At 39.4% G+C, this 140,152-nt stretch overlaps 7 protein-coding genes across 12 annotated transcripts in view; 4 read left to right on the forward strand and 3 right to left on the reverse strand.

Annotated features, from left to right (window-relative positions):
- The first annotated feature begins 4,724 nt into the window (after window positions 1-4,724).
- Window positions 4,725-77,086, forward strand: LOC127629064 (uncharacterized). Its single transcript, XM_052106102.1, has 2 exons — window positions 4,725-6,006; window positions 76,880-77,086. The coding sequence occupies exon 1, from the start codon at window positions 4,851-4,853 to the stop codon at window positions 5,997-5,999; it is 1,149 nt and encodes a 382-aa protein (XP_051962062.1). The 5' UTR covers window positions 4,725-4,850; the 3' UTR covers window positions 6,000-6,006; window positions 76,880-77,086.
- On the reverse strand, window positions 55,138-56,215 carry LOC127629079 (lymphocyte antigen 6B-like). The gene is made up of 4 exons (XM_052106121.1): window positions 56,162-56,215; window positions 55,953-56,072; window positions 55,666-55,794; window positions 55,138-55,448 (listed from the first exon to the last, which is right to left on the reverse strand). The coding sequence occupies exons 1-4, from the start codon at window positions 56,208-56,210 to the stop codon at window positions 55,381-55,383; spliced, it is 366 nt and encodes a 121-aa protein (XP_051962081.1). The 5' UTR covers window positions 56,211-56,215; the 3' UTR covers window positions 55,138-55,380.
- A 10,677-nt stretch (window positions 77,087-87,763) lies between the features above and the next one.
- pdcl (phosducin-like) lies at window positions 87,764-93,660 on the forward strand. Its single transcript, XM_052105384.1, is given in 5 exon segments — window positions 87,764-87,785; window positions 87,788-87,937; window positions 88,350-88,531; window positions 88,840-89,118; window positions 92,901-93,660. Coding segments are annotated over 5 exon segments (918 nt in total). The 3' UTR covers window positions 93,186-93,660.
- Window positions 93,661-96,176: 2,516 nt separating this feature from the next.
- Window positions 96,177-120,202, forward strand: LOC127628608 (protein transport protein Sec16A-like). Of its 6 annotated transcripts, XM_052105383.1 has the most exons (33): window positions 96,189-96,307; window positions 98,435-98,470; window positions 98,628-100,587; window positions 101,170-101,607; window positions 101,742-101,887; window positions 102,041-102,135; window positions 102,244-102,367; window positions 102,474-102,663; window positions 102,874-103,012; window positions 103,354-103,496; window positions 103,936-103,997; window positions 104,092-104,230; window positions 104,926-105,165; window positions 105,427-105,524; window positions 106,175-106,256; window positions 106,333-106,450; window positions 106,869-106,980; window positions 107,108-107,213; window positions 107,338-107,478; window positions 107,570-107,683; window positions 109,410-109,584; window positions 109,692-110,056; window positions 110,518-110,565; window positions 110,667-110,828; window positions 113,447-113,536; window positions 113,639-113,695; window positions 114,204-114,360; window positions 114,509-114,649; window positions 114,726-114,811; window positions 115,863-115,916; window positions 116,280-116,339; window positions 117,230-117,307; window positions 119,243-120,202. In XM_052105383.1, the coding sequence occupies exons 3-33, from the start codon at window positions 98,680-98,682 to the stop codon at window positions 119,306-119,308; spliced, it is 5,934 nt and encodes a 1,977-aa protein (XP_051961343.1). In that variant the 5' UTR covers window positions 96,189-96,307; window positions 98,435-98,470; window positions 98,628-98,679; the 3' UTR covers window positions 119,309-120,202. The 6 variants fall into 6 exon arrangements, with proteins under 6 accessions (XP_051961339.1, XP_051961343.1, XP_051961338.1 ...); XM_052105378.1 differs by having other exon boundaries at window positions 98,628-101,607; XM_052105381.1 differs by having other exon boundaries at window positions 98,628-101,607; window positions 114,732-114,811.
- A 413-nt stretch (window positions 120,203-120,615) lies between these two features.
- On the reverse strand, window positions 120,616-123,500 carry LOC127628974 (uncharacterized). Its single transcript, XM_052105974.1, has 7 exons — window positions 123,199-123,500; window positions 122,914-123,025; window positions 122,176-122,288; window positions 121,987-122,086; window positions 121,697-121,824; window positions 121,502-121,596; window positions 120,616-121,203 (listed from the first exon to the last, which is right to left on the reverse strand). The coding sequence occupies exons 1-7, from the start codon at window positions 123,287-123,289 to the stop codon at window positions 121,162-121,164; spliced, it is 681 nt and encodes a 226-aa protein (XP_051961934.1). The 5' UTR covers window positions 123,290-123,500; the 3' UTR covers window positions 120,616-121,161.
- A 276-nt stretch (window positions 123,501-123,776) lies between these two features.
- On the forward strand, window positions 123,777-127,976 carry LOC127628982 (60S ribosomal protein L28-like). The gene is made up of 5 exons (XM_052105983.1): window positions 123,777-123,827; window positions 124,336-124,429; window positions 127,108-127,231; window positions 127,493-127,611; window positions 127,832-127,976. Exons 2-5 carry the CDS (start codon window positions 124,346-124,348, stop codon window positions 127,919-127,921), a joined length of 417 nt encoding a protein of 138 aa, XP_051961943.1. The 5' UTR covers window positions 123,777-123,827; window positions 124,336-124,345; the 3' UTR covers window positions 127,922-127,976.
- A 4,877-nt stretch (window positions 127,977-132,853) lies between these two features.
- col27a1a (collagen, type XXVII, alpha 1a) overlaps window positions 132,854-140,152 on the reverse strand; it is a 90,399-nt gene continuing 83,100 nt past the window's right edge. The window contains exons 52-61 of the mRNA XM_052105284.1: window positions 139,023-139,076; window positions 138,882-138,917; window positions 138,767-138,784; window positions 138,625-138,660; window positions 138,377-138,403; window positions 136,882-136,944; window positions 136,592-136,760; window positions 135,502-135,611; window positions 135,070-135,270; window positions 132,854-134,447 (exon numbers count right to left, since the gene is read on the reverse strand). Coding sequence (XP_051961244.1) covers window positions 134,301-134,447; window positions 135,070-135,270; window positions 135,502-135,611; window positions 136,592-136,760; window positions 136,882-136,944; window positions 138,377-138,403; window positions 138,625-138,660; window positions 138,767-138,784; window positions 138,882-138,917; window positions 139,023-139,076 — 861 coding nt within the window. The 3' untranslated portion in view covers window positions 132,854-134,300. The remainder of the gene's footprint in view (window positions 134,448-135,069; window positions 135,271-135,501; window positions 135,612-136,591; window positions 136,761-136,881; window positions 136,945-138,376; window positions 138,404-138,624; window positions 138,661-138,766; window positions 138,785-138,881; window positions 138,918-139,022; window positions 139,077-140,152) is intronic.

The following is a 140,152-nucleotide window of genomic DNA, read 5'->3' on the forward strand; positions in this document are numbered from 1 at the left end:
TTCTATGGGACAGGCTAGAGGCCGTTGCTAGGCAACAGAATCTGGGGATGGCAGATATACAGTCTTTGGTTGAGGGTTTGGTTCCTACCAGCAAATTAAGGGCGGTTCAGATTGCTCCTTTCCACCCCAGAGTCCCCACAGATTTGCCTGAGTTTTGTGAAGCTTACTCAGATTACAAGTTACGCGTGAAAGATATTTTGGGTCGGGGGTCTTTTCCCTGGACCAGTGTGACACAGATTAAACAGAGGGCTGGCGAAAACCCCTTAGAATACATTGAGCGCTTTCGCATAGCCTATGAAACGTACTGTGCTGCAAACAACAACGCAGAAGATCTTGATTCTGCCATAGTGATAGAATCCGCTACAGGCGGATTCAATAAACAATACCGAGACATGTTGTTGAACAGTGCCATTGACATCAGATATTGGAAGGATTTGCTTCGTTGGTGCTCTGTAAGCTGGAGCCGTTTGCAAACGTGTGATGATGATGTTAATGTGGGTAAAGTATCTGCTGTGTCAGTTGAAGTGGAAATGAGTCCCCGCAATAACATAATCTGCTATAATTGTGACGAGAGAGGTCATACCTCTAGAGATTGTACCAAGCCTGTTGCCAGATGCAGAAATTGTAACAGAGAGGGCCACATTGCTAGACATTGTCGTAGTGGTAAACAAAAAATCACAGAAATGAGAAAAAAGAAGGTCCTAAAAATGATGTTTCTGTCAACAGTGATGCTCGAAGCTTAACTCTCTGACTACAGCTGAGCTCAAAAAGCTGAGGCAGCTGATAGGGGACGAATAGGGGTCAGCGGCCTCCGGTTCATGTAATTATGCAGACACCAGCCCATTCATAAATGCGTTGTTAGGAGGCCGGCGATGCCTTATTTTGATTGACACGGCGCGACTGTATCAATTACAGATCTCGATCTTGAGATCACTTCTGAAACTTTGTATATAGAAGGTCTAAATGGCACAAATGTATATCATAAATCTGTTCCTATCCCTCTAACCATTTCTAACTCTGAAAAAGTCTATTGGACTGAATTTTGGGTAGGGAAAAATACTGTAGGGACTCTAATTGGTGTTGACATTCTGAAAGAACTCGAAGCTGATGTTTTGCTTTCTCAAGATAAGCTAGTGCTTGGCTGCAATGAAACAATTAAGCTTATCTCAGAGTGGCCCCCACCATGAGCAGAGATGTGCAGTGGCTGAACCTGCTAGTCTAACTGAAACTCGCCCTGAGTGGAAGTTTATAATTTCCAAATTTCCTGATGTATGGGCAAAAGATAAATATGATTGTGGTTTAGCACAGATTCAGCCACTGAGCATCCCAGGTCCTTTGCATGAAGCCAGAAGACAATATCCTTTGAAAAATGAGGCTCGAGAGGGGCTGACACTGTTGTAGATGAACTATGCAAACGGGGATTGTGATTCCCTGCTCCTCTCCCACTAACTCTCCCATGTGGCCTGTCAAAAGCCGGATGGGAGCTGGCGTTGACCATTGATTACACTTCTCTGAATTCAGTGTCTGAGAAAATGCACCCTCTGGTGGCCAACCCCATAACTATCCTACACGAGATAGGATCTGAACATTATCTTTTTACTGCTTTAGACATTTCTAACGGTTTTTGGACTTGTCCCTAGCCAAGGAGGACCAAGGCAGATTTGCTTTCACCAGCAGGGGTCGCCAATGGACATGGAGTCGTTTGCCACAAGGTTTCTGCAACTCACCCACACTGTTTCATCAGGTACTAGCATCCTTCATCGATCCGGTAAGAAAACAAATTGAATATGACGGATCTGTTGTCCTACAATATGTGGATGACATTTTAATTGCTAGTCCAACCAAGTTCAAACATTTGACTGCTGTACAGACTGTTTTGAATGCCCTCCAAAGCGGGGATTCAAAGTGAACTTGAAGAAAGAAAAATGTGGATAAATATTGACATTGAAACTGCTATCAACCCTGCCTCCTTACTTCCAGAAGAAGGAACTGCACACAACTGTGCCCGACTGATCGAGACGGACAGCCAGAGCCCTCTTCAATCTGAACCACTTTCTGATGCCATGAAGTTGTTCGTGGATGGTTCCAGCTTTCATGAACAGGGAAAACGCTTCACTGGCTGGGCTGTTGTAAATGAACATGGTGAAACTGTTGACTGTGGTTCTCTTTCAGGAGGAGGGGCTCAAGTGGCCGAGCTGGTCGCATTGACACGAGCATTGCAGTATGGCCAGGGGAAACGAGTCAATGTTTACACTGACAGCCGTTATGCATATGGTGCTGTTCATGACTTCGGCCCTGTGTGGATTTCTAACCACTGCCGGTCTGCCGATCTCTCATCAACAGCAGGTAAAAGAACTTATGAATGCCTGTGATCTTCCTGCAACAGGAGCAGTTATCAAAGTCACTGGACATGCAACGGACAATTCTCCTGAGGCTACAGGAAACCGAGCTGCTGACACAGCTGCCAGAGAGGCTGCAACACGGACTGAGACTTGTGTGAGTGTTATGGCTCTTGCTCCTCAGGAGAGTGAGACCCCCAGAGACCTTTTTAAACTCTATGATGAGGATGACCCTGAAGAGATAGAACAATGGACAAAATTAGGAGCTCAGAAAAATGCAGAAGGACTGTGGAAATTTAATGAGCGTTTTGTTTGTCCTGTTTCTGCTAGAACTGAACTAATGTCTTTGTATCATGGTTTGGCACATGCAGGTCCTGAAAAACTACATGCAATGATTTCCAAAACCTGGTGGTGGCCCCGACTGAGGGCTTCTTGCAATGATTTTTGTAAGAGATGTCTAGTATGCCTTAAGGTTAATTCTTCTTCTAAGCTGAAAATTCCCTTAGGACATGCCCCTCGACCTCAAGGGCCGTGGACACACCTCCAAATTGATTTCATAGGTCCACTGCCCCTAGTGGAGGTTTTACATACATTCTAATGATTGTTGATCTGTTTTCCAGATGGGTTGAGGCATTTCCACTGAGAAACTGCACCGCAGATGCAACCGCCAAGATTATGTTGAATGAAGTTTTCCCAAGATGGGGTTTGCCCTTACAAATTGATTCAGATCAGGGTACACATTTTACTGGGAAGGTGATGAAAAATGTCATGAAATTGATGGGGGTGAGGCAACACTTTCACATTCCATTTAGGCCCCAATCTAGCGGATCTATTGAACGCACTAATCGTACGCTTAAAACTTCATTGAGAAAGAGATTGTTGGAGTGGGGAAAGGGTGGCATCGCGGCTGTCCCAGCGATTTTGTTAAGCATGAGAGCCAGCCCTAACAAGACTACACAGCTCAGCCCTTTTGAGGTAATGACAGGTCGCTACATGCGGCTGCCCTGGGATGCCCCTTGCAACATGAGGGACCATCCGGGCCTTTGAAAGACGCTTTACAAAATTATCTGAAAGCTTTGGATGACAGTCTGCGAGACACACGGGTTAGTGTTAGCACACGACAAGCAGATCGAGATAATGTTGAGCAAAAAGACATGCTTGCTTTGCCTGAAATAGGTGACAATGTAATGTTACAGCGGAGATAGTTTCCCCTTAGGTCCGAAATTTGATGGGCCTTATCAGGTGGTATTGACCACTAACACCTCTGTTCTACTGGACAGGGGGTTTTGGGTACCGTATGGAGACATTGGTCACAGGTGAAACCACTTGAAAAGTGTAACAACTTACTACCTCGGGATCATTAAATGTCTGTCGTGTATGTTAAAATCCTAGAATTCTAGAACAAATGTTTTATCATTACAGATGGCTGAATCCGACGACATACTGAAGCTGCTAATTCTTCAAGAAGAAGTGCGTAGTGAGAGACGACTGAAAGTGAAACGAGCTTTCATCCGATTGGTACTTCCGCTCTCGTTGGTATTTTTAATTCTGATCGCTTTATCATTTTTTTATGTGGATTCAAATTTCAATTTGGACAGGGAGATTCCATGCGTTTTCAACTCATTGGGATTGTGAGGAGATCGATAACCGTCCATCATGGGTACAATACCCATGTCTAAATTCAACTGAGGGTCTAAATTTAATTCCGACCATGTACCAAAAGGTAAATGATCGTTGTTATCGTCTGGACGGAAATGAGACAGTGACCTATTGGCTTGGTCACTCCCCAAATTATCCCGATACTACCCTCATTATGCAAAAAGGTCGGTGGATGAGGAGTGGAGGCGTTGACCTGTTTGAAGGAGATTTCAGTTCAATGAGCTGGATCCCTGACCACATAGCTCGTGAAAACATGAGTGCATGCTCTATACGAATGGATATGGTTAATCGATATTTGTTAAAATCTAGAAAAGGTGAGAGTAGAGCAGAACGAAGGAGGCGTCAGGTAGCAGATGTGAATGACTCCCACCTGATTTTAGGTGGAAAAGCATTGAAACTTCCGTTATACCCAAGTGCTCCTGATCCTCGCCACATCATGTCATACTATCTTCCCAAAGCTAAGAATGAACTTGGTTACAACAAAGTCATTAAAGATGTAGCCCAAAGCTATATATACAGCAATATTGTGATTAGAGAAGAACCGGGGTCTGATGAGTATCAAACAGCAATAAATGATAAGGATTTGATGAGATGGGAGTGTTAGTCCCAACTAAATGCCACATGATCCGATTGGACACTAATAGGGCTTACGGTGCAGTCTGTGATAGGTTAGGACGGATAGATAAAACTGACAGGGACAAGTTCGATCTGAATGGCAGTAAAAATGGTTTGCCTGTTATTAATGCTTTGTCCCTCTCTTGGCCCAGGTACACTAGATTCGATGACCCTTGGAAGGAGACTGCACATGTTGAGCGTTGTTTAGGTAAAGAAATTCAACAGTGGTTTGTTAAGATGTTTCCTCCTGGAGATGTTGATAAATGTAGAGAAATTTCTGAGAAGCTCACCGGTGTGAAGATGATGGAGATACCCTGGGAGGTGTGTAATGCTTCTTTTGTTAAGTCAGGTTACACTTGGGCTAGTTTTTCTGATGTGTTGCACCAGTATGAGTTTGCTAGGAACCTTGCTAACAGAACTGTTTTCAACATGGATCACTTGCATGATTACCTTGAAGATAAATGTTATAATCCTACATCGATGGCTTATAATGTGACAGCATGGATGCACTTGCAAGTGTTTAAACTGAATATTGAAATGATGTACACTCGAGCAAAGACTAGTCTGGTACCTTTAAAGTATGAGGAGCTGTTGTGGGACAATTATAAATCATTTCAGGTGAGGATGTGGCCTCAGTTGTCCGATGTAGCTATTGGAGATGAGTGGTTTGACAGGGCAAAACAATTTAGACAATTTCTGAGTCCAATTCCTTCAGTACAGGAAATCAGAGATCTAGAGTCTAAGGCTCCATCAGAGGACTGTGCTAAACACAGGTTGACACACCCCATGGGTCCTGCATGGCGTCCAGTTGATAAGAGTAAGAAAGCTAACGAAGCAGAGCTGTCTCTTTGTGTTGCAGAGTTGAAGCAGAAGACTGAATATTTTCCTCGGTTGAAGGCGCAAACAGCTCGGCAGAAATGTATCACTGCATTTCTGGAACAGATAAAAACTAATGATCCATTTGCAGGTTATGAGTATTTGAATTCTGTATGGCTTAAATCTAAGGGCACTCCATGGTATACTGATTCGGAACCTCCGTCTGCTATAGCAGTAGCATTGGTTTTGGCTTTTTCGGTAGGAGCAATATTTACTGACATGACGGAAAGAGTGGAGGAATATGTGGAGGAAGCTTGGGAGGAGTTTGTGGCTGCGTCAGAGGATTTGGTCATGGGAGCTGTTAAATATGTGTTATATGCTTTTGGAGCTCTTTTGGGAGTGGGTGTCCTCTGTCTGTGTGTGTGGATGTGTGTTCGTTTCTGTTTTTCTTATGTATGCAGGTCTGCTTGCAGTAACTTGAACCCTTCCGAGGAGGAGAACCGACTGAGAAAACTGACGACATGCTTGAAAGAGAAACTTAAGAAGGATAACATCCATGCCCTGTTGTGAGTGGAAGGTGGGAGAGCCTTCGCGTGGGGACTGGGAATTTTAGTATCCAGCATGTCCACGAATGAGGCGAAGAGACAAGTGTGACCCATCAGGGAAGCATGCGTTACCACTCCACCTTCCGTAGTGACCTCACTTGGTAGACCAGGCGTGGCGGTATTGGACCCCACATTGGTCTAAAACGGGGACTGAAGGGTGAGGGTCAAAATCCCTTGTCTCTTCAGATATATCAATACATATATATATATATATATATATATATATATATATATATATATATATATATATATATATATATATATATATATATCCTTTTATATCAATATCTATCTGTATTCTGTTGCTTAACTTCTTTAATAAAGTGATGAATTAACTATATGCATGATCACATAATCAATTCTATTTTCTTATGCATAACTGAAATATACTTTGAATCATATGTGTGTTGAATGCTAACTAGTCTCTTTTAGGAACATTCCAGAGTCTTTCTCTCTGTCCTGCACGTAGGCTGAAGGTCTTTTGGGGATAAGCTTATCTGTGATGCTCTCCAGTCTCTCAGGGGAGGGGGCATGGAGAATGCGTTAAACATAGGTTCCAGATGTATTCTGTGTTTGATTGTTACCTTTCCATGACTAATTATATGGTTTAAAGTCCTATGTAATAATACCTGAATAGTAGAAGTGTGATTTTTCTCTTATTATTTCTTTAGGGAAGAAATGTATGTTATTTCTACCCCTCTCCTCTGCCCGAGGAGTGAATATTTTATCTCTCTGTTTTGGTTTAAATGGCCTGATAACGTTGTGCTCTGGCTCTCTTGTGCCCAGAGAAGAACTGTCGTTCGTCAGTGTTTTGTGTGTGCGTTTGACTTTCTACCCAGGTTTTGAACCCAGGGATGCACACCAGGCCGACTCGAAGACGCCCGCGACCATCTGCGAGGTCACTTCAGATGTAAATCTCGGGCTCGGACGACAAGTGCGCTGATTAATGTTGATAGGCCGCATAGCTGTCTATATGTTGTGACTTTATGGTCTTTTAGCCAATCAGGAGTAAAATAATGGAATGTACGTCCTTGCAAATGGTATAATTGATGTAAGATTTTGTGTAAGGTACGAGTTGGCTTTCGATCTCCTCGTGAGACTTTGCCGCTGGCTCTACCAATTTCACTGCAGACTATACTTCAGTAAATTTTTGATTCTTTAATTGAACTTCTCGACTCCTGGTCTTCTTTCTCCATATCTGGTCCGGGTCACAACTGTTATACCCCTAACACAGACGTCGCTCGGCAACGCCCACATCACCACACATTGCATTTTCCTGATCTACTCTTACATTTTTAGCATACTGCACTGCTAGTATTTAGTCTTTATGCTCAATCACTTGTTTTTATATTATTTGTCATTTGTAAGTGGATTTGTCATTGTAAATTATGTCCGGACTTAACAATGGATTGGGCCACTGTTATACTCGCACATTTGGAAGCTCCACTGGGACATGTCATCAATTTTCCATCACAAAAACCCGCTATCTGATCAGAGATGCACTCGTAACATTTGAGAGAGTGTCCTTAAGTAAGGAAGAAAGAAAGACTTTAATTGGCATCTCTATACCAAACAATTCATTAATACTGTACATGCTGAGGAGTTTCTGTACCTCCAGAGAGAAAAATTAAAAGAAGTGCAACAGAGATTTCAGGGCTGTTTTATGACTGCTAAAAAGGGGAAGGTTTAATGTAGATTCTTAAAAAGTAGTAGCAGGAGTTGTACCACAGAAATTACAAAGAGATTACAACTTTACTTTATAATGTTTTAACACTATTTTCTCAGACTTTATGCTCCTTGGTTTCCTCCTCGCAACTTTCCACTTTTTACTGTTGTATTTTTTAAAATGTTGACAATGTAAGTGCAGTCAGGGTTGTCAGGCACCTATTTTGTTTGAGGGGCACCAATGTCAGCCACCGCAACCCTAATCCAACCAGACCCCCTCCCCTTCCTATAAATCAATGGAAACAGTATCACTTTTTTGTCAATAATTGGTTACATTTTATGAGTAGGCTTGCGTGTCTAACATCTTTTTTTGCAAGAATTTTCCATCCACAACGTGGGTGGATGTGGTAAAGAAACCACACCATCGAAACATGGTGGCTGAACAGTTCTTAATGTGACAAAACCATTTGAACCTTTGTTATACATAATGTAAACTCAGTTTAAATACTACAAATTATGCATACAAAATGCACATACAGTATTTACCATTATAAATGATGAATTATTTTAACTTTAAATACTGATGAATTTCACAAATACAGTAGGCTCACAGTATCAGTGCAAGGGTATAGTGACATTCAGCTGGAATTATCCGGAACAAATTTGTCAAATCAAATATATATATATATATGTTTCTTTTTTTTTGTATGATCTAGTCCAGTTTCTGTTTAATCCAGATCACTCATTGCATCATTGTTTTGCAATACTTATTGATTTATTTATTTACTTTTATTTTTTATTGCAGAACAATACAACCAGAGAAAACATCCACAAAACAAGAGGGCTTTTAAAGACAAAAAATAAATAAAAAATTACGAATAGCAATTGAAAATTTAGTAATATTAAAAAACAAATGTTTTTTATTAATACATTTAAGACACTCTATAAACACAGAGGCGTTTCCAGCATTGAAGGACATCCGGGGTTTAGCCCAGACCATTTTATTTTCACACTAGCAACCACTTCTCTGTAGTCCAAAGCTGGTGAGAGGGTATTCTTTGAGTTTTGCTCTGGCTGGGCCTGTTTCTACAGTTCCTAAACCTTCCACTCTAGTACTATCCTCAACATCCTCTCTCCTCCCTGAATCATCTGTGATGCAAAAGAACAGATACAGCACATAACTTATTGCAAATCAGCTTGAAACAACTAATTCATCAAGTGCTACATATGTCAAATTGTGGACCAATACCATTGAAGAAAATGTATTGGGAAGAGCAGATCAGTGGGATTGCCCTTAGATCTTATCATGATTCTTGAATTTTCATGTACATTACCATAAAGTCATCACAAAAGAGTTATATTATAGTGAGTAAAGTGAGGTAAAAAAATATTTAATATAAATAATGTATATTTTTTGTCAAAATGATGTATAAGATCCTAAGTTAAGCAATACTTGAATGACTTTAGTCTAAGTTCATTGACACACCATGGCATCGAACTGTATATAATTCTCCATGTTCATCTGTCAAAATCCTTTCATTAGGAGCATTGGGATAAACAATGTTTCACTTTTAACTTTATTTAAAGTAAAGTGACTTATTAATTGTTACCAGTTTCCATGCCTGATTCTGGCACAGCTGCTGCTCCTCAGTCTGGCGCTAATCTTTGCTACACTCTACAAAACCATTTAATCAAATCAAAGTGTATATTTACTACAAACTAATATAACAAAACAAGTCACATATACATTTTATGTTAATGCTCATTGGTTAACCTTAGAGAAAACAACACCTGATAAATAATGAAAATACGCTCCACACAGGACTCGAACCGACATCTCCGGCATTGGAGGCGGGTGCGCTAACACAGAAGCTATAGGCTACAACCTTTAATGACAGTCGCTAGTCCACCTCTTGACGTTAGGAGAGTGAGGTTTAGCCTACTGTGGGCCAGATGATGATCTTCAGACTTTAAGGACAAAAACAAATGTGAATTCTTACCCACTGACTTCTTTCAGAAAAATCCCCAAAGCCTCATTTGCTTCATTTTTGCTGTCTTTCCTGCTAACTGCTGTTAACTCAAGGCTAGATTATGCCTATGTCTATTTTTACAGGCTGTATGCAGTATGTGCAAAGCCAAAGCACAATGAAATAAGGCAACTTATGATTTCGGGGGTTTACATAGGCTATTGTCCGGTTTCATATTTGTCAGTCAACTATTCAAAATACATTCGGGGCTATACTCAAAACATTCGGGGCTGAAGCCCCGGCAAAATCGGCTGCCGCCGCCTCTGCATAAACAAACAGAATATAAATATAATAAGTTATAAAAAACTTAAAACATGGTTTAGATGTACTAATTTTGCTTTTATGTATATTACATTTACCAAATAAAATCATATGGTTTACAATAAAAATTCACAGAAACAATTTTGGACTCAAAATAAATAAACAAATTTTTGCGAACACATCTATTAAGAGCGTGGCCAGGGGTGTATTCCAGAAAGCTGGGTTAATTTACCATCAGATTAACCCTGAACTATGGGTTGATTAACCCAAAACCTGCTTACTCGGGGTATGTTCCAAAACACCTGTGTCAAGTTAGTTTAATCAACCTACTGCTAATAACCTCGAGTTAATGCGCGCGCACAGCGAACATATAAAGGCATTTTCAATGGAACGCCGAATTCAGGAGTCACCATGGAAACTAAGGGTGAAAAGTTACGTGCCGCGCACTTCTCCGAAGCGGAGTTAGAAGTTTTAATGTTGGCTTATGAGGAGTTCAAGCCCATTATAATGAAAAAAAGCAATACAGCTGCATATGCGAGGGAAAGACAATTGGCTTGGCAAAAAATAACCGACGTTTTTTTATTACATTTTAAATATGCTTGCCTTTGTTAATTTGCAAAGTTGAACAATTGTCTTTTTGAGCATGTGGCATGACTCGACAAGCATTTACTTTTCTCTACATCAGTTTCTTAAGAATACAGTGCAATGTATATTGACAAGAAATATTTAGGCCTCTTGTTTTATAAGGTGTAATCCTTCTGGAGCCAAAAGAACTCTTTCCCAAGTCAAAATGAAACACAAAAACATTCTCCAAAAAGGTAACATTTTATTTTAACTGTTGTAAGTTCAATGTCTTAAGTTACTTTTACAGTATTCTTCCTATATAGCTAATAGAAAGAAGGCTGAGGCCCGTCTAACTGGCGGGGGTCCACCTCCTCTCACCCCATCTGAGGAGTTGGCTCTTTCACTTAATAAAGGTCGCCCTGTGGTCGATGGTATTCCAGAGGGCACTTCGTCAGACTTTGCTACCTCCCACAACAACTCAAGTGACTTGGTACAATGTAGGTATACCATATTAGTACTTATGATTATTTAGTCATACGTTTGGACAAAACGATCATTAACTCTTGTCATTAGGAAGAAGGCTAAATGCTTCCCAAATGCAGTCATTGTTTCACTTGTGCATTATGCATACATATTCTATTTTACAGCATATGCTGTATACAGTAATCTGTTTTTTTTATTCTTGCATGTTCCTAATGCCTTTATTCAGTGTCTGTCATACTTTAGTAATTTACACATTGAGTATCTTTTTTTTCTTGCAGTTGCTGATGGACTCATTGTATTATTGGATCCTCCTGAAACCACACAGTCTGTCACAATTGTTAGTGGTGCATTTTAAGAACCAGTTGCTTTTAGATCTTTCACTTTGTCTGCCAGACAAAGTAATCTTGCATATTTCCACTCTAGAATGATGATGAAGAGACCACATCTGCTGTGACTGAATTAGAAAGTGCTGGGAGACCTACAGCGGTATGATGCATATACTGGACAATGCATAGCTTTTTAGATGGAGTGAAAAATGTGTCATTTGTCCTGTGACAGAATCTAGCTGGGGATGTACATGCAGATGAGGGTCCATCTACCTCTACACATAATCTTAGCAGTGTAAGAACTTGTCCCTGGTTGTCCTTATTTACATAATGTTACTATGTGGCAGATTTTCTTCTTTAACCATCTTATTTACTTTGCCTTCCTAGTTGTCTGCAAAGGAGCTGTATAAGGTCCATCTATTAAGGCAAATTAAAAAAACTGACATGGACATGGACCTTATCCAGCTTCAGCTAGAGCAGAAAAGGCTGGCCATTAAAAAGGCCAAACTTGAAATAGAACTACTGGAGCATCGCCCTAAGGTGAGAAGAATCATATATGAACATGAATCTGTTATTTATTTTTTATTTTTTGTGTGTGTGTATAAAGCAATAAATACAAATCTGTCATGTCTGTAAGGCGGGTGCCAGTGAGTCTGGGCTACTCCTCGAGAAAACAAAAGGCTCTCATGAGAATGAACATCTGAACTCTCTCTTGCATATTTAACAGCAACATCCGAGATGCAACAAACTGTGCAGCTAATACCTCCCTTCTAAAGTCTCTTCATCTCACTCCTCCTCCTCACTTCAAGCTCACTAAAAACCTATGCAATGTGAAGTGTGTGCAAAAAAGTAACTATAACATGTTTGGTATCATTTAAAGTGGCTGAGTGCGCCTGGTAAACTGGTCTCATCCTCCCAGCCATAATGAAAAGCAAAAAGAAGTTATAAAATATGAGAACTGTGGTGTGCCCCTTAAAGGTGTGCCCTCCCCCAGATCCTCCATACAAACTACCTCTGTAAATAAATCTACAGGAACCCCCTCAATAGGGGACCAAAATCTTATTATAATGAAAGACACCACCATTTGGTAAGCATATTGAATTATTTGGGTATTTAAGGAGAGGCGACTCATTGCTCAGGGTTCTCTGTAGTCAGACGATCTCACACAGTTTACTGTGTGTAATTTATATCAGGTGATTGCAATTCGAATTTCTTAGGTTTTGATAAAATGTCTAACTTTGACTTATCACTGTCTAATTGGAATTGATGAATTGATTATGTTACCTGGTCAATAAATTGTCAACATTTGATTTTATTCTGACTGACTCTGACATTGTGTTTCCCAAACAGATTAAACGATTCGTATGTTACCGCAAGTCTGCGTCAGATTAGTGACGACTAATAATTGGCATCAATTCAAGTGTACTTGGTTTGCAAAGACAAAAAGGGAATTTCCATTTAGAACAGCAAATGCTGCTTGACCAATCTAAATTCGGGTGTGTCTTACCTCTGTTTTGATTTGATGTTTCTCCAGATAAGTGTACGTGGGAAACCACGCATGGCCAATCCAAAGCTATTATAAGAGAAGTTATGTTGGTCAACTTACATCTGTAATAGTGGCCGTGACCTCTACTGAAGAAAACGTTAAGTTACAAGTAGTATGTATTATGCACGTTGTGTCAAAAAATTATTGATGATGTCACCTTTGACCTTTGCTTCCGGTCCCGCCCCCTCCCCACCCAACCTCCGGTAGATGTTCATGATGTGATATGAAATGTTTGGTCAGCGGTTGTGTACAGGAAGTAGTATGAAGTGTCTGTTCTGATACCCCATCTGTGTATTTAAAAAGAGTAGACAAAATATTAATCTTTAATGATGTACAATGTTTAATGGAAATCTGAGATAATAAAATAATGTATGGTATGAGAATTGTTTAATCAATCACTATTTTTTCAAAAACAATGATAAAGTAATGGGTGTGGGTCATTTTATTTTTTATTATAATTGTAAGACATAAAAAGTGTTTATTAGGTTTAAAATGTGTTTAAATGATGTGTCTTTAATGGGTTGCAATGCTTGATGACAAACTTAAGGCTTTATTTTTACCAGAGGCTAAAATGTGTTTCTAAACAGTGACTGAAGCAAACTCAAAGACAGTCGTTCACTTTAAAATGATGAAAATTATTCTTTGGCAAACAGGGTAATTTTTACTAAACACAATATTTCATTTTAGTTGTACCGCTAACAAAATGTCTTAAATTTTAAACGAAATAGTATGCACTATAAAATATACCTTTAACACATCTGTTCTGTTCAGTCCTTTCACGATCTCATCCAAAACGACAATGGCATATGATCAGTTGACAAGCCCCCCCCCTCCGCGGGGGTGGACCGAAGTGTGTGTGTGTGTGTGTGTGTGTGTGTGTGTGTGTGAGCGTGTATTTATCACTTTGTGGGGACCAAATGTCCCCATAAGGATAGTAAAACCCGAAATTTTTGACCTTGTGGGGACATTTTGTCGGTCCCCATGAGGAAAACAGCTTATAAATCATACTAAATTATGTTTATTGAAAATGTAAAAATGCAGAAAGTTTTCTGTGAGGGTTAGGTTTAGGGGTAGGGTTAGGTTTAGGGGATAGAATATAAAGTTTGTACAGTATAAAAACCATTATGTCTATGGAAAGTCCCCATAAAACATGGAAACACAACATGTGTGTGTGTGTGTGTGTGTGTGTGTGTTAATAATAATAATTTAAAACAGTAACATGTGTTAAATTGATAAAGCGTTTTGGGTTTGTGTCACGACGCGTAATGTGATGACCCTGTGGGGATCGTGTTTTTTAAAGTAATTATTTAAACAAGACGGCGTCTGATCACTGTTAGATACGGGGGACAGGGTATTTAGCGCTCCATCTGGTGGTGAACTCGTGAGATCTTTTCACGCCACGAATTAAACAGAAGCTGTCACCTGTTCATAGCTTAAAACCATTACAGGCATTTTATATATATATATATATATATATATATATATATATATATATATATATATATATATATATATATATATATATATTTTCCTGGCTTTAAAAATGTCACCTCTTAGGAAATGTTTTTAAACTGTTAAGGCAATTATTCAAGCGTAGATCAAACATACCAATGTTGTTTTATTCAGTTCTAAAATAGTTTTTAACTAAACACACATTCAAGAAATCGTTAACTCAATGTTTTGTACTGCATATCGGGTTTAATAAATATCCGTTCGTCTACTAAAATAAATATAAACAATCAATAATAGACTAATTAAAAACAAATAGTGAGTTAAATTACAAGACAGAAAGACTTGCATTCGTTAAATATATGGAAAATTAAAATGAGATCAATTGTTGTCTAGTTTAAGGGAAGTGTATTTTTCTGTTGAGAATTATATAAAAGAGCCATGAATAAAATGTGTTTTAAACTTATAAGGAACCCCAGATTTAAAGAGACATATCCAGCTGCAGACCCGCAGCGCCACCAGCGCCAGAAGCTGAAGTGAGGGGCGGAGTTATTGACAATGAGACAAGCATGGCGGAGAGCATGGTGAGTTGTGTAACGTTTTTGACATCATGTTGTGAAAAATTATCGCATATATTAAGTTCAGCGTTTATCTGCTAAATATTTAATTTGTGCATAACTTTATCATCTTAATGAAGCTTGAATATGTTGTCATACTTTACTGTATTAAAAAAAAAATCTACGGATGGTTCGATACATTTTTGCGTGTTGTAAATGAGCCTTGCGGTGACGTTTTCAAGACATCTTGTGAAGGTGTTAAAGTGTTTGTTCCACGTTCCTCTGTTATATGCATTGTTTGTGAGTTAATGTTACCTTATAGTTGAGGGGTTTTTTACGTTGAGATTATTGTGTGGTGCTTTCATCTCTTGTAGAGACATTTCGAATGAATGAAGACCACAAGGAAAAGGCCCATAACAATCTCCTGGAACTTTCTGAAGCTTCCAGAGAGTCCTTTCTATTTCATTTTGTGTTCAGGGATGACATGGAGTTATTTTAGCAAGAATGTAAGGACAAAATGGGCCTGAGAGTGAATTCCTCATTTGATACATTTTAAGTTTAATTTATACAGGATTGTCATGATAAAATGGGCCTAGGGGTGAATTGGTCATTTGTTGTATATATTTTTATTGTTTCTTTTAAAATTATGCTGAATTTTCTCTCTTTTTTAGTTTTTTGACATGTTTTATTTTCCATAAAGAAAAATGCATGCTGCACATGTTCTTGTGAAATAAAGTATATTTTATATAAAATGCCCATAAGTTTCAAGCATTTTTTTTCACCATCATGATCAGGAAGTAATTCTCATAATACAATGAAACGGATAACTATATACAATTATATTACACAAGATCAATGTTTTAAAATGCTTATTGTACTGTACCTTAAAGAATCATTATAACATACGTATAAAGTATGATGTTTCATTTGTAATAAAAGCAAAGTACTCTTCAAAACGTTAGGTGGCGCTACTCGGTTTCGAACGTAAGCTCCGCCCCTCACTTCAGGTTCTGAAACTGGTGGTGTTGCGGGTCTGCAGCTGGATTTTTTTTTTTTTTTTTTTTTTATTGAAGAAACATGAAAATATACAAATATATTCAGGATAACAAAAGAGGTAACACATAACCTAAATTATACAGAATAATTAATTATAATTAATTATGCAAATTAAGTGCCATAAAAATAATTATAAAAGATAAAAATAACGAACATAAATAAAAATAAAAACAATAATTATATAAAAAAATAAATAAATAAATAAATAATAATAATACAAATAAAATAAACAATATATAATATAAAGCAGCTTAATCCTGAATATCAGAGCCATTACAAATTAATTGTTCATATATGTTCAGGAATCTATCACATTTTTTATTATTAGTAAAATTAAAAGATTTAAGCAATGAGTCTACTTCAGCCAAAAAATGTGAGAAAATAGGAAGTGATCCCATACATTTCTGTTTATGGATGAAAAATTTGCCAAATAAAATAAAAAAATTAAAAATGTATTCTTTAGATGTGTGGGAATCAGTATAATAACAAATAATATCTTTCAAATTAAAGGAGTGTGCATGAATAGGGTTTTATTTAAATGAGAAAATATGTTAGACCAAAATTTCTGAACCAATTTGCAAGAAAAGAATAAGTGTATTAATGTTTCATCTTCGTCACCACAAAACGAACAGGTACTAGAAATATCAATATATTTGGACACTGTTGCATTAACAGGATATATCTTGTGTAATATTTTAAAGTGGACTTCTTTGGTCTTGTTAGGAATAAAATATTTATATGGTAATAACCACGCTTTTCTCCATTCAATATTGCCAATAAGGGCAGCCCAATGGGACCTGCCTCTAGGGCAAATTAGATCTCTTTTTGAAAAATCCTGCGAATATATTTATTATTACATTTCTTATCATAAATACTAATGCCATCCAATAACAAAACCGAATCCATCATATTATTTTGATTGTATAATAAGTGGGTCTTAACCAGTTGCACTAGACCTATAGGAATAGCTTTAAGCACAGTATTGTATTCTTTAAAAGGAATAGGAAAGTCATGGATGGTCATGAAGCGTTCATAAGACAAAATGTTACCAGAATTATCAAATAAAGAAAATATATGAATTAGACCTCTATTAAACCAATTAGAAAAAAAAGAGATTTGTTTCTAACAGTTATATTCATATTATTCCACAAAAGAGTTTTATGTGGGGAGAAATTGTGGATGTAACACAATTTCCATGCAAGAAGAGCTTGCTGATGAAACTTAGATAGTTTAACCGGGAGTTTATTATACATGTAATTACATTTTAAGATAAAAAGGAGGCCTCCAATTTTATTAAAGATGAAATTAGGAATGAAAAACCAAATAGAATTTGAGTTTAGTAGACATCTTCTAATCCAGTTGATTTTAAACACATTAATAACGTTGTGAAAATGTAGCACTTCTAGTCCCCGTCACTTCTGCAATTGGAAATCACTTCTTTTTAAGTTTATGAGACCTGTTTTTCCATATAAAATCAATAAAAATTTTATTAACACCTTTAGCGGTGCAGTCATTCACAAATAAAGAAAGTGATGGATACACAAAGCGAGAGAGACCTTCCGCTTTGGATAAGAGAACCCTCCCATAGAGAGTTAGGTCTCTTTGTAGCCAAAGATTAAAAATATTTTGCGTTTTCTTAATTCTACTAGAAAAATTAAGTTGTTGTCTGTCTACTAGATTTTTTGTTAAGTGAATACCTAAATACTTAATTGTGTCTTTAACTGGAATACCCTCAAGTGATGTGTCATCGCTTTTATGCAAGGACATTATCTCACACTTCAACATATTTAACTTTAATCCAGAGGCACATGAAAAATTTCTAACTATCTGAATGGCATTGGAGAGTTGAGATTTATCACGTAAAAAAGAGTGGTGTCATCAGCCAGCTGCGAGATTTTAATTTCTCTGTCAAAAATGAAGATACCTTTCAAGTTCTGATTGTGCATAATACTCAGTGATAATAGCTCAGTAACCAAAATAAATAAAAAGGGGAAATTGGGCATCCCTGTCTGACACCACGGTTTATAACAAATCTTTGGGAGGTGTTCAGATTAACTATGACTGAACTACTAATTTCGTTATAAAACATTTTAATTACATTAACAAAGGAATCCCCAAAACCAAACAATTTGAGAGATTGCAGAAGAAATTCATGCTCAATGGTATCAAAGGCCTTATAAAAGTCTAAGAAAAGAATAATGGCTTTAGAGTGTACAAATTCAGAGTAATCCAACAAATCTAAAACAAGTCTTATATTATTGCTGATATGTCTACCTTTGACAAATCCTGACTGTGTCTCCACAATAATTTGGTCAAGTTTAAATTTCAACCTATTAGCATACACCAGGGCCAATATCTTGTAATCAATAGTTAAGAGTGTTATTGGTCGCCAATTATCAATTAAGAGAGGGTCTTTTTCAGGTTTTGGAATAAGGGAGATTATACCCTGCTTCATTGAAGTAGTCATTTCGTTCTGAGCAATGCATTCTTTATACATGCAAAGTAATGGGGATTTTATTAAGTCCCAGAAATGGATATAAAATTCAATGGAAAAACCATCAACTCCAGGGGATTTCCTCTCTTCATAGAGAAAAGAGCAGATTTAACTTCCCCAATTGTCAAAGTTGACTCACAAAGATCTTTAAAATCATTATCAATAGTTGGAATATAGTTTTTAATAGTTTCAACAAAAGTCTCACAATTATCTGAATTAAATTCAGAAGTATAAAGTTTGTCATAAAAGTTTGTGATAAACTTAGAAATTAAGTTTGGATCAGTGCACCTGAGACCATTAATATTTAGAGCTGTTACTGAATTTCTCCTGCAATTCCTCTTCTCTAATGCAAAAAAGTAACTAGAGTTAGTCTCTCCTTCTTCTAACCATTTGGCTTTGGACCTAATAAAGGTCCCTCTAGCTAAATCCAAATAAACTTGATTGATTTGTAAATTTAAATCTCTTAAAATTAACTCTTCCTCCTGAGTTAATGTTTTTTGCAATAAAGTGTTTATTTTAATCAGGAGTTCAAATATTTTTTTAGTTTTAGAGGATTTTAGCTCTTTACTTCTTCTGATGGCAATCTGCCTAGCTTTATATTTTAAAAATTCCCATTTTGTTTTATAACTGTCACTGGAATTCTCAGTAAACATACTAGAAAACAAGTTCTTGATGTCATCATTAAAGGTTTTATCCTTAAGGAGAGAATTATTAAATTTCCAATAACAGCGCAAACTTGAAGTTTTTCCAGTGTTAGTACACAATTTTAGACTTATTAACTTATGGTCTGAGAGGGAGCGAAAGAATGAGAAATATCTTTTACAAATTGAAGAGCTGACGAAGAGATCAGGAAGAGGTCAATTCTCGATTGGGAAGACTTATTTCTATTTGACCAAGTAAATTCTTGCACATCAGGGTGAAAGAAACGCCATGTATCTGTAAGAGAAAATTTCGAGCATAATGATAAAATGTTAATATTTAACTGCTGGCTATCGTTATTTCTGGGAGGAAGTCGGTCCAAGGAGTCATCCACACATTCATTTAAATCCCGCCTAAAATCACAAAAGAGTCTGGGTACTTGATAATTACTTCATTCAATTCTAAAGTTATCTGAGAGAAGAGAACCCTGTTAGCAGATCGGGAATTGAATCCATAAACATTACAAATAATAAAGATTGAATTATCCTGTTTAATCGCTAAAATAATCCATCTGCCTTCCTCAGAAGATTTAACTTCTAGTATGTGTCCTTTAAACTTGTGCAGCAAAATTGAAACTCCAGCCGAATGACTAGAACCATGACTACAGTAAATTGCATTTCCCCATTGATTTTTCCAAAATTTTACATCCATATCACTTGAATGCGTTTCCTGAAGAAAAATGATATCTGACTCACTGCTTTTGCAAAATAAAAAACAGCTTTCCTCTTTACAGCGTCACGTAAACCCCTCACATTTAAGGATACAACAGAAAAATAATTAAACTTAAAATCCATCGTACAAAGAAAAAGTTTAGTAGGCTACCTCTTGTCTGAAAAACAATCCACACAAATCTATTTTGAAATAGGAACAAAATATAACCATAATTAACTCACGAACATTAAATTAGAGTTTCACTCAACCTCCTTGCTTATCGGCGCAAAGCATTAGATAACATTAATCAAAAACAAAACAACACTGTCAATAGATAATAAATTGAACGAAATAACTGAACATGGTCAATCAATATCGACTTACACAGCAGAGTTTGCGGTTCAACCGGAGAAATAACAAAACATGACTTTCCAAAATGCATTGGCATGAAAGAAACCAGTCTTAGTTCCCCTTCAACGAGGAAAAAGATCAAATCCGCACTGCAGAACCAAACCGGTCTATTTTACATCAGATAGGTTGAATCTTTTCCCGTCGATTAAGGCAAATGCACCGCGAAAGGAGGCTTTCTTTCCTTCATCCCTGGCTTTTTTAACAAGCGGCCAAAGTTTTTCTCTGGCGGCCCTGTCTTCTGGTGAAAGGGCTTCCGTGATTCGCAACTTATTGTCGAAAAGAAATTTGCAGCCTCTAGCAGAATGCCAAACGGTGTCACGAATACGACGCAGAGCAAACAGTATAATTATTGATCTGTGGGAACCATCATTTCTCCTCTGACCAAGACGATGTGCAATGTCGACGGCCTCCTCAAGGTTATCGCTGATCCCAGGAACTACATTACTAAGGACATCGATTGCTATTTGCCGGACATCCTCACCAATTTTTTCTCTCACGCCATGTAACTTTAAAATCCATCTCCAGCTGTAACGCTTACATTCACCCACCTCTTCCTTCATGGTTTTATTCATCTTTTGAAGCTCGCGAATCTCCGTTGCCGCAACTTTCAGAGATTCTTTGTGCGTTGCTACTTCAGCAACAAGTTGAGTCACAACTGACGACATTGCCTCAATCCGCTTAGCTGTAGATTCAGTCCTTGTGTCAATTGCAGAAATTTTCTGTAACATCTCTTCATATTTGCCAGAAAGCTCACGAATGGCCGCCAGAATTTCTGCTGAAGAGTCGCTACTTTCCATCACTGTAAAAAATTTAACGTAAAATCAACAGTAACTTACTGGCAACAAATATCCAGCAAGCTTCAGTATTTTATTCCACGGTAAAATTACTGTAAATCTGACTACAGTAGTTCACAGCATACTGTATAATAACTTACAGTATATTTATACTGTAAAATTAATTACAGTTCTTGTTTTTGCACTGTATTTTAAAACACTGTAAAGTTACTATGCAGTATAATTGATTACGGTAGTTTTTATATTCACATATTATAGTTTTTATATTCACATATATACATATTATGACTAAATACAATCTGTTACACGCTTAAAAAGAATGAAATATAAAGACTTGTATGCACAAATATTTCACAGTTATATTACTAATTATAAGATGTCACATCAATTATGACAACACTCAGAAGTCCATTTAAAAACTTTTATTAAAATTTAATTCATTAAACTGTAAAAACATTCTCCAGTCCAGACTTCGAAGGGCCAATGCAGATCCCAGATTTTTGCTGCCTATAGAGAACAAAACAAAAATTTAGTTGCACTACAGCTTGGCAGACATCAATGTGATAAACAGCTTTCATTTAATTTACAGTATATGGAACCACAATACATTGAACCAGGAGATAAGCCAAAACTTAATACCTTTAAATGAGAATGAAACTATGTGAGTGTGAGTACATTTTTGGGTGTACTATCCCTTTAAACTAAATTCTAAGATCCTGATCTCCTCGATCCATGTTAAAAGCTAAAACCGCTCTAATTTGATGTATTTGAATGTGTTCTTCAATAGCTGAAAATTACTTACCTCTGTATTAACCATAAGAGCGATACTCATCAGCGGCTGCAATGTCGAACAACTACATACACGCTGAAAGAGATGAAAAACATATTCAACACTGCATAAACCTACGGAGATCTTCGTTTCACAATGAATCCTCTTTCTTAATGACCCTGATCTTTTTAACACATAATTGCATTAAAGATGACTGAATACATGTACAGTAGGTGTAAATGCGTGTATGCTATCAGGCCAATCGGTATCTGTGCTAGTATGCTAAATAATAAGTTACAGATATTAATGGTCATTTTAAAGTGGTTCAAAAGGATTTATCATAACATGATTTTGTAGGAATTGTAATTAGACACTAAAGAGAGTAGGCCTACCAATTAAAACTAATTTGAGATCGCTTGGGGTCCTGACAGAGACCCGATTTCGAGGGAGAACCTGATTTGTCACAAATAAGAAATGAGAAGCACCCAAGGTGACAAAAACGGAGATTATAATGACCATTGTCGTGAATATCAAACGAATATCAAATATACAACTAAATTAACCTCAGTCCGTTGGCAGTGGCTGTTTCCAGACATTAATAAACTAATATACGGTAGTGTAGGCCTTGAAGTGAATGAAAACGAGTGAGCAAAATCGAACCCTGTGAACGTCTGGTCTGAAGGATGCCGAGACGCGGGAATTCATTCGGCGCGACTTTCACCGACTGTGTAATTCACTTTAAGTGTACATCGGTTGTACTCACGTTATAAATGTATAATATGATTGAAAACACTGTGGTTGTCCCTTCAAGTCGTGGATAACATAGGTCGATTTCGAACATAGCCTTGTAGGGGTAACGTAACGTTAACGGGCGCATATGAGGCCTTGATTGTGACAGGCCACACGCACGCACACGGTGTAAGTTAACGTTACACACAAATGTTCAGAAAAAATAACATTTCGATTTACTTTGTTCTAAACTTGAAATTATTAACTAACATTAACAGCAAACCTTGTGATAACTAGTATTTGGCTAACTGGCAAGAATGTTTGCGTTACAAAGCAAACGTTATCTTTATATCAAAATCACCACCGATTATTTAATGGTAAAACGAATATCTTCACATTTGGGGTGAAACGTTTAGAAATACACATCTTTAAAATATTGAATACAAATAGAATTTTACATCTCACCTGGCTGACGGTTTAGATGATTGGTTGCCAGGTATACCCATTGCGATTTCAGCTCTTTGTGTAATTAAGTGTGCAATTAGAAAGCAAAATACTAATAATAAAAAAAATCATGGGAATTGATTTTATCTATTTTGCATAACCTATGTTATTGATCATTGGATGGGAATCACATCTCCCACCCAAAAAGTGTAGGCTAAACCTATTAGATTAGTTGGGTCTGTGACAAAATCTGGCAACCATAAAGACACGCAATTAAAAAACACCCACATAAATGTTTAACTTTTTTTTAACTATATACTAAATGCCTTCATATATGGGTTCCCTTATGAAACAATGTATTGTAAAATTCCTAAGCTGAAATTACCTCAATAAACCAAAAAAACGTCCTCTGTCGGGGCTTGTCTGAAATAATACTGTCATCAATTTAACAGTAATATAAGGATTACTGTTATTATTGTCCAACTCTGTTTTTTTTTTTTCAAAGAATAGCATAAATTGACAGCAACTTTCCTGTAAATAGTTTCTACAGTAGACAAAGCTGGAAATACAGCAATAATACTGTAAAAGCTATGAAATTGACAGCAACATACTGTAAACTGTTTCTACAGTAAACTTTCACTGAAAATACAGCAATATTACTGTGAAAACAACAGAAATCATTTACAGTGATGCTTACCCGTTTTGTTTTTTTTGTTGGAGGTTTTAAGGGAGTATCAGGCATAGGAGTAGCAAGATCACTTAAATCTGAACGCAAGTCGAACCAGTTGTGTTCGTCAGCATTATCCGATGAAATCACATCCACAGAGGAAACGGTGCAATCGCTCCCATCAGCAAATTGAATAGTCTCCGTAGTTGACATGGCCCCGTGTTCTGTCACGCTCGAAGTTTGTCTATTTTTCTTTCTTCCCATAGATGAATTGGCGCAAGGAGGTTGAAATGAAGAAGGCAATCACTTACTCGTTCATAAATAGTAACTGTCAAATTATAATGGCTATAATCGTTCTATTTCAAAATTTCCTGACGAGACGTTCAACAACGTGTCCACCTAACACCGCGCCATCTTGGCCCCACCGGGTCTGCAGCTGGATACTATTGGATTTAAACAGAAGATGGCGTCAGATAGCTGTGGTGTGATTGTGAACTCATGACACGACATGTAATTTGATGGTCAGGGTGAGTGAGGGGATCCCAGCGTGGGAGGTGCGTGAGGAAGCTGAGTTAGGGTCGCCGTTATTTTAGCGTCACCGGAATCTCCGAAAAGAACACATCACGACTAATGTTATAATGTTACCTGCTGTAATAGTGCTATTGTGCATGACAGAGGGTGTTGCGTCCTATGGGTGTGCGGTGAATTGGGTAAAACTGTGAATGAAGTGAGTTGATCTTGAGTTCGCTGTTGTGTTTTTATAATGTGTGCTGTGCATCGCAGTATTTGTATTGCAGCCTGGACTTATTAATCTGATGTTTAATAAAGTAAACTCTCTTTGTGAAATAGTTTGAGTGGTTGTGTGATTTATCTTCTGGCATTGACAAGTAACAACTGTTACACTCAATAGTAGCCTATCCAGCAGCAGACCTGCAGCACCACCAGTTTCAGAACCCCAGCGCCAGAACCTGAAGTGAGGGGCGGAGCTTACGTTCGAAACCGAGTAGCGCCACCTAACGTTTTGGAGAGTACTTTGCTTTTATTACAAACGAACCATCATACTTTATACGTATGTTATAATGATTCTTTAAGGTACAGTACAATAAGCATTTTAAAACATTGATCTTGTGTAATATAATTGTATATAGTTATCCGTTTCATTGTATTATGAGAGTTACTTCCTGATCATGATGGTGAAAAAAAATGCTTGAAACTTATGGGCATTTTATATAAAATATACTTTATTTCACAAGAACATGTGCAGCATGCATTTTTCTTTATGTAAAATAAAACATGTCAAAAAACTAAAAAAGAGAGAAAATTCAGCATAACTTCAAAAGAAACAATAAAAATATATACAACAAATGACCAATTCACCCCTAGGCCCATTTTATAATGACAATCCTGTATAAATTAAACTTAAAATGTATCAAATGAGGAATTCACTCTCAGGCCCATTTTGTCCTTACATTCTTGCTAAAATAACTCCATGTCATCCCTGAACACAAAATGAAATAGAAAGGGCTCTCTGGAAGCTTCAGAAAGTTCCAGGAGATTGTTGCGGGCCTTTTCCTTGTGGTCTTCATTCATTCGAAATGTCTCTACAAGAGATGAAAGCGCCACACAATAATCTCAACGTAAAAAAACCCCCTCAACTATAAGGTAACATTAACTCACAAACAATGCATATAACAGAGGAACGTGGAACAAACACTTTAACACCTTCACAAGATGTCTTCAAAACGTCACCGCAAGGCTCATTTACAACACGCAAAAATGTATCGAACCATCCGTAGATTTTTTTTTTTAATACAGTAAAGTATGACAACATATTAAAGCTTTATTAAGATGATAAAATTATGCACAAATTAAATATTTAGCAGATAAACGCTGAACTTAATATATGCGATAATTTTTCACAACATGATGTCAAAAACGTTACACAACTCACCATGCTCTCCGCCATGCTTGTCTCATTGTCAATAACTCCGCCCCTCACTTCAGCTTCTGGCGCTGGTGGTGCTGCGGGTCTGCAGCTGGATATGTCTCGTTACACTTGCAAAAGATTTGACAAATGCAATGTTCGTTTAGCAACATGTCTTAAACATGAGACAAAAGCGGGGTAAGCAATGGAGACATGAGACTATTGAAATGGATCTGAAGCGTTATAGAGAGAGAATGACAAACGAAGTGCAAGTTCTCGATATGTGACTGATGAAAATGATAGAATTAAACTTAAAAAGTACAATGCTCAGAACTATAACATCATATAAACATAAAAGAACAGAGCGACAGAAGTATGCCAATATCAAACAGCTACAAAGGATATAACTATTTCTTCTTTTCGTTGTAAAAATCAGGCTGAACGGTGTGTTGTTTACACTTTCAAACCATAAGTTCTTTACTTCTGTAAGGGGTTAAACCGTTTCATTAGGTAATACGATGTTTATACACGTGTATTATTCGGTAGTCAATCTAAAAATATTTTATTTTAAGCCATAGTAAAAAAAAAAACTCATTACATTACATGTGGTCACAACCCATTTAAAACAGAATATCTGGTGTATTTTGTGTGCAAGCGTCACAGTTGAGACATGCAGCGGGTGTTTAACACGTGACATTATACTCGTTTAAAATGGCATTTATTTTCAAAAACAGTATTTTAGCAAACAGTATGTTACTAAAACGCAAAGTTTTTTATTATAGAATTCTGACTACATTTTAACTATGAGATAAAATGCAGCAAAACACACATCCATTTCAATATGAACAAATAGTTTAACAAAAATAAAAGTTTTGTGTTTTGAATTATATTACTAAACACGATAAAGCATTTCACATAGTTTAAATGTATCTTTAACATGTGTTGTCTTGCATTTTTACTTCTGACAAAGAGAAGTGTTTTTAAACATTAGATTGTCTAACATATCTCTAGCATTACCCCTTTAAAGATGCTGAACAAAAAACATAACATTTATTTAAAACTTGTATTTAAACAAAGAGCATTTTAAATGAAATACCATACATTAATTGTAAAATGTAACAAAGATTCTTACATTTTTCCACCCAAAGTCTTTCAATCGATACTGAGCTCTTACAGGAAGTCAGAGGTCTGGGGTGGGAGGTTTTTCAGAATACGCACACACACCCCTGATCAGACCTGATGGTGTCTTGTGTGATTCTGTTCAGCAAAACAATATGGTGCCATGAGTTTCCTGGTGTTTTATGGTTTGCTTTCATTGAACAGCATGGTGACAACCAAAAGTGTGAAAGAAGGGGGATAATAGGGTTTATTTTGTTATAAAAGTTTTTTCTTTTTACCCATCAAGTGCTCCATGTAACGTTGTGAAACATGGTAGAGATGTGGTTAAAGAAGTATTGCTCTTTGTAATACAGGCAACAATTAAATATAATTACTTAAAAGAATAGAAAGTTTTTAGAAATCACTTGCTAAGTCAATAGTTCAAATTCAGAGGTTTTTATAGTATGCTGTACACAGTTATCATAAAACCCATGTCAATTCAAGTGTGAACATTTCAAAGAAATGGGGTGCTAGCATACTGGACAACAATCAAATTGACTTGTGGTATACACACACAAGATATTTTAACACTAATTCACACCCTGAAACTACATTCATGGTACTGTTGCGTCAGTGGGGTGTCAAACACAAATGCAAAGGCTGAGTTTACTTTGACACTCATATTTTTGGTATTAATTTACTCATTCCTGGATCAAACCCCACACTCAGAAACGTGTACATGTAAACAAAAATGTGTACTGTTGTGATGCCAACTGATCATCGCTTTACTGATTTTATTTCAAGAAAACCACAAAGTCTACCAATAACTGATGAAGTAACATGTTTACAGGAATGCATTTACTCACAAAAGTTCTTCTATTGCCACAATTGGATTTTTGGTTGTTGTAGAGTTATCCTCATTTGTAAATAGTTATTTGTTTAAATGTTCCGATATTTTCTAGTTTACAAAGATGTCAGTTTTAACACACACACACACACACACACACACACACACACACACACACACACACACACACACACACACACACACACACACACACTTTAAAGTTAAGTATCATTATAATATCAAATTCACAACGATCAGTCCTTCTATACATTACACCAATGTACATAAGTACATTAACTTTGTAGTACGTTGACTGAACCACAATAAATGTTTCTCCAAACCTGGAATTCAAATAATTTGCCAGAGTGCCGTTTAAACATCTCATGTTTGACGTAATCAACTAAAGTTGTTTTCCCTGAAGACCCGTAAGAAGAGTCGTTTTTACAGGCTATTTGTTAAAAGCGTCCTGTTGTGTGTAATGGTTGTATCAGATTATCACACCATACAAACACTTACTAACTACACACATGCACAAACACTGTACTCTGTACACAGATTTTAAACTTTTAGCAAAGATTTTAGCAACAAGTTTTACCTAATATTATTGAAACAAATCAGGCATATGCAGTTGAAGGAAGAGATATAACAGACACAGTTTGTAGCATAAGGGACGTGATGAGCTACATGATGGCTGAGGGTAAAAGGGGGTAAGTCTGGATCTAGAAAAAGCCTTTGACAGAGTGGGGCATGAGTTTTTATTTGAGATTTTAGGAAAATTTGGGTTTGGGAAGAATTTTATAAAGTGGATACAAAAGTGGATTTCCAAATGCTGGACACATTTCACTTAGAAAATTCAGTATTCTCTCATACAATGTCAAATATCCAAGATTCTGTGTGTGATAAATATGTTTGTGAACATTTGAGAAAGTGTCCTGTAGCAAGAAAAAGAAAGACTTTCATTAACATCTCTATATGTAAAAGGAGAGAGGAGGGATGGATGAAGGTGTGTGTGGTACAGCTGCAAGCGTCATTACGAATCAAAGCGTCCAGTTAAACTGGAACAGCAGCTGAAAGTTTTGCATCCGGTTTAACTTATAATTATTAGCGTACACTGAAGCATTACTTACCTAACCTAATTTAGCCTGTCGGCTGGCAACGATTCACGTCTATGTCAGCTGTCGTACAGTCAACTGATTGTGTTGGCAGTTGTTGAGGTGTCTAGATGGTGTTGACACACGTTAACGGGCGTCGGTGTGGAACGGATTGCCAACTGTGGGCGAGAGCGTGTTTCAGTTTTAGTGCGATGACAAGATCCCGAGGTAATCGAACTGGGAATGGATCAGAGACTAAAAAAAGTGAAGAAGTTGAAGAGGAGGATGAGATGGAGATAGGATGTACACAGGTAGAGGGCAAAACAGGAAAGAAAGTAACTAAAAAGTGGAAAAAATGTAAGGAGGATAGATCGGAAAGTAGTTTGATAACAGGTGAGGAAGAAGGGGATGAGAGAGATAAAAATAAGAATGAGTATAGGGTAATATTGAAGTTTAAGGGAGATGGAGTATCAGGAGTAAATCCAATGGCTTTGACATTTGAATTAAGGAAACAAGTGGGTGAGATTACATTTGCAAAGTATTACAAGATGGTGCTTTGTTGATAGCATGCAGGAACGAAGAGCAAAGAAATAGAGCAGTAAAACTTAAAATGGTGGGCAAACAGATGGTAATGAATTATAAGATTGTAGGACAGAAGTCATGGGTATATGGAGTGATAAATGGAGTTCCATTAGGAGTTACTATGGAGGATTTAAAAAAGAATGTAGAGGGAGGAAATGTCATGGATGCAGTTCGTTTACAAATGAACAGAGAAGGGAGAAGACTAGACAGTTTGTCTGTCCATCTTATATTGGAAGGGAAAGAAATACCAGATCGAATCAAGATGGGTTTTATAAGCTACCCAATTAGGAAGTATGTAGCTCCTCCTCTGAGCTGTTACAATTGCCAGAGGTATGGTCATACTGGGGCAGTATGTAAATCAAAAATAAGATGTGCAAGATGTGGAGGGGAGCATGAGTTTGGGAAGTGTGAGGAAGGAGTAGGATTGAAATGTTGCAATTGCAGAGGTAGTCATAATGTGGCATACGGGGGGTTGTGAGGTGAGGAAAAAGGCAATGGAAGTACAACAGGAAAAACTAAAAAATACCCTAACGTATGCTGAAGCAGTGAAAGTAGTAAATACTAGGAATAAGCAGATTGGAAAAGAAAGAATGGAGTATGGTAAAGGACCTGAAGGAACAGGTAGAGTAATTGGAGAGGGTAGATTAGTAGAAGACACAATGATGGTAAACAAGTAAAACTTTGTGCTCTTTATGGTAGAGGTGATCAACTGTACTGGACAGACTGAAAGAAGAACAGAAAAAATCTAAATAATTGTTAAAGCGGCAGAGAGATTTCTAGAGATAAAAGGATTGAAATGGGAAGATATAAGGGAAAGTCTTAATACACAATCTCAGTCAAGTCAGGAGACTTGTGTTGGTTAGTATTGCTTATGTTAATCATCTTACAATGGAATGCCAGAAGTCTTTGTGCCAATGGTCAAGAATTTAAAGGTTACATAAACCAAATGAAAGAAAAGCCAGACATAATATGCATTCAAGAGTCATGGTTGAATTCTAGATTAGATTTTGTTTTAAAAGGATATATATGTGTGAAAAGAGATAGGGAGGAAGGTAAAGGTGGAGGGTGTGTCACATTTTTAAAAAAGGGAATGTCTTATAGCATTTTGGAGAAAGGGGTCACAATGGAATATATAGTAGTAGAAATATGGATTAAAAAGAAGAATTATGTCATAATAAACTTTTATAATCCATGTAATAGGTTAACACAGGAAAGTATGGAAGAAATAAAAGGTCTAAGTGGTGAAAGGGTGATATGGTGTGGGGATTTTAATGCCCATAATACTTTATGGGGAGGAACAATCACAGACACAAATGGTCAGGTTATTGAAGAGCTGATGGAAAGGGAAAAATTTAGTTTGCTTCAATGATGGAAAATCCACACGAATGGATGTGAATTCAGGAAGGGAATCAGCAATAGATCTTACAATTGTTTCATTTACATTCACACATTTGGCAGATGCTTTTATCCAAAGCTTTTATCCAAAGCGACTTACAGTGCACTTATTACAGGGACAATCCCCCTGGAGCAACCTGGAGTTAAGTGTCACATTTGGTGACTCAATGACACAATGGTGGTGGCTGTGGGGTTAGAACCTGCGACCTTCTGATTAACAGCCCTATGCTTTAGCCACTACGCCACCACCACTCCATACATTAGGAGGGATAATACATCATCAATAAATGCCTAGTAGTGCCCACGCCATGACACTACCACCACCATGCTTCACTGATGAGGTGGTATGTTTTGGATCATGAGCAGTTCCTTTCCTTCTTCCCATCACTCTGGTACAAGTTGATCTTTGTCTCATCTGTCCATAGGATGTTGTTCCAGAACTGTGAAGGCTTTTTTAGATGTTGTTTGGCAAACTCTAATCTGGCCTTCCTGTTTTTGAGGCTCACCAATGGTTTACATCTTGTGGTGAACCCTCTGTATTCACTCTGGTGAAGTCTTCTCTTGATTGTTGACTTTGACACACATACACCTACCTCCTGGAGAGTGTTCTTGATCTGGCCAACTGTTGTGAAGGGTGTTCTAAAAGGTCTGTGGAGAGAAGGGAAAGAGTCTCTGATCTGTAACCCACAGTAGATGGCGGTAATGCTCTGTTTTAGAATGCGAGCCACCAATAAAAAGAAGAAAAAAGAAGAAGAAGGATGAAGGTGTGTGTCGAAACCATAGACTGTTTAAAAAAAAAAAAAAGAAAGAGAGTTCAGCCAAGATGATGTCCCATTTCTCCCTTTCTTTTTCTTTTGGCTGCAGAACTTCTTAGCTTATACATAAGAAATTCATCCATTGAAGGTATAAAGCTTGGAGAAAACACTTTAACAATAAGTCAATTAGCTGATGATACATGCCTCTTCCTTGGAAATGAATCACAGGTCTCAGTTGCCTTAAGTAGCTTTGATCTTTTCTCTAAAGCTTCTGGGCTGGTAGTGAATCCCAGGAAGAGTGAAATCATGTATGTGCATGATTTAGACAAAACATCTGTTTGTGGAATTAAGCTAAAACGTTGTGTCAGGTATCTTGGGATTGACAATTGTAAATCAGGTTCCGAACATCTTCTCCAAAATTTTCAGCCAAAATTAGACAAAACAAGAAAGATATTTAACTGCTGGCTGCAGAGAGATTTAACAATTTACGGGAGAGTCTTATTGACTAAAGCTGAGGGCATATCACGTTTAATATACCCTGCTCTATCGTTATATGTTGATAAAAAAATGATCAAATCTATAAACTCTCTGCTGTTTCGTTTTGTTTGGAAAAATAAAGTAGAACTTGCTCAAAGGTTGCTCTGTTGTTTGTAAAAACCTATAAGGAGGGTGGCCTTAATGCATTGGATTTTCAGACTATCAACCAGACATTTAAGATTAATTGGATAAAGAAATGTATCTCTAATAGTAACTTACCCTGGTTTTGGATCCCTAATCTGATTTTTGAAAAATGTGGTGACCTTAAATTCGTATTATCTTGTCATTTTAAATGTTGCAAATTACCCATCAAACTTTCTAATTTTCACAAACAAGCTCTTGAATCATGAAGATTGCATTTAAACATAATTTCTCCCCCCACACTTGTATTATCTGGAATAATGAAAATGTTCTGTCTGGCAAGGAGTGGGTGGCACAAAATGTCCTTTTTATTTCTGATCTCTTCAATAATCAAGGGGAACTTATCTCATTTAATGAATTTATTACTCTGAAGGGTGCTCCGTTTTCTAAAAGAGACTTCAATAAGGTGGTTAAAAGTATCCCACTTAGCATCAAATCTTTAATAGAGCACACCTAAGTTATGCTAGCTTGTCTAATCATATTCCTACACTTTCAATGAATATCCATATTCTAGACAAGAAATGTAATAATGTTTTTATTAGAAATGCTATTGTCTCAGATCAAGTAACTCTTTCTAAAGCCTGTTCAACATGGAGTATTCATTACCTAAATTCTAATTTAAGCAATTTATGGAATTCTCCTTACAAACTTCTTATCCCAAATAAAATTAGAGAACTTCATTTCAAAATTACTCACAAATATTACAATCAGAATTTAAACAGGTTTTTTGAGAATGTATCCCCCTTGTGTTCCTTTTGTAAAATGGAAGAAGAATCAGTTTTACATTTGTTTTATCTGTGTACTTTCTCTAAATCTTTTTGGACAGAAATAACCTTGTTATTAATTTTTATGTTTTAACAAATTGGTGCAGATTACAGAGACTATGATTTTTCTTTCAGATATTCATTGTAATGATGAAACATTTGATTGTTCTTTATTGTTACTTTGTCTTCTAGGTAAATTTCATCTTCACAAAGCCAGAGTAACCAATCGAAACCTAATTTTAGAATTTTTTCTGCTGATGTAAAATCGCTTTTTGCCTCTTTTAATAAATAATATGTCTAAACCTCTGAACGCCAAGACTTCAAAAACATATAACATCCTTAAGGATGTCACATTGAAAATGTAATCCTGATATGTGATATCTTATGTCGTTTTAATTTGTCCCTTTGTTAGCAATATGTCCCCACTGTTATTATTCAATGTATATATATATATATATATATATATATATATATATATATATTATTATACACAGGTCCTTCTCAAAAAATTAGCATATTGTGATAAAGTTCATTATTTTCCATAATGTAATGATAAAAATTAAACTTTCATATATTTTAGATTCATTGCACACCAACTGAAATATTTCAGGTCTTTTATTGTTTTAATACTGATGATTTTGGCATACAGCTCATGAAACCCAAAATTCCTATCTCAAAAAATTAGCATATTTCATCCGACCAATAAAAGAAGTGTTTTTAATACCAAAAAAAAGTCAACCTTCAAATAATTATGTTCAGTTATGCACTCAATACTTGGTCGGGAATCCTTTTGCAGAAATGACTGCTTCAATGCGGCGTGGCATGGAGGCAATCAGCCTGTGGCACTGCTGAGGTGTTATGGAGGCCCAGGATGCTTCGATAGCGGCCTTAAGCTCATCCAGAGTGTTGGGTCTTGCGTCTCTCAACTTTCTCTTCACAATATCCCACAGATTCTCTATGGGGTTCAGGTCAGGAGAGTTGGCAGGCCAATTGAGCACAGTAATACCATGGTCAGTAAACCACTTACCAGTGGTTTTGGCACTGTGAGCAGGTGCCAGGTCGTGCTGAAAAATGAAATCTTCATCTCCATAAAGCTTTTCAGCAGATGGAAGCATGAAGTGCTCCAAAATCTCCTGATAGCTAGCTGCATTGACCCTGCCCTTGATAAAACACAGTGGACCAACACCAGCAGCTGACATGGCACCCCTGACCATCATTCCTTCTCCCCAGTCTTCCTCCAGACTCTGGCACCTTGATTTCCGAATGACATGCAAAATTTGCTTTCATCCGAAAAAAGTACTTTGGACCACTGAGCAACAGTCCAGTGCTGCTTCTCTGTACCCCAGGTCAGGCGCTTCTGCCGCTGTTTCTGGTGCCTGTGCACAGTGGCTCTGGATGTTTCTACTCCAGACTCAGTCCACTGCTTCCGCAGGTCCCCCAAGGTCTGGAATCGGTCCTTCTCCACAATCTTCCTCAGGGTCCGGTCACCTCTTCTCGTTGTGCAGCGTTTTTTGCCACACTTTTTCCTTCCCACAGACTTCCCACTGAGGTGCCTTGATACAGCACTCTGGGAACAGCCTATTTGTTCAGAAATGTCTTTCTGTGTCTTACCCTCTTGCTTGAGGGTGTCAATGATGGCCTTCTGGACAGCAGTCAGGTCGGCAGTCTTACCCATGATTGCGGTTTTGAGTAATGAAACAGGCTGGGAATTTTTAAAAGCCTCAGGAATCTTTTGCAGGTGTGAGTTAATTAGTTGATTCAGATGATTAGGTTAATAGCTCGTTTAGAGACCCTTTTCATGATATGCAAATTTTTTGAGATAGGAATTTTGGGTTTTCATGAGCTGTATGCCAAAATCATCAGTATTAAAACAATAAAAGACCTGAAATATTTCAGTTGGTGTGCAATGAATCTAAAATATATGAAAGTTTAATTTTTATCATTACATTATGGAAAATAATGAATTTATCACAATATGCTAATTTTTTGAGAAGGACCTGTATATATATATATATATATGTTTAATGCAATAAAAAAAGAAAGAGAGTTCAGCCAAGATGGCGGAAAGAGTGCTTGTGCGTTTCCTGAGGAACGTTGGAAGTATTGTCACACAGTCAGCAATATTTACATAACATAGTTGCATAGTATGTGTACAAAACATGCAAAAATAATAAATAAATACATAAATAAATTAATTTAATAATAAGAAAATAAATAAATGAATAAATGTCTTGATAAAACAAATATAAATAGTTTTTAATGAAATTTATTCCTGAATTTATTTTGTATGACTTTATTTATTATTTTCTCTTTTTATTTTTATTCTTTAAAACTTTTTTATTCTTTTATTTGTTTTTTTTATTATTATTTATTTATGCATTCATTTATTTTTATAATTATTTATTCCCACATGTATTTATTTCTATATTTAAATATTCACACATTTATTTATTTTTGTATTTATTCTTACATTTCTGTCTCTTGTATGATAATGATGTGGGCGGGTCCTGCTTACCATTGGCTTATTGAAGCGTGTGCTCGATTACCCTTGACTTGTTTTGATGTGACGTTACATATTGTGTAAACTAAAGCTATTTGTGGGGCTAAAAACATAAGAGCTTCAGTCAATCCAAGATTTATTGGTTATACTGCAATCACAAAATAAATGGAGAGCTGTTTCTTCAACAAATTCACAAAATGAGCAAGTTTCATAAATGATATGATTTAACCTTATTCTTTTCTTTTTTATATAACTTCATATTTTGATGTCCGCAAATCCATAATATTGATTTCTGATTTATAACATACCGGCCTACAGCTCTCCTAAACCATCAATAAGCACCTCTACTCTAACTCTGGTTATCGACTTAATTCGCATGTTGCGCAACTCTCTAGATATATGTGAATCGTCAGCTATAGATTTTTTTTAGTTTTATTTTTTTATTGCAGAACTTATATATACATACATACATACAGAAACGATCAGGGAAATGAAGCATGGTTGTATCTTTTACAATGAACAATCATAACAGAAATCAATAGGCCTATTATGGATTTGCGGACATCAAAATATGAAGTTATATACACAGAAAAAAAAGAACAGAAATGTAAGAATAAATACAAAAATAAATAAATGTGTGAATATTTAAATATAGAAATAAATACATGTGGGAATAAATAATTATAAAAATAAATAAATGAATGCATAAATAAATAATAATAAATAAAAAAAAAACTAATAAAAGAATAAAAAAGTTTTACAGAATAAAAATAAAAGAGTAAAGGAAAAAAGTCATACAAAATAAATTCAGGAATAAATTTCATTAAAAACGAATTATATTTGTTTTATCAAGACATTTATTCCTTTATTTATTTTCTTATTATTACATGTATTTATTTATTATTTATGCAGGTTTTGGCCTCCATAGCATGTAGCTGTTGTTTAATATAGGCTATGTATATAGTTGTTAGTTTAAGTTAAATTGTGCACGTTTGGTTCATCATATTGAGAACTGCAGAATCTGTCATACGTGGATATGGACAGAAATTCGACAGGTGAGTCTTGTGCAACGGAAGAAATGGAAATGGTTACCATCAAAGATAAAAGAGTGATTCAAGACACACACTCCTACTCATGCAAGACTTACAAGGAAAGTGGTGGAACCTGTGATTCAAGCCCTAATACACCCGATAAAAAACTTTCTAAAAAGGCGCGAAAAGAGCAGAATAAGGTGCGAGGAATGCAAGTAAGTTCTGAACCATCTCTGGCTGAGTTACAGGACAATATCATTCACATTATCACTGATAAAATCAACGAAAGAGCGGACCAAACTGACGAAGCTGTTAAACAAAACGCGCCGCAAATCGAGGGGCTTAAAAAATCGCTGGACTTTTGTCATCAAGAAGTGGGAGATTTAAAAAAAGAAAATGCTTGAAGGAAAATGAAAATGGAACAAATGCAAAGGAAATTTGGTGAAATGGAGCAAAAGGTGAATGAAGCTGACAGATATAGCCGTCGTTATAATCTTCGCATATATGGAGTCACTGAAAAGCAGGAGGAAAACGTTAAAGTTAAGGTGAAAGAGATTTGCTGTGCAACAATTCCAGGCAGTGATTTCTTCACAGATAAAGAGTTTTATTCAGTATCAGGTGTAAAAATTAATATTAATAAATCTGTGCTGTTTTCACTTAAAACATGTGATTTAACGGAATTAAATGGTATTCCCATTAAGCATACAGTTACATATTTAGGAGTTATAATAGATAAAGATGAGAATGAACGCAGTGTGCTTAACTTCAGAACCAGGCCCGGACTGGCCATTGGGAGCACTGGCCTGGCGAATAAGTTGGCCTGCTGCCAGTCAGCGGGGTTTTTTTTTTTTTTTATTATTATTATTTTATATTACTACCTTTACCAGTGATCATTTTTGAATTCGTCATTCAATAAAATTATTATTAATATTAATAACAATTAAAAAAATAAAATCATGAATCTGTTAGTCTTGACTGGCAATGCTACGATTCGACTTTACGCCTCAAGGTGCGTGCACACTGCCAGCGACATCGCGCGCGAGAGCGACTCAATACCATTCATTTTCAATGCGAGCACAGCGACTTCCGGCGACACGAGCTGTCGCGACCGTTGGCGCTAGATGTGGGCGTGTCCAGCGACGCGACAAAGTTGAGAAAAGTTCAACTTTGGAGCGACTAACGGAAGCGACAGCCAATAGGAGAGACGACGGGAGAGCTCACGTGATCCTTTCTCTCTCTCTCAGCTCCTGCAGTAACGGAAAGGTGGATGAAAGGCTAATTCTTGCTGTTAGCAATTTTCCAGTGCTCTATATGTCTCTTCCCACGTTCAAGGACATTTTTAAGAAAAATACTGCGTGGAAAGGTGTATCTGAGATCGCGGGGATTTTATGGACCCAGACAGACCGGCGTTTGCATTTTCGCCGCAGATAAACAGCCGCTATGGCAAACAGCACGCCTTGTTTCTCATTCATCTTTGATATAAAGCATTTTATGTACTGATTCCATTTATATTTAGTCTTTTCCCTCCAAAATGTTTGTTTTTAGTGGCAAGAAAAGAGATTCGCTGTCAACAGCAATGGAGTGGCATCCGTGAATGTCATTTATAAACGTTACTAGGCAACCAGTAGTGGGAACACCCACTAGCGACTTCACCGCCAGCCACTGCCGACCTGCAGCGATAAAGTCGCTGGCAGTGTGTACGCACCTTCAGACAAACGGTTAAACAGAAAATGCGAGCAGCACCCGACGATGGAGAGAAAACGGCCAGGTGGAGCAGAGAGGGAAAGGACAAAAGGAAGCACTCCAAGAAGGAGCAGCAAAATGTTGCAAAATTACTGACCTGTTCAGGGCTTCAAGTGCAGGTCAGTTTCATCTGTAAATACTTTTTTCTTCGTTAACTTAGCATTGAACTGCTAGCAAATGTAAGCGGTAGCGCCCGTCTAACGTTACATTCGTGGAGAAATCAAAACAAATGAGTGCACACAGAAAACTCACAGAAGAAATGTACTGAGGTAAAAATTCTAATTGTTGTTTTTTTATTTATAACATATGATTTAGTTTAACATAACACAACTTAGGGAGCTGTTTTGCTGAATATTATCACGATTGAATATGTTACATTGAATTTATTGTTCAATAAACAAGTAGCGTAGTTAATATTTATTATTAAGTTACTTACATGATTAGACACAAACCATATAAACTGTTTTTGTTCTATTTCACCGACTAAAATAGTTCCAAAGGAAAGCTACAGCAGTGTTTTGTTACTGAATGATTCAGCGTTTTGAACGAATCTTTTGTATGAATGAGTCACTAATTAAGACGGTCACATTTTGTCATAAATATGGGGGAAATAGGGGGAAAAAACCAAGGTTGTCCGTGTTTCTAAATTTTATTTGGGTGCATAGGATGGCCTGGATGGGTGTAGGATTTCCCGGCCTGAAATTGTATCCCAGTCCGGCCCTGTTCAGAACAATAATTAACAACATTAAAAGGAGATTTAATGTTTGGCTTCAAAGAGATTTATCGCTGAATAGAAGGGTCTTATACAGTCTAAAGCAGAAGGGATATCAAGATCTGTTTACGTGTCTTTAGCTTTAGATATGCCAGGGGTGCACACACTTTTTTGCGTGATGATCTACTTTTAAATGACCAACACAAGATCTACCAACTAAAAAAAAAAAATTCATTAAAAAAATAAAATAAATGCTTGTTGGGACTACTGCATGTATCCCTACATGGAATTCATCTTCAAATTAATTAAAAAAAATAAAATAATGTTCAATGTTGATATCATCCAGTTTTAACACTAAACCCAAAACACCTACAGGACAATAGATTACAATAGACAGGGCATTTACCTTATTCTGATGACTTGCACTGAATGGAATCAGACAGTTTTGCATAATCAGGGCAGTAGCTGCTGGTAGCTAGTCTCAAACACTGCTAGCTTTGCAATTTCGCGCTCTGTTATCAGAAGCCCTTGGAGGGCGCGAACCTAGTTGTCATGGCAACTGAATAAACAAAAATCTCGCCTGGTCAAAATTTACTCGTCAAGTTCAAGTCAGACAGAAACTGAAGAAATGAATTGACTGATGACAGCTCAATCACATTTAGTTATGTTGCTAGTTAGGTTGAAAACCCGCCACAGGGTGTCTGGTAAGAGACTGGTCAGTAGATGTCCGATAGTTGGGAGTAACCCGTTTATTTGTCACCACATCAACTCAGATAATAAAGTAGTTGTCCTCAATCAAGGTGTATAAGTAGGTGTGGTTTTTCTATGGTAACAGAAAATATAGGCAAGTGTAAACATACATAATAATAACGTTATATGTTTTAAAACAGGTACATGATGAGTATGAACAAAATACGGAAATGAGATTACTAAAGAAAGAAAAACAAACTTGCTATATCATATACGGAAGCGTATTGCATTCACTTGAGAAAAAACAATCTACTCTGTTTTTCTGAATTAACGACTTAATTATCTCAGAATTACGAGATAATTTTTCATGGAAAAAAGTTTTTGCTCTGTTTTTCTGAATTAACGACTTAATTATCTCAGAATTACGAGATAATTTTTCATGGAAAAAAAAGTTTTTGCTCTGTTTTTCTGAATTAACGACTTAATTATCTCAGAATTACGAGATAATCTTTCATGGAAAAAAAAAGTTTTTGCTTTGTTTTTCTGAATTAACGACTTAATTATCTCAGAATTACGAGATAATTTTTCATGGAAAAAATATTTTGTTCTGTTTTTCTGAATTAATGAGATCCCTCAAAATCCTGCCAGGAGCTCTATTTTAGCTGGATTGCATGGAAGTAAACATGTCCCGCCTTTCAAGTTTAATCCGGTTTTATTTTACTTTGGGTCTGAGACAATTTATAGAGATATATTTTAAACTTGGCCTTTATACAAAGACATTACTGTCTATGACATTTGTAATACTGTCATGGCTGAGACACGCTTTGATCTTCCAAAGGACACTAATTACACGAGAACTACTGGAATTCTATAACTACTAGAATGGCCATAGCGGTCATTCTGACCGTTCATACTAGACTGTACCAAATGTCATGTCATATTTACATTCGAAACTTCTATTGAGGTTTTAGAATGAAGCTTCTAATGTCTGTCGTCATATTTTATGGCGTCATCACCCTAAAAATGTATCGAATAAAATACAATAATATGGATCAAATGGAGCGCCAAGCGAACGCAGATAGTTCAATTCAATTCAATTCAATTTTATTTGTATAGCGCCTTTCACAACACACATCGTTTCAAAGCAGCTTCACAGAACATCAGCATTAACAGACGACAAAAACTGCAACGTCCATAAAGTCGATTAATCATCATTGTGTAATTTAGACAAAATTTGATTTTAATGGTTTAAAAATAATTAAATGATAATTATATTAACTCTTTCCCTTCCAAACACGGAATTTTCCGGGTTTTATGAAAAAAGCTTCCGCCAAACACGGAATTTTCCTGGTATCCGTGTTTTAGGTGGAATACTGATAAGAAAGACCCATGACGCATGTTTTGAAAGAGTACGCAACTCTTTGATCAAAGAAACAGACTGCGATCGTCTTAAACGTAAAGTGGAGTTTTGAGAATGTAGCTCAAAATGTAGATAGAAATGCCTTTTTCTCAGCTTTTTGTCCGAAATGTTGTTTTTGACAAAGCCTACCTTTAATGCCTTAATGGCATTAAAAATAACAAATGAAGATAAAATAAAATCGTTTTTTATTTGCCTAAAAGCAGAGGCTCAGATCTTTATTTTGATATATAGCATCTTCATATATTCATGGAATTAAATATTCTGCGGGCCATTAAAGTTTTGCGAAAATCGTCAAAAACCCTGGCGGTGGCTGGCAACTTTTTTTTTTTAAAACGCTGGCGGGGAAAGAGTTAATAACCCCAGTGAGCAAGCCATAGGCAACTGTGGCAAGGAACACAAAACTCCATAAGATGTAGATTAATGGAGAAAAATAACCTTGGGAGAAACCAGACTCACTGTGGGGGCCAGTTCCCCTCTGGCTAACATTATGAATGTAATGTAAATATTAATTATGTATAGGTAAAATCATGTTTTAAAATTATTAAACTAAGTGTTAAGGTGTCAGTGAGTAAAAATCGATTGTGTTTGAACTGTAAGATTAATGACCAAAGTCTTTGAAGTCCATCTAGATTAATTGTAGAGGTTCACATAGATGCAAGTGTCCCTGTCAATTGGCCGATCGAAGGCTTTTGTGGGCAATAGTTAGTCTATGCATTCCATTTCACGATCGTAGTCCATCAATCAACCGCATTTAGTCATCATCATTCAGCGACATGTAGCAGTGGAGTCCAACATGAAGCAGGAATGGTGCTGGATCCAGCCGGTTCTGGTGACCTCAGGATAGGAGTCCCGAGGTTGAGACAGGGAAACAAATAAAAAGATGTAAGCGTAGATGCCATTCAATTTATTGCAGAGTTTGAGATCATGCTCAATGTTTCTAGTTCCGGCAGACTCAACTAAAGCAGCCTAAGTGTGGGATAAATTAGGTGTATGCCTGGCTAAATAGATGAGTCTTTAGTCTAGACTTAAACTGAGAGAGTGTGTCTGCATCTCGAACAGTGTTTGGGAGATTATTCCATAGTTTAGGAGCCAAATATGAAAAGGATCTTCCTCCTTTTGTGGATTTTGATATTCTAGGAACTATTTAGGGCTGTCAAAATTGCTCAAAAATGACATTCGAATATTCCCTCTAAAAAAAACACATATATTCGAACTATTCGAATATCTGGTTGCGCATTTGGTCAATGACGCGCATTACGTCAATAACAGGACAAATTAATACAAAGAGACATAACTATTTGTATAGGTAGTTTATTTAAGTTTAAACATATTTGACAACGTATTACCTACACAAAAACAAGTAAATCAACTAATGGCCAAGACCTCACTCTCGCTCGCACGCGCAGGCACTCTTTCTCTCTCTCTCGCCCTCACGCTCTCTGCGCATAACGGTTTAAAAGAAGAACAACAACAACAATAAACAAATGTTGAGTGCTGATCAAGAGTTTTGTGCAAGCAATATAAGGTCGCGACTCTTGTCCCAAATATAGCAGGCTTCATTCAGTGATTAAAACAAATTATTAACATTAATTGAAGTTTTACAGTATATAGAACCGACATTGAACGCTCCGAGCGAGCTGTGCTGTGGTAAACATGGAACTTTTCCTTGACATGAAACGGTAAATAATCAAACCAGTGGAAGCCTGCAGTGCATGAAACTGCTGTATCTAACCTACCTTATTCATGCAACATCTATTCAGTCAGTACAATAGCCTTACATTTTAGTCATGTTTCTGTTTAACGTTAAATAAAATGAGGCACACAATTCCGAGAAATGTGACAACAAAGACCCCTCAGGCAGCACGCCCACTCGCAAAGCAGACAGCCGCACATCTGCGGTTTTTTTTCCACATTCGAATATTAATTTTCACCTTCGAATTTCTGTTTTTTAAAACTATTCGAATATATATTCGAATTTAGAATATTCGTTGACAGCCCTAGAACTATTAATAGGCCAGAATTTTGCGATCTTAATGAACGTGTTGGAATATAGCGTGTTAGAAGATCACTTAAGTACTGCAGAGCTAGACCATTCAAAGCTTTGTACGTAGATAACAGAATTTTAAAATCAATACGAAATTTAACAGGTAGCCAATGTAGCGATGATAAAATGGGGCTAATATGATCATATTTCTTGGTTCTCGTCAGCACTCTGGCTGCTGCATTTTGAACCAATTGAAGTTTATTTATTGATCTTGCTGGACATCCTCCCAGTAATGCATTACAATAATCTAGTCTTGAGGTCATGAACGCATGAATTAGTTTTTCGGCATCAGCAACCGAGAGCATTTGCCTTAATTTAGCAATATTTCTTAGGTGGAAGAATGCTGTTCTACAAACATTTGTAATTTGATTTTCAAAGGACAGATTTGTATCAAATATAACACCTAAGTTCTTTGCTGTTGAAGATGATGTAACGGTACATCCATCTAGAGTCAAATTATATTTTAGTGGCTTATTTTTAGAGCTTTTTGGTCCAATAATTAGAACCTCTGTTTTGTCAGAATTGAGTAGAAGGAAATTTCTGGCCATCCAATCTTTTATTTCATTGATACACTCTGTTAATTTTGATAATTGTGAAATCTCATCAGGTTTTGAAGAAATATAAAGTTGTGTATCGTCAGCATAGCAGTGGAAACTTATTCCACGATTCCTGATAATATCTCCCAGGGGAAGCATATACATGGAGAAAAGCAGAGGCCCTAAAACTGATCCCTGTGGCACTCCATATTTTACTTTTGTTTGGTTTGACAATTCCTCATTTACATAGACAAAGTGGTAACGGTCTGCTAAATATGACCTAAACCATGCTAATGCCACTCCACAAATTCCAACATAATTCTCCAGCCTATTCAAGAGAATGTCGTGATCTATCGTGTCGAATGCAGCACTAAGATCTAAAAGCACTAGAAGAGAAATGCTGCCGCGATCAGATGATAAGAGCAAGTCATTTGTAACTCTGATAAGTGCAGTCTCTGTACTGTGATGAGGCCTAAATCCAGATTGAAATTCTTCATATATACTATTTTTCTGTAGAAATGAACATATTTGGGAGGATACTACCCTTTCTAGTATTTTTGACATAAACGGGAGATTTGAAATCGGTCTATAATTAGCAAGTTCTCCAGAATCAAGTTGTGGCTTCTTAATTAGCGGTTTGATAATTGCCATTTTAAAGTTTCTTGGGACATGTCCTAAGCATAGCGAGGAGTTAATGATATTAAGAAGAGGTTCTGATATTACAGGAGATACCTCTTTTAAGAGCTTAGTTGGTATTGGATCTAACAAACAAGTTGTGGCTTTTGATGTTTCGATAAGTTTTGTTAGCTCTTCATGACCTATGATAGCGAAGGATTGAAGATGCACATGAGGGAAATTAGTCGACTCTGATTTCTGAGGTGCTATGACAGATGATTGCATAATATTAAATACATTTTTAGGGTGATGACGCCATAAAATATGACGACAGACATTAGATGCTTCATTCTAAAACCTCAATAGAAGTTTCGAATATAAATATGACATGACATTTGGTACAGTCTAGTATGAACGGTCAGAATGACCACTATGGCCATTCTAGTAGTTATAGAATTCCGGTAGTTCTCGTGTAATTAGTGTCCTTTGGAAGATCAAAGCGTGTCTCAGCCATGACAGTATTACAAATGTCACAGACAGTAATGTCTTTGTATTGAAGGCCAAGTTTAAAATATATCTCTATAAATTGTCTCAGACCCAAAGTAAAATAAAACCGGATTAAACTTGAAAGGCGGGACATGTTTACTTCCATGCAATCCAGCTAAAATAGAGCTCCTGGCAGGATTTTGAGGGATCTCATTAATTCAGAAAAACAGAACAAAATATTTTTTCCATGAAAAATTATCTCAGTAATTCTGAGATAATTAAGTCGTTAATTCAGAAAAACAGAGCAAAAACTTTTTTTTCCATGAAAAATTATCTCGTAATTCTGAGATAATTAAGTCGTTAATTCAGAAAAACAGAGCAAAAACTTTTTTTTTTCCATGAAAAATTATCTCGTAATTCTGAGATAATTAAGTCGTTAATTCAGAAAAACAGAGTAGATTTTTTTTTCTCAAGTGAATGTACATTCTTTAGTTATAGTTTGTAGTTTTCCTTTTTGTTTAGACTTATTTCGTAAAAAGGAAAGCGAGTATTGTGTCTTAGCTGGGGTGTCAGCCCCTGTTTGTCGGGAGCATGACTGCCCCAGGCAGCGGGAGTTTTAATTCCCTTACAAGGCGTCATGGTGTGAAAATAGATTCAGCTGCTGGTGTGGAGGGATGTAGTTTAGCGGTGAGAGAAGTTATTGGTTATGAGAACATTGTATCGGCGTCCCGTATGAACAGCGCTGTTGTTGTTTTTTTGAAAACTGTTGATCTTGCAAATGAGCTAGTGCAAAAAGGTGTTGTGATTAATGGTGTTTTTACACCAGTGCTGCCGTTGTCTACACCTTCAAAGAAAGTAACGTTATCAAACGTGCCACCTTTTGTCCCAAGTGAAGTGCTGATCAAAATGCTTGCCCGTTATGGCAAAACGGTTTCCCCGATTAAAATGATTCCGATTGGTACCAAATCTCCTCTCTTAAAACATGTTGTGTCTTTTAGGCGTTATGTTTATATGATCTTGCAAGACAACCTCGATGAACTAGATTTGTCTCTAAGTTTTCGGTATGAAGACTTCAACTACGTTATTTTCGCCACTACAAACAACATGAAATGTTTTAACTGTGGTGAGATGGGGCACTTGATTCGTGCGTGCCCAAGCAACGTTAAGCAAGATAGGCCTAATGAGGGACCTGCACAGGTGATAAATGACGGAGATGTTGTGAATGCTACTGAAAACCAGAACGTTGTTGTGACTGTCACTGATAATGAGGTAGCTGGACCAAGTTCAGTGCAGACAGCAGCTGCTGTGATTGTTGCAGAGGCAGTGGTAGTTCGCTCTATAGAAGATGAACGTATGATGGTTACTGTAGGTGAAGAGAATGAAGTGGTGAATAGAGACGCTGTTGCTGATGCCGCAGACATACTTTCTGTTAATGATGAAGCAGTGACAATGACTGAGCTGGATGAGTGTGTTTTTAAGACGCCACAGAAGCGAAGTCTAGAACATCGTCCTTCAAAGCGGCAGGCGAAAAGAGGTTTTAGTTGCGATCTGAGTCAAACGGACATTGAAAGCGAAAGTGATCTCTCAGATTTTAGTGTAACGTGCAGTTTGCCACTAAGTGGCTTTTCTAATAGGGACTATAGTGCGGAGGATATTAAATCATTTTTAAAAGCAACAAAGAATGCTAGAAACGTCCGTATTGAAGAGTATTTTCCTTATGTGGTACAGTTCATTGACAAAGTTAAGGCCTACAGGAGTGAAGGGTGCTTTAGCAATGTTGAAATATTTCGTTTGAAGAAAATACTTGCTAAACTCAATGTTCAGTCAGGGTCCAATACTAGCAATGAAAAACGAGAAATACATTCATGTTAGTTTTTATCTGAGTCTAATTGTTTTTTTGCTCTCTTCATTTATGGGAGAAATATGCATTGCTTCTTTGAATGTTAATGGAGCAAGAGAAGGAAAAAAACGACTTCATCTTTTTGAAACCTTTAAACAGAAAAAGGTTGATGTTTTATTTGCCCAAGAGACTCATAGTGATGAAATCAACGCAAGTGATTGGGCAAGAGAATTTGATGGATTATCTATTCTAAGTCATTTGAGCTCCACCAGTGGAGGCGTTGCTATATTATTTTCCAAGGGATTTATTCCCTTTTCTTATCAAGTGGAAGAGATTGTAAAAGGTAGACTTTTAAAAGTCAGAGCTCAGTTTGAGAATTGTTTTTTTGTTCTTATCTCTGAGTTGTTCTCTGGACAGAAACCACGTAGAGCCTCATATGCCATCGCAAAAGAGACTTATTGAATTGATGAAGTCTAATGAGATTTTTGATGTGTGGAGGAATTTTCATTTCACTCAGAGGCAGTATACTTGGGCTCATGTTCAAGATAGTCTAATATCTCTGGCTAGGCTGGACAGATTTTATGGTTACAAGCATCAACTTAATATATTCAGGGGGTGTTCTATTATCCCAGTTGGTTTCTCTGACCACAGTCTAGTTAAGTGTGCCGTGACAGTGAGCTCCGTTAAGCCAAAAAGTGCTTATTGGCACTTAAATAACAATCTGTTGTGTGATCACTTCTTTCAAGGTCTTTTGAAAGAATTTTGGGTTGACTTTAGATCCCAAAAATCCTCTTTTAAATCTATTCAGCAGTGGTGGGATTTTGCTAAAATACAAGTCAGACAGCTGAGTCAAAATTATACTTTTAACACCACAAGAGACAGAAAAGTTGAGATTGAAATGTTAGAAAAGAATTAAACCATTTACAAGAACTTGCTGATATCACTGGTGATTTGACCTTTTTAAGAGTTTTAAGGAGAAAAAGACTTTTTAAATGACCTACTAGATGTAACCACGCAAGGAGCCCTGGTCAGGTCAAGATTTCAAAATATAGAACTGATGGATGCACCCTCTAAATTCTTCTTTAATTTAGAAAAGAAGAATGGGCAAAAAAAGCTTGTACATTCTCTACGCTCTGAGTCTGGAATTTTGTTGTCAGAACCTTCTGAGATCAGAAACAGGGCAGTTCTCTTTTATAGAAAATTATATGAGAGTGAATTAACACATGGCGAAACAGATGTGAGTTTTTTTGAAAATTTGCCCCAAGTTCCTGAAGAAGCCAATGCTGTACTTGGTAAAACTGTAACTTCAGAGGAATTAGAAAAAGCTCTTAAAAACATGGAAGGCGGAAAAGCACCGGGAATTGATGGGCTACCAGTTGAATTTTATAGGACATTCTGGAAAGAGGTGAGCCCAGATCTATTGCAGGTGCTGAATGACAGTTTGGTCAATGGACAGCTACCTTTAAGCTGTAGAAGGGCAGTCCTCACATTACTGCCAAAGAAAGGCGATCTAAATGAGATCAAAAATTGGAGACCTGTGAGCTTGTTGTGCACCGATTACAAATTGCTTTCTAAAGTTAGCCAAATCATTCATCCTGATCAGACATATTGTGTTCCAGGGAGACGAATCTCTGATAATATCTCTTTTATTAGGGATGTTCTAGATATTGGCAAAAGCCTAAAATTGGACTTTGGTCTAGTATCCATCGACCAAGAAAAAGCTTTCGACAGAGTGGAACACATGTACTTATGGAATGTTTTAACAGCCTTTGGTTTTAGTAATGATTTTATTTCCTTGATAAAAGTGTTGTACAATGATGTTGAAAGCGTTCTGAAACTTAATGGGAATCTGTGTGCCCCTTTTAGAGTTTTTAGAGGTATCAGACAAGGCTGTCCTTTGTCTGGTATGCTGTATACTTTGGCCATAGAACCCCTTCTAAACAAAATAAGAGCAGAATTGTATGGTTTACGTGTCCCAAGATGTTCTTATGCTTTTAAGTTATCGGCATATGCTGATGATATTGTTGTTTTAATCAAGGGACAGAGAGATGTTAATGTTTTGTTGGAGATTCTGAATGATTTTAAAAGAGTTTCTGCCACAAAAGTTAATTGGTCCAAGAGTGAAGCGATTTTAGTCGGAAGTTGGGTTAATATGGAGCCAAGGCTCCCAGAAGGTTTATCCTGGACCAAGGATGGTTTTAAATATCTGGGAGTGTTTTTAGGGGACCAATTATTCATGCAGAAGAATTTTGATGGCATTGTTGAGAAGTTTAAAGGTCGCCTTAACAAGTGGAATTTTTTACTCCCTAAAATGTCATAAAGGACGAATTTTGATTATCAATAATTTAATTGCTTCTGCTCTTTGGCACCGATTAATTTGTGTGGATCCTCCGCGAGACCTGTTGCCAAAGTTACAATCAATTTTAGTTGATTTTTTCTGGGACAAGATGCATTGGGTACTGAAAGCCGTTTTGTACTTGCCCAAAGAAGAAGGGGGGCATGGCTTAATCCACATACAGAGCCGGATAGCAGCTTTCAGGGTTCATTTTGTTCAAAGGCTCTTGACTGGACCAGTAGACTCAAGCTGGAAATTCGCTGCTTGTGCCATTTTGCGGGATTTCAGATGTCTGGACTTTGGGAGATCCTTATTTTGGTTGAACCCACAAAGGATGGATTTGTCTAAACTGCCCATCTTTTACCAGAATCTTTTTAAAGTTTGGTCTCTGTTTAAGGTGCAGAGAACAAGCACCACGAGCTCCTTGCATTGGTTACTACAGGAACCCCTGATTAACGGATCGCGCCTGGACTTATCGGGTGAAAAGACATTTCCTGCAATTTCTGACATTCTTTTTAAAACCAGAGTTTTAACACTTGGACATTTACTCAATCGGGCTGGACTGGCTTTTGAGGACACTGATACAGTTGCTGGACATTTAGGAATAAAGTCAAAACGCATCACAGCTAAATTACTTGAAAAGTGGAAGCTAACACTCACGTCAGAAGAATTAAAATTACTAAAAGATTACAATGAAGGCTCAATTACTCCAAACTGCAATGACCCCTTTCCTGATCTATACCTGGTTACGGACTTTGAGGAATGTGAAAGTGCTTATCTACAAACCAGCATGTTGATGTTAGTGGGTCCAAATCCAGTTTCTGGAAAAGTCTTGAACAAAAGCTGTGTCAAAATTTTGAATAAGCAGTCTTTACACAAAAGAGTGGACACACCTTGGCGATCTGTCCTCCATTTAGGGGAGAATGCGAAACCAGAATGGAGAGCTTTATACAAGTCACCTTTGCCTAAGAAGGTGGGGGACTTGCAGTGGAGAATTCTTCATGGCGCTATTGCAGTGAATGCTCTTGTTTCGGTTATAAACCCCGGCACTAGTGATGAGTGCCCCTTCTGCTCTGAGAAAGAGAATGTATTTCATGCTTTTCTGTATTGCAACAGACTGGTACCTTTGTTTCAGGTTTTAGAGAGTTTTTTTGATCTTTTTGATGAGATTTTCTCTGTGGAAACTTTTATTTGTGGTTTTAAATATACTCGGAGTCATCAATTCTGTTGCCAACTGCTGAATTTTCTATTAGGTCTAGCGAAAAAGGCTATTTATGACACCAGGAGGATAAAAATTGAGCGAAACTCAATCATCAATTTAAAAATGATGTTTCTTAACCTAGTGAAATCTAGAGTTTTAATAGATTTTCAGTATTACAAGGCTATGGGGGAACTTATGTCTTTTGAATCAATTTGGTGCTATAAGAGGGCTCTGTGTGAAATCATTAATGAGAGTTTACAATTTGTACATGTTTTAAAATGACTCTTTTCCCAATTATTTATTTATTTTTGTTTTTGTTTTGAATGTGTATTTTTTAATTTTCCATAGGTAGGAACTGATTGTATTAGTATAGGTTTTTTTGTAATAAAGGTGTGTTCAATTCTCTCTCTCTCTCTCTCTCTCTCTCTCTCTCTCTCACCGTCGTCACCGGCCACCTTTATCCCTCGCGCGCCTCATCAGGCCGATTGGGGACCGGGCGCGCGATATTCCGGCCCCGCCCCCCTCCACTCCACACCATATTAGGAATATTTTAATAGGTGGAACAGCTACTCATAAAAGTTCATTATGGAACAATGTATTTAGACATATAAACTGGACTAAAGCTTGGAATATTTGTGAAAAATATTGTTTAAATAATAAAGTAAAAGAGGTTACATTCAAAGTTGTACATATATCCAGCTAAAGGTGTATTAGAAAGATTGAATTTAGATATTGATTATTCCTGTGATTTTTGTTCGACTGAAAAATAATCTATTGTACATCTTTTTTATAATTGTGTATACTCTAAAAAATTTGGGGGATATGGAAAATTTTATCAGAAGGAAAACCAAAACTATATTCAAACTAAATAATTTTGATATATGTATATATTATTCCAATGAAAATAATAATAATAACTTTATTTTTCTTGTGACACTTTTTATTATTTTGGGGAAGTTCCACATACATAAAAAGAAATGGTCAGGGTCCAAGCCAAATTTCATTAATTTTCTCCAGGAGATCAAGAACTACAGCACCTGTTTGGAGAATATAGTCAACAAAAAAGCAAAAAAGACTTGTAGTATTTTTCGTGGTTATCTTTTTGATTAAGGAATTAACATTTTGTTCACTCTGGTATTTTCTGTATATATTTGTATACTGTTGTATATTATGTTCTGTTAATAAATAAATAAAAAATAAATTAAAAAGACTGTAAAAAAAGATGGACGACGCACCTTCGCTCTTTTCCATTGGTGAGAACTTTTTATACATTTTTTTTACTTTTTTTAAAATTATTATTATTATTAAACAGAAATCAAATACAAACATTTATGGCATAATTCAATAATTATCCATATGTTTTCCGTGTTGATACAGCATATGTAAAAACAAACCACACACAATGAAAAAATAAAGACAAAAAAATTAAAAAAATAAAGAAAATATATAAAAATAAAAAATAAATAAAGAGTGAGGATCTTAATCTAGTAAAAAAAATTCCATTGGTGAGAACTGAAGCCGCCAGTGTCCCGATATGGCGCTGACATCTTGGGACTTGAGTCTGTGCAGTTGCGATTTCGGGACCAGACCTGCGCAGTAGTGAGCAGGAAGTAAAGCCGTGAAATCAAGGACCCGCCCTCACTCTCGCTGAATCAATCGCATGCACACACCCCTGCACTTTTGACTTATGACGCTGTGAAATAATTAATTATAGAAATTTAGATATTACATTTAAAGCTCCAATCTCCTCAGTCCTCCGAAGATCCCGAAAAAAAAGTCAGTTGGTGCTTCAGTGACTACTTTGCTCAGAAAACCTGTCAATCACAGCTGTCAATCATGATATCACAGCACCGTTTTTATAGCATCAAATAACTAAAAACAAACTTATTTTGAAAACAAACACTTGAAATGACATCAACGTGATAGAAACTACAGTAAATGACAGAAACTATCTTTGGAAAAAAGATATGTGAAGTGTAATTTAATTGTTTAGTTGGTCTCACGTCCCGTTGAATAACATGGGGAGGCGGGGTTTATGACCTATACTAGGACCAGTCACCGGGGGGCGATCGAAACGTTTGGCTTCACTTTTGAGGGCTTGTGCGGCACACTTGGTCGAAACCATAGAAACGCGCCATCTGTATGTGTGAGAGAATCGTGATTAATCAGACCAGGATTGGTTGATTTTATTTCTGATTAAAGAAAAGCCTTTAATCAGTTTATTCAGCAGAGATTTTGTTTAGCAAGGGTTCGCTGGCTGTAAGCAGAAAGCTGAGTTTAGAAAGTGAGTTCCAGACGAGTTAGTGCTAACTTCAAACGAAATAGTGACTGAGTATCTAAATACTAAAGTGGACTTTATCAACGTGAATAACGGTGATAAGGAGGAGCTGTACGACTGGATATCCAGGTAGTGCCCTGAATCGCCGAGGGGTTCAGGGTTCCCCTGGCAACGAGGGATCGTAAGGAGGCCAGTACGCGCATATCAGGGATGAACGAGTGATTCAAGTTTCCTAACCCGGAAGGACTCATTACTACGGATTGAAGGTATCCCATTTAATGTTTATTTGGCTCTTCGGAGTGAAGCGGCCACAACACGCGAGCAACGGTACAGGCCTGCAACGAGGGGTGAGCGCGCGCGTGTGTGTGGGCCCACGTCAGTTAATGTGTTTATCTGTCCATTTATAAAGGTGCGTACACACTGCCAGCGACATCGCGCGCGATAGCGACTCCATCCCATTCATTTTCAATGAGAGCACAGCGACTTCCGGCGACACGAGCTGTCGCGACCGTTGGCGACTAGATGTGGGCGTGTCCAGCGACGCCACAAAGTTGAGACAAGTTCAACTTTATTCAAATGAAGAGCGACTTACGGAAGCGACAGCCAATAGGAGAGAAGACGGGAGAGCTCACGTGATCCTTCTCTCTCGCCCTCTCTCTCTCTCTCTCTCTCTCTCTCTCTCTCTCTCTCTCTCTCTCTCTCTCAGCTCCTGCAGTAATGGAAAGATGGATGAAAGGTTAATTCTTGCTGTTAGAAATTTTCCAAGGGTCCCTATGATATGTCTCTTCCCACATACAAGGACATTTTTAAGAAAAATACTGCGTGGAAAGGTGTATCTGAGATCGTGAACTCGCTGGGGCAAACGAGCATGCTGGGGAATGGGAGATCCGTGGGGGGTTTCCAGGCGGATAAGCGCCCATTGAAATTCCCAAATTGCCCACAGTGCTAACAGATCCCTCCACATACCCTTGGGTAGAAGGACCGAGTCGGGGAGCCGCTGGAGTGGCTTTCCTTCTAACGCAGTGGGAGCAAGACCCATCCAGAAGCGCTGTCCATGCGTGGGCAGTGCCCAACACGAGAACCGCCCTGTCAATCACTGCATCAAGACGGGGCTCGGCAACAGGTAAACATAACATGTTATGGCTATGTTACGTGTTTTGAGCTTACAGTGGGAGAGGGCGGGAGGGGGCGGGGCAGGGGCTTGATCGGCTTGGAATGCACTTTCAATGTGCACATTGAATTTTGCTACATTCATTGCGGGACATTTAATGAAAAAGCAATCGCAAGTGTCTTGACTGTGAGTGTAAATGCAATTAAGAAAAATAAAATTTGAATGATCATTTTGCCACAGTTTTTGCTTGAACATGTTACACATATCTAATCATTTCTGTAATACATTTTCATTTTAATTTTGCAACTTATAAAGCGTTTCAATAATGCATATTAAAACGAGTGTCTGAAATGGCAAATGTAAATTATGTAATTTCATTTTCATTTTGCACCAAACGTTGCTAGAATGGTAATGTAAAATGTAAATTTAAATACAGAATGCATTGCCATTTTACATATTGCATTGTCATTTTGCACATTAAATGTCAAATTGAATATTGCTACCCATATGCTTCCATACCCGGAGACTAACAGTAAATTAATCGCATAGCTTAGCGCCATCTACTGTTTTGGAAGAGGATCTACTGCATTTGTGAGAAAATCTGCCTGGACGCATTTGTGAGAAAATCTGCCTGGATGCATTTGTGAGAAAATCGAGCCGAGGGATCTCATAAAAGCCATCTGCACAGTCGTAACAGACAGGTATGCATTTGTATGCAATAGGTTTGGTATTTGTTTAAAGGTTACAAGCAATTTGTAGGATGGTTTGTATTTATTTGTAAAATATGATCTTGGCTCATTTATTTATATTTGTAAAACACTATACATATTTGTTACTCCTCTGCTCATTTTCACTCAAATTGACCTTTGTATTTGCACATTGCTTTCTGTTTGTTTGCGAGTCGAGTTTTCCTTTGCAAAGCAGATTGAGTTTGTTTGCAAAATGCTACATTTGTTTGTTTAATTATGGCACAAATTTAACTCCATATTAATCACTTAACTCCTTTACTGAACACCATTATTAGATCATTAAAGACTTTACACTCTTCTTGGATGGATCAGATTAAAATAGCACGCTTTTAGTGTGTCTGACGGAGTTGACGCAAGTGACAGTAAGATGTAAGTTATGAAGTAAATAAATGTCAATTTTGTATAAAATCTTCCCTTACATGGTTCGTTTTCGGAGACATTTAAATATATCAGTTTCAAATGAGTTTAGTATTATAAAATTAAAAATAAGATTTTAAACATGTTTGTGTGTTATTTTAAGAATCAGTGCCCTGCATGATGAAAAGAGAGTAAACAGAAGTTTAAAGATGATGTGTGTCATTTATTTGATGTTGAAATACTTTGTCCTATCCCTCAATATGCAGAGAACCTGTAGTTCAACAGTATTGCATAACATACAGATGATGTCTGATTTATAGCATGTGTGAGCACGCAACATCCTAATTACAGGAAATTAAGTTTAATTTATACAGAACTGAAGTGTGTAGCTCACAAACTCATTTGTACATTTGTAAAACTAAAGCAGTAACATGTTTCACAGTAAAAGCAGAAGTGAAAGGAGAACTTGTATTTACAAATGACTGATATACCAGAAATGTGTCTTTGTGCATGTACCAAAGCAGTATACACAAACATATTTTGTTGGGAAATTTTATATTTTAAAAGCACATTTTCATGAATTGTGGATAATCAGTTTTCCAAATGCTGGACACATTTCACTTAGAAAATTCAGTTTTCTCTCATACAATGTCAAATATCCAAGATTCTGTGTGTGATAAAGATTTCAAGAGGTCGCTAAAATAGTCATACAAATAACCACAAAATATATGTGAGTAAATCTTTTATTTCAGCAGTTTAGTTTGATTTTTTCTGGAAATAAAGGTTTTGTACATTTTACATGGATCAGAAAATGTGTTTTTTTTCTTCCTGTTAATAGTTTGAGTTGAGTTCCTTCCATTGTGATTGTGAGGATACGAAACAAACAAGCTCTATTTAGTAATGCAAAATTATTCATTAAATAATCTCTATATTCTGTTGTGGTGGTCGTATGTTGTCTTCACTGTGGTTGTGTCAGTTCATCAGGATGTAGAAGAACAGAGGCGACAAAAGAAGCAAGAAACTGCCCTTATAGATTCCATCTAATCAAGACAAGAGATGTTTTTACAAACACAAAAACAGTCATTATATTTAAAGATTCACTTGAATAGAATTTGACTTTTTGAATTTTGAATTGCAACAATAAAGTGATCAAATACTTAATTCTTTAAACGGTACCCTAATTCTAATAGCTTTGGATAAAAGTGTCTGCTTAATGAATGAATGTAAATGATCACATGGTCAAATGAAGGACAATACCTGTGCCATTGCAGAGATCAGTGTCACAGCACTTGGTAGTAATTGTTCCTCCAGTTGGGATCTGTTCGGTTCTAGGTTTACATTCAGGAGCACAAGCCTTAGCTGTGACAGACACCTCAGTGGAACCTACTACAAAGACAGAAACCCCCAATTTAAGATAGAAGAAAGTTTTTCTCAAAAATTACCTGAGGATATAATTAGGAAAATAATTCATGTGAAGAGCTCAACAAATAAACATTTTCACTCCAGTAGTGCTGTAACTTTCAGTTATTTATGACCAGACTTACCAATGGAATCCGTTATTACACTTCCACATTTGGAACCTCCAATGGGACATGTCATCGTTGTTCCATCACAAGAACCCGTTTTTGTCATAAATGTGCAGAAATAACATTTGAGAGAGTGTCCTGTAGCAATAAAAAGAAAGACTTTCATTAACATCTCTATATGAACCACATAATACATCGATACTTTACATGCTGAAGTGCTTTTTTACCTCCAGTGAGAAAAATCAAAAGAAGCACAACAGAGACTCGTAGATTCATCTTTGCTCAGGAGGGAAATGAAATCTCATAGTTTCAGATCTGTTTTATGATCGCTGAAAAGGGGAGGGTTCATTGCGGAAATAAATGCAGATTTATTCAAAGTAGAGGCGGGAGTTATACTTCTGAGATTACAAAACTTTGACTAGTTTTTTTATTCCCCCATTATGTAGAGCAACAAATAAAGTGAAAGTGGAAATTTAGAGTAAAAAAAGGACTTAACTTTGATCTGTTTCTCACCCACTCCTAGTATATCACTTCTGCAGATATAGATATAACGCTGTTGAACTCATTTAAAGAGGATGTAGTTGATCAGAGGCCCCAAGAGTTACACAGGATTCCCTGACAGCATGTCACCTTTCCAACATTTGAAATCAGATATATTTAGAGGCAAACTCTTTTACAATCTCTGACTCATCATTAAATGTCCATCACTGATTCTTGTGATAAAGAACAAAACATGTCTTACATAAAAAAGTCATCTTTGTTAAAAATCAAGAAATGTATAATTATATAAATTCTGGAAAAGATCAATCTAAAGTAAATGTGTATACTCAGGGCATTTATTACTTACATTTTTAAATAATTTCATTCGGTTTTATTTTTTAGGTTTTGTTTTTTAAATGCACGCTCTGTACTTGGAATCACATGTAACTTAACCTGTCCTCAGCAAGAGATCACAATGTTAAACTGTACAAATAACCACAAAATATAGGTGTGTAAATCTTTTATTTCAGCAGTTCAGTTTGACTTTTTCTGGAAATAAAGGTTTTTTTTTTTGTGATCAACATTTTTATTGTTTTCTGGGGGGGGTGGGGGTTACAGACATCTCCAAAATCATATGTGACTATATAAGGAGAAAAAATAAATAAATAAATAACTAAAGGATAAGAAAAGAAAAAGAAAAACATCACAGTGGTAATGATTGGATGAATGAGACAATACATTATGATAAGACAATACATAAAACAACAGAAATATGTAAGGCAGGTATAGTTCACAACAAAGATTGCCTAGCTGTTGTCCCTGGACCATGAGATTATCCTAGATGAGAAAGAGTTCCAAGCTTGTACAGTCGCTGGTCGCGCCTTATTGAGTCGTGCAGTTGTATGTTCAAGGTTGACAATGTTGACAAGGCTATGGATCCAGAATGATTCCATACACATATCCGGAAAGAACCAGTTATTCGAAATTGTTTTCTTTGCAGAGGTAAACCCTGCGAATAACATTTTGAACTGAATTTGCTTAAGATTTATATCAGAATTATCATTAAGGAGACAGAAACCAGGATTAGGCACATAAAAAATGTCAAGTATACCCACTAAAGATGAGTTCACATGCAACCAGAACTTAGAGATAACTGGACAATCCCAAAACATGTGTAAAAACGTTCCAGGTGAAGCAGTGTTACATATATGACAATTGTGAGTAGGTTGTAATTTCATCTGGAATCTCTTATAATGTGTGATGTAGGCTCTATGTATTGTTTTGAAGTGAATTAGTTGGTGAACTAAGTTCTTAGAGGTCCTACTTAGATTGTACCATATTCTCTCCCAATCTAGGTTTATATTTAAACTCCCCAACTCCCTGTTCCATATGGACTCAATTGGTAAAGCCTTGGCACTATGCTGAATCAGTGCACTATATATTAAAGAGACAGAAGGTCTGCCCAGTAATGGTGCAATCCATTGCAACATGGGATGTGAGGGGAGAGGAGAATTCCAGGGAACTCCATACGTTTTTAATGCTGATCTTAGCTGAAAGTAAACAAAATAAGAGGACCCAGGAAGATAAAAGCGTGATCTTAAATCTTGAATGGAGCAGAGACCTTGAGTATCATATATATCACCTAATGTATTCACCCCAAGGGATGACCAAGATGGCTGATTAAATGGTTTGTTGCCACATAATAATCTCTGGTTATGCCATAGTGGCGTGTTCCGACAGAATTTAGGTGGGCCGCCCATCCACTGTTCTGCTTTCTTCCACACTTGTATAGAGTTAGCAATGATGGGCCCAAAATTCTCTTTTATTGTTTTGTTTGTTACACTAGAGAATAGGATGTCTTGCAGTTTGTGTGGTAATATTTTAGCAGATTCAATCAATCTCCATGCCGTGGTAGACTGTGGGTCTACCCATGAGCTGAGTGCTCTGATCTGAAATGACCAATAATAAAGTTCAACGTTTGGTACTGCCAGACCACCCAGCAGTTTGGGTCGTTGCAGTGTATTCAAACGAACCCTGGGCCTTCTACCATCCCAAATAAAACTGGAAATCATAGAGTGAATGTCTTTAAAGTAATTTGGAGGGGGGCAGAGTGGTAACATAAAGAAAAGGAAATTAAAACGGGGCAATATGTTCATTTTGACTGTATTAATTCTACCTTGAAGAGATGTTTTTAGATTCTTCCATCTATGAATGTCTGATTTTATTTTGCTTAACATAGTGTTGAAGCTATCTCTGGTAATTTTATGTATGTTTTTATAGATCTTAATGCCCAGATATGTAAAAGAGCTTTTGGTCTGAATATAGCTGGGAATAGGAACACTTGTGTGTATATTATTTAGAGGCATGAGTGCCGATTTTGTCCAATTAATTTTGTAGCCTGACAGGCTGCTAAAATTATCAAATTCTTTAATAACTGGGTGAATAGAGGTGTCAAAGTTATCTAAGAACAAAATTATATCATCCGCGTACAGAGATATAATATGATTATGATGACCAATTTCCATAGGGGAAGCTGTAGATTGCCTGATGGCTTGTGCTAGAGGTTCAAGAGAAAGACAAAATAAAAGTGGCGAGAGTGGACACCCCTGTCTTGTACCACGCTGCAGGGTAAAAGGAGAAGAGATTATGTCACCTGTTAGAACACTTGCTAAAGGTGAGTGGTATAAGCCTTGATCATTGCTATGAAATTATTCCTGAAACCGAAACGTTGTAGGACTGCCCACATATATTTCCACTCTATCCTATCGAAGGCTTTCTCTGCGTCCAATGAAAACACAGCACAAGGATTTGGGTGTGTCTCTGCCACCTCTATAATGTGTAGCAGCCTTCTCATGTTATCAGATGCATAGCGTCCCTTGATAAAGCCTGTTTGGTCTTCATTGACTAGAGATTGAATAACTTTTTCCAGGCGCAGAGCAAGTACTTTGGCATATATCTTCAGATCACTTGTAAGTAAAGATATTGGTCTAAAGCTAGAACTCTCAAAAGGATGTTTTCCCTTTTTCAAGAGTAAGGTGATGAGTGCTGTTTTTTGGTCTCTATGGAAGGTCCCACTTTGGATTGCAAAATTAAACGAATCCAGCATGAGTGTGCCCACCATGTCCCATAGTTCTAAATAAAGCTCTGGAGGGAGGCCATCCAAGCCAGGCGATTTGCCTTTGTTGAGACATTTTGCAGCTTTATGTAGTTCGTCCAGCTCTAATACAGCTTCCAGATCATCATGATGAGTTTGCTTGAGGCAGGGAGGCTCTAGTTTGTCAAGAAAATGTTTACTGGTAGCATCGTCATAAGAAATCTCTGATTTGTATAAGTTTTCATAAAATTTTAAGAATGTATTATTAATGGCTTGCGGATTGGTAGTAATTTTGCCCTCAGGTGTATTTATTGCTGGGATGTGAGCTTTTGTTTCACATTCCTTAAGCATAAGAGCGAGTAGGTGACTGGGCCTCTCTGCTTCAAAATAGTACTTTTGTCTGGTTCTATGCAAGATAAATTCCGCCTTTGATACGGCCAGTGTCTTGTATTCATCTTTCAAAGATGCCAGCAATTTAGACTGATCATCTGAGAAGCTATGTTTTTGCAAATTCTCTAATGATTCTATTTTGTTTTCAAGATTTGTGATCTGGGAAACTTTTGTTTTAGCTAAAGTTGAGGAGAATGAAATACAGAAACCACGTAAAAAACACTTTGTAACCTCCCATAGAACTTGTGGATTAGGACAATCCTTTGTGTTAATATCTAAAAAAATCTTTTAATTGTGCTTTGAGTGAACTAAGAAATCCAGCATTAGTTAGTAAAGATGTGTTTAAACACCACCTGGGGGCCTTGGACTTGATGTTGGGCAGATCGATGTTGCATATAAGTGCGGAGTGATCAGATAGTAGAATTGGTAAAATAGTAATGGACGTATGTCCTGCAATTAGGGTTGGGCTAAGAAAAATATAATCTATCCGGAAAATGATTTATGTCTATTGGAGAAAAATGTGTAATCTCTAGAAGTAATGTTCTGTATACGCCAAACATCCACAAGATTTAAATCTTTGAGAAGTGTATTCAATAAGGTAGATGAAGGATTGGCCATTACATCTGAATTAGATTTATCAAGAGACGGATTAAGGACTACATTGAAGTCGCCTCCCACCACTAAAGAACAATCATTTTGTTCTAACAATGTGTTTCCTATGTAAGAAAAAAAAACTCTGTCAGGCTCATTTGGGCAGTATATGGACGTGAAAGCTAATTTATGATTGAGTATACAGACCCGGGCAAAAGCAAGTCTTCCATTCTCATCATTTCCAGTAACATTTACATTGCATGATATTTTCCGGTTAAGAAGGATGCATACTCCTTGGTTTTATTTAGGGCATATCGATGATGCAATTAATCTATAATGTTTATTTTGAAATCGTGCCACGTCACATTGTTTTAGGTGTGTTTCTTGAATAAGGGCGATGTCTACCTTTTACGATATAGATACTCAAGAACACGAAGTGCGTTTGATAGGGAGTTTAGGCCATTCACATTGAGTGATAATACATTCAATGACTGCATCGACATATTATATCGCTAAGATCTGTCTTAAAATATGAGCGTGTTAGTATATAACAGAAGCATGTAAACATCCTGCCAATTATCGTACAGATGTCCCACTGCTGATGTTCTGTCAAAGAGTAGGAATATGTCTGTAGGGGGACTATATACAAAAACAAACACAGACCGCACGGGCAAAAAGCCGTAGGTCTGTAAGAACATAAACATTGTCTGATACGTGACCAATCCAGCCCAACGCTATAGTATCAGATAAACCCACACAATCGTAACACATTAAATGAATACATTCGTCACCTCTCGAACTGGTAAAGCAAGGTTAAATTAGCATACTAACTTTAGATCATTTCTAAAAAACAATATTGTCAGAAGACGTAGTCTAACTACACTTACATTCCAAAATGCCTTGAGGTGAGGATCCTAAGATTGACCATGCAAGATAACTTGTTAGGTGATCTGAGTTCATTCCTCCATGTCCACTAAATTGCCTTCTCTAGCTGAGGAGGATCCCCATCGTTCTTTTCTTTGGTCGGGTTTGAGGCTGCGTCAGTAACACCACCGTCGCGCCGTACCGGTGTAGAAGTGGACCTCCGTGGAAGAGAGTTGATAAAATCTTCGGCAGCCTGGGGGAAGTCGAACATCTTCCTCTCGCCTTTATACTGCAGTTTAATCTGCACAGGATAAATGAGGAATGGCTCCAGGCCCATGTCTTTAGCCTTCTTCATGGTAGAACTGAAGCTCTTTCTCTTTGCTGTTGTCGCTGGACTGTCGCTGGACTGTAGTGAGCAGGTGAGCGGATGCGCGTGAGCGAGTGGCTCCATTGGCTGCATATTTCACTGGATAAACTTGACGTGCACCGTTCAGGATAGCCGTTCTGTCTTGCCAACGCAGTAATCTGAAGATAAGGGTGCGCGGCTTGTTGGATTTAGCCTCTCCTCCATCATACACACGATGTGCCCGTTCGATGTCAATGTCTCGGCCCACCAATGAGGGGATCCACCTGGGAAGATTTTCTTTCAGGTAGCCGATTGCATCCGAACCCTCCAAAGCTTCTGGTAAGCCAACCAGCCTTACATTATTCCTTCGTCCCCTGTCCTCCAGGTCTGTCAACTTTGTGGTGAGCTGGTCCAGCTGGGTCTTTAGTTCGATAACCGATCGCCTGTCCTCTCGTGCAGCCGTCTGAACAGAGTCCACTCGGTCTTGAATCCGTTTAGTGGATTTGGCTACATTCTCAAGTTCACTGCTGATCTCCTTTACGGTTTCATTAGTCTTTTGGATTTCGGTTCAGTAAATCACGTAGTGCTGGGACCAGGATAGAGTCCACAGCTTCCCTGACAGCGGAAGCTACGACCACATCTAGACCACGTTGTTGTTCTTGGAGGGCTAGCTTTATGCCATTAGCAATAGCTGCATCGAGTTCTTCCTTGGAAATGGCAGAATCCTTACATTTTTTCTTCATAGGCGATTGTTCATTTTCCCTTTTCCATGCTTCTTTGGTTGGGGAAGGATTCATGATGAGATAGGTGTCGAAGTATTTAAAGTATGTGATAGGATAATTGAAAAAATAAGATTATGCGAGCAGAGCTGAAAACTATGCTGGCATCGCTGTCGATGGGTCACGTGATCCACCGGAAATAAAGGTTTTGTACATTTTACATAGATCAGAAAATGTGATTTATTTTTTTCCTGTTAATAGTTTTTTCCTATATTCTGTGGTTGTGGTGGTTGTATGTTGTCTTCACTGTGGTTGTGAGTCACTCAGTTCAACAGGATGTGGAAGAACAGAGGCGACAAAAGAAGCAAGAAACTGCCCTTATAGATTCCATCTAATCAAGACAAGAGATGTTTTTACAAACACAAAAACAGTCATTATATTTAAAGATTCACTTAATTATTTAAATGGTATCCTAATTCTAATAGCATATTCCTGAACTCTGACAATTACTAAAGCTAGTCGTTACAGTCACTGTCAGTCTGAGGTCAAGCGGCTTCTAAATGCCAAAGATCTGCATTGCTGCAAGAGGATTCTTCGACAAACAGAAAATATTAAGATTACAATATTTATTTAAATAGATATATACTTTTTTTTACATTATAAATGTCTCTAAATCATCTCTAAACCATATAATGTACATTAACATACTGTACAAAACTCAAATAATTCAATATCACATATCTCTAGCTCTTCAGGTAGGAAGGAGGAAGTGAGAGCCGGATAAAAATTCCACTAAAGTCTTTAATATCAACGCTTTTCAGTGACACACACAAACTAATGTTTTTCAGCAGAACAAATGAACACACACATAGACACTTCTGACAGTCTCCATTTCTCTCCCCTCTGGTGGTCTGGATTGCCCTGTTATCCCCCTCCAGCTCTCACAGCAACACAAAAGAGCTGTTAGAGATCATTTCCCACAGGTGTCAATCCTCATCGCTCTTCCATCCCGGTTTCACTCTATACAGATGAAGGGTGAGGGTCAAAATCCCTTGTCTCTTCAGATATATCAATACATATATATATATATATATATATATATATCCTTTTATATCAATATCTATCTGTATTCTGTTGCTTAACTTCTTTAATAAAGTGATGAATTAACTATATGCATGATCACATAATCAATTCTATTTTCTTATGCATAACTGAAATATACTTTGAATCATGTGTGTGTTGAATGCTAATGTAGTGACTTTCTCAAGGAGGACAGGAAAACAGGGGGTCTGGCACAAGGTAAGCCTTTTTAATTGTTTTTTTATAATGTGCACACACACACACGTAAGCACAGAAACGCTGGGTTGCTGTACGTCCGTCTCCCTCTGCTCTGTGGCTGCTGGCTTTTTATCCGCTCTCCTCGCTCTACTGCAATTAGAGACAGGTGTTAGACATAATTTAGCTCAGGTGTGAGCCCTTACCGCTTTTCTCCCGGACGGGCGCTGACCACGCCCCGCTGCCACATACCCCCACCGCCCGACTCAGGCCGGGCGTCATCCGCCTGCCTACCACTCCCCCATTTCTGGAGAGGAAGTCAGCGGCAGCCATCTGCACCCCGGTCTGTGGACCACCTTGAACTTAAAAGGCTGGAGGGCCAGATACCAACGGGTGATCCGGGCGCTAGTATCTTTCATGCGGTGGAGCCACTGCAGTGGGGCATGATCCGAGCAGAGGGTGAAGGCCCACCCCAGCAGGTAGTATCGGAGGGTGAGGACCGCCCACTTGATGGCCAGACACTCCTTCTCTATGGTGCTGTACTTAGTCTCCCTTAAGGAGAGCTTCCGGCTAATGTACAGCACCGGGCTCCTCTCCCTCCACCACCTGCAGAGTACGGCCCCCAGCCCTCTGTCTGAAGCGTCCGCCTGCAATACAAAGGGGAGAGAGAAGTCAGGTGCATGCAAAAGCGGCCCCCACAAAGTGCAGCTTTAACCTGCGTGAACGCCTGTTGGCACTGCTCTGACCATTGGACCGGATCTGGAGCCCCTTTTTAGTGAGGTCAGTCAGCGGGCTGGTGACGTCCGAATAATTGGGTACAAATCTTCTGTAATAGCCAGCCAGCCCCAGGAACTGCCTCACCCCTTTTTGGTCTTAGGTCTAGGGCAAGTCGCAATCGCCGTGGTCTTATCAATTTGGGGACGCACCTGGCCATGACCCAAGTGGAACCCCAGATACCGTACCTCCACACGCTCAACCGCAAGCACTTCTTGGGGTTTGCGGTGAGCCCTCGCCGCCGCTAGCGATCTCAGGACGGCCCTCAGATGTTGCATGTGCCGCTGCCAATCATTGCTGTAAATGATAATATCATCTAAATAGGCAGCGGCGCACGCGGTGTGCGGTCTGAGGATCCGATCCATGAGTCGCTGAAAGCGTGGCTGGTGCCCCAAACAAACCGAAAGGAAGCGTCACAAATTGGTGTAATCCAAACGGCGTAGTGAAGGCTGTTTTCTCACGGGACATTGGTGTCAAGGGGATCTGCCAATAACCCTTCGTTAAATCCAAGGTCGAATAAAATCGAGCAGTACCTAACCGATCGAGCAGTTCATCAACACGGGGCATTGGGTACGCGTCAAATTTAGACACCAGCGTTGACTTTTCTGTAATCCACACAGAATCGAACAGACCCATCACTCTTGGGAACAAGAACAACCGGGCTGGACCAATCACTGTGGGATTCCTCTATTACGCCCATATCAAGCATCGCATCTAATTCTTCCCGTACTATTTTCTTTTTATGTTCGGGTAAGCGATAGAGCGCAACGCACCACCGCGCCCGGCTCGGTCTCGATGTGGTGCTGTATGATGTTTGTGCGGCCCGGTAGAGGGAAAACACGTCCGCAAATTCTTTTTGTAATTCAGAAACCTCTGTGAGCTGCCGCGGTGAGAGTTGGTCTCCACAAGGAACCGGAGTGTTGCGATTATAGTTTTTGTTTATCTCCGGTCCGAGCTCCGCCCTCTCCGAACTACCGTGGCCAGCGTCACAGAGGCCGCCTCCTCCCTCCATAATTTCAGGAGGTTGAGGTGATAAATTTGGCGTGCGCCCCTCTATCGGTACGTCTAACCTCATAATCGAGATCCCCACTGGCCGTGGTGACCTCAAAGGGTCCTTGCCACTTGGCGAGTAATTTAGAGCTCGATGTTGGGAGTAATACGAGTACCTTATCTCCCGGTGCAAATTCCCGTAGCCGAGCACCCCTGTCATACAGTCGGCGTTGGCGTTCTTGAGCTTGGAGCAAATTCTCCTGTGTTAGTTGCCCCAGTGTGTGGAGTTTTGCTCTAAGATCGAGAACGAACTGAATTTCATTTTTACTGTTAGAAGGTCCTCCTCCCACGCCATGGATGACGTCAAGGACACCGCTGGGCGTCGCCCGTACAGCAGCTCAAACGGGAGAACCCGGTGGAGGCTTGCGGGACCTCTCAGTACTGCAAACAACAGGGGTCTAGCCACTTATCCCAATTCCTAGCGTCATCGTGGTATGCAATTTACTGAATCATGTTCTTGAGCGTTTTATTAAATCGCTCCACTAGGCCATCTGTCTGAGGATGGTAAACGCTAGTGCTGAATCGATTTGATGCCCAAGAGCTCGTAAAGTTCGCGAAGTGTTCGTGACATAAAAGTCGTAGCCTTGATCGGTGAGGATTTCTTTCGAATCCCCACCGGAGATTATCTTGAAGAGTGCCCCTGCAACACTACGCGCGGAGATGTTGCTCAGAGGCACTGCTTCCGGATATCGCGTCGCGTAATCCACTAGGACTAACACGGCGATGTCCGCGTGCTGACCGTTCTAATGGCCCGACGAGGTCCATCCCAATTCTTTCGAAGGGGACCTCGATTAATGGTAGAGGGCGCAATGGCGCTTTTGGGGTGGCCGTGGGTTTACCAGCTGACATTCACGGCACGCCGCACACCACCTCGCGGACGCCACCGCCAATGCCCGCCAATAGAAACGGGCTATTAGACGGAGAAGTGTTTTCCGTTCCCCTAGGTGACCGGCCATGGGATTATAGTGAGCCGCCTGGAAAACCATTTCCGGCGGCTCCGTGGAATCAATAATTGCGTTACTTCCTCCTTTGTTTGGGCGTCCTGCGTCACCCTGTATAGCTGATCTTTAATAAGCTTAAAAATACGGATATGAAACGGCGACACCGGCCGGAGTTGTTGACCATCGATTACTCTCACTTGGTCAAAAGCGTGCTTAAGGGTTTCATCTCGCGACTGCTCCAAGGGGAAGTCCCCTCCGGAATTCCGGAGAGGAGGAGCGACAACCTCGCCCCTTCCCACGTCATTCGAGCAGCCGAGGGCGGCCCGGCCCGCCTCCCCGCCAAAGCATCGCACATCACACATCCCTTTACTTCCATGCAGGACCCATCCGCACAAACCCCCTCAATAATTTTCTAAAATTCGGCCAATCAGTACCCAAGATTAGCGGATGGGTGAGGCGGAACTAACCGCTGCCTCCACACTATGTCTTTCTCCCCGAATTTGATCGCCAGAGTCACCACGGGATACTTGTGAATATCCCCATGCACACACCTCACCCTCACCAGTTTAGCTGAGCCCAGAGCCCCGGGTTGAACCAAGCGTTGGTGGATGGTGGTCTGGTTACAGCCGGTATCCAACAAAGCTTGGTATGTACCCCCTGGATTCTTACCGAATCTGCACGCTCCAGCCCGATCGGGGCAGCCTGCTGAACATCGGAGACCCGCACCACTGCCCCTATTTCCATCAGCGGACACTGATCCCGAAGTGGTCCGGGTCTCCGCACCTCCAGCAGACCGGCCCAGGCGCTGCGGCCGCACCCGTGCTGGCGGGTGCCCCCACCTGAGGAGGAGAGCGGCTGAAGGACGGGAAGGGCTAGGCGGGTGTTCCCAAGTCCGGGAGGCTGGTCTCACAAACGCTCAGCGCCTGCGGGGCAGGAACGGACCCTGGGGAGAGAGCAGAGCGAGAGGGAAGAGGGGAGGGAAAAAAAACAGGGGAAGACACAGGGGAAGGGGAGAGAGAGAGAGGGCTCATCCGCCCTGGGAATCGCCGCCATGTGGTCCTCCGCGAGTCGCACGGCTTCCTCCAGCGACGCCGGGCGGTGGCACTGGACCCACTCCGCCGTCTTCCGGGGAAAACGCTGGACAAACTGCTCCAGTACCACCTGATCGACTAGCACCTCGACGTCGCGGTCCCGCGCGAGCAGCCACCTCCGACAGGCATCACGGAGCCGCTGGGCGAACGCAAACGGGCGGTCGGATTTATCGAGCTTCAAGGCCCGGAAGAGCTGGCGACTTTCTTCGGGACTCCGACCAACCCGTTGCAAGATGGCTCTCCTCAGATCAGGATAAGCCAGGAGGCTTGTTGCCTGCAGCTGTTGCGCTGCGAGCTGTGCTTCCCCGGACAACAGAGGGACTAGACGGGCTGCCCACTGGTCTTGGGGCCACCCCCAAATTTCCGCCGATCGTTCGAACAGATCGATGAATGCCTCTGGATCATCTGCCGGCCCCATCTTCTGTAACGCGGGTGGGGGCAATGTGGCGCGGGTGTCCGGGGTCGCGGCTGCGGCTGGAGCGGCCTCCTGGCTGAGGAGGCTCCGGATGGCATGCCGGTCCTCTGCTTGAGCCCGCATGATCTCGAAGAACCGACGATCCTGGTCTTGCCGGACTTCAAGCAGGGATTGTTGGTGGCTCTGATGGAGTGTCGCGAGGGACTGGAGGACTTCCGTCAGCTGGGAGGACTCTATGTCACTTCAGATGTAATAGTAGACTCTGTTCCATCATCAATTTCTTCCCGGGTTTCGGCACCAGTGTAGTGACTTTCTCAAGGAGGACAGGAAAACAGGGGGTCTGGCACAAGGTAAGCCTTTTTAATAGTTTTTTTATAATGTGCACACACACACACGTAAGCACAGAAACGCTTGGTTGCTGTACGTCCGTTTCCCTCTGCTCTGTGGCTGCTGGCTTTTTATCCGCTCTCCTCGCTCTACTGCAATTAGAGACAGGTGTTAGACATAATTTAGCTCAGGTGTGAGCGCCCTTACCGCTTTTCTCTCCCGGACGGGCGCTTGACCACGCCCCGCTGCCACAGCTAACTAGCCTCTTTTAGGAACATTCCAGAGTCTTTCTCTCTGTCCTGCACGTCGGCTGAAGGTCTTTTGGGGATAAGCTTATCTGTGATGCTCTCCAGTCTCTCAGGGGAGGGGGCATGGAGAATGCGTTAAACATAGGTTCCAGATGTATTCTGTGTTTGATTGTTACCTTTCCATGACTAATTATATGGTTTAAAGTCCTATGTAATAATACCTGAATAGTAGAAGTGTGATTTTTCTCTTATTATTTCTTTAGGGAAGAAATGTATGTTATTTCTACCCCTCTCCTCTGCCCGAGGAGTGAATATTTTATCTCTCTGTTTTGGTTTAAATGGCCTGATAACGTTGTGCTCTGGCTCTCTTGTGCCCAGAGAAGAACTGTCGTTCGTCAGTGTTTTGTGTGTGCGTTTGACTTTCTACCCAGGTTTTGAACCCAGGGATGCACACCAGGCCGACTTGAAGACGCCCCGCGACCATCTGCGAGGTCACTTCAGATGTAAATCTCGGGCTCGGACGACAAGTGCGCTGATTAATGTTGATAGGCCGCATAGCTGTCTATATGTTGTGACTTTATGGTCTTTTAGCCAATCAGGAGTAAAATAATGGAATGTACGTCCTTGCAAATGGTATAATTGATGTAAGATTTTGTGTAAGGTACGAGTTGGCTTTCGATCTCCTCGTGAGACTTTGCCGCTGGCTCTACCAATTTCACTGCAGACTATACTTCAGTAAATTTTTGATTCTTTAATTGAACTTCTCGACTCCTGGTCTTCTTTCTCCATATCTGGTCCGGGTCACAACTGTTATACCCCTAACAGTTTGGTGGAGAATGCGGGCAATCACTCCGTGGTGACATCTCTGGCAAATCAGCAAACAAGGTAGGAAGCTTTTATTAATTGTTAGGGCTGTCTGACTGGAAGAGATTTTGAAGGGGAGCGGGAGAGCTTCACTCCGACGAGGTGAGTGAAGAGTAATTTAATTATACTATTGAAAGTATAAGAAGTCGCTGAGAGAGCTGTTAAGGGTTAAAACAGCAAACAGCGCAAGTGAAACGTGCTCTGTGAGGGGGCCCAGGTGGGCATGGGTGAAGCACCACCCCGGCAGAGTGCGTCCCTGGACGGGAGGTCCAGTGGCACCGTAAACCTGCTCAATCTCTTCCAGCTCAGATAGGGGTACCCCGAGCTTAGTGAATCAGGCAGTTAGGGATTCAGATATTAGGTATAAAAAAATAAAATAAAATACAATAGGGATTGTTTTGCCAGGGATGCATCAGGAGCGGTCCCAAGTAAATAAATAAATTATGACCCGAATTGGTATGGATCAGTATATGTGACCAGGATGTTTGTGAAGAATACTTTGTGGTGTATTGTGTAGAAATCCAGTATCGTTGCTGCTATAGTTAATTTATCCGCGTAAAATATTTGCTGCTAAAATATTTTCGGTAGTGATTTTCAACTGTGACCAAGAAAAATGACTGATAAAGGGAATTTTCTGAGTAGTTCTGACCAAAACGAGGAGGGCACACGCTGTAAACAGCTCTGCTCTGACGAGCTCAAATCAAAGAAATGTGCACAGCTCATTAAGAAAATGGTCAGTCAGGGGTTTGATTCTGATTGGAACGTCATGCAGCAGATTGACTGGCTGCAGAACAAAAAAGATGCTGATAGGGCCAAATATCTATCCGTGTTTGCCTATTCATGGATTTGTAAACTGGGTGGTATACCTTTAAGCCATGAAAAGGCAATTCCAAATATGATGGACGGATGGTCTAGTTTGATTGCCCAGCATGATAGAGTGGCAAAAATTATTGGGCAGGAAGTCGGCTGTGATCTGTGTAGTTTGAGTAAGGGTTTCGAGGCTGTTTGTGAGAAGGCAGAAAATGCTGTGAAAAATGAGACAGTTCCCCGTGCTCCATTGGCCCCCACCTTCTCTTCTCAGACTGCTCAGGCAGCTGCTGCTTTCAGCGCTGCTGATCAGACTGATAATCAGAACGATGGGCCATATGCTGAGGCACGCGGATTGTTGAATGTGGCTGTTTCGCGCCCCCCACCTTATGACATTTCGGAGATTCCTGCCGTGCAAGCAAAGCAGATTAAGCAAAAACCGGGGGTTGGAAATCTTAACTTGTCCCCCAGAGAAATGTCTAAACCCATTGAGACGGCATTCGCCGCCCCAATCCGACATCAGGCTTGGGGAGGATTGAATACTGAGATGGGTGCTGGCTGGGAGGATGGTCAATGGGTCAGACTCACAGCGGCTGAGAAAAACAGTTTGCTTGCAGGGTTGGAACCTTTTAAGTTGTATAACCCAAACAAAATTCTATGGGACAGGCTAGAGGCCGTTGCTAGGCAACAGAATCTGGGGATGGCAGATATACAGTCTTTGGTTGAGGGTTTAGTTCCCACCAGCAAATTAAGGGCGGTTCAGATTGCTCCTTTACACCCCAGAGTCCCCACAGATTGGCCTGAGTTTTGTGAAGCTTACTCAGATTACAAGTTACGCGTGAAAGATATTTTGGGTCGGGGGTCTTTTCCCTGGACCAGTGTGACACAGATTAAACAGAGGGCTGGCGAAAACCCCTTAGAATACATTGAGCGCTTTCGCATAGCCTATGAAATGTACTGTGCTGCAAACAACAACGCAGAAGATCTTGATTCTGCCATAGTGATAGAATCCGCTACAGGCGGATTGAATAAACAATACCGAGACATGTTGTTGAACAGTGCCATTGACATCAGATACTGGGAGGATTTGCTTCGTTGGTGCTCTGTAAGCTGGAGCCGTTTGCAAACGTGTGATGATGATGTTAATGTGGGTAAAGTATCTGCTGTGTCAGTTGAAGTGGAAATGAGTCCCCGCAATAACATAACCTGCTATAATTGTGACGAGAGAGGTCATACCTCTAGAGATTGTACCAAGCCTGTTGCCAGATGCAGAAATTGTAAAAGAGAGGGCCACATTGCTAGACATTGTCATAGTGGTAAACAAAAAAATCACAGAAATGAGAAAAAAGAAGGTCCTAAAAATGATGTTTCTGTCAACAGTGATGCTCCGAAGCTTAACTCTCTGACTACAGCTGAGCTCAAAAAGCTGAGGCAGCTGATAGGGGACGAATAGGGGTCAGCGGCCTCCGGTTCATGTAATTATGCAGACACCCGCCCATTCATAAATGCGTTGTTAGGAGGCCGGCGATGCCTTATTTTGATTGACACGGGCGCGACTGTATCAATTACAGATCTCGATCTTGAGATCACTTCTGAAACTTTGTATATAGAAGGTCTAAATGGCACAAATGTATATCATAAATCTGTTCCTATCCCTCTAACCATTTCTAACTCTGAAAAAGTCTATTGGACTGAATTTTGGGTAGGGAAAAATACTGTAGGGACTCTAATTGGTGTTGACATTCTGAAAGAACTCGAAGCTGATGTTTTGCTTTCTCAAGATAAGCTAGTGCTTGGCTGCAATGAAACAATTCGCTTATCTCAGAGTGGCCCCCACCATGAGCAGAGATGTGCAGTGGCTGAACCTGCTAGTCTAACTGAAACTCGCCCTGAGTGGAAGTTTATAATTTCCAAATTTCCTGATGTATGGGCAAAAGATAAATATGATTGTGGTTTAGCACAGATTCAGCCACTGAGCATCCCAGGTCCTTTGCATGAAGCCAGAAGACAATATCCTTTGAAAAATGAGGCTCGAGAGGGGGCTGACACTGTTGTAGATGAACTATGCAAACGGGGGATTGTGATTCCCTGCTCCTCTCCCACTAACTCTCCCATGTGGCCTGTCAAAAAGCCGGATGGGAGCTGGCGTTTGACCATTGATTACACTTCTCTGAATTCAGTGTCTGAGAAAATGCACCCTCTGGTGGCCAACCCCGCAACTATCCTACACGAGATAGGATCTGAACATTATCTTTTTACTGCTTTAGACATTTCTAACGGTTTTTGGACTTGTCCCCTAGCCAAGGAGGACCAAGGCAGATTTACTTTCACCAGCAGGGGTCGCCAATGGACATGGAGTCGTTTGCCACAAGGTTTCTGCAACTCACCCACACTGTTTCATCAGGTACTAGCATCCTTCATCGATCCGGTAAGAAAACAAATTGAATATGACGGATCTGTTGTCCTACAATATGTGGATGACATTTTAATTGCTAGTCCAACCAAGTTCAAACATTTGACTGCTGTACAGACTGTTTTGAATGCCCTCCAAAACGGGGGATTCAAAGTGAACTTGAAGAAAGAAAAATGTGGATAAATATTGACATTGAAACTGCTATCAACCCTGCCTCCTTACTTCCAGAAGAAGGAACTGCACACAACTGTGCCCGACTGATCGAGACGGACAGCCAGAGCCCTCTTCAATCTGAACCACTTTCTGATGCCATGAAGTTGTTCGTGGATGGTTCCAGCTTTCATGAACAGGGAAAACGCTTCACTGGCTGGGCTGTTGTAAATGAACATGGTGAAACTGTTGACTGTGGTTCTCTTTCAGGAGGAGGGGCTCAAGTGGCCGAGCTGGTCGCATTGACACGAGCATTGCAGTATGGCCAGGGGAAACGAGTCAATGTTTACACTGACAGCCGTTATGCATATGGTGCTGTTCATGACTTCGGCCCTGTGTGGATTTCTAACCACTGCCGGTCTGCCGATCTCTCATCAACAGCAGGTAAAAGAACTTATGAATGCCTGTGATCTTCCTGCAACAGGAGCAGTTATCAAAGTCACTGGACATGCAACGGACAATTCTCCTGAGGCCACAAGAAACCGAGCTGCTGACACAGCTGCCAGAGAGGCTGCATCACGGACTGAGACTTGCGTGAGTGTTATGGCTCTTGCTCCTCAGGAGAGTGAGACCCCCAGGGACCTTTTTAAACTCTATGATGAGGATGACCCTGAAGAGATAGAACAATGGACAAAATTAGGAGCTCAGAAAAATGCAGAAGGACTGTGGAAATTTAATGAGCGTTTTGTTTGTCCTGTTTCTGCTAGAACTGAACTAATGTCTTTGTATCATGGTTTGGCACATGCAGGTCCTGAAAAACTACATGCAATGATTTCCAAAACCTGGTGGTGGCCCCGACTGAGGGCTTCTTGCAATGATTTTTGTAAGAGATGTCTAGTATGCCTTAAGGTTAATTCTTCTTCTAAGCTGAAAATTCCCTTAGGACATGCCCCTCGACCTCAAGGGCCGTGGACACACCTCCAAATTGATTTCATAGGTCCACTGCCCCCTAGTGGAGGTTTTACATACATTCTAATGATTGTTGATCTGTTTTCCAGATGGGTTGAGGCATTTCCACTGAGAAACTGCACCGCAGATGCAACCGCCAAGATTATGTTGAATGAAGTTTTCCCAAGATGGGGTTTGCCCTTACAAATTGATTCAGATCAGGGTACACATTTTACAGGGAAGGTGATGAAAAATGTCATGAAATTGATGGGGGTGAGGCAATACTTTCACATTCCATTTAGGCCCCAATCTAGCGGATCTATTGAATGCACTAATCGTACGCTTAAAACTTCATTGAGAAAGAGATTGTTGGAGTGGGGGAAAGGGTGGCATGCGGCTGTCCCAGCGATTTTGTTAAGCATGAGAGCCAGCCCTAACAAGACTACACAGCTCAGCCCTTTTGAGGTAATGACAGGTCGCTACATGCGGCTGCCCTGGGATGCCCCCTTGCAACATGAGGGACCATCCGGGCCTTTGAAAGACGATTTACAAAATTATCTGAAAGCTTTGGATGACAGTCTGCGAGACACACGGGTTAGTGTTAGCACACGACAAGCAGATCGAGATAATGTTGAGCAAAAAGACATGCCTGCTTTGCCTGAAATAGGTGACAATGTAATGTTACAGCGGAGATAGTTTCCCCTTAGGTCCGAAATTTGATGGGCCTTATCAGGTGGTATTGACCACTAACACCTCTGTTCTACTGGACAGGGGGTTTTGGGTACCGTATGGAGACATTGGTCACAGGTGAAACCACTTGAAAAGTGTAACAACTTACTACCTCGGGATCATTAAATGTCTGTCGTGTATGTTAAAATCCTAGAATTCTAGAACAAATGTTTTATCATTACAGATGGCTGAATCCGACGACATACTGAAGCTGCTAATTCTTCAAGAAGAAGTGCGTAGTGAGAGACGACTGAAAGTGAAACGAGCTTTCATCCGATTGGTACTTCCGCTCTCGTTGGTATTTTTAATTCTGATCGCTTTATCATTTTTGATGTGGATTCAAATTTCAATTTGGACAGGGAGATTCCATGCATTTTCAACTCATTGGGATTGTGAGGAGATCGATAACCGTCCATCATGGGTACAATACCCATGTCTAAATTCAACTGAGGGTCTAAATTTAATTCCGACCATGTACCAAAAGGTAAATGATCGTTGTTATCGTCTGGACGGAAATGAGACAGTGACCTATTGGCTTGGTCACTCCCCAAATTATCCCGATACTACCCTCATTATGCAAAAAGGTCGGTGGATGAGGAGTGGAGGCGTTGACCTGTTTGAAGGAGATTTCAGTTCAATGAGCTGGATCCCTGACCACATAGCTCGTGAAAACATGAGTGCATGCTCTATACTGAATGGATATGGTTAATCGATATTTGTTAAAATCTAGAAAAGGTGAGAGTAGAGCAGAACGAAGGAGGCGTCAGGTAGCAGATGTGAATGACTCCCACCTGATTTTAGGTGGAAAAGCATTGAAACTTCCGTTATACCCAAGTGCTCCTGATCCTCGCCACATCATGTCATACTATCTTCCCAAAGCTAAGAATGAACTTGGTTACAACAAAGTCGTTAAAGATGTAGCCCAAAGCTATATATACAGCAATATTGTGATTAGAGAAGAACCGGGGTCTGATGAGTATCAAACAGCAATAAATGATAAGGATTTGATGAGATGGGAGTGTTAGTCCCAACTAAATGCCACATGATCCGATGGGACACTAATAGGGCTTACGGTGCAGTCTGTGATAGGTTAGGACGGATAGATAAAACTGACAGGGACAAGTTCGATCTGAATGGCAGTAAAAATGGTTTGCCTGTTATTAATGCTTTGTCCCTCTCTTGGCCCAGGTACACTAGATTCGATGACCCTTGGAAGGAGACTGCACATGTTGAGCGTTGTTTAGGTAAAGAAATTCAACAGTGGTTTGTTAAGATGTTTCCTCCTGGAGATGTTGATAAATGTAGAGAAATTTCTGAGAAGCTCACCGGTGTGAAGATGATGGAGATACCCTGGGAGGTGTGTAATGCTTCTTTTGTTAAGTCAGGTTACACTTGGGCTAGTTTTTCTGATGTGTTGCACCAGTATGAGTTTGCTAGGAACCTTGCTAACAGAACTGTTTTCAACATGGATCACTTGCATGATTACCTTGAAGATAAATGTTATAATCCTACATCGATGGCTTATAATGTGACAGCATGGATGCACTTGCAAGTGTTTAAACTGAATATTGAAATGATGTACACTCGAGCAAAGACTAGTCTGGTACCTTTAAAGTATGAGGAGCTGTTGTGGGACAATTATAAATCATTTCAGGTGAGGATGTGGCCTCAGTTGTCCGATGTAGCTATTGGAGATGAGTGGTTTGACAGGGCAAAACAATTTAGACAATTTCTGAGTCCAATTCCTTCAGTACAGGAAATCAGAGATCTAGAGTCTAAGGCTCCATCAGAGGACTGTGCTAAACACAGGTTGACACACCCCATGTGTCCTGCATGGCGTCCAGTTGATAAGAGTAAGAAAGCTAACGAAGCAGAGCTGTCTCTTTGTGTTGCAGAGTTGAAGCAGAAGACTGAATATTTTCCTCGGTTGAAGGCGCAAACAGCTCGGCAGAAATGTATCACTGCATTTCTGGAACAGATAAAAACTAATGATCCATTTGCAGGTTATGAGTATTTGAATTCTGTATAGCTTAAATCTAAGGGCACTCCATGGTATACTGATTCGGAACCTCCGTCTGCTATAGCAGTAGCATTGGTTTTGGCTTTTTCGGTAGGAGCAATATTTACTGACATGACGGAAAGAGTGGAGGAATATGTGGAGGAAGCTTGGGAGGAGTTTGTGGCTGCGTCAGAGGATTTGGTCATGGGAGCTGTTAAATATGTGTTATATGCTTTTGGAGCTCTTTTGGGAGTGGGTGTCCTCTGTCTGTGTGTGTGGATGTGTGTTCGTTTCTGTTTTTCTTATGTATGCAGGTCTGCTTGCAGTAACTTGAACCCTTCCGAGGAGGAGAACCGACTGAGAAAACTGACGACATGCTTGAAAGAGAAACTTAAGAAGGATAACATTCATGCCCTGTTGTGAGTGGAAGGTGGGAGAGCCTTCGCGTGGGGACTGGGAATTTTTAGTATCCAGCATGTCCGCAATGAGGCGAAGAGACAAGTGTGACCCGTCAGGGAAGCATGCGTTACCACTCCACCTTCCGTAGTGACCTCACTTGGTAGACCAGACGTGGCGGTATTGGACCCCACATTGGTCTAAAACGGGGGACTGAAGGGTGAGGGTCAAAATCCCTTGTCTCTTCAGATATATCAATACATATATATATATCCTTTTATATCAATATCTATCTGTATTCTGTTGCTTAACTTCTTTAATAAAGTGATGAATTAACTGTATGCATGATCACATAATCAATTCTATTTTCTTATGCATAACTGAAATATACTTTGAATCATATGTGTGTTGAATGCTAACTAGTCTCTTTTAGGAACATTCCAGAGTCTTTCTCTCTGTCCTGCACGTAGGCTGAAGGTCTTTTGGGGAAAAGCTTATCTGTGATGCTCTCCAGTCTCTCAGGGGAGGGGGCATGGAGAATGCGTTAAACATAGGTTCCAGATGTATTCTGTGTTTGATTGTTACCTTTCCATGACTAATTATATGGTTTAAAGTCCTATGTAATAATACCTGAATAGTAGAAGTGTGATTTTCTCTTATTATTTCTTTAGGGAAGAAATGTATGTTATTTCTACCCCTCTCCTCTGCCCGAGGAGTGAATATTTTATCTCTCTGTTTTGGTTTAAATGGCCTGATAACGTTGTGCTCTGGCTCTCTTGTGCCCAGAGAAGAACTGTCGTTCGTCAGTCTTTTGTGTGTGCGTTTGACTTTCTACCCAGGTTTTGAACCCAGGGACGCACACCAGGCCGACTCGAAGACGCCCCGCGACCATCTGCGAGGTCACTTCAGATGTAAATCTCGGGCTCGGACGACAAGTGCGCTGATTAATGTTGATAGGCCGCATAGCTGTCTATATGTTGTGACTTTATGGTCTTTTAGCCAATCAGGAGTAAAATAATGGAATGTACGTCCTTGCAAATGGTATAATTGATGTAAGATTTTGTGTAAGGTACGAGTTGGCTTTCGATCTCCTCGTGAGACTTTGCCGCTGGCTCTACCAATTTCACTGCAAACTATACTTCAGTAAATTTTTGATTCTTTAATTGAACTTCTCGACTCCTGGTCTTCTTTCTCCATATCTGGTCCGGGTCACAACTGTTATACCCCTAACACAGACGTCGCTCGGCAACGCCCACATCACCACACATTGCATTTTCCTGATCTACTCTTACATTTTTAGCATACTGCACTGCTAGTATTTAGTCTTTATGCTCAATCACTTGTTTTTTATATTATTTGTCATTTGTAAGTGGATTTGTCATTGTAAATTATGTCCGGACTTAACAATGGATTGGGCCACTGTTATACTCGCACATTTGGAAGCTCCACTGGGACATGTCATCAATTTTCCATCACAAAAACCCGCTATCTGATCAGAGATGCACTCGTAACATTTGAGAGAGTGTCCTTAAGTAAGGAAGAAAGAAAGACTTTAATTGGCATCTCTGTGTATACCAAACAATTCATTAATACTGTACATGCTGAGGGGTTTCTGTACCTCCAGAGAGAAAAATTAAAAGAAGTGCAACAGAGATTTCAGGGCTGTTTTATGACTGCTAAAAAGGGGAAGGTTTAATGTAGATTCTTAAAAAGTAGTAGCAGGAGTTGTACCACAGAAATTACAAAGAGATTACAACTTTACTTTATAATGTTTTAACACTATTTTCTCAGACTTTATGCTCCTTGGTTTCCTCCTCGCAACTTTCCACTTTTTACTGTTGTATTTTTTAAAATGTTGACAATGTAAGTGCAGTCAGGGTTGTCAGGCACCTATTTTGTTTGAGGGGCACCAATGTCAGCCACCGCAACCCTAATCCAACCAGACCCCCCTCCCCCTTCCTATAAATCAATGGAAACAGTATCACTTTTTTGTCAATAATTGGTTACATTTTATGAGTAGGCTTGCGTGTCTAACATCTTTTTTTGCAAGAATTTTCCATCCACAACGTGGGTGGATGTGGTAAAGAAACCACACCATCGAAACATGGTGGCTGAACAGTTCTTAATGTGACAAAACCATTTGAACCTTTGTTATACATAATGTAAACTCAGTTTAAATACTACAAATTATGCATACAAAATGCACATCATACAGTATTTACCATTATAAATGATGAATTATTTTAACTTTAAATACTGATGAATTTCACAAATACAGTAGGCTCACAGTATCAGTGCAAGGGTATAGTGACATTCAGCTGGAATTATCCAGAACAAATTTGTCAAATCAAATATATATATGTTTTTTTTTTGTATGATCCAGTCCAGTTTCTCTTTAATCCAGATCACACATTCCATCATTGTTTTGCAATACTTCTTTATTTACTTTTATTTTTTATTGCAGAACAATACACATACAACCAGAGAAAACATCCACAAAAAAAAGAGGGCTTTTAAAGACAAAAAATAAATCAATAAAAACTAATTTTAAAGTTACGAAAAATTATGAATAGCAATTGAAAATTAAACATTACATTTAGTACTATTAAAAAACAAATGTTTTTTTTATTAATACATTTAAGACACTCCATAAACAAACAGAATATAAATATAATATAGGTTATAAAAAACTTGAAACATGGTTTAGATGTACTAATTTTGCTTTTATGTATATTACATTTACCAAATAAAATCATACGGTTCACAATAAAAATTCACAGAAACTTCAGACTCAAAATAAATAAACACAACTCTGCGATTTAGTATATTAAGAGCGTGGCCAGGGGCCTGTACCATGAAGCCGGTTTAGGTGGCTAGCCAGCTATGTTCCAGTTTAGCTTCCGCCAACCCTGGGTTTTAGGTACTATGAAAGTAGCTAGGCTTTAATCGGTGTTCGTTGCCATGGTATCTTACGCTGCACGGCTAACCTGCTCCGGGGCAGGTTATGTTCTGGATTCAAGATCTCAGACTGAAGTTTGACCAATCAGCTGTGAGCAAAGAAACATATAGGTGACGCAACTAATTCCCAGCGTCTGTTCTCTGCTGCAATGGCTTCACCTTTTCTCCCAAATCCTGTGGACATCTCCGCGCAAATTGTTAGACGAGTATGGCAAGCCGTTTTAACTTTTATTCATTTCCAGGATATGAATTCTTGATATCAACAATTCAATTTTCACTAGTTAAAATGATAATTATTGATATCAGGAATTCGATATCTACTAGTAACAATGGCAGTTTTTGATATCAGAAATTAAATTTCCACTAGTAACAATGCTAATTCTTGATATCAACTATTACATTTTTACTAGTTAAATGCTTATTCTAGATATCAAGAATTGTATTTCAACTAGTAAAAACTATAATTCTTGATATCTGTAATTGGATTTTCACTAGTGAAATGTCACCATAGGCTGCCATTCAAAATCAATGAATATCAATCTTTCTTAGGATGTAATAGCCTATACATTCACACTTTACATACATCCACACACACACACACTTATGTATGCATGTATATATCAGCACGAATACACATTTTAATTTTAGCATTTAATACATTTTTAATATGATTATCCTACATAAATTTACATTAATTGTTTAACTTAGCCTACGCATTAACGCAATCAGCAATCTTCCTCCAAGATTGTTCTCTTGCTTTGGCAGCAGATACAGTGTTACTGCGTGCTTGAAAAACACTCCTATTCTTCATATTTCTGAATAATAATCTCTTGCTCCTGCGCGGAAAAACATATAGCTCTCGCTCTATCCATATCGAACGCGATTGGTTGTTCTTCTTCTTCTTCTTCTTCTTTCCAATTTAACGGCGGTTGGCATCCAGCTTTTTGGTGCATTACCGCCCCCTCTGCTCCGGAGTGTGGATCAGATACTATAACTACAAAAACATCATTGTCCATTCTCTTTCCTACACTTACATAACCTTAATTCCCTTCAAATAAACACTCACACAAACAACAAACTTTATTTATCAATTAAATCCTATTGAAAACTCCCGCCTCCCTTAAAAAGTCATCAATATTCTATTCTGTGTCCCATTTACTGCTCTTAATAACCCTTTTAATGTAATCTCTTGCACCCCAATCAGCCTCAACTTATTCTTCATCACCTGCCTCTGCATTTCATATCTCCTACACCTCATAATTATGTGCTCCACTGTCTCCTCTTCTTGACATCCCTCACACAACCCTGTCTGGTGCTTCCCTATCATCTTTAGTGTTTTGTTCAGCTGAACAGTGTCCCAACCTTAACCTCGTCATCACAGCCTCTTCTCTCCTATTCCCACTTCCCACCCTATCCTCTTTTACATTTCTCTGAATTTGGTATAAGTGCCTCCCTTTCTTCTCTCTATCCCACCTCTCTTGCCACCTTTTATTTATTTTCTCCCAAATTATGCTTTTAACCTCTGCTTTACTAATATTAACCTGCATTTCTACATTCCCTTTTGTTAGCGCCCTTTTAGCCAGCCTATCTGCCATCTCATTACCTGTAATACCAACATGTGCTGGAACCCACATAAATTTAACCTGACATCCCATATGACTTAATCTTGTGTTTAATTGAAGTACTTCATACAGGATATCTTGCCGAGCTTTTGAATGGAATGACCTTAAACTTGCCAAGACTGATAAAGAATCAGAGCATATTAAAACCTTTTCCTGTCTTACCTTTTCCACCCATTGCAAAGCACTTAAAATTGCCAACATCTCTACAGAATATACCCCTAAATTATTAGATGTTTTTATACTCATTTCTACTTCTTTCCCTGGAATTGCCACCCCAAACCCTGTTTCTTCCGTCTCTGGTTTTTTGCACCATCCGTATAAATCTGCATAAATTCATTATAGTTTCCACCTACTCTGATATTAAATATACTTTTCAGATTAACTTCTTCCTTTCCCTTCCTTTTTTCCTCAAGCACATACCAGTCTACTTCAGGCCATGTCATCTTCCAAGGGGCAATCTCTGGAAAAACTACCGTAGGGCTTATTCTAAGATTAAATACTTCTAACTCTTTTGCTATATTATTTCCAATCTGACCAAAGTTTTCCTTTAACTTTCTTCCATTTTCCCAGCAATCCTGCAATACTGCTTTCGTGGGATGCGAGTCATTATGGCCCTGCAATCCAGCCCAGTAATTTGCCATCAATTGATTCCTTCTTAATTCCAGTGGCAGTTCTCCCATTTCCACTTGTATGGCAGGTACTGAAGACGTTTTAAAAGCACCACAGCAAATTCTTAAAGCCTGATTCTGAATAACCTCCAGCCTCATTAAAAGAGACTTAGCTGCAGACCCAACCACTATACTACCATAATCCAACACTGATCTTATCAGAGCCACATATATACTCTTAAGCGATGACCGACTGGCTCCCCACTCTCTTCCTGTCAAACATCTCATCACATTAATTACTTTTTTGCACTTGTCTTCCATTTTCTTTATATGTTCTGCAAACGTCAACCTTGCATCTAAAATCACTCCAAAAAACTTAATGGAACTTACCCTCTCCAACTCTCTCCCATACATCATTAGCTTAACTTCTTCCTGAATTATTTTCCTGGTAAAAAAGACTGTCTGAGTCTTTTCTATTGAGAACCTAAATCCCCAGTCATAAGCCCATTCTACCACTTTATCAATTGCTTTCTGTACCTTCCTAATTGTGTACTCTATATTCCTTCCTCTTTTCCACATAGCCCCATCATCTGCAAACAATGATGTTCCAATGTCTTCTGAAACATTTGCAAAGACATCATTTATCATTATAATAAATAACAAAGGACTTATCACACTTCCTTGAGGAGTCCCATTCCCAACCTCATATTGACTTGACACTTCTGCCCCTATTCTCACTTGAATTTTCCTACCAAACAGAAAATCTTTTATCCAGTTAAACAAATTCCCACCTATACCTATTTTATCTAACTTGATTAATAGCCCCTCCTTCCACAACATATCATAAGCCTTTTCAATATCAAAGAATACTGCAACTACAGTCTCTTTAATTGCTTGTGCCCTTCTTATTTCAGTCTCTAATCTCACTACTGAATCCATTGTGTTCCTTCCCTTCCTAAAACCACTCTGATAACTTACCAGTAATCCTCTTTTCTCCATTTCATACGACAATCTCTCTGTTATCATCCTCTCCATTATCTTACACAAGTTAGATGTTAAGGCAATTGGTCTATAACTTATGGGTTTACTTGGATCTTTGCCAGGTTTCCTAATTGGAATCACTACTGCTTCTTTCCATGCAACTGGCAGTTTTCCCTCCTTCCATATCTTGTTAAAAGTTCCAGTAACTTAAATAGTGATCTTTCACCAAGATGTTTTAACATTACATAACACACCTGATCCTTTCCTGGAGAAGTAGGCTTTGCTCTTTTAATCGCTCTAACCAATTCCGCCAGAGAAAAGGCTCATCAATGACACTACCAGTCTCTTCCTTCCTATTTAACGCATGCATATTTTGATTTAAAGTTACTGACCTTCTCCTTCTCTCTTCTTCTGATAAATTTTCTGAACTGTGTATCTTTGTAAACGACTTTGCCATTATTTCTGCCTTTTCCAGATTGGTGACACCTATCTCCTCCTCTAATGTCAATACTGGGTACTCCCACTGTCTCCTATCTCCACCCATCCTCTTTATCATAGACCATACCTTACCCACCGGTGTTGACCTTCCAATTTCATCACAAAATTTACTCCAACTTGCCCTCTTTGCCTGCCGAATAGTTCTTCTCACTTCTGCCTGCGCTTTTTTATACTGAATTAATGACTGCATATTGTGATCCCTCTTTACTAGTTTAAACGCTTTATTTCTTTTCCTCACTGCCTTTTGACACTCTTCATTCCACCAAGGCACCAATTTCCGATTACCTCTGTTTTTCCCCTTAGGAATAGCTTCTACCGCTGCCATTATGATTGCTGACGTAACTTGGTTACTTATCTCCTCTATACTTCCTGCTGTTTCAATCCTAGTCATTATTTCTTCACTCATCCTCTTGAATTGATCCCAGTCTGCTTTCCCAAATATCCACTTTGGGATCCTTTCTTCTACCCTTATTTCTTCCCTCCCACCTACTCTGCATAAAACTGGGTAGTGATCACTACCCAGTGTAGTTGTTTGCCATACCTCCCATCTAGTATTTCCAGCCAAAGTGTTAGACACTAATGTTAAGTCTAATGCAGATTCCATTCCTGTTACTAAATTTACCCTAGTTCCCCTTCCATCATTCAGACTGACCAATTCTCTTTCATCCATCAATTCTTCAATTATCTTACCATTTGCATCTGTTTGTCCTCCCCCACACAGGGCTATGAGCATTAAAGTCTGCACACCAAATTACTTTTTGTCTATCCTGACCTTGAATACTTAATAAATTATCAATCATCAACCTTTTACATGGGTTATAGTAGTTAATAACACTTATCCCTCCCTCTTTCCCACACCTCCACCGCTATATATTCCTGCTCATCTCCCATTTCTATTAACCTATAAGTCAATCCAAGCTTTATAAATGTTGCACACCCACCTCCTCCTCCATCAATCCTATCTTTCCTAATCACAGTGTATCCATGAATTACAAAATCAAGACTTGGTTTCAGCCAAGTTTCCTGTATACACATCACATCTGGTTTCTCTTCCAATTCATTTATGAAATGCTTAAATTCTTGACCATTCAGCCATTAAGCTTCTAGCATTCCATTGTAAAAGAATTACCATTAAAATGATTAACCAACCCATGACGCTTCTTGACTTGACTGAATAGTAAGGTTCTCTCTTACTTCTTCCCACGTCAGTCCTACCAGTCCTAAATGATTAACTGCAGCTTTAACTATCAACTGGATTTTTTCATTTTTTGATTTAACTTCTGCAGTGCTATTAATCACCCCTGCTATGAATGTAACTAGATCTCTTTTTCCCACATACATTCTTTCATTGGTTCTTTGATATTGTACTTGTTCTTCCACAACTTCTGGCTCTCTCATTACATCTACCCTCTCTTTTGACACTCTTACAGCTTCAGCATAGGATATCCTTTTCTCCACTATTATCTTTTGAATATTAGTCTCCCGTCTCATAATTTCACACCCTCCATATGCCACATTGTGGGCACCTCCACAACTGCAACATTTTGGTGGAATCCCTGTACCACACTTCCCATATTCATGGTCTCCTCCACATCTAGCACACCTTCTCTGCCTATTACAATTCTTTGCTGTGTGCCCAAATCTCTGGCAGTTAAAGCACCTCATCGGCTTTGGTACAAACATCCTGACTGGATAACTCATAAAACCCAAGAATACTTTCTTTGGAACATGTTCTCCTTCAAATTCTACTGACACCGATTCACTATCTCTCATCACTCCTTCCTTTGCTGATTTCAATCTTTGTACATTAAGTACTTTCCCTCCTTTAATATTCCTTTTTAATTCTTCCATGCTAATACTTATTGGCACCCCCGTTATCACTCCTATGTTTCCACCTCCCATCCGAGTTCCTACCCTTCCCGTATTTTCCACCTTGCATTTTCCTATCTCTTTAACTTTTAGCGCTTTTTCCATTTGCACTGCATCAGCACATCTCACCAATAAATTGCCATCATTTAGAACCTTTGCATATTCGATATCCCCTATCTTGTTTGCCAGAGTTGATGTTAGCACTAGTGGGCTAACTTTCTTCATACTCCCCTGATTCTTTTCATTAAATCTTATTATGACTACATACTTTTCCTCTCTTTCTTTTTGAACCATACCTTGCCCCTCTACTTCACTTTCTGTATCATTATCTTTCTCATTCCTGACTCTTTTATTCCCTTTGGTTCTTTTGTCACTCATCCGTCCCCTACTTTCTTCCCTTTCTTCATCTTCTCCATCATAATCCATATTATTCCAGCCACCTACCTCTGATCCATTCACGGAGCAGTCGTGCTCAACCGCCCTTCCAATTCGATCACAAGAGTTTGGTCTTACTGTAAAGTGTGATTTATAATCGTGTAAACACCCTCTTCGGCGCAGTCACGCTTCAGGCTTGCAACATAAACTTCCTCGAAAGTCTCTCAACCGGTCCAGCTCCGCTGTCACACCGCAGCCTTCCATTATATCGATTGGTTGTTCAGTGTCGACGTCACTCTTTTATGTGCACGCGCGTGTGGAGTAATCATAGGTTAAGGATCAAAGCCTGAGTTGACAGAGAAAGTTGATGAGCTGCGTCATGGTACCAATAAAGCCTGATTGCATCGGTTTGGTTTTGTCGACTCAAAACCAATCCTGTAACCCCGAGTTTGTTCAACTACCATCATGGTACAGGCCCCTGATGTCAGCTGATCATTCTTTCCAAAACCTCTCAAAGTAGCAGCAGTCACTAAAAACAAACAAACAAATAAATACAATTAATAAAAAAATTATTATAAATATTCAATTGTTTCTGGCTGCTCTATACAAAACGAACAATTTTATCAATTACAAGAAATCTTGACAAGTGTAGTAGCAAAAGCATGTTATGAAAATTTTTAATTGTATTTCACGAATCGTATTAGTTGTTTGTTTAGCTGTTCTGAATGGCTTTTCAGTTGTTTCGCGGGAAAAAAAAAATCAGAAAAATCAGTTGAAGGAAAACGGTAACGTCAAATGTAACATTTCATCTACACGATTTATCTTTTGTCTAAATACAAACCCCAAAACATGTTTGGCCCGCCTTCTGTCAATCGTTTCAAGCTTTCATTGGTTTATACTGATGTCAGTCGCCTATTCTGCACGGTGATTGGTCAATGCGTGTTCTTGCGCTGGCTGCAGCAGCAGATGTACAGTGGCATAACAATCGGCCGTCTCTGAGATTAATTTAGCTATAAAGAGGCCATATATCGGTAAGATTCAGTCGGTTTACCGCACTGGAAATAATCATATAACTACTCTTTTGTATTAATAATATGTGATGATTTGTTCGATTTCTTTAATAGAAATGCCGTAGTGTGGTAAGTTAATCGACTTGCTAGTACACTAGCCGCGAACACACACAATCACAAATATCACAATATAGATCAATCGTTTGAAAATCATACGGCCTGTAAGTGAATAATATTGATTTTTTTTATTTTATTTTGTTGGTTTGATGTTCCTCAAACGTCATCTGAAAAAAAGGAAGACAAAAGAAACAGCTAGCATGTTTGACAGACTAGCTAATCCTTTGACAGCTCTTTTCTCCACGTTTTGGTCTATAAGCCTATGTAATGTTGAATCAGTAAGTTTATTTATTGAATACACTATTTTTTTTAAATAGCACTTGTAGTTCTAGTGATCAGCTCAAAGATGGCTAACTGGATTTCCTACCAGCCCTGCTCATTTTCATCATGAGGTCATTTTGAACATGCCTATATTTAGTGATAATGTCATATATCCCTTTGGATACAAATCTAGTTGTACAAATCTATATAGACAGATAGATAGATAGATAGATAGATACACACAATAGATATATAGATAGACAGACAGAAGGACAGACGGATAGATAGATGATGTTAAAATAATTTCTCCTATCTCAGTTTAAAATACTTATTGGTAGGTTGATTCCCCGAAAAGTGTAAACACGATGGCTCGGTGACAATGGCATGACTTTGGGGTGGGGCGATCTGTTTCGTTGACCAGTGGTAGACAGTGGTCTTATTCAAACCAATATGACATTCTCTATCAGTTCAGATCCTAAAGTGCCATTTCTTTTTGTTTTACCATCAGGCCTAAAACTAAACCTCTGCTTTTGACACTTGTCAGTGTGATGTGTAATTCCTATTAGCGACTAACACCCCAACAACTCCCTTTCTCTCACCTTTGGTTTAGTGAGTAGTCATGACCACGCTGGATGATAAGATACTGGGGAGAAGCTGCAGTATTACTACAGCAGCAGTGAGGATGAGGAGAGTGACCATGAGGAAGAGGAGAACACTTCCAAAACCATCCGCGATCAGGAAGTGCTGGACGTGGAAATCAACTACAGCGGAGATGGCAGTTCGGTCAACACTGGTACGGTTGCCGTGGGAACATAACATCCTCTTAGGCCCCTCATCTGACACTGCAGACTTCAGTTAGAGTAAACGGCATCTTTAAAGATGTTTTTTCAGTGTTTTATCATTGAACGATAGTAGATAAAGTGAGTAGTATTTGGCTGGCCATTTGATCTCAACATGGTGGCCTCTCACAGCACCTTTAAAGGTGAAGTGTTTAATTTCAGTACCACTATCATCACCAACCATGATTGTTTTCATACAAGTTTCCCAAACACTCACCCAATCAGCCAATAGTAAAAAAAATACGTCATGTTACCTTTAAAAATAGGTAAGTCTGTTTCTCAAGTGCTGAATCCAAGCATTTCAGTTATATATCCGGGAGACTGTTGCCAGGTCTGACTGTGTTTATGTGTGTGTATCTCTCATAGGGCCCAAGGGTGTGATTAATGACTGGCGTAAATACAAGCAGTTGGAGAATGAGCAGCGTGTGGAGCAGCAGAAAGAGATGGAGCGACTCATCAAGAAACTCAGCATGACCTGTAAATCACACCTGGATGAAGAGGCCGACAAACAGAAAGAGAAAGACCTGCAGGACAAGATCGCAGGCAAAGTGAGAAACGCTCTATATACTGACCATCAGTAGGGGTGGGCGGTATGACAAAGAACTGATATTATTATTGGAGTCATTTTATATCACAGGAATGGTATATTTCACAATATACAGTAGATAAATAAATGGTTTATATATTACTACCACGGGATAAATGGTATAGGAATATCATTACTGGTTGGTGCATTTCTACTGGCAGAATGACGTCCACTTTGCCTTCCCTAACACTAAATATCAGCAACAACCTTTTTTTTTAACCTAAAAGATATGTATTTCTCTTTCCCATTTCCTTTTGTCTTTCACTTCAGATGCCCCTTCGTGTGGATGAGGAAGATGAAGATGATGATGATGATGAGGCCTTCCTCCAGCAGTACCGTCTGCAGCGCATGGAGGAGATGAGGCGACATCTGTGTGGGGGGCGGCGCTTTGAGAAGGTGATTGACATCTCTTCAGGGGAGGAGTTTCTGCGTGCTGTCGACGAGGAGGGCAAGAACACTCTGGTGCTGGTCCACATCTACGAGCCAGAGGTGCCCGCCTGCCAGTCCATGGAGGGCAGCCTGCTCTGCCTGGCGCTACAGTATCCAATGGTAACACTAATGAAGAAATGTGTTTATTATAGGGCTGCCAGCATTAAAGGAATATTCCAGGTTCAATAGTAGTTAAGCTCAATCGACAGCATCTGTGGCATAATGTTGATTACCACAAAAATTCATTTTGACTTGCTCATCCTTTTTCTTTTCTCTCCTTTTCTCCCCAATTTGGAACACCCAATTCCCAATGCGCTCTAAGTCCTCGTGGTGGCGTAGTGACTCAATCCGGGTGGAGGAGGACGAATCTCAGTTGCCTCCGCGTCTGAGACTGTCAGTTCGTGCATCTTATTATGTGGCTTGTTGAGTGCGTTACCATGGAGACTATTCTCCGCGGCATCCACGCACAACACGCCACGTGCCCCACCGAGAGTGAGAACCACATTATAGCGACCACGAGGAGGTTACCCCATGTGACTCTACCCACCCTAGCAACCGGGCCAATTTGGTTGCTTAGGAAACCTGGCTGGAGTCACTCGGCACACCCTGGATTCGAACTCGAGACTCCAGGGATGGTAGTCAGCGTCTTTACTCGCTGAGCTACCCAGGACCTTCGTTCCTCCTTTTCTTTAAAAAAATTAAAAAGGTTACAGTGAGGCACTTAATATGGCAGTGAATGGGGCCAGTTTTTGGAGCTTATAATTTTATAAAATTATTTTGTTGAATTTTTTTGTTTATTATTTGAGCTTTAAAGTTGTTTATATTGTAATTTTAGGGTTTTTAGCGTTACGTTGTCATGGCAACAAAGTTAACTATACACAAAAAAGGTTATTAAGCGATATAATCACACTTAAATCATGTTAACAAGCACATTGTTTGCGTCTTGTGGCTATACTTTTGAAACAGTGAGTATTTTAACATGTACAGATTGGCCCCCATTTACTTCCATTATAAGTGCCTGATTTATTTTTTTATTGTATTTAATGAAAAAGAGGGTGTGGTGGAAATTCACCTGTGAAATGAATCAGGCCACTCAAGTGGCAAAGATTAAGCAAAGAAAATCTTAATTCTTATTAACGAGCCCGGGAAGCCTCTCCTACTACAAAGTACACCTCAGAGAACTACGAGGGTTAGTCCCAAAATTCAGATTTTTATTCAATACAATCATGCATAATAATTTTACAGAAGACAAAGAATCAGCTAAGTGATTGGCTAAACATAAAATGTTATTACCATAAAACCTCTATCTTACCTATCTTTCTTCACCTTACATGGACAGGTTCCTGTCCTGAAATGCACTATTCTTCATCCACACTAGTCTTCCTCAGTAGGCCTACATCCCATAATAATATGTTTTTCACTCTTCGGCTGTGTTCTCTGATAAGAGACTGTTCTCTGCCTCCCTTTTATCTCTGAACTTGGCAGAGATGACCACACAAAAAAACTTCAGTCGACTTGCTCGATTTCTCTAAGCATTTGAACATGTTTGGTTCATTTACAGAAAGCAATTTACAGTTCATAGAAATAATAGGAAAGAAACAGAGCATAGTGCAAATTCAGTTTCTACAAGGGACAAGTCGCAGTTGTTTTTTTTGTGGTAATGAACATGACGCCACAAATGCTCTCAATTGACCTGAACTTGTATTGAATCCGGAATATTCCTTTAAAGGGATAGTTCACCCCAAAACTGAAAATTCTGTCACTGTTTACATACCGTCATGGAAGTACTTTCTTCATTGGGATGTAAAAGGAGATGTTAGTAAGAATGCTGACCTTAGTCACCGTTCACTTTCATTATATGTAAAAAAATAGATAATAAAAGGAAGTGAATGGTGACTGAGGCTGTCGTTCACATACATTCTGCCTTTTGTGTGTCAAGTAAGAAAGAAAGAAAATCATATGGGTTTGGAACAACAGTTCATGATGACAGAATTTGTATTTTAGGTTGACATTTCTTTAATGGGTTAAATTATGACAAGTTAAATAAAGTTAATGTTGATACGTTTCACGCAATTAAAAGAATAGTTCACTAAGAAATACAAATTCATGCCATCATATACTTAAGCTCATGTCGTTCCAAACCTGTATGACTTTCTTACATGACACAAACGTTTTCTGGAATCTGTTTGATGATGCCAGTCGTGCAGAAATTACACACTTTAATAAGCTGTAATGTGAAATCCAAGTCTTCTAAAAGAGAACGCACAATAGCTGATGAATGCACTGTATTTTAAAAGTCAATTTAGAAACCTGTTACAATCAAATCAAGCCATTTTTATTTGGATAACACTTTTCACAATACACAGATTTTCTAGACAGCTTTACAGAAACATCATACTGTAATGTATGATGGTATGAGGCCATGGTTCTCAGCAGGAAACCGATGGAGTGCGTACTCCGGGTAGGGAAGGAGGTCACGTACCTCGGGGTCTTGTTCACGAGTGAGGGGACAATGGAGCAGGAGGTTGGCCGGAGAATCGGGGCAGCGGGGGCGGTATTGCACTCGCTCTATCGCACCGTTGTCACGAAAAGAGAGCTGAGCCGGAAGGCAAAGCTCTCGATATACTGGTCAATTTTTGTTCCTACCCTCACCTATGGTCATGAAGGCTGGGTCATGACTGAAAGAACTAGGTCGCGAGTACAAGCGGCTGAAATGGGCTTCCTCAGAAGGGTGGCGGGCATCTCCCTTAGAGATAGGGTGAGGAGCTCAGTCATCCGTGAGGAGCTCGGAGTAGAGCCGCTGCTCCTTTGCGTCGAAAGGAGTCAGTTGAGGTGGTTTGGGCATCTGGTAAGGATGCCCCCTGTCCGCCTCCCTAGGGAGGTGTTTCAGGCACGTCCAGCTGGGAGGAGGCCTCGGGGAATACCCAGGATAAGGTGGAGAGATTACATCTCCGCTCTGGACTGGGAACGCCTCGGGGTCCCCCATTCAGAGCTGGTTAATGTGGCTCGGGATAGGGAAGTTTGGGGCCCCCTGCTAGAGCAGCTGCCCCCGCGACCCGACTTCGGATAAGCAGTTGAAGATGGATGGATGGATGGATGGATGGATGGATACTGTAATGTAGAGGTCAATGGATCTTGCCAGACCAATAACTAAGGTTTTGTGAAAGGCAGATAACTGATTAATCGGCTGATAGTTTATAAAATTGATTTACAGAATGTCAAAAACATTTCTTATTCTTCTTTACTATGACAGGCACAGACAAAGAGTCCTAAATGAATAAAATCCCAGATGCAGTTGTTCAAAATCCCCAAAATAATCCGGTACATGTACGATTTGGTGCATAATACTGGACTTTTAATTATAAACAAGCCCGAAACACACTGGGGACTCTTATTTTGAAATGACGTAATGATGAAAAAACTATCAGCATCTATCGCCATAGATTTTTGCATATAACGATGTTCCAAAAAGCAACAATCGGCAACAATTTATCGGTAAAACCGATATATCGGTCTACCTTTGGTGTAATGTATTACATGTCTTAGAGTCCCTAGTGAACAGGTTCATTGAAAATCATGCCTTAATGTTTTAATCTTCAAGACCCCAGTGAGCAAGCCAATGGCGACTGTGGCAGGGAACATAAAACTCCATAAGATGTTAGTTAGAGGAGAAAAAACCTTCTAGGCTCAGCTGGGGCAGCCTGTTACCCTCTGGATATATAGCATGAATATAATGCCAAAATGAATCTCAAAATATGAGATTAATCATAACTGACCATACTAATCTGTTATATCATCCTGCAATCATTTGTCTTCCATTAATTAAAATGTGTGATTTAGGCAATAAGAATATTTTAGTTTTGAAGAAAACGCTTCTGTTTTTTTCTCTCTTTGACCCGCAGGTGAAATTCTGTCGTGTCAGGGGCTCTGCGGTGGGCACCAGCGCTCTGTTCCGCAGCTCAGCTCTGCCAGCCCTGCTGCTGTACCGCGGAGGGGAGCTGGTAGGCAATCTGGTGCGTGTGTCCGATCAGCTTGGTGATGATTTCTACGCCACAGATGTCGAAGCGCTACTGCAGGAGTACGGCCTGCTTCCAGAGAAATACACACAGCCAAACACACACTCCTCTATTCGAAATGCAGCTGTCACTCACCCCAGTGACTCAGACAGCGACCTGGATATAGACTAAATGTGATGATACAACTGTTCATACACACACACACATACTTATAGAGGAATAAACACTCTTGAATACATTCACGTCATGATTCAGACCCAATACTGTGACCAGAAACATAGTGGTTGCAAATGCACATATACTGATGTAAACATTGGATCTTTATACAAATGTTACGGCTCTCAGATCACGACTACTGGACCAAAAGAACAGACCAGATGTGTGTGTGTGTGTGTGTGTGTGTGTGTCTAATTTCAGAAAACTCTAGAATCAGGAGTGTTTCTTTATGCAAACAAAAATGCTAAACCCTTCCGAGAACCCGAGAACCCTGCATTAATTTTTCACTATTTATTCTAGTTTTCGAATGATGTATTTGTTTACTTGTTTGTTGTCATTTGGACCTCTTTGTTTGCTTTACCCTCTGTTATTTTCATACATTTTATAAGCATATCCATAATGATGAATGCAAAATAAAAAAAAAACTTAATTCAGATTTTTACTTGATCCTGTATTTACTTTGACATGTGCATCAATGTCAAGGCACAGTATATAAGCATACACATTTGAGTGAAAAATCAGCAAGAAAATGAGAATGTCTAAGACATTTGGTATTTTTCTTTAATGACGATGCTATTGAGCTTGCATGAAGTCCACAATTTTGTGCAGAAATTATTCAACGTGATTTGAGTATGTTCTAAAGTGCATCATGTGTGATTCAATGAAAACAAGGAAATCTTATGGGATCAAAATCCTGTCAAAAGTATTTCAGTCACGGATCCAAAAGTAATATGCATGAATCAAAATATAATAAGCGCAGATAAAAAAAAAATGCTAAAATAAATAAAAAGCGCAGATCAGTATAATAAGGACAGCTCAAAAATAATAAGCGCTGATCAAAAAACAAGCATGAATCAAAAATATATAAACATTTCAAATATGCTGCACAAAAAAAAAATAATAATTAAAGCAAAATCAGAATCAGCTTTATTGTAAGTCATCAGAATTGCAAACAAAATCAAGTTTTCCTTGGTTATTTTACTGTTTGTTGTGCTCTGACAATTTTGCTCATATTAGTATTTTTTGTACGTGTACACTGTATTTTTCTTTGCTTTTGTTTCCAAGTTCTGCGCTTGGTTTTCCAAAACTTGTGAGTATAGTTTCATGTAAATCAGGGGGCGTTTTGCGTCCCTATTGGTCCACTCGTTTTTGATCGACAGCTCCTCTAGCCAATCATTCGAAGAGGGGAGGTGACGTCACACCAAAGCAACTCCAACGGCTGCTGCTCAATATTAAATTATTTGTGGTTGATAGATACGTTGCTTGAGTATTTCCTGCCTGTCACTCTGCCACCTCTAGGAAACAATGTGTTGTCCGAGTACGCCATCATCATAGTCCGTTAACAACATGTATCGTGTCAGATGAATTTAGTTATCAGAGTCTTTAGTTTAGGCATGATTTAAGACTTCCGTGTTTGTAGAAAAAAATAAAATAAAAAAAATACAGCGTATGCGTACACATTTTTTTTTAAATACGAGCAAAATTGTCAGAGAGCACAAAAACAGTAATATGACCAAGAAAACATGATTTTGTTTGCAGTTCTGATGACTTTGCTTTAATTTTTTTTTTGTGCATATTTTAATGTGTTTATATATTGTTGATTCATGCTTGTTTTTTTTTTGTTTTGTTTTTTATCTGCGCTAATAATTTTGATCTGCACTTTTTATTTATTTTTGCTCTTATAATTTTTTTATCTGCACTTATTATTTTGGGATTCACGATTATTATGTTGATTCACGCTAATTATTTTTAGATCCGTAACCGCAATAAATTTGACGGGATTTTGATCCCATAAAATCCAACCATCTTTACAAAGCAGTTAAAGGGATAGTTCACCTAATAATGAAAATTCCCTCATCATTTACTCACCCTCATGCCATCCCAGATCTGTGACTTTTTTTCTTCTGCAGAACACAAACGAAGATTTTTAGAAGAATATCTCAGCTCTGTTGGTCCATTCATTGCATGTGAATAGTGACCAGAAGCTCCAAAAAGCACATAAAGGCAGCATACAAGTACGCTTGACTCCAGTGGTTAAATTTATGTCTTCAGAAGCAATGTGATAGGTGTGGGAGAAGAACAGTAGTCCTTTTTATTATCAATCTTAAGTTTCACATAATCTGCTTTTGATTTTGTTGATTCATGTTCTTCATGTATATCGCCACCTACTGGTCAAGGAGGAGAATTTATAGTTAATTATAGTTTTAAAAAAAAGGTCTTAAATATTGATCTTTTTCTCACCCACACCTATTATATCATTTCTGAAGATGTAAAATTAACCTCTGGAGTTGTATGGATTACATTTATTCTGCCTTTATGTGCTTTATGGAGCTTCACATTTTTGGTACCCATTCACTTGCATTGTGTGGACCAACAGAGCGGAAATATTTTTCTAAAAATCTTAATTTGTGTTCAGCAGAAGAAAGAAAGTCATACACATCTGGGGTGGCATGAGGGTGAGTAAATGATGAGGGAATTTTCATTTTTGGGAGAACTATCACTTTAACGTGTGTTTTGTTTTTTAGAAGTGACCTAGTTAAAGTGCAAGATCTTAATTATGTGATATCAGGCTTTTGAACTTCACAACATATATCTGCATTGTATTTCATTTGCAATCTCTATTCTATTTTGAATTATTTATTGCCTTCAGTACCTTTCAGCATTTCTCACCCTCTGCCTACTTTTGTTTTATCTACATACAATGTTAAATCAATTACAACCTGCAACCAACAGGGGACGGCATTCGCTATAGGCCAATCTGACCAGTGTTGACTCTTTTTTTATTTTATTTACAATGCCTTAAATAAACCTAATAACATTATTTCAACAAAAAAAAACCGAACCAGAACATAATTACGTTATTGCGTTTAAAAAAATACATGTATATATGTTTTTTTCAGGTGATAGGGGCGGGGCCAATTTGGATGGTTCCTGACGTCACATGTACACGTCGCCAAGCAGGACGCGTTCGGCAAAGAGTCAGCCGCGGTGTCCTGCACTTTTGTGAGAAACTAATCTTCAGTCGCGCTCGTGTCGAGTTTTGTTTGTGTTGGGGCATCTCGGACGGGAGATAAGGGGTAAGAGTATGCTGATGTGGTTTAATGTTTTTGGCCAGAGAGTTCTGTGGTTCGAGGGATTAACTGTAATTGTTAGCATGCTAACGGCTAGTGGCCCAGTCAGCTGTCACCTGTAACGCCTCACATCCTATATTTATATTTTTACACTATATTTTCATATATTTCTCTTCATGACATTCACAGATGTTGCTGTCCAGGTCTATAGTTGTATGTACAAATTTCATGGGTGGTTAAAATGCCGTATTGTTGATGTGCAGCTGTTTTTTTTTTTTGCTTTGCTTGCCTGCTTAAGTTCGTGTGTGTGTGTGTGTGTGTGTGTGTGTGTGTGTGTGTGTGTGTGTGTGTGTGTGTGTGTGTGTGTGTTTTGTTTTGACAGATACAATATATCCTCTGATTTTAAGCATCAATTGACCATTTACATAATATCACCTCTATGTGTGTGTGTGTTCTAAATGTATATAAGGGCTCTCTGAAGTATGTTTGCTGTTGGAGTTAAAGAGACTGGAATTAATGAGCAGGATGTGACATCAGCGAGTTAAATAGCATGTAAATACAGAAGTAAGCGCTATATGTATCCGCCTTTTAGTGCCGGAGCCGGATATAAAACAGTTCAAAACAAATTTATTAATCCCCATGGGGAAATATAAATGTATACGAAAGGCACACACTGGGATACTGGCGAAGACATAAGTGATTAAATGGCTTTGTTTGCCTGTTTTGCATACAATAAAACAACAATGAGCAATTATTATCAATATCTATAAATTGCATAACTAAGTTATAAAGACCAGACCCTCAGTGAATCTGTGCCCAGTTTGAACCCTTGCCATTCACAAAGCTGTACATATTATCCAACTCTCTGCATACTTGTTTATTTAATATTTTGACTAATTTGATTGTTTTCATCTAAAAATACAGTGTAGGACTCTTAATTTATTACATAACATGATTACAACATTAACATCATTTTTTAAAGTTAAATGTATACCTTGGCACTTGATTTATTATTATTATTATTATTTACAAAACTAATTTCCATTTTGATTCTTTTTGACACATAGGCTACATTCAGTCTTGTGGATCTGAACTTTTGAATGGCACTGTATTTATCACAGTTATATTGTCCACTACTGGTGTGAAAGTGCCATTTTAGATAAACATGGTATTTTAATAAACAGAAACTGTATTCGCCCACTGCTGGCATAGATTAAACTACGCATTTAACGGAGGTAAGGCCCCTTGCTTTGAAAAATGACCGTCAGGTTCCAAAGTTCAATGTAACAATGCGCATTTCTCTTTGAGACCTGGCCTGCAATGTGCCTGATATCAGGGTGACTTTTCAAATGCTGTGAAATTAGTCTAATATTGTTCTCACTTCTGCTCACTATTGATCTTTAGAATGTTAGATGTTGTGGTATCAAGGTGGTGTCTGTTATTTGGATAATCTACTTTGAACTAAAGTCCACACAGTTTTCCTTTAGAGTCATGAATGGAAAACTCACTTTATTCTAAAATGTTGGCCTGCTGGAGAGCATTTGAGTGGTAGAATTGTGGTAGACTATATACTCCTACAGCAGATGTGGGGAACATCAGACCTCAGGGCCGTATAACATTTTACCCAGTCCGCAAGACCATTTGAGAAATTATTTGAAAAGCAAAAAATGGCCTTGATTCAATCAACCTAAAAAAAAAAACCCTTTCAAATAATGTTTAAAAATAATTTTAAATGATAACAACACAAAATATTGTATAATAGACAGATCTTTTAGTGTTTTTGGTGTGTGTGGACGTAACGGAATGCGTACATTAATTTCAAAATTGCAAGCAATTGTATGGCCCGCAAATAATTTTGTAAATACTCATGGCCCTTAATAGAAAAAATGTTCCCCATCCCTGACCTACAGGAACTGCATCAGAGAAACCTGAGTGCTTTGCACTGTGAATTGAAACCGTGTTGGTTGTTTGAAGCTGAAATTCATATACATTAGGCTTACTTTATTCACAGATTTTCTCAGGACAAACATAGTCTATATGGTATACTGGTCTGATTTTGACCAGTCATGTGAGCTGTGCTCTGTTTCTGTGTGCTAGCAACCCTTATTTGTGTTTTGTGTGTACCTTTTATAGAGGTGCCACGTTGCCCTGAGCTGACACTTAATGCAAGTATGTTTTAAGGAACACAAATTGTCCTCATAACAAATGGACATTATTGTGAATGATTTGAAACACCAGTTGCATGCAAATACATCAAATTTAAGTGCAAAATGACCCAGCTCAACCTTAACATAAATCTTAATAATTGTATTCTTCTTTCATTTAGGGAGATTTCCAATTAGTGTAAATGCTTTGGAGGCTTGTGAGTGTAAGTAAAGATGCAACCTCCTCCTCGGACAACTCCCCTTGGAGCTAGTGGACCTCCGCCTGCCTCCGGTGGTTCCAATGCCTTCAGAAGAAACAGACCCTACAAGCATGGCGCTGCAGCTGCTATGACAACTGCTGCCCCACCCACCCAGCCAGTGGCTGATCCATTTGCCTTTGGCAGACAAGGTCTTTCTCCTTTGGCTGTGGGCAGTCAAGCTCCCCCCACAAACAGCAACCCACTTCCTATGCAAGCCCCTCCAATGACAGGGTTCAACCCGAATGCTCGACCACAAGGGCCACCACCAGGAGCACAGACTGCCTCACCTGGCCCCCCACCAAGAATTTTTACACCACAACCTGTTCCTCCAGGGCCTGGGCCAGGGCCAGGCTCCAACCCTCCTCCTGCAGAGCCAGGATACTTTAATTCTCAAGAACATATGCCCTATATTGCACAGTTGCCTAATCCAGCCCCTACTTTAAGTTCTAACACATCCCATCCTCCTTCCACAGCCCCAACACCCCCAGTTCAAACTCCAATGCCTTTTCAGTCCCACCCAACACCCCCAGTCCAATCTCACTGGGTACCTGATTACGGAAGCCGCCCACCTTCCGTTCAGAACTACTTTCAGCCAACCAGTGATCTACCACCTCAGCATTTCCATTCTCAAGCCCCTCCCCTTGTGCCCTCTCCCCACACAGCCCCTCCCTTGACACAGCCCCCTCGGAATCAAGGTCTGCCAGCTCCACCAAATGTGACTGGGTTCACTGCAACTCCGCAACAGAACTCCCACTTCTCAGCCCAGAATTATTTCAGTCAATCAGGTGGACCCTCAGATCCATGGTTCAGTCAGAACCCGCCACTGCGTGCCTGCCCTGTTCCCTACTCAGAAGCACCTAGTGACCCTGGAATGCTTTCAGTATTCTTTCGGGGTAATGATGTAGAAAATAAGGAGACACTTTCAGGGGAGGGGCGTGTAAATGGGGTTTCTCACAACTCCCACTTAATGGCTGAGTTGTCTCCTCCGTATTTGAATGACAGTGGTAACATTCGAGCTGGTGCAGGGCCATGCGATTCGGTGGAGAATCTAGAATGTGTTCCAAACCAGGAAGTGCTGCCTAGTGAACAACCACCAAGCCATGCCTTCATGACGGTCCCTAACTTGGAGACACCTGACTCTACTCCTCGTCTTGCCCGCTCAGCAAGTGTCTCATCAAGCTATAGTAATGTCAGTCACAGCAGCGAACACGTTCCTCTCAGCGGCGGACACGGTCCTCTCAGCGGCGGACACGGTCCTCACAGTGTCACTTGCCGACAACAAAGTGTAGTGGAAACATTTATCCAACAGGAGAGCCCTCACCCACCAGATCACCCTCCTTTGCACCCCTCCACTGGTGGGTACTTTGAACAAGTAGACTCCAACACAGCTGCAGAGGCAAGTCCAACCTTCCTCACTCCTAGTCCTCCTAAGCCAGTTGGTGTGTTCCAGGCAAGTGCAAATTCTTCCTTTGAGCCTGTCCGCTCACATAATGTAGGTGTTCGGCCTGCAGAGATTGATCGTGCACGTATGGTCATGGAGAAGTGTGGACGTGACGTACAACCTGGCAACCTAGAACAGCCCCCAGACAACTTGGAGACCATTTACCTAGCAGAACGCCGACCCTCATCTCGAGCTCAGGGTGCACGACGCCCCAGTGAGAGCCCTGCTACTACACTATGGGCTCAAAATGACACTTCTAGTCTAGGTGCAAACATCCTGTTAGCCCCTGCAGCACCCTCTCTGGCTGCAACATTTGTTCCAACACATCCAGCTGAAGTCATCCAGCCACCGGAGGATGGGCCCCTTGATTTACATCCACCTAAGCCCCACCCACAACTTCCCTCTGAAAACCTGGAGAACCCGCCGGACTCCAACCCTCAGGCAGGTTTAGGATATGCCTCCTTGCTAGTAGCTACACCTCCCGTAGAGGCCCTGAACCAGCCTGTGGTGATTGCTCCACCTTCCTCTAATTACAATTTGAATTCCTCTCAAAATCCCACACAACCATCCAATCAAAAATGTCTTCAAGAGGCAGCCACACCTATTCACCCACCCTCTCAGCCATCTATGACCAATCAAATGGCTCAGATTTCAACCAGTCAGCCTCAGCCTCTTTTCTCTCATACACCAGAAAACTTAAATCCTTCTTACACCCAAGGTGTCTTGAATCTAACACGAGACACCAAAGATACTCCACCATCTGTTCAAGCAACCCACCCTGCTCTCTCAAGGGTGCAGTCTCATAGCCTATCTTTTCTGCCTTCTGTTTCCCAAGCTCCGCCTTCTGTTTCCCAAGCTCCACCTTCTGCCGCTGCCACCAATCACAATCAGGCTTCAAATTATGAACTGCTTGATTTTTCTATGCATCAACCACTGTCTGCAAATCAGGTCTCAGGCCCGGCTATTTCTCCATCATCTCATCCTTCAGCCTCGGTGAATAACACACCTGGCTTTTACCTACAGGTCACCAAAGATGCGCAGCTGGGAGGGCAGCCTGACAGCGAGGCTAAGCTCCTTCAGCAGACCTCTTACCCCCCTCGACCCTCCAGTAACCCACCCGACAACGACCTTACTCGCCCCTCCCACCCAGCCCATCCACCTCCTGCTCAGTACCAGCCTCCTATACAGGCCCCTCCCACTCATCCTGGAGCCCCTCCCACTGGGCCTGGATCTGTTCCACCATCTTATCCACCCCAGTCAGTGAACATCGCTCCTCAAGAACCTCAAAGACCTCCTTCAGCCCTAGGTGGTCAGCCCGGTTATGGCACTACTCCTGCGATGCCCCTTGGTCCAGGCTATCCAGGGTACTACCCAGGGACCTACCCAGAGTGGACCCAGGATGGAAGACTGCCATACCCACCCCAGTACCCAATGGGCCCAAGAACTCAGAGCCACTATCAGGTGCAATGATCTAATGTAGTTTCAGTGTTTCCATTCAGTGAAGCTTCTTAATAATAGCACATATTGTAAAAACATAAGAGAAAAATATGCTTTTTGTTTCAGTTTTACATATTTCTATGTTTTTAATGTTACAGAATGATCCCTACCGTAGAACAGATCCTCGATATGGCTGGTATGATGGTCAAAATTCCAATTTCCCAGAGGGTGAACGTCAACAAGAGAGGCCGAGTTCTAGGCCTAGTTCTAGAACCAGTCAATATTCTGACAGACCTAACTCCAGGTGATGGAGTCAAAACAGTACTTGCGTCTGGCAAAGATGAACCAAGTCAAATGGACTTGGGTTGCACTAAAATCTCTAGTGTGAAGGTGCCCTTTGACTAACTATGGATTATAACATGATTCGCTTGTCTTTCTCTATAATTTTCCCTCTCAGGCAGGGGTATCCAGAAGACGCTTCTAGATTCAGCCGTAGTGCCTATGATGAGTACTATGCAAACTGGTATAAGACATACTATGATGCCTATGGAGGTAAAGAGTGATCAGCCCTACAGATAACTGCTGTTTTGGCATCAAATTTCAAAAACGTGGTGTTTCTGCTTTTTGCTTACGTGTGTGTGTGCGCGTGTGTGTGTTCAGATAGGAGCTGGTGGTATGATCCAAATGCTGCATATGACCCACGCTACTATAGCTGGCCATATGGGTATGACCCTGATGCTGGCAGAAGAAGAGAAGTGTATGACAACCCCCAATATCCAAGCAGGTACACGCATACACTTACAGAAAATCTTTTTCGTAGACAAACAAAGAGTCACATCCCTCAGTGCCCTAACTCTCTAACCAAGTGTTTCCATGGTAATCGTTGCTAGGGGAAGAGAGGTATACAATGACCAATGGCAGTACCACCCTGGTTGCGACAAAAGCTTTGATGATGATGGCTGTTGGCGTGACCCATACGCAGATGATACAGACCGGCGTTCAGTACACAGTGAGCGTTCAGTGCACAGTGTGCATTCCTCACACAGTCGCCGGAGTAGCTTCAGTTCTCGGTCACAACAGGTCAGCAATTGCAAATAAAACAGTACCTTTTATTGTTAACATGCTTGAATAAGGATTTCTATTTCTCTGTTACGAATGTGCATGTTTAATCATCTAATCATTTATCATTTAAATCATTTGGTCCTGGTATTTTGATGAAAATGGAAGTGGTTCTTGTTTAGTTTCTTGATTTCCAACCCTAGTGTGTGACTTCTTTCTTTCTTCCTGCAGAGTCAGCCAGATCTTGTTAACACTGCCTATGGTGTTACTGGGACCACTCTCTACAGCCAGTATCCCGACCATTCAGAAGCCACAACATATAGTCAGATTCCTCATACTGAGGACAACACCTGGACGGCCCCAGAGCAGCGTAAATATTACCCATAAACAGTCTACAACTTTACACATGCGTTTATATATATATATATATATATACACACACACAACACACATTGAAGTACAGTATGTATGCCATACTCCAACAATGCAAACTATATTTTTAATTAATACGTTTCTGTATTGAATGGATTATGATTATATTTTTGATCAAAGTTTCTCCTGCTTCATCTGCAATCTTAGATTTATTTTTCTTCTTGCTCATCCTGCATTATAGGATTGCCTTCTCTGTGAAGGTTAAAAGTGGCAAAAGTGAGAGATCTTGCCTTTCTAACCATTTTCCTCTGTTTTTTCCTCATTCTGTTGCTCTCTCAGCTCCACCAAGGCCATTGACCCCTGAGAAGTTCTCTATTCCTCATCTCTGTGCTCGGTTTGGTCCAGCTGGTCAGCTGATCCTTGTCCAGCCCAACCTGCCAGCTGCTGGTCAACCCACACTCGTGGAAATCCACAGCATGGAGGTAACAATTGGAACAGAGTGTAAATTATATAAATAACACTTACAATATAATTCATCAATATATTATCAAGTGGTGTAAAATTATGTCTCAAAACAGGGAACTAATTACTTTTTTAAGCAGTCATAAATTCTGTAAACATCTTCTGAATAAAATCTAGTATAAGTGTCTCATGAAATCTGTTCAAAGCTTGTTCGCCTTAAAATTTAATGAAAGAAAAAAGTAATTATTTTAAAAAAAAAATGATCCTTTTTAGAACCACAATATTTTTTTTCTGTTGTAACATTGTAACTTTACCAAACACCCCCTCGATCCTCAATTATTTGTTTTTACCATGATCGCAGATATGCTCTTTTGTGATTGGTCATAAATAGTCAGGCTCAGTGCTGATTGGTCAGTTAGCTTTTTCGTGTGTGATGACTTGGCTGTGATGTCATTCCAGACGATTCTTCAGGATTCTCCAGAGCAGTCTGAATTGCGTTCCTTCCCCGGTCCACTCGTCAAGTAAGAGTCTAACTTTATGCACACATGCACAACTTTATAGCCACGTACACACTTAAACAATCCAGTCATTTTGTGTTTGTGCAATTGTCTGCAGGGAGGAGACCCATAAGGTGGACGTTATAAAGTTTGCTCAGAACAAAGCCCAAGAGTGTTTGCGAAATGATGGCCTCATCGACAAAGACTCCGCCTACCTCATCTGGGAGTTCATTGTGTTGCTATGTCGCCAGAATGGGGTGAGTGTTTTGTGTAACCCTAATGTTAACTGAGAGTGAATCAGAGGCTGTTTTCACACGTTTCAGTTGCAAACTCCTCCTCCGAACTGCTGAGTGTTTGCATCATAAACTTGAGTATTACCATAAGCTGTAGCGGTTTAACACTGTAGCTAGGTATTCAAGAGGTAAACACACCTTTTATAAAAAGATTTAGCCTTTTGTTTCTACAAAATGTAATGTGCACAGAACAGCCACAAATGTCTGCACAGCATGATCTGCTCACCGAAAAGCCATTTTTGCAGTGACAAGCAGCAAGTATTGACAATTTAGTATGTCAACAGCAGTGGTTCACCTTGGTGGTTACCCAGAGGGTGAACGTCAACAAGTGGTTACGTCAATGCTAATGGCTTTATTACCAATTTAGCTGCTTTCACAGAAGCCAAACAAAACTGACATGAAACGGATTCAGGTCCGCACCAAAAGCTATTCCTGCTTTTAGGAAAAGCTTGCTTTTGTATATTAACAATAAACTCTGCTATTTGCATCTGTATCTTTCAGTAGTTCTGTTTTTAAGTGTCTACTAGCACTTGCAACATCTTCATTGTTTCAAAATCAACCTCTCCAACTTCCTTAATATTCACCAATAGGTTAAAGAAATGGTAACATGAAATTTCTGAACTGCTGTGTTTAGTTTTTGTTTTTTTACTCTGTTTTAGACTGTAGTGGGCACAGACATCGCTGACTTGTTGCTAAAGGAGCATCGCTCTGTCTGGTTTCCGGGGAAATCTCCTAATGAGGCAAATCTCATTGACTTCAACAATGATGCAATAGAGCGCTCTGAGGAAGAGGAGGCGGGGCCAATCTCCCTCCTATCAGACACTTTTATGGGCGTGCCCGAGAATGTCGGCAAGGAGACCGAGCGCTTCAGAGAACTACTACTGTTTGGACGCAAAAAGGCAAGATAATACACAGACTCGCTCAAATATAAAGAAAAGCCTTTTGCCACACACACACTATATAATGAAAATAATAACTTAATTGTTACTGTATGATAGAAAATTCGTTATTTTCAGTAGTTTGTGTTCCATTGAGTCACTGCCTCTAAATGTAGCCCGTATTCTGTTCTCAATTGATATAAATTACATAACTTTTCCCTCACATTACAACGGTGGACAATAGCAAATTGCGAAGTTTGCTTGCCTGTGTGTGTGTGTTAGGATGCGCTGGAGGCTGCTATGAAAAACGGGCTGTGGGGACATGCACTGTTACTAGCCAGCAAGATGGACAACAGAACACATGCCCGGGTCATGACCAGGTAAACCATTTTAAACCAAGTGTGCATATTACCACAGAAAAATATCTCGACTCGTTCCGCAGTTTTAAAGGCGAACAAAAATGGCATTTACAGTATTAACTCGCATTGAAAGTTTAAGGGGATGGCATTGCACCAGCAAAGATGTTAAAATACACACTGGTTTGAAAGTATAGCCACAAGACTTAAATCTTATTAATTAGTGGTGGGTAAAAATATTGTTTTTCTGATTCAATTTGATCTTAATTTGAACAGTCTTAATGTCGATTCTTTAATCCCAAGGAATCTTTTACTCTATGCACAACCCTCTACTACAATGAGAGAATATTGATTGCATTTGCTACCAAATTTCAACAAGGCTGGTAAATGTGTAGATTTCACTCATCGGTAATTGTGTAGTTTAGTGGTGAAGTATATAGTAGAGAGATCCTTTCACTATGTGTTGAGTAAATGTTGTTCCGTGTCCAAAGACGAGATTCACGTGACCCATTTTGTCGTTGAATAACATCTCTTTAAAAGCCTTTAATAGCCTTTCTTTACAGTCAGTTGTTCATCAAAACAACAGAAAAGAAAGATTTAAGTCTTATCACTGCAAATGCTGTTCATAGATCTTTGATCAATGTTTTAATGTTGTTTGTATTTGTCTTTTTCAGGTTTGCCAACAGCCTGCCGATTAATGACCCATTACAGACCGTTTACCAACTCATGTCAGGAAGAATGCCTGCTGCTGCTACTGTAAGTGTGTGTGTTGATGTTGTAGACAGATATTGTTTTAACATAGTAATTTAGACAATATCTCTGTTTCTGTCAGTGTTGTGGAGATGAGAAGTGGGGTGACTGGCGCCCCCATCTGGCAATGGTGCTGTCCAACCTCACACACACTCTGGATCTAGACACACGGACCATATCAACCATGGGGGATACATTAGGTATGTAGACTTTAATAAATAGTGCATGCATATAGTTGAGGTGGTTTGGGCATCTGGTAAGGATGCCCCCTGGCTGCCTCCCTAGGGAGGTGTTTCAGGCACGTCCAGCTGGGAGGAGGCCTCGGGGAAGACCCAGGATTAGGTGGAGAGATTACATCTCCACACTGGCCTGGGAACGCCTCGGGGTCCCTCAGTCAGAGCTGGTTAATGTGGCTCGGGATAGGAAAGTTTGGGGCCCCCTGCTGGAGCAGCTGCCCCCGCGACCCGACTTCGGATAAGCAGTTGAAGATGGATGGATGGATGGATGGATGGATGCATGCATATACATGGAAACCATTTCTGTCTATGGGTATACTTTCACACGTAGTGTAGATGCATCACTGGTCCTGTAGTCATGCTTCAATGTTCTGTGTTACAGCATCTAAAGGTCTGGTTGACGCAGCGCATTTCTGTTACCTGATGGCTCAGGTGGGATTTGGTGTTTTCACCAAGAAAAGCACAAAGATGGTCCTGATTGGCTCCAATCACAGGTGTGTAAAAATGCACACCTACACAGTCAATCAGAGCTAAATATACACACAACCATACATTAATACAGTCACATAACATAATATCAGTTCATGCACACATGCTTAAGTCTCTCTTTCTCGCTCTTAGTTTGCCGTTTTTGAAGTTCTGTTCAACAGAGGCGATTCAACGCACCGAATCGTACGAGTATTCTCAGTCTCTCTGCTCTCAGCCTCTCTCTCTACCCAACTTCCAGGTGAGACACGCTTGTACAGTACTGTAGATAAATATGCATCCGGCAGTCTATTTCGATTTTCACCACGCTAGTATTAGTCCAATTTATTTTGGGGATCATGACCTTTGCTCTTTGACCTACACAGGTGTTCAAGTTCATCTACGCGTGTCGATTGGCAGAGTCGGGACTTTGCGCACAAGCCTTCCATTACTGTGAGGTCATCTCACGTGCTCTCTTGAGAGTACCTGAGTACTACTCATCTGTGTTCATCAGTCAGCTCATACAGGTTGATACACTTGGTGGTAATGTGCTTAAAGTTTATTCTGCCCATCTAGGAACTGAATTAACGTCCCATGTTTCCATCTGTTTTATTACAGATGTCTGTCAGGTTGAGGTTTTTTGACCCACAGTTGAAGGAGAGGCCCGAGCAGGAGATGTTTATAGAGCCCGATTGGTTAATCTATCTCAGACAACTTGATGGACAGATCAAGGTATGTGTTTTTTTTGTTCGTAGTGTTGAGGTTAACACAAGTTGCTTACCTTTTTATTTTAAAAGTTACTACCATATTTTCCAGAATAGGAGGTCCTGCAACTTATCGTTAAAGCGACTTAACAAAATATAATTTATATGTAATTGCTATCGGCTGCTTAAATGCACTACACACCAAAACACCTATGCCTACACGCCAATGGATGAAAACATCAGTCATAGAGCTGTAGCAAGTAGTCTAATTATTTTAAGCAACCAGTTTAATTATTCTGTCCACCATAAATTTCATACTCTAACAAATGCAACTCACAGATCACCACAAAATGACATTTCATCACACCCCTAGTGAAAACATTCAGTCAGTGAACTGGACAATTAGTGCATTGCAAATAGGATGCAAATTTCTGAATTTCCCTTGATCGTAGGGCTGCACAATAATGGTTAAAATGACAATCACAATTGTTTTTCTCAAAAACGTACTCAAGAATATGAATCATGATTATTCTGCCATTTGAGAATTTGTTTGTATATTACAAGGTTGTGTATATTAGAGCGAGCTTGAAAGTGATTGGTTAGTGGCGAACTTCTGAAGCGAACGTGATGGGTCAGTTGAGGTGAAAATGGACTTGTAAAGGGCTTGTGATTTGAACTTTCATCCATGGGCACAGCCTTTAATGAAAATGAACAACAATTTGCAACTTTACATGGCTGTAATTTCTGCTTGTTAACTCACTAATAACATAGACCAGTGGTTCTCAACCTTTTTTTGATGAGCACCCTCACTACTTCATACCCTTACCCCCCGAGACCGGTGTAAAAATGCACCTGCTTTGCACTCGCGCTGCTCTGTTCATTGGGGTGTTTCCACCTACAGAGCCATACAGGTGCATTGGTGGAAGTTGTGACTTCACCTGTCTATTTGACGCTGCTAAACCAGATACTTCAGATGCATCTCTAGACTTCAGAATCAGATGAACCGTGGTACAAATGTATACCAACCTTTATAATGGAGTCTAGATAAACATTTTAATGCAAACAGGAACTTGATGATAGATTTGATTAACATGACTGATAAACGCCCCCCTTTTGTAACCTAATTCCCCCCTCTCTACTAATTTGCTCTCAGCACCCCCTGGCATCCTTTGAAAGCCCGCTGTGGGGGCCCCCGTTGAGAGTCCCTGCCGTAGACGGTTATGCTTAATTAACCCTGAGAGGCCGCAATTGTTGCTGGGTTTCCATCCAAAATGTTTAGCATTTTTGAGCACATTTCTAAAAATTAAGAATATACAATTTCCATCAACCACGTAATGCGCATTATCATGAGGGAGCAGCCTCGTCGTGACGGAGCAGCTGAATGACCTCTCACTGCTTTTGGGACTGTTTTATTTGCAAGATTGGTAATGGTAATGGTCTGCATTTATATAGCGCAAAAAGTGGTTACCAAAGCGCTTTACATTGTGTCCCACTCACACTCATACACCAATGGCGGCAGAGCTGCCATGCAAGGCGCTAGCCTGCCATTGGGAGCAACTTGGGTCTCAGTGTCTTGCCCAAGGACACTTGGAATGTGGAGTCGTGTGGGCCGGGAATCGAACCGCCAACCTTGCGATTAGCGGTCAACCCACTCTACCACCTGAGCCACTATAAACATTCTATTCTATGTTCTATGTGTGTATATATATATATGTGTATGTAAAAGCTCCCATATGTGTTCGTGTCCCATTCAGGAAGGTGTTATAGCTTTCAGAGCAGATCGCGGTACACCACAGCTGTACGGCTGTAGTACTCCCACTTCCGAGGACCAGTGCAGCCCACCTGACGCCTCGCATCTGACCTCTGATCCTCACAATCCACTCATGACCACTCTTGTGCCCTCAGCAGGTGTGCAGCTCGTGCCACCAGGTACTATACTGTGCACAACATCACAATATCACCATAGTTTTGTTTGCCTTTTTTTGTCCATATTTTATTCATTTTGATGACCACTACTATTATGTCTATCTATTTAGCCCCTCCCACTATTCTCCATGAAGGGGCGGTCACTCTGCCACAGACCCTGCCTCCTGCTGAAAGCGTTCCATTTTACCCCGTGGCCCCACAGCCAAACTTTGTGGCACCGTACCAGCCTGAAACACATGAGCAATACACACCTATGCCACCTCAAATTCCTTCACAACGGCCCCCGCAAACACCCACCTACAACCCCACAGAAATGCCTCCACAGATGCCCACTGGAATGCCCCCTCAGATGTCCCCAACAATGCCTGTGGCACAAACTGTTATGGCCCCTTCCTCACCTCAGCAGTTCCCTCAGTCTGTTCAGACATTCCCTCCTCCTCAGGGGAAGGACTTCTATGATGAGATGGCAGGCATGGTGAGTTTAGAAAAAATAATAAGAAGCTCGGAATTCCATATTTATTGCCACCACCAGTGTTGGGTAATGTTACTTTAAAAAGTAATGTTACATTGTTGCATTACTCTCCAAATAAGTTTCCATTTACTCTCTATGGACTGTCACCTTTCTGCTACTTTTGTATTTGTCAATAAATTAAATGCTTTTTGATACATTTGATACAATGTAAAGTTACATTTTAATTTTTTTTATGGAATATAAGTTGGTTTTGCCTCATTTAAGTTTGAGATTTCTATTGTGTTTGTCAGGAACATTTTTTGAAAATTACCATGTTTTTAACACAAAATTAACCAAAATATTTATTTGAAATAAATGACTTGCAATGGTGTAAATTCTTGTTACATAAAGTAATCTGACAATTGTTGGATGTTGTGTGCTTTTGTTATTGGTTTAACTGGTTCCTATTGTGATTCTCTTCTAAGGGCATGGGCAGAAGACCTAGAACCACTTCACAGTCGTCAGCGAACATGGTACTGTCCATCTATATTTACTCTTTCTATTCTCTGTTTTCATCATTTTCTGTAAGGGAAAACAATGCATTAATTTTGACCTGAATCTCTCTGCATTTCAGAATTCAGGTCATCGGTCTCGCACCACGTCAGAGTCGTCCAATTATTCAGGGCGAGAGCGCAGCAGTTCAGTAGTGCTTAATACGTTTCCACCTCCCCAACCCATCCCAGAAGCCCCACCTCAGGAAGAACCCAAGAAGACCAAGAAAGACTCTCCCAGGAAGGTCAGTACATACTCCGAAATTGTGGTGCACCAAACTGAAACATGAAAATCTGGGCTGCTTAAATTCTTTTTTTTTTTATTAACCATTTCTCTAGATATAATTGTACATTTTCTCCCATATTATTACATAAAATAATAGAATATTTTATATATATATATATATATATATATATATATCACACACACACACACACACACACAGTTGAATCAGAGGTTTACACACACTTAAGTTGAAGTCATTAAAACTAATTTTCTAATCACTCCACAGATTTAATATTAGCAAACTTTAGTTTTGGCAAGTCATTTAGGACTTTATCTACTTTGTGCTTTACTCAAGTAATTTTTCCAACAGTTGTTTACAGACAGATTGTTTAACTTTTAATTGACTATATCACAATTCCAGTGGGTCAGAAGTTTACATACACTTAAGTTAACTGTGCCTTTAAGCAGCTTGGAAAATTCCAGAAAATTATGTCAAGCCTTTAGGCAATTAGACAATTAGCTTATGATTGGCTAATTGGAGTCAATTGGAGGTGTATCTGCGGATGTATTTTAAGGCCTACATTCAAACTCTGTGCCTCTTTGCTTGACATCATGGGAAAATCAAAAGAAATCAGCCAAGACCTCAGGAAAAAAGCATTGTGGACCTCCACAAGTCTGATTCATCTTTGGGAGCAATTTCCAAATGCCTGAAGGTACCATGTTCATCTGTACAAACAATAGTACACAAGTATAAACACCATGGGACCACGCAGCCATCATACCACTCAGAAGGAGATGCATTCTGTCTCCTTGAGATGAATATAGTTTGGTGCGAAAAGTGCAAATCAATCCTAGAACAATTGCAAAGGACCTTGTGAAGATGCTGGAGGAAACCGGTAGACAAGTATCTATATCCACAGTAAATTGAGTCCTATATGGAAATAACCTGAAAGGCTGCTCTGCAAGGAAGAAGCCACTGCTCCAAAACCTGCATGGAAAAAGCCAGACTACAGTTTGCAAGTGCACATTGGGACAAAGATCTTACATTTTGGAGAAATTACCTCTAGTCTGTTCTGACCATTGTTATATTTGGAGGGCAACGGTCCAATGGTGAAGCGTGGGGGTGCTTTGCTGCAGGAGGGTCTGGTGCACTTCACTAAATAGATGGCATCGTGATTAAGGAAAATTTTGTGGATATATTGAAGACTTCAGCCAGGAAGTTAAAGCTCGGTCGCAAATGGGTCTTCTAGTGGACAACGACCCCAAGCACACCTCCAAAGCTGTGGCAAAATGGCTTAAGGACAACAAAGTCAAGGTATTGGAGTGACCATCATAAAGACCTGTCCTAAACCTGATAGAACTTTTGTGGGCAGAACTGAAAAAGCGTATGTGAGCAAGGAGGCCTACAAACCTGACTCGGTTACACCAGTTCTGTCTGGAGGAATGGGCCAAAATTCCAGCAACTTATTGTGAGAAGCTTGTTGAAGGCTTCCCAAAACATCTGACCCAAGTTAAACAATTTAAAGGCAATGCTTGCAAATATTAAAGTGTATGTAAACGTCTGACCCAATGGGAATGTGATAAAAGAAAAAAAATCTTAAATAATTCTCTCTATTATTCTGACATTTCACATTCTTGGCTAAGTTGTAACGTATGTATAGCTGGTGCAACCGGCCCCAGCTGTATAGGCAACGCACAGCTGTACAGACAAAAAATTAGCATTGCTTGACACTAGTAACAGCACAAGATGAGAACGTGTTCTTGCATTCAAACACAGCTGGACGAAGCGCAATTCCAAATGCAGGTACCTCAAGATGTGATGATCAGTTATAAACTACGTTTAACTGGACAAAGCCAACTCAAAAATGCTGTGTTTATGACTCAAATAAATCAAATCAATCAAAAGTGAGACAAACCAAAAGCATCTGTCTGACATATGTGTACATTGACAGGTCCTTGGAAAAGCCCTAATAATAAATCTGTCTCAAACAAATTAATTTGCTAAACTGATTGCTGTGGACTGTGGGTCAATGATAGACTTATGTTCAAAAATATATTGCCTCCTAAAGCCACTTTTTGCTTTACTCGTCTGCCACAATAATGTAATGCATTTTAATGATCTGAATCTTTATCATGATTATATTGTATTTAGAATTATTTAAATATAATTATTTATTCATGATATATTGAATTATTGTTATTTTGGGGGCCTTTCTCAGCAAATATTGATAGATGTGATTTTATTACAATTCATTAAAATTGATTAAAAAAAAAATATTTGATTGACAGGCCTAATATATAAACACATTTTCACATTTTACAGTGCACACACATTTTTAAAATGTAAATCCAAATTTAATTTATAACTTTAGAATTATAATCGTCAACTTACGTTTCAAAACATTTTTTTAAAATCTACTTCTAGCTGGTTTGGTTAAATGTACTGTTTTCAGTCTATTTTTACATGCAGCCAAAAACGAAAAATTTAACATTGTTAGTTGCTGAAATTTCGGTGCATCCTTACAATCACAAAAACTAAGAAATCTATTGACCCACTGGACGATTGCACAGTTGTTATGAAGATGATTGCAGTGAACCTGATATATGTCTCACAACTCTCTCTCCGTGTGTCTTCAGCAGGGTGGCGGCGGCGGCGGCAGTTGGCTGACCTGGTTGTATCCAAAGCGAAAGAATGAAGCTCATCTACCAGACGACAAGAACAAATCTGTACTAACCTTTCTGCTTTCTCTTTCCAACTACTTGACTTTCCTCTTGTCTCAAAGCTTTCATGGGCATTTTAACATTAATTTATTTTCATTTATGTTTCAGATTGTTTGGGATGAAAAGAAGAAGAAATGGGTCAATCTGGAAGAACCAGAGGAAGAGGTACAGCACAATAATTAGTGTGTTATGCATTAAAAGGCTGTCTGATAGGGGGCCTGGGTAGCTCTGGGGAAAAGACACTGGCTACCACACCTGGAGTTCGAGAGTTCGAATCCCAGGGCGTGCTGAGTGACTCCAGCCAGGTCTCCTAAGCAGCCAAATTGGCCCAGTTGCAAGGGAGAGTAGAGTCACACGGGCTAACCTCCTTTTGATTGCTATAATGTGGTTCGCTCTCGGTGGGGCGTGTGGTGAGACATGCGTAGATGCCACTGAGAATGGCGTGGGCCTCCACACGCGCTATGTCTCCATGGTAACGCGCTCAATGAGCCACGTGTTAAGATGCGTGGATTGACGGTCTCAGACGCCGAGGCAGCTGAGATTCGTCCTCCACCACCTGGGTTGAGGCTACTACACCACCACGAGGACTTAAAGCAATATTGGGAATTGGACATTCCAATTTGGGAGACAAAAAAAAGGTTGTCTGATAATAATTCATTTGTGTATGTTTCAGAGTAAACCTCCACCCCCTCCACCTACCAGCTTTCCCAAAGTTCCAATGGGCAGTCCAGGGGCGGGTCCTCCTGCAATGGGTGGTCCAGGGGCAGGTCCTCCTGCAATGGGTGGTCCAGGGGCGAGGCCACCTGTGAATATGTTCTCTAGAAGAGCAGGTTTGTCTACAGGAGTCTCTTCCTTACCTTTTCTTGTTGAAAAATCTGTCCAATCAGTCATCTGTTTACTTTGTATCCAAAGCGATGCTCATAACTTGTGTGTGTGTGTGTGTGTGTGTGTGTGTGTGTGTGTGTGTGTGTGTGTCAGGCACTAAGAGTCGCTATGTGGACGTGTTGAATCCTGGTCGTGGAGGCTCTAAACCTGCCGCTGCAGTACGGCCCCCTGCTGACCTGTTTGCTCCTCTCGCACCCATGGCAATGCCAGCCAACCTCTTTACACCTGCTGCAGGTGTGTGTGTGTGTACATCAGTATGTTTGTGTGTATCAGTGTGTTTTTGTGTGGAGTGTAACATTGCTCTTTTCAGCTATAGATGAGCAGCAGCCAATGGAAGGAAGTGTTCCAGACGCCAGTGGGGAAAATACAGAGCAGACTGGTGCCACTGTACCACAGGTACACATATTTCACACTTTGTCCTGCACCATAATTTCACACATACGAACACAGACCGGGTCCAAAATGTTTTGTCTTGCCTGTGAATGGCATATTAATTGAGCGTATTTTACCAGCAATGAAGGTGTATTTTACATGTCATAAAGTATATATATTTGCCCTTATGATAAAGGTGTTATTTAACAAATATTTCCTTAATGAAACGCCACAAAAGTTAAATAGCTACCAGCCTTGTTTCATTCATATTTACTTGAATGAATGACATTTTAATGTGTATGTCGTACATTTTTATTCTCATTTTCTGAGTGTTAAAGGAATATTTCTCCCAAAAATGAAAATTCTCTAATTTATTCACCCTCATGCCATCCCAGATGTGCATGACTGACTTTCTTCTGCAAAACACAAAAGAAGATTTTTTAAAAGAATATTCCAGCTCTGTTGGCTTCACAATGCATGTGAATGGTGACTAAAAATTATAAGGTCCATAGCGGACCTATAAAAGTAATCCATATGACTCCACTGGTGTAATCCATGTCTTCTGAAGTGATATATGTGTGGTTGAGAAACAGATCAGTACTTGAGCCCTTTTTATTTTTACTGAATCTACACTTTCACTTTCACATTCAGCCATCTACTAGTTGGGGCTCGTGAAAGGTGAAGATTAATAATAAAAAGGACTTAAATATTGATCTGTTTCTCACCCAGATATATCATATTGGTTCTGAAGAAATTTATTTAACCACTGGAGTCATATGGATTACCTTTATGCTGCATTTATGTGCTTTTTTGAGTTTCAAAGTTCTGATCACCATTCATGCATTGTATGGACCAACAGAGCTGAGATATTTTTCTAAAACTCATCGTTTGGGTTCTGCAGAAGAAAGTAAGTCACACACATCTGGACTAATATGAGGGTGAGTAAATGGGTGAACTATTCCTTTAATTATGGATGCACGCTCAACCATCAAACTAACAAAAATGCAAAAAAAACAAAACAAACAAACATAATTTTATACGTATGGATTATAATAGAGATGTTTTTTCTATTTAGATGTTTAATCCGAACGCTTTGCCTCCCGGTCCAGAGGGAACCCAATCAGGAGAGGTCAGATCATCCTCTAACATTTCATCTCTCAAAGCCACCTCCTCCTGTCGTGCCTAGCTCTTTCACCCATGAATTAACAATTATTATGGCACACACTCTTAATCTGGTGTCTCTAACTGTATTTAATGATTACGGGCTCTAATTATAACCTCAAATGCTGTAACACATGCTACAAAGCGCATGAATGTGTGCAAGTGGGAATGCATGTTAAAGGCTCTGATTGGCTACTGAGGTGTGACATCGCTATGGAGAACACTGATTGAGATGTATTTTAATGATTGACAAAGTGTGATTTAAAATGGCGCTGCATGAGATTAATTTAGGATTGTGGTTTGTTTGTTTGGTTTATTCCTACTGTTCTAGCTGTCTCGTTCTAGCTCAATGAGTTCTCTGTCTCGAGAAGTGAGTCAGCACTTAAATCAGGTACTTTTAGATGGTTTTTATCTGGAACAAACACGCATATCACAAAACCCGTCATGAACATGTCTGGATCATATTTCACCCCCAAATCCAAATAAACAATGTTTTGCTTAAAGAAAACAAAGCTTATTTTTAAGACCATTAAAGATATTTTGCATCGTGACATTGATTTCCCCTCAATTTTAATAATGCAATGCAAAAAACTAAATATCAATTATTATATTGTAAATGATGTATGCATCATGGTAGTATTTGTTTTACTGCATTTAGGTAACTTGCGCTAAATTTAATGTAAAATAAAATCTGTGTAACATTACTTTTTTTACACAAAAAAATAAATAAAATAGCGTAAATGTCCAGAATGCATTATGATCCTGAGGAAATGTGCTAAATGGTCTTCAAAGTAATTTCAGATGGCAGAAAATATGAAATGTTAATTTATAATTTTTCACATTATTTTGGGGTGAATTATGACCTCAACCCCCCCACACACACACACACACACACACACACACACACACACACAAACAACAATTTACACCCTTTTCCAGACACCGTAATGAAATAAGAGCGCTATGCATTGCTTTCATATGCTACTGAGTAAAGCAAGTTGGTGCACACACACCTGCAGGCTTCTAACGTCACACACCTGTAGCCACACCTCCAGCATGACACTTTTTGTGTTTGCAGCAGGCCTGATATAGCTGACTGAACACCATTAACAAAGGGCTCTTGTATTTGAGGGAGGCGTGCTGATGACGGAGGCTCTGCCCCTTCTTGGTGCATGCTTGCACACATTAACCAATCAAGTGCCGCATGCTAATCATGACTTTCAGTGCGCATGGTAGTATGTGTCTCCTGTTTCTTTGCTAACCACAGCTGTATTCTCATAGGTTCCCAGTCAGCCGCCAGCGCAAGGAGCTCCGCCTACAGGGGGCGTGACATTTTATAACCCCTCCCAATTTGCACAGGTAGATATACCTAATTTCTTATCTAATGTCAGTCTGCTATTTTCTATGTAGTCCGTACTAGAGGTCGACCGATAAGGATTTTGCCAACACCGATAACTTAAGTGGACAGATATCGAGGCTGCAAGAGTCCAAAATGAGTAAAATCCCAGATGCATTTTTGGTGTGCAACCAAAATCCCCAAAATAACACAAGGGTAACAAATTGATCCTACATTCTTTATTCAAATAAAGTAAACCTTGTCATGTGGGCTAATAAATACTGCATGAACATTAATTAATCAACAGTAGATCATCAATTGTAGATCATAAGCGATCGCATGTCAGTTGTAATTGCGTCTTTTTTACAACAATTTGCATCAATAAATCAATAATACCTTATCCACTAAAATAAAGGACAATTCTGCGAAATGCTTGTGCTTGGATTACATTTCAGATGCATCTGAGAGAAATAGCGCAGTTTTTTTTTTCACACTTTCTTTGTCTTTTCTGACTTTGTTGTGCGTTAATGTCATGCAGTAAAACACTGGCATAGTGATTGATGCATGTCGTCATGGTGATTGATGCATGTCGTCATAGTGATTTGATGCATGTCGTCATGAGTCCTTCTCCTCCAAATCCAATCACAGGATGTCACAGGAGATGCATTTAAATGACCAGGTGTAAACAGCGACGTGTCTCACCTTACCACATGTAATCAGGTCACCAAAAACGCATCTTAATTCCAGGTGGAAACGGGGTCAATATGTTGAATGGTTTTGGCCACAGAGGAATAATAAAAAATAAAAAAAAAACACTGTTGAACTTTTGTGGTAATCAACATATTCCACATACTGTATGTTATCAATTGAGCTTAACTTGTGTTGAACCCGTTATATCCCTTTAATTACATAATCATTAAAGATGCGCACCTGAACAAGTTTTAAAGGGAGTGGTCAATTAAGTCAATAAGGCCAATTTATAAAAAAATGTATAAAAAAATGGTGACTCCATCCAGGTCTCCAAGCAACGAAAATGGTCCGGTTGCTAGGGAGGGTAGAGTTACATGGGGTAACCTCCTCGTGGTTATGATTAGTGGTGTCTCAAGACAAAAGGAAGAAAGTATGTTTAATAATACAGAATTACAGTACATATATGACAAGTGATTACTGCTCATATGTGCTATATGCCAATGTTTAGCCTACTTTATAGTGTTTATATTCTAAAACATTGTAAATGATTGTAAGAGTACGTATTTTATTTCCTTCATCTGTTTCTGTTAGCAGCTGAGAGCGGAAACACTTCAAAATAAGAGTCCTTGGTGTACTTTGCCTTGTATATAGTTAAAAGTCCAGCACTATGCCCTTTTTTTAAATGTATTTATTTTTTCATTTTTTTGTGGTTTTTATTGGGCTTTTGGTTGCATGATAAACTGCATCTTTTTTTCAATTATTTTGGACTCATGTAGACTATTTTTGGGCCGTAGGTCATGGTAAAGACTAAGAACATTTTACACATTCAATATATTGATTTTTAAAAGTATCGGCTGATTAATCAGTAATCGGCTTGTTTCCACCACCTCAGTTATTGGTATTGGTAAAATCCAATATCGGTCGGCCTTTGTCTGGTCCATACAACGCATCCACTATATTCCAAGTCTTCTAAAGCCAGACAAGATTAACTTTGATGTTGGCTTGACAAAGCATTGTCTGCACATTTAAACTAAAACGAGCATTCCGTTGGCCAATTTGAACATTCCGTCAATGTAAGTCTATGGGATTTTTTTCCAGATTTTTGATTGTCTGCTGTGTGTAAACCATATGTCTGATCCAGGTCTGATCAGTTAGAAAATATCTAACACACTTTTCAAAACAGCCTTAATGTTTGTGCTGAGTTTGATGGAAGTTTTTTTTATACAATATGATCTCGTCAATATGTCTGTATTCTCTCTCTGTTTCAGTCTGTTCCTCAAAGTCATGCTCGACAAGGTCGGTTGGGACAGAGAGAGTACCCCACACTGAAGTAACGTCATTGCTGTATTTCTAGATCAATTGATCAAATTCTAGACCAGATCAGACTGAAGTTTGGTTTCTGCCTGGACTCCTAGAAGAACTGGCATCTGGCTCTCAGCCTTCCAAATAACACTGTCATAGCCGTCGCTGACATGATCATCATTTACCCATATGGGCAGACATTCGAGTGGACGGATCTGGTCCAAACAGACCCTCTAGACTTATTGTACCCATTGCGATCTACCCATTGTGATGTTTACATGGACCAGACGACGCTTCCTCCACATGAGCAGTGTGAACACAAGTGCAATATTGCGAATTAGCCCCATGGAGTTTTTCTTAGTATAGTCTACTCATTTCTGCAGGGTCTATGTGCGTGAGTGTGTATGAACGCGTGAATGGGGAGGAAATGTGGGCGTGTCTTGTTGACGGAAGGCAGCCAGTGCATGTGTCATTGAGGGCGGTCTGGCCTGTTGTCATGGGAACAGCGCAACGTACCAGAATGTTTTAGATATTTATTAAACTTCCTGTCAAGAAGAAATGGTCGAAAATGACTAGACGTCAATGGACAGGATCTGTATATCGCAATGATTTTGTGCGAGCATATTCATTATGTGCGAAGCAAGCCAATCTCTTATGTCTACTTTCTGATGGAGTCTCTAATTATGCCAGTTGCGAATAATCATGTATTATATATGATTTGCCAAATACTGTGATCATTTGCGTGTTGGCGGGTTTTGCTCATAAAATATCATTTATTATTTTCCTATTATATTGGGGTCCTATTTCCATGGCAACAGCGGGGTTTTGTAATTCTAAAGGACGGCTCTGTTTGAAAGAAACTTGGATTTTTCCAGTGTGTTTAGAAATTGACTGTACAATTCTTGATAAGTGATAATAAAGATATTTTTGAGCTCTTTAACACTTCTGAATGTGTTTTACATGTGTGTATGTGCATATTATGTTTGTTTCCAAATGAGTGATATAATTTGTATTAGAACATCATTATTGGAGTTTATTGGCTTTTACTTTTTCATGTAGCTTTTAGTACGAGTGAAGAGGCAGATCTTGCGCTTTGACTCAACATCTGTTGAAGAAATATTGGATGTGAGTGGATTTTCTCTCCTCTTTTAGCTTTTAGGCCATTTATATGCTAGTGTACTTAAAGTTGGGAAAATGGACCAAAATACTAGATAAAAAATTTAAAAAGAAATTGTCCCATTAAATGCTTCTGATTCTGAGTGGCGAAGATTCCGGGGGCAATATGCCAACGGATCAGGGGCAAAGATTAAATTAAAACCTGAAACTAAATTCCATTTGCATTCTTTATTTACAGAGATGTTTACTGTTTAATGCAAATTACATACAGAAACCTTTAATGACCGCTGATTAGGACAAATTATCCGAGAATATAATTAACGTCTTAAGTGTGCTTGTGGAATGTCAAAGCCTCTAGACTGTTGCGCTGTGGTTAGGGGCGTAGATTCGATGGGGGGGGGTAACCCCCCCAATAATCAAAACAAGCAAGAACAACCCCACCAATATTTATACCACGATCAATGGAAACCTGTAAGTGCTTCACGTTGTTCAAGTCTTACAATGTTCAAGACAAATCTACACCCAGCTCTTTCAGGTTACATAGGTTTGAATCCGGCCTGAGTCGTATCCTGATGCACTTTCTCGTCACTCTCCACAATCATTTCCTGTGACCTCAATAAAAAGTGGCAAATAGCCCCGCAATGAAATGTAAACATTATCTTAAGTTGTGCAAGTAATACAGCAATATCAATAGTCCAAAGTACAAAATTTCTCTGATAATCCTGTTTGACTTTTCCAGATCACATGGTCCGTAGAGTTTCCACAAGACTCATTTTGACACTTCTGTGCGTGTCTGGCTTCGATCGCCCTCCTGTGGACAAAGACAGAAAAATACCATTTCAGTTTCTGTCGTTTTTAAACCTTCAAAACCCTGAAGGGCTAACCGGCTGACTGTACATTTTCCCGCTGATTACTTGACTACTAACTAACTAAATAATTGGATTCGGTTGAAATATTTTATTATGTGGGAAGAAGACGACCACAGATGAATAGGAGAGACAGATACTGTTTGTAGGAAATTGGTTGCATTGTGCTGCTCTATGCTTTGCTAAAATCATTCTAGATCAAATCGATAAGAAAGCATGTGCATGTATATTTGGTTAGACTACCAGTGCACTTTTTGCCCTTTGAACTGCAACCTCCAACATTGCCCGATCTGACAGGATTTGCTGCAGAGTTCCTGTATCCATTTCGAGTAGCATCCCTACACACACACACACAAGTTTTACATAGCCGTAGATATCACAGAGTATATGCGATGATACTATCAAGTCATGCATCCTGTATGCAAATGAGTACCTCACCTGTGATGTCAGCACAGTGGGCGGGGTCTAAATGCTGTACGAAACTGAAAAGCTTCTCGCCAATTGACTCCACTTCCTCTCGGTCACAGCTGTCACTCACATCTGTCATTTCGTCACCCTGCCTACATCTGAATAAAGAGAAAATAATGACCCAGCAAGTTTGAAAGCTTCAGATCATAGTGAGCTGCCTTCCCAGACAGCATTTTAAGGCATCATGGATGTTCTCCCAACACAAAGGCCGTTCTAAATGATAGGTAGTAGCGTTACGCTGCAAACACAAAAACACTTACTCTTGCAGTGTTTTCAAGGCAGTCTTGACTTGTTCTTTGAGAAGTGTAGGATCTGACAGAAGCTGAAGGACTGCCTCTTTTTTCTGCTCCAATAACATGCCTGCAAGGTTGTCATGGTGACGTTACTATTACAACACACTATTTTAATTTCCTTATTAGGTCTTTTTGCACAGTGATGGACTGATTTACCTGTTATTTTCTGTGTGTGTCCAGTGTTGTATAGGTCAATAAGGTCATACAGCTGTTCACCCAGAGAGTCGGAGGACACGGATGCTGCATCATCAGTCTGAGACAAAGGTTCACTAGAAAGATAAATATAAAACAGGTCTAGAATAGGTAATGTACTTGCATACTGCATAATATAAAAACAAATAGTATAAAACTGTAAGCAATATGCATTGATAAACACTAGTACGCCTCATTGTTGTCTTATGTAGTGTTTTTTTAGAGCTTCAAAGTTTTGGTCACCATTCACTTGCATTGTATGGACCAACAGAGCTGAAATATTCTTCTAAAAATATTAATTTGTGTTCTGTAGAAGAAAGAAAGTCATACACATTGGGAATGACATGAGGGTGAGAGAATTTAAATGTTTGCATGAACTATTCCTTTTAGATTTTAATCCAATTCTGTGTCATTTGAGTCAAGGAAGAGATGTTAAAAAGTGAATTTCTGGTTAATTTGTCACACTGGAAATTGAAAGTGTAAGTGCTGTATCTCATGTGGCACATTTTCACAATTGCAGTAGCTCTTTCAAGTTTTTTTATTCATACAGAAACTTGTATAATGTGCACCATACACACACTGTAAAAATAGTATGCTAGTATGCTATTCAGACATACTCGTGGTGTGTGTTTGAGTATCTACAGATTTGCTGCCATGTTTTTGTATTCATATGTCAATATGGCTTGTGTGAGTATGTATTACCTGTTGTCAGATGATGTGAGGGCCGTCAGTGCTCTCTCCAGTGCTCTATTCAACAGAGGTTCATCATGCAGCATCTGAGCTACAACATTAGTCGGCAACTCCAGTAACATACCTGCAGAGAGACAGATAAAACTGTAGTCCCGTATTGTATATTGCATAGTTTTATACATTTATGCAATAGTGTACATTGCCACATTCACACAGTCTCTTGTATGTTACATAGCTTTACCTACAATAATTTCCATTAGGCCAGACAAATAGCTTTCTATTAGATAGATAGATCACCTGTAAGTTTAGGTGTCATCTCTTTGTATTTGGGATAAATCACGTCATACAGTTTCTCTCCAAGAGTCTCTAGAACGTCATCATTCTCCATCACTGAAGCGTTAAGTTATGAAGACTATCTATTTCATAATTTAATCATCGTAAACAGTGCAAAAGAACAATTTCATCTGTTTGCATTTGTTACATATAAAATGCTGCTGCTATTTACATCTCTTGACTGTCCTTAATGTTCTTATCTTATGAATCGTAACAATGTATTTACAGCAGACATCATCAAAGCTGTGTTGTTGTTGTGATGGTTGTGGTCAGAGAGCGCATGAAAATGACGTAGAACACACAGAGTGAGTGACGTGTACATACCTCATCACATGCGGTCGCGCGTAATATTCATCCGCACTCGCCATGAAAAATAGCATATAGTCCTTTTATAAAACACATTTTAACACACATTATTGGCTAAATAGTGATTCAAATCATTAAAATCCTCCTAAATAGATTTCAAATGTATTTATATTTTTTTTACGCACTGAAATTATATGTTACTAATCCATTCAGTGGCGGAAGATTCCACTTAAGCTCCACCGGAACCGGAACTTCTTCCTTTCCGTCTCTCTTCCTCTGCCGAAAAGGTAGCGTGGTCGTCTTGTGTGATATTTTCAACCCTTGATTAAAGACTTTAAAACTCACATTTCTGCATTCAGTGTGCATTGCGATGCATCGGATGTGTTAGAAGTCGTATAGGAACTGAGAAATCCGATGTTGTGTTAGAAAAAGTGTCAGATATTTACATAAACGTTGCTTATGGCTTCAAGCGAGGCCTTTACTAAGGGAGACCAACATTTAACCACTACTTGTATGAAATAAAATATAAAAACGCACACAACATAGACGGCAGATAAAGCCAGTTTTTTCCCCCCGCATCTGATGTAGAAGAAAACTGAACATTGCTGTTGTTGGGAAGCTTTTTGTGGTCTGATATGAGGGTCAATGAGTTGGTGATTTTAAATAATACAGACATGAATTGGAAACTAGTATATACTTTATCATTGGATACAGAATTGAAAGAGTCTGGTCTGACTGAAAGTGAAAGTAAATTGTGATTTGTATATAACATGATCTGTCCTGTGTTTAATTTAGGACAGTCAACATGGCATCGTCTCATTTGCAGTGGATGGTTGTGAGGAACACCTCCAGTTTCCTTATCAAGAGGAACAAACAGACCTACAGCACTGTAAGTTACTGCATTTGCACTACACACTGGTGATGTGAAATGACTAGGTTTACACTAGTTAATTAGGCATGTTTGTCCCTCAGAGAACAAAGCATTGACACTGATGTTGTGATTTGGAAGTGTATTATGCTGGAATGGATTGTGTGACTTAAGCCAGCTGTGACATTCACAGTGTTCATTTTTGCACTTTTTTTTGATTGTTTGACTTTTGATGAAAATGTCCTTTTAAAATTAGGAAATATTTTGTTATGTAATTCATTTTATGGCATATCATTTTAGTTAACGACTAAATTTGTTAATGTGCAAAATGACTGGCACGTAAGAAATCCGCTCAAAGCCGCTTACAACATAGGAAATGGCTTGCTCCGTGCCACTGTCAATCCCACAATCCATTTCGCAAGCGTGGCGCTCGGCTTCCCTAGGAATGAACTGAAAATGCTCGCTCACAACATGCCGGTGGAAACTTAGGATCAGGTGTCTATTATGGCCAATTAGACAGGTGTAGGGGGCCCCCTTGTGGCCCAAGTTGGAAGGGAAAATGACGTGATTGGGGTGGCTGTGGCTCAGTTGGTAGAGCGGGTCGGCCACTAATCGCAGGGTTGGTGGTTCGAATCCTGGCCCACACGACCCCACATGCTGAAGTGTCCTTGGGCAAGACACTGAACCCCAAGTTGTTCCCAATGGCAGGCTAGAACCTTACATAGCAGCTCTGCCGCCATTGGTGTATGAATGTGTGTGTGAATGGGTGAATGAGACGCAGTGTAAAGCACTTTGAATACAGTTAAGGCTTATAAAGGTGCTATATAAGTGCAGACCATTTACCATTCGGTGGGGGTTGACTGCCGAAACCCTCCAAGTAGGATTATGCTTTGGGTCCCCATATGCTCAGAAACGGCCCTGGTGTAGCGTGTTTTTATGGAAACCGCATTTTCACAACGCAAGTTACACATAGTATGTCTACCGCGTGATTTAGTTTAAATTCAACTGTTCATTGTGCAGATGTAAGTTGTAATATTACAAATATATTGTAATCGGGGTTCGCACGAGGTCCTTGAAGTGTTTGAATTTAGCTTTTAGAAATGTAAGTACTGGAATACCTGAAAAAACTGCATATTTAGTTTAAAAGTGCTTGAAATTAACAAGAAAATCATATAAACATTTGGCATGCCTGAGAAACGCATTACTTTTCCACACATCTTTTGATTATATTTGCAATGCCTCCCGCTCACAGCGTGCATATTTAGTTTTGGAGTTTGTTACTGGGGGACCCCGAGGCCTTCCCAGGCCAGTGTGAAGATGTAATCTCTCCACCTAGTCCTGGGTCTTCCCTGAGGCCTCCTCCCAGCTGGACGTGCCTGAAACACCTCAGGGGGCATCCTTGCCAGATGCCCAAACCACCTCAACTGACTCCTTTCGACGCAAAGGAGCAGCGGCTCTACTCCGAGCTCCTCATGGATGACTGAGCTCCTCACCCTATCTCTAAGGGAGAAGCCCGCCACCCTTCTGAGGAAGCCCATTTCGGCCGCTTGTACTCGCGACCTAGTTCTTTCGGTCATGACCCAGCCTTCATGACCATAGGTGAGGGTAGGAACAAAAATTGACCGGTAGATCGAGAGCTTCGCCTTCCGGCTCAGCTCTCTTTTCGTGACAACGGTGCGATAAAGCGAGTGCAATACCGCCCCTGCTGCCCCGATCCTCCAGCCAACCTCCCGCTCCATTGTCCCCTCACTCGTGAACAAGTCAGCTACAATGTAGAGGGTTTTTATTATTATTTAAATACAGTTTTCAACTAAATAAAATAGGCATTGTATTGCTTTAAACAAATGTCGCAGTTCTGATACACTGGGCCTCTGATGGTTAATTCACATGTGACGTGAACGTTTCCATCAAGGGGCCATATTTTGCCACCTAGAATGAATACTTTGGGTCATTTTGTACCTTTTTATTGGGCTTTTTTTTTACTCTGTTAAAATATAAGGTGTCATCTTAATATGTCAAATATGGAGTTTAACCAAATATTGGAAAATTCCCATTTTGAATAACTACATTGGGAATGTATTTCCTCCTTTGCATTAACTTAGTCAACTCTCACTTTATACAAAAATATGAATAATGAGGCCTAAATAGAGGCTTTGATTGTTGTGGCATTTTTTTGCTGCTATATTTTACATTTCAGGGGCGTTTTTGCCCTGAGTCCTCCCCTTAATTTCTGACACTGATTGTGACTTCCGGTTACAATATTTGTGTATATGAGAAAGTTTTGTTATGGTCACCATTTCTCTTCCCCGTCACAGTTTCACTGTTTTAAATGATGTTTTTCTGCATTTTTGCAGTTCAGTTAAATAGTCCTGCAGTGTGTCAGATTTTTAAAAGTATAAATATTTAATTTAGTCTCAAAATGAGGCCATACGAATTTATTGCATTTAATTATACAGTAAAATAAGAGATGTTTTGAATGGATTTAGATGAAGCTGACGGTTCTGGTAATGTTGCATTTTCATGTCATATTTCAACAAATTATAGCGTTTCATTTTTAAATGTGTAAGTACACGTGTATGTACAGAATAGTCATAGTGATTAATGGTCAATCTAGGCTGAACTTTTGCAACATTGATCTGGGACAGTATGTTGTTTGAGTCATTCTGGATTATTGACGTTGAATATTCGTATTTTTCCAGGAGCCAAATAATCTGAAGGCCAGGAATGCTTTCCGTTTCAATGGTCTCATTCACCAGAAGACTGTTGGCATCGAGCCGGCCGCTGATGGCAAGGGTGTGGTCATTATCCTAAAGAAACGTGCTGGTGAGTGACATCAAATATACGTATATACATGGTCATGGAAAACCTGGAAGTATCAGGGAATCTTACAATTGTGATTTCCAGGCTTGGAAAAGTAAGTTCTGTGTATGTGAATGTACATTTTCTGTTACTGTATGCTCTGCTATTAAACATTTTGTCAACTAAAAATTGATCGCTAAGTACAAATTCATAAATTTCAAGTTAGCTTTTGTCTAAGAAGTGTGAGTTCTCTTCAGTTAAAAGGTGTGTGTTTGTGTGTTTCAGGTCAGCGTAAGCCTGCCACCTCGTATGAGAAGATCACCATCAACAAGAACTCTCGCGCCACCCTCGCCAGTGTCAGGAACATCATCCGCAGAAATAAATACAGGAGGGACCTGCGCATGGTGAGTCAACCTCACCTGCACACTTAAGTGCTGACAGTTAACAATAACGTGATCATGGAAAGTATTTTACATTTTATTGGTTTACAGTGTGTTATGCAATAGATCAATTAGTTCAGAAGCTTCATAACACTTAATTTAAAGCTGTTAAATCATTTTGGGCATTTCAGAATAAAACTACAGAGCTTTTGATGTTTAGTAGATTATTAAATCTGTCTTCCAGGCTGCTCTGAGACGCACTAGCGCCATCTTGAGGAGTCAGAAGCCAGTGGTGGTGCGCAAGAAGCGTTCCAGGGCCACCAAAAGTTCATAAATTCACACAGTTCATGTACAGCTTTTGACTTAATAAAAGCGCTTTTGGTCAAATATTCTGTAGCCTCTGGTCTCATTTTTAAACGCATTACTTCTACATACATGTGAAGCATGGAGTTGTGTGGGGCTTTTCCACTTCACGGTTCAACTCTACTTGCTTTTTGGGGGGTTTTCCACTGTGGATAGTACCTGGTACTTTTTTAGTACCACCTCGGTCGAGGTTCCAAGCGAGCCGAGCCGATACTAAATGTGACGTCAAAATCCTACAGATCACTGATTGGTCAGGGAGAATAGTCACTACCAGTGTCACTGGATTTCCGACACGCAACATCAACCCGCTAGTTTTAAAGTTATAAACAGCAATAACAGTATCATTTGTTCACGCGACTTTCGAATTGTGAAAAAAAGAAATTGTTGTTAATCGTCAATAAACGAGGACCTACCAACAGTGAAGGGAAAAGTAAAAAAAAAAAACTAAAGTGACCACAGAACCATCAAGGAAAAGTGGACGTAGTTCAACCAAATGGACGCTATCTAGACCGGCGAGCAATGGGAGGGAGAGCGCCCTGGACTCGGCCACAGCTGAAGTCCACGATGGAGGATGGTACGTTTTGTTGTTAACTCTTTACTCTGCTTGAAAGCTTCACTTTATTTAGTTGACCAGCTACTGGAAAGCTTCTAAAACAAACAGGCCAATTTAACTGTTACACGTGTGTAAAATCACCATGCAACAACACAATGAGCTAATAGCTAACAGCTAGCGGTCGTGTTATTGTTTTGGTCAGTTTGTGTCGTGTTTAAGATGATGTCATGGAAGTAGAGGTGGAGCAAATATGACGATCAGCCTATAATCCCGCCCACATTGAGGCGGCACTAAACTGCAGTGGACATGCAAGCACATAAAAGTAAAGAGAGTTGAACCGTACCGTGCAGTGGAAAAGTGCCAGTAGAGCATTGTATTGTTCTTTACTGTAGGTCACTTGTGCTGTAACGTAGCAGCATATTCCTATAAAACAAGACCAAATGGAAAAATATTCTAAACATGAAGTTTACTTGATTTCTTGTTTGTGCAGTTTATATAACAAAGTTATTTGAAATTAAGTTCCTTAACAGGGAGGAGCAAAAGCAGATTAGCGTTTGTTGGATTAACAAGACTTTCAATTAGATTAATTTTAACAAAGGCCTTAAAATGATTTCGGGCTAATGAAACGTGATGCAACTGTAAAAGAGATGTTCTGGGAACACCAACGGAAACATTTAAACTAAATGGGTAATACTAATTTTCTTTGTGATCTGATATCGTTACATTTTATTTCTGAGGCTAAAATGGGTAATTTAGCCATTTTGCATTGATTTTAAAAGCCATTGTATTTTGATTAGCACTTTGTTGATTCCAATAAATGAAACTGAAAAACAAAACATACAGGTGCTGGTCATTTAATTAGAATATCATCAAAAAGTTGATTTATTTCAGTAATTCCATTCAAAAAGTGAAACTTGGATATTATATTCATTCATTACACACAGACTGATATATTTCAAATGTTTATTTCATTTAATTGTGATGATTAAAACTGACAACTAATGAAAATCCCAAATTCAGTATCTCAGAAAATTATTACTTAAGACCAATACAAAAAAGGATTTTTAGAAATGTTGGCCAACTGGAAAGTATGAACATGAAAAGTATGAGCATGTACAGCACTCAATACTTAGTTGGGGCTCCTTTTGCCTGAATGCCACAGCAATGCGGCGTGGCATGGAGTCGATCAGTCTGTGGCACTGCTCGGTTGTTATGAGAGCCCAGGTTGCTCTGATCGTGGCCTTCAGCTCTTCTGCATTGCTGGGTCTGGCGTATCGCATCTTCCTCTTCACCATACCCCATAGATTTTCTATAGGGTTAAGGTCAGGAGAGTTTGCTGGCCAATTAAGAACAGGGATACCATGGTCCTTAAACCAGGTACTGGTAGCTTTGGCACTGTGTGCAGGTGCCAAGTCCTGTTGGAAAATGAAATCTGCATCTCCATAAAGTTGGTCAGCAGCAGGAAGCATGAAGTGCTCTAAAACGTCCTGGTAGACGGCTGCGTTGACCTTGGACCTCAGAAAACACAGTGGACCAACACCAGCAGATGACATGGCACCCCAAACCATCACTGACTGGAAACTTTACACTGGACTTCAAGCAACGTGGATTCTGTGCCTCTCCTCTCTTCCTCCAGACTCTGGGACCTTGATTTCCAAAGGAAATGCAAAATTTACTTACATCAGAGAACATAACTTTGGACCACTCAGCAGCAGTCCAGTCCTTTTTGTGTTCTGACGCTGTGTCTTGTTCAAGAGTGGCTTGACACAAGGAATGCGACAGCTGAAACCCATGTCTTGCATACGTCTGTGCGTGGTGGTTCTTGAAGCACTGACTCCAGCTGCAGTCCACTCTTTGTGAATCTCCCCCACATTTTTTGAATGGGTTTTGTTTCACAATCCTCTCCAGGGTGTGGTTATCCCTATTGCTTGTACACCACATCTTTTCCTTCCCTTCGCCTCTCTATTAATGTGCTTGGACACAGAGCTCTGTGAACAGCCAGCCTCTTTAGAAATGACCTTTTGTGTCTTGCCCTCCTTGTGCAAGGTGTCAATGGTCGTCTTTTGGACAGCTGTCAAGTCAGCAGTCTTCCCCATGATTGTGTAGCCTACAGAACTAGACTGAGAGACCTCTTAAAGGCCTTTGCAGGTGTTTTGAGTTAATTAGCTGATTAGAGTCTGGCACCCGGTGTCTTCAATATTGAACCTTTTCACAATACTCAAATTTTCTGAGATACAGATTTTGGGGTTTTCATTAGTTGTCAGTTATAATCATCAACATTAAAAGGAAAGAACACTTGAAATATATCAGTCTGTGTGGAATGATCAACTTTTTGATGATATTCTAATGATATGACCAGCACCTGTATATGTAAAGAATCTATTTTTAACCCCCATTATTCCCTTTCCCCAACCCCACCCTCACCCCCAACAAACATCCCTGTGGTCAAAGCCAAATTACACTCACAAAAAAATCTAAAACCATATACACCACACATTTAAAACTATAAATCCCTCTCCACTTATAACACTATAATTCATTCAAGTTGTCTGTATTGGTCTGGTGCAAATTTATTTAAAATAAACAACGTTTTGTGTAAGATCTTTATTTGGTATTTGGGCATTAATTCCATTTCAGAATCCACATATTAAACAAAGTACTGAGAACTGACACAAAGAACAACACTGAGCAAGACTGGAAAAGGTGTTTAAAGAATAAACTGATTACTGAGCCTTAATTCCACAAGACAGAGGTGATTTTTCACAAACAGGAATGATGTTGCTTTGAGGTAATCAGAATTCCAAAGTTCTGAAATGGAACGTTCACATGTTTCAAAATGACTTTTAGAACTTAATAATGTGGAACACAGTCCTGGCACAGTAAGAATTTTGATGATTATTATAGACAAATATAAACATAAATTGAAACATATGGCTAGAAAAATAAAAAAAGATTAAAAAAAAGTAATATATTGTTCTCTGGAACCCCAAATTTACACATAAAATAGAAATCTTAACTGCACGACCAGTTGGAATACTGATAATTATGTTACATAGAGAGAGAGAACCTGTTAAAACATAAGTTGGTTAAAAAAAAGCGTGTTTTTAACATTTAAATAACATATATATAAGCAAAAGAGACTCACTGTATACATCAAAGCCTGCAGAACTATACACACGGTTGAGAAGAATACAGAAATAAAAGCTTTTGAAAGAACATCACCGGTTTGTCATTTTTCTAGGGAATGCGACTTATTGTTCACAAGACATTTCTGATGACATTTAGGAACGTGTCTATGACACGTCAATTCCCTTTCAATAGATATAAGTTGATGTTTTCACTAGTGAGGAGGAAATACAAAATTGTTCTTTACCACAGAGTAAAGCGCAAACACTCACGACTGAATGGTAAATCCACTCAGTCAATGGCAGATTAAAAACGACATTTAAGGATCGCATTTTGTTGAACGCTTGTTCCGAGAGCACCTTAAAAGTACACAATATTCACACATCATCATATTTGAGCATAACGTGGGCACTTAACATGACAAAAGCACTGACATCTTAAAGATGCGCTTTACAACAAATGAATATTAGCACCACTGATACTGGGATAAAAAGCATGTCCGGGTCATCCTCCACTCTAAAATCAAAAGAAAGACATTTATTTTAATATTATATTTTGCTTAAAGAAAATTAAGTAAGTTGGTGTTGGGGGCGAGGGTGATTTTCAAACTAAATTTAAATACATTTTGTATATTATAGACATTGTCATTCTTACCAATGTCTTTGTATTAATCGGTTGTTTTGTTGTGGTAGCCTGTATGGCTCTTTGAATTTACTGAAATAAATTGGCGAAGTGATACAGAACCGTTATGCGGTCAAGACCCGGAACTACTTCATAGCTGTGCATTTACCGGAAAATAATAGCACACTTTAGAAGGTCGGTCAACCAATCAGAATCAAGCTTTCAACAGACCCGTGATATAAGAGAACAGTACATTGGATCTCATTACAGTAATGCAATAAAAAAAATAAAAATAAATATATATATATTGCTGTAATTCTGTACTCAGAAAAATATACAGTACTATTAACTATCAACTTTGAGATTAATAAAAAAAAAAACAACATTATATTAATAAGAATTTAGAGAAAATGTTTATTGTCATGATAATGCCACAATGCAAAATCTCCTTAAAAATGCTCCTTAAAATAAGCTTAATTTTCTTTGTGCAAAATATAATTTTGTACTCCTTTTTTATCGATATACAAAATAATATCTGGACTAATCAATGTGAAAAATATGATTAAGACTATATTAAAATATATATATATATATTTCCTTGGGAATTTCAAAGTTATCATGACAGAAAATAAAGGAAAATGTGAATACATACTAGTTTATAAAGTAAAATAATTAAAGGACTATAATTCCTTTGAGTTGATGTCTTTATTGGACTAATATAATTTGATTATTAAAAACCATAAGTAAAACTTTGAGAACGTAATGAAAATCTTCAGTGAGGATAAAAAAAATACAAAATAAACAAAAAACACCAAGATGCATTACATTGTTAAGAATTTATTTGTCATGAAAATAATTTCACAAAGCAAAAATCTTAACGCTCCTAAAATAAGCTTCATTTTCTTTATGCAAAATATAATTTATACTTTTTTATTTAAGATCAAATATAACCCGGACATGCTTTCGCAAGGGATTCACCCTCACTTCTTTAAACAAGACACACCCATCACTATGAGACACGCCCCCTCTTAAAGAGACAGGCGCACCTCAGTCTGTTGACTGCAGATTAAAATCCAGACAGGCGTGTCTGTTTTGCGACGTACAATTGAAAGAAAAACGCACCTTCACTCATTTACTGAACTGAGACACAAACACACACATACACTTCCACAGCTGAACTAAAATGTGACACACACACACACACACACACACACACACACACACACACACTTCCCTGTTTGATGGAGTAAAAGTCTTCCATAAGGAGACACACTTTAGCATTATATAATCAATTATAATTTTCTTCGTTTTCCTATTGCACTTTAGCATTTCTTTTTTTTACATGTGACAACATTGCCGTATAAAAGATCAGATAAACATTAAGTGTATATGTACATACAGATCTTGCCAATGATCTAGCAGGATTAGTTCACCTGAAACAGATCATTCTGTCCTCATTTACTCACCATCCACTCTCATTGTATGGAAAAAAACACTGTCACCTCCTTTTGTGTTCGTTTGGGTAAGGAACAACATGAGGGTGAGCAAAAGATGACTGAATTTACATTTTTGGGTGAACTATCCCTATAATTCATCTCTGCAATAAACTGATTCTTCTGATAAAAGTACAATTACTCTAATAATTTATTATTACTATTATTACAAATTTGAAAGAGAGCAACCAAAAGAAGCGTGAAAGAAAAATGAAAGCCTGATAGAAAGACTGCAAAATAAAAAAGAGATCAAGGCAGACAGAGACAGACAGGGCATGGACGTTCCTCTCTGGCCTGGATGTCCTGAGAGTTTGTCCCTTCAAGATGATCGGCTTGAATTGTGGAGAACTTCAATCTGTTTAGACACCCAGGGCTGGAAGGGGCAGGGTTTCCTTTAGACTGGAGAAGTCTTTAGTGCTAAATACCCCAAAGCCCCTCCCACACCACCTCTTCCTGTTGCTGCAGTCCAATCAGTGGCTGAATACCAAAAGGAGGCGGACTGTGGGCGGGGACACCGTGTGTGGCTTTAACCACACACTCTCACACAAAAACACACACTACAGGAAGCAAACAGGTCCGACTTCTAGGTGAAAGCGTGATGTGGCGGTCATCTTCGGTAGATTGCTTATGCGTGCAACAGGAAGTAGGGAGGGGTCCGACACCCGGAACAGGAAGTGTGCATGTTGCCAGCGCCCATTCACTTGCTATGCAACAAAAAACGAATAACAAACATTCAGAAGGTAAATCAGTCAATACGTTTACATGCACAGTTATAATCGAGCTGTTCGTCTGACTTCGATCTCAGCAAGACTAAAATGTTTCCATGACATTATAAAAAGACCAATAATGGTTTTTGGCCTACTTTTAAAAGTGCATTTAAACATACTGTGTGGCCTCATGCCTCCGTTTTGCATAAATGTTAACACTCTGGCATGCTGATTTGACAATTTAAGATATTCTTAAGATATTACAGAGCCAACTCGCAGTGCTAGGGTGGTTGCCAGGGCATTGCTATGCGGTTGCTAGTGTTGTAAGTGGAATTCATCATGTTGCTAGGGTGTTGCTAGGGTGCTCTGGATGGTTTCCAGGTCATTAATTACTGGCAAAGGAGTAAAAATGCAAAAGTCTCTATGACATTCTGGTGTTTATATGACTTGTGTCCCTCTCTTAATGTAAGTCTATGGGATTTCTTGTCTGTTTTATCATCCGCCAGATTTCAATCACTTAGAAAAGTAATAGCACACCTCTCCTCAAAAAGCCACATGATTTGAAGCTTCATTCTCAGTCATTCGCGTAGCAAAAATGGCATCACAATGACATTCTTACCCAGCATGTGTCTGCTAACACATCAGGCTCCAGCGTCTCTCCAGTCCACGCATAAAACCGAACAATATTCTGGGACAGGTGTTGGGAGGGGGCGTGGCTCCAGATTGTCACGTTTAGGCAGTGGATTGTGATTTGCTGCTCGGCTCCGGCACTCAGCAGATGCAGGAAGTTCATCTGGACACGGCTAACACTGAATGCCAGCTGCAACCATCCAATGAAATAGCAGCAATCAGTAAGCCCGTTTCAATGCACGCCAATATGCTGATATCTCCCCAAAATCATCTTATTGAAAAATTCAGACAGAATAGTTTTTCCTAAATATGTTCTTTCCTCTCAAAATACAAGTAGAATAGTTATTTTTTTAATCAAAACTCAATGGGGTGAATACAGATGATTTGTTTGCTTTGGAAACGTTGTCTGGATGTTACAGACCTTGGCTGTGGTGATGGGTCTGAGACAGGTTCGTCCGCCACCCGTGAAGTTGCACGTAACTTCTATAGAGTCAGAGGAGCAGCCCAGATTTGGGTCGATCCAATAAGTGCCTGAAAAATTGGATTAGGTTATAAATACAGTATTTCAGTAAACACATACGGACCGTCCATTCATAAGACACAGGGTTAAATGAATAGTTCACCCAAAAATGTAAAACCTTTCATCATTTACTCACCCTCATGAACACAAATTAAGATTTTAAGAACTATATCTCAGCTCCGTAGGTCCATACAATACAATACAAGTGAATGGTGGCCAAAACTTTGAAGCTCCAAAAAGCACATAAAGGCAGCAAATAATTAATCCATAACACTTCAGTGTTATAATCCATGTCTTCAGAAGTGATATGATAGGTGTATGTGACAAACAGATCAATATTTATGTCCTTTTTTTACTATAAATTCTCCTCCCTGTCCAGTAGGTGGCGATATGCATGAAGAAGGTGAATCGTTAAAAACAAAAGAAGAAGAATGTGGAAGTGAAAGTGGAGATTTATAGTGAAAAAGGACTCAAATATTGATCTGTTTCTAACCCACACATATCATATCACTTCTGAAAACATGGATTAAACCACTGGAGTCTTCTGGATTACTTTTATGCTGCTTTTATGTGCTTTTTGGAGCTTCAGAGTTCTGGTCACCATTCAATTTCATTGAATGGACCCACAGAGCTGAGACGTTCTATTAAACATCTGTATTTGTTTTATGCGGAAGAAAGAAAGTCATACATCTGGGATGGCATGAGGGTGCATAAATGATCATTTTAATTTTTGGGTGAACTATCACTTTAAATAAACAAATCAAAGTAGAGTTCATCAAGTTTTACAACTTAAAATGGGGTAAATGTGACTTTCAGACGTCAACACACCCAACGATAATAATGCATGAAGCAACAAAACTCACAGCCAATCAGAATATATTCAAAATATGTAAAATCTGCGCATCTTCTCTCTTCTGACTGGCAAGATTAACATGGAAGAGATGTGATTTGCTAGGATACAGTGTAAAACCATTTTCAGGTCCCGGCTCACCATCGTGGAGTGTGTTCTGGCAGTCGTGCAGGTCTTTGCAGAGTCGAGCAGGATGATCTCGTGTGCCCAGTGGATTCTTCAGACTGTGGATCAGAGAACTCAAGTAATGGAGAGTTCGTAATATCTCTGGAGCCTGATCCAACATCGGCATTTCCAACAAACCCCGACCCTGAGAGGGACAACATTGAGAAAGCCTTTAAAACACCCTCATCAAAAACGACTGTATACAGTACGATCTGTAGTGACATACACATGTCCTGCTGGTGTGTGTTGTGTTTGAATGCTGTCACCTCAATTTTGTGTGTGTGTGGTTCCATAAAAACTGGCATAGCTACACCAAGACCATCTTGCTTCTGTTAAAACATATACAGTATATACACACTGCATTCAGAAAGTATTCAGACCCCTTCTTTTTTTGTTGTAGCCTTATGTTAAAATGCTTTGAATTGTTTTTTTCCCAACATTCCCCTACACTGCATACCCCATAATTCAATTGACTGGACATGATTTGGAAAGGCACACACCTGTCTATATAAGCTGTCACAGCTGAAAATGCATATCAGAGCAAAAAACCCAATCCCTGAGGTCAAAGTAACTGCCTGTAGAGCTCAGAGACTTGAGGATTGTGCCTGGGTAAGGCTACAAAACATTTGGCTGAATTGAAGGTTGCCAAGAGCACAGTGGCCTCCATAATTCTTAAATGGAAGAAGTTTAGAACAACCAGGACTCTTCCTAGAGCTGATCGCCCGGCCAAACTGAGCGATCGGGGGAGAAGGGTTTTGGTAAGAGAGGTGACCAAGAACCCGATGGTCACTCTGGTTGAGCTCCAGAGATCATGTGTGGAGATGGGAGAAACTTGCACTGCAACACTCCAACGATTTGGGCTTTATGGCAGAGTGACTAGACGGAAGCCTCTCCTCACTGCACTTTAAGGACTCTCCGACTGTGGGAAACAAGATTCTCTGGTCTGATGAAATGAAGATTGAACGGTTTGGCCTCTGGGGGAAACCAGGCGTCGCTCATCACCTGCACAATACCGTCACAACAGAGAAGCATGGTGGTGGCAGCATCAGGCTGTGGGGGTGTTTTTCAGCGGCAGGGACTGGGGACTGGTCAGGGTTGAAGGAAAGCCGAACGCAGTAAAATACAGAGATATCCTTAATAAAAACCAGGTCCAGAGCGCTCAGGACCTCAGACTGGGCTGAAGGTTCACCTTCCAACAGGACAACGACCCTAAGCACACAGCCAAGACAATGCAAGAGTGGCTACGGGACAACTCTGTGAATGTCCTTGAGTGGCCCAACCAGAGCCCGGACTTGAACCCAATCGAACATCTCTGGAGAGATCTGAAAATGGCTGTCCATGGCGGTCCTCTTCCAACCTGACAGAGCTTGAGAGGATCTGCAGGGAAGAATGGCTGCAAAAGATTGTTGCATCATACCTAAAAACACTTGAGGCTGTAATCGCTGCCAAAGGTGCTTCAAATAAGTACTGAAGTTAAGAGTCTGAATACTTATGCCAATGTAATATTTCAGTTTTTTCTTCTTAATGAATTTGCAAAGTAATAAAGTTTTTGCTTAGTCATTATGGGGTATTCAGTGTAGATTGATGTAAAAAAAATCATTTAAAGCATTTTAGCATAATGCAACCTAACAAAATGAGAAAAAAATGAAGGGGTCTGAATACTTTCTGAAATCAATGCATACATACAAATGAACTTAAGATGTACAGATTGCACCAGGCAATGAATGCGTGAACAATTAAATGAAATAACAATGTACTTACAAATTTCAATGGGACTCCTGGTGGGCCCTTCAAAGAACAGAAACATAAAACAGTTAACCTTTGGGGACATTCGGGAACAATCTCAATTGGAAAATCTATATATTAATAAAGCAAATGGTGTTTTATAAACTCTAAAAATGCTAAAGTTTTTTTTGTTTTGTTTGGTCTGTAGTTATTACAGTTAGTTTTATATATATAAAAAAACATTAGATGTCTATGGTATGTCCTGGAAGTACTGATTGTTGTACCGAAGGTCCTGGAGGGCCACGTGGTCCTGGAGCTCCCTGGAAAAACGCACAAATAAACAAATTGAAAATAGATGATTGACTATTATATAAACACACTCTATGCTTGATGGGAAATTTTGTGTCTCTGTGTTTGAAGACTTACTCTAGGACCCTGAACACCCTGTATGGAAAAGAATGAACAAGTTTGAGAGATCCATCTTTCTACTGTAATTATCAGAGACAGAGAGAGAAACTGAGAATCCATCTTCATATCTTACCATTCCTCCTTTGCTGCCAGTCTCTCCTCTCGGGCCCTAAAGACGTCAGTGACAAATCAGAGGTCAACTGAAGCTCACACCGCAGACATGACCATAATGTTCACCAGAGTTATGTGTGAAAGTGATGTGAAATATACTCACTAGATTACCAATAGGGCCAATTACACCAACAGGTCCAGCTATACCCCCTCTACCCTGAAAACAACACCCCAGAAGAACAATATTACAACAAGAACAGACAAACAGGTAAGACCTATAAGTCTGTCGGTCGTTCTATCTATCTAGACAGACAGACAGACAAAAAGATAGACAGACAGACAAACACATAGACAGATAGATAGACAGAAAGACATGTAGATATGCAGACAGATGGATAAATGTACAGATAGTTGACAGACAGACAGACAGACAGATAAATGTACAGATAGTAGACAGACAAGACAGACAGACAGATAAATGTACAGATAGTAGACAGACAAGACAGACAGACAGATAAATGTACAGATAGTAGACAGACAGACAGATAAATGTACAGATAGTAGACAGACAAGACAGACAGACAGATAAATGTACAGATAGTAGACAGACAAGACAGACAGACAGATAAATGTACAGATAGTAGACAGACAGACAGATAAATGTACAGATAGTAGACAGACAAGACAGACAGACAGACAGATAAATGTACAGATAGTAGACAGACAAGACAGACAGACAGATAAATGTACAGATAGTAGACAGACAAGACAGACAGACAGATAAATGTACAGATAGTTGACAGACAGACAGACAGACAGACAGACAGATAAATGTACAGATAGTAGACAGACAAGACAGACAGACAGATAAATGTACAGATAGTAGACAGACAAGACAGACAGACAGATAAATGTACAGATAGTAGACAGACAGACAGATAAATGTACAGATAGTAGACAGACAGACAGATAAATGTACAGATAGTAGACAGACAAGACAGACAGACAGACAGATAAATGTACAGATAGTAGACAGACAAGACAGACAGACAGATAAATGTACAGATAGTAGACAGACAAGACAGACAGACAGATAAATGTACAGATAGTAGACAGACAAGACAGACAGACAGACAGATAAATGTACAGATAGTAGACAGACAAGACAGACAGACAGATAAATGTACAGATAGTAGACAGACAAGACAGACAGACAGATAAATGTACAGATAGTAGACAGACAGACAGATAAATGTACAGATAGTAGACAGACAGACAGACAGACAGACAGAC

This window comes from Xyrauchen texanus, chromosome 35 (assembly GCF_025860055.1).
Source record: "Xyrauchen texanus isolate HMW12.3.18 chromosome 35, RBS_HiC_50CHRs, whole genome shotgun sequence".
Taxonomy (NCBI): Eukaryota; Metazoa; Chordata; class Actinopteri; order Cypriniformes; family Catostomidae; genus Xyrauchen; species Xyrauchen texanus.

What these genes read in the sequence shown, in the direction of transcription:
- LOC127628982 (XM_052105983.1), top strand. Translation starts at nt 124,346, where the DNA reads ATGGCATCGTCTCATTTGCAGTGGATGGTTGTGAGGAACACCTCCAGT. An exon ending in ACAAACAGACCTACAGCACT is followed by an intron (nt 124,430 to 127,107) that starts GTAAGTTACTGC and finishes GTATTTTTCCAG; the next exon opens with GAGCCAAATAATCTGAAGGC. An exon ending in TATCCTAAAGAAACGTGCTG is followed by an intron (nt 127,232 to 127,492) that starts GTGAGTGACATC and finishes TGTGTGTTTCAG; the next exon opens with GTCAGCGTAAGCCTGCCACC.
- LOC127628608 (XM_052105379.1), top strand. Translation starts at nt 98,680, where the DNA reads ATGCAACCTCCTCCTCGGACAACTCCCCTTGGAGCTAGTGGACCTCCG. An exon ending in GAACTCAGAGCCACTATCAG is followed by an intron (nt 101,608 to 101,741) that starts GTGCAATGATCT and finishes TTAATGTTACAG; the next exon opens with AATGATCCCTACCGTAGAAC. An exon ending in TGAGTCAGCACTTAAATCAG is followed by an intron (nt 116,340 to 117,229) that starts GTACTTTTAGAT and finishes GTATTCTCATAG; the next exon opens with GTTCCCAGTCAGCCGCCAGC.
- LOC127629064 (XM_052106102.1), top strand. Translation starts at nt 4,851, where the DNA reads ATGTTTCCTCCTGGAGATGTTGATAAATGTAGAGAAATTTCTGAGAAG.
- LOC127629079 (XM_052106121.1), bottom strand. Translation starts at nt 56,210, where the DNA reads ATGAATCTACGAGTCTCTGTTGTGCTTCTTTTGATTTTTCTCACTGGA. An exon ending in TTTGATTTTTCTCACTGGAG is followed by an intron (nt 56,073 to 56,161) that starts GTAAAAAAGCAC and finishes TTATTGCTACAG; the next exon opens with GACACTCTCTCAAATGTTAT. An exon ending in TGATCTCTGCAATGGCACAG is followed by an intron (nt 55,449 to 55,665) that starts GTATTGTCCTTC and finishes TGTCTTGATTAG; the next exon opens with ATGGAATCTATAAGGGCAGT.
- LOC127628974 (XM_052105974.1), bottom strand. Translation starts at nt 123,289, where the DNA reads ATGGAGAATGATGACGTTCTAGAGACTCTTGGAGAGAAACTGTATGAC. An exon ending in GATGACACCTAAACTTACAG is followed by an intron (nt 123,026 to 123,198) that starts GTGATCTATCTA and finishes GTCTCTCTGCAG; the next exon opens with GTATGTTACTGGAGTTGCCG. An exon ending in AAAGGGCAAAAAGTGCACTG is followed by an intron (nt 121,204 to 121,501) that starts GTAGTCTAACCA and finishes CTTTGTCCACAG; the next exon opens with GAGGGCGATCGAAGCCAGAC.